This window comes from Lissotriton vulgaris, chromosome 6 (genome assembly GCF_964263255.1).
Source record: "Lissotriton vulgaris chromosome 6, aLisVul1.2, whole genome shotgun sequence".
Taxonomy (NCBI): Eukaryota; Metazoa; Chordata; class Amphibia; order Caudata; family Salamandridae; genus Lissotriton; species Lissotriton vulgaris.
The window spans coordinates 1,037,766,242-1,037,910,420 of record NC_141694.1 but is presented as its reverse complement, the minus strand read 5'-3'; positions in this window follow the sequence as shown (position 1 = coordinate 1,037,910,420).

The window sequence follows — 144,179 nt, the reverse complement described above, 5'->3', positions numbered from 1 at the left end:
CAAGGCCGATACTAGCAAGACTTTTTAACTTCAGAGACCGGGACGCCATTTTACAAGCGGCTAGGGTGGCTCCGGCCATCCTGATCCAAAACTCCAGGGTGTCCTTTTTCCCAGACTACACGGCGGAGGTTTTGCGGAGGCGTAGAACTTTTCTTGAGGTGAAAAAAACATTAAGAGACAAGGAATTACCTTACTCAATGCTGTTCCCAGCCCGACTCCGAGTAGTAGCTGATAAAAAAGTCTGGTTCTTCGACTCCCCCGATGAGGCCAGGAACTGGCTTGAGGGCTGGCACACTACGGACAGGACACGGAGGACTCATAGGCCGCACAACGGACATCGCGATGGCAGCCGGACGGGGTCGCAAATGTCAGGCAGAGGAGGCATGGGACGATCCCCAACTCTGGACCTCGCGGAAGCAGACGGAAACGAATGACTCGGAATAGCAGGAGCAACTATGGTCGCTGTCTCTTGTTAATGGAACTAAAGTTTCATAGTTGAAACTGGACGCTGGCTTGGTTAGCCTCGGAAGTGAGCAGGGATGCCGCCTGCTGGGGGTGACACTCTCCCCCCTACAGGCAAGTACTCTGGTTTTGGGATGGGTTAAGCACTCTGCTCAGTTGGGGAGGCGGGCAGTTGGAATTCCGATAAGCAGGGGGGCAGGGAGGGGGGTTGAGGGGGGGAGGTTGTTTTGACGTTGTTTGGAATACACATGTATGGTCGAGGAATAAGGTTAGGCATTCGGGTGCTGCAACAGAAGTTTGGTATGTACAAAGATGGTCCAGCTCTTCTATGAGAATTCAGTACAGTCTGTGGTACAGGTGTGGTAATGACATTTGGGGCACAGAGCGGGTTCGACACACCAACGACATCGTAACCACAAATGATAGACAATCAAACGGTTGACACGGGTGGGATCGACCCGACTTCGCAGGGATTGCCCCTACGAATACTGACATGGAATGTGAGGGGACTAGGGGATAAGGTTAAACGGGGCTGGTACTGACTGCACTAAAAAGGCAGAAACCCACTATAGCACTACTACAAGAGACACACTTAATGGGAGGGGCTTCCAAGGCCATGGATAGGAGAGGATATAAAATGATTGTCCACTCGGACTTTACGTCTGGGTCCAGGGGAACTGGTATCCTACTACAGAAAACCTCAAAGTTCATTGCACTGCAAACAAAGACTGATGACCAGGGGTGCATTGCAGCCCTACAAGGACAGTGGGAGGGTAGGCTCATGAATTTGGTTTCAGTATACATTCCCCCAGCGCTCCACTCGGTGCAGCTCCCGAAACTAACTGATTTTTTGCTGACCCTTCCCGTGGGGGACGTTGTTTTGGGGGGTGACTTCAACGCCTTTGTGGACGCCCAGCTGGATAAGTTTCCGGCGGTGGACCCCACCGGTGGACCTTCCCGCTTCCAACGGTTTTTAACAGCAATGGGCTTAATTGACATTTGGCGGCATATCCACCCCCAGGCCCAGCAATACACCTTCCACTCCATGGTGCACGGTAGCCTGTCGAGAATTGACCACTTCCTGGCCCTCGGCAATGGCATCCAGCACGAAGATACCATAGAAATTCACCCTAGAGGAATCTCAGACCACTCCCCGATCACCCTAACGATATACACTCAGGAGAGGACACGCAAGCGAATATTCCCTATACACGCTGCATACCTGAAGATCCCCCAAGTTCGCAAGGCTCTTAAAAAAACGACGACACAGTATTTCACCGAGAATGTGGACTCGGTGCGCTCCTCAGAGGTACTATGGGAGGCATATAAGACGGTGTTCAGGGGCAGGCCATAAACTCTATCACAGGTCACAAAAATGAAAAAGCTTTGGAGCTAACCAAATTGGAATTAACACTACAGGAACTATCAGCAGCACATGAAAATCCACCCACACCGGCGACTGCTCACATACTTAACATCCAACAGCAACTCTACGCGGACCATTTACGGAGTCAAGTTAAGGGACATATAGCTGACACTCAGAATAGGGTTTATGAAGTAGGGGACAAAGCGGGTAAGATGCTGGCCTGGCTAGATAAGAGGGGAGGTAGCTCCAGGGGCATCCAGCAAGTGAGGAACAGACAGGGTGTGGTGCACACAAGCCCAGAACAAATAGTCGAGGCGCTTGCGTCCCACTTTGAGGGGGTATACACCCCTGAGCGAAATGGCTAGCACGGCGCTAGAACAGATCGAGGTCCAGACGCTTCCTGCAGAGGTAACTACAGAGCTGGATGCGGACATAACGGCGGAGGAGATACAGCTAGCGATTAATGCACTGAATCCAGGCAAGGCGCTTGGGCCGAATGGCATACCTATAGAATGGTACCAATCGACGCCCGAGATACTAAGCAACCATTTACTAGCAATGTACAGGGAATGTTTAGAGAAGGGAACACTTCCACTGGACCAGAGGCTGGCCACTATAGTGGCCATCCCCAAGCCGGGGAAACCACCAGAGGATTGCTCCTCTTATCGCCCCATTTCGTTACTTAATGCGGAAGTCAAAATCCTCGCCAAACTCTTGGCGACTAGACTGCTACCTCATCTGCCCACTATTATACATCCGGATCAATCTGGATTTATGCCTCGTAGAAACACAGCGCTGAATCTGCGTAGGTTACACAGGTGCTGGCTCAGGCGGAATCGATTCCAACACAGGCAGTAATACTGGCACTAGATGCCAAGATGGCCTTTGACCTTGTGGATTGGAATTACTTGTTTGAAGTTCTGTCTCGTTTAGGGTTTGGCCCCAAGATTATTGCATGGATTAGATTGTTATACACTGACCCAGTTGCACAGGTGGTGGCTAACGGCCATATCTCGCGCACGTTCCCTCTGGGGAGAGGCACCCGTCAGGGGTGCCCGTTCTCGCCATTGCTATTTGCAATCTCATTGGAACCACTAGCCACCTTAATGAGGACCACGCCACTTCTGAAGGGATTACGCTGGGCAGAGGGCTGGGAGGACCGGCTTTCTCTCTATGCGGACGACATGCTGGTATACCTAACAGACCCGGAACGAGGGGTGCCAGCGCTTTTACACCTCTGTGACAGCCACGGTAAAATATCAGGGTACACGTTAAATTGGAACAAATCAGAGATGTATGTCCTGAAGGGTCCAACTCCAGTATTGAGTGTGGACTGCCCTCTGAAGAATGCCGGATCCTCATTTAAATATTTAGGAATCCATATAACTAGGGACCCAGCGGAGTTTATGGATAAAAATCTGGGGCCTCCCTTGGAGCGACTTAAACAGGATGTTAAGTTTTGGGCTGGGCTGCCTTTAACACTTCTGTGAAGGGCTGCACTATATAAAATGATGTCCTTGCCCCGATTTTTGTATGTCCTTGAAAACACACATATTCAGTGGCTCCTAGATTCTTTCAGAAAGTGGAGGCATTGGTATCAAATCTCCTGTGGGGGAACCTCCCGCCATGTATAGCGCAAGCCAAACTGCACAGGGGATGGTATGACGGCAGAATTGCGTTGCCTAATCTGAAATTATACTATTGGGCGGCACAACTGAAACCCATCAATCACTGGATACACACCCCGCAAAATGAGCCAGCATTTCAGGCAGATAGGTCACAACTAGGAACGAATAGTCTACTGGCTCCATTATATGACCAAAGCAAAATGCGTAAACTAGAGGGGCCCACCAGACTAACCGCGCCACTGTGGCATATGGCGACAGCGGCATTAGGCTGGAAGGGGAGAATAACGAGGCTTACACCACTGTGGGACTCTCGAGCCTTGGGCAACATGAGAAACAGCAGAGGCTTTTCCCACTGGGATACTATAGGGATATCTACAGTTGGGGATCTCTGGGAAAGGGGCAGTGTAGTACCTTTTGACAGATTGAGAGAGCTATACGACCTGGGAGAAAGGGAATTATACAGGTACATTCAGATACAACATGCGTTGCTAGCTGCCATACCCCCAGACACTGAGTTGCCAGACTCATTCCCACTTGAAGACCGTCTGCTCACTGACTATATGGTTGAACGTGCGACTTCCCTTATATATCGAAAACTACTGAACAACCTACCGGACCCATTGACCCGGTTGAAGGAGAAATGGGAGGGAGACACTTGTGAGATGGATGACCATGAATGGAATGAGGCGATCGCGTCACCTAGGGAAGTGGGCATCTCCGCACGACTGAGACTTGTACAGTTAAAAGTTTTACATAGGGTATATTACACTAGGACTATGCTATATCGTACAGAGCACAACACCCTTACTGCCTTCGGGGGTGTGGAGAGGAGGGCACGTTTTTTCACACTATATGGGACTGCCCCCGTATCCAGGAGTTTTGGAGACAAATAATGCGAAGAATGTCACAAACACTAGAGATCTCACTGCTGCCTGATCCACGGAGGTGCCTCCTAAATGTGTGGGAGGCCACTGACGTGTCCAGACATGGTCAAACCTGGGTCACAGTGGGCTTGATAGTACCTAAACGCGACATCGCACAGAGATGGGGAGCAATAGAAGTGCCAACAAAGACACAATAGTGCCTCAATATGGACAGGGTATGGTGACAGAAAGAGCGGTGTATTCTAGCAGAGCCTGTCCAGGGAAATGGAACAAAATCTGGACCAAATGGAACGTGTATAGAGGGGAGATCTGTGATCCCCTGCCTGAAGACGATCAGGACATGTCAGATGAAGAAGAGGAAGTGGGATAGTGGATCTCACAGAGTCCAGGGGAAGAGTGGACACGGAACTCAGGATAAACCAAGGCTTGACAGACTGGTCTTGGAATTAGAAAGGGGTTGGCATCAAGGAAGTAGCGACCAAGGGGGCATGAGCACGCACAACAACATGTGTTGAGGTTCTGGGGTGAATTCACAAGGAGGTGACGCTGGGGGGGGGTGCTTCCCTACTCAGCTCAGGCGACTGATAACTAACAATGAATGACCATAATGTGATTCCTCAAGTTTCTTTTGTTATGTTCTTGTTTTTTGAAAAATAGAAAATCAAAAACCTGTATTAATTGGCTGAATAGTGAATACACAGTACCTTTTCTTTAAGCAGTAATAGTGTTCTGTAAACAGTAAGACATTCGAAGCCCAGTTGGACATTGCTGCATGGCGTTTGTAAGAATGTGATGGCGTCCAGCCCCATGGGTTGTAGGCCTAGAGCTGTGTAAATTTAAAGGTGCAATAAAGGTTGAAAAAAAACACAGGAATGCGCTGCATTAACAAGAATAAAGTGCAGCCCTGTACTCACCCCTGGGCTGGTGCTAAAAAAGCTGCCTAGTGCCAACACAGTCACCCTTGCACCATCGTGCAAGGAAGCCTGCATTGTAGGGATGATCATGTATGTGAAGGAAGGGACACCTTCCCACACAAAAACAATCATTAACAGCATTTTGCTCCTTTTATATGTTCTGCGGAATGCAGCACACATGCAAAGAGCAAAAGACAGGGAGAAATTAAAGTATTTCTCCTTGCTGCAACACATTAACACCTCCATTTGAAAGGCGTTAGTTTTTGGCGCTGACACAGATTTACCGATCCTTGTCAACCTGAAGAAGTGCGAAAATGCCATGGGTGTTTCTGGAATGCCCACATCCACACCCATTGAACGGCCCTTTCCTGCATTAAACTGCGCTGCAGAGGGCTATGTTCACAAGGCTGTATTGAGCCATGCAAAGTGGCTTAGAGCAGTCTTGTAAATATGGGCTTGCATAAAGCGCCACTGGAGCATCAAAACAATTGACGCTCCGGTGACGTTAGGGGCTTGTAAATATGCCCCAGTATTTTCCCTGCCATGGAAGGCTCTTATGCCTGCTTTCAACAAGAGTTAATTGGTATGCATTTCAAGGGCAGGGAATGCCAAATAAACTCTTTACGAATACCTGCACAGCTACACATTTTACATTGCATACCACACTTGTGAAGGACTACTGCTGCTACAAGTCCAATTCCAAACATTGTGCTGCACTTGAGGAAGGACACAATTGTTAAGTCAATCTATGAGCAGGAATGTCTAATGTAACACAATATCTAGGAATTTTTGCCTGCGAAATCAGATCAGTTTTCTTCAAGTGTCACTTACTTCGCAGTTGGCCTTCACGTGTTTCCAGATATTGACATGCCAATGCTACAATTTGGCACCAGAGAAAAAAACATCCAAGACTTCAAATCCCAGTGCCTTCATGATTACCCCCTTCTTTAACCTGTATTTATTTTTTACCTATACATTTTCAGGTGCTATTTTTCTGTAGCCACAATCCTGCTTCTCTATAGGCTCTGCAATATCCACTTAATTGACTTAGCTGGTGTTATGTATCACTGTTAACCACAAAAGAACACCTTGGTGCACATTAGAACAGCCAAGTTTAGGTTTACTCTGCCCAGTTTATCTAATCACAAAACAGGGTTTAAGGTTTTGCAGAAATCTAGGTTTTTTTTACTTTGAAATTTGCATATTTGTGTGGAAAGTACACAAAATGACACATTTCAAGAAATATCTAGAATGAAAATTGCCAGTGAGACATACCACAAAGACATACGTTTTGGAGAGACCGGCAGGCGACGGGTAAAAAGAGAATATGTCTCAGGCAAAACATTTTGTACTCAAACAGCCTCCAATGGGCAAATGTATCTAATTTTCGACGAAAAAATAAAGAATTCTGATATTTTGCGTAATCTAAACTTCACAAGTTATCTGAGATTACGCCCATGTTACAAGAATTTCACAGAGGTTTACATTCCATTTCTGTAGCCCACTTTTCCATAATGTTAGAATTACTTATGTGTGTTCATGAAGGATCTCTTCCAAAACATAAGAGTCATAAAAATAACAATATTCAATGGACATTTGTCTGTGCTGGTTGTCATAAAATAACTTTGCTAATTCTTAAAATCATCATCGCAACTTTTTATTTATATGCATAGGGACCGATTTAAAAATAAAAAGTAGGGAAATTATTTGAGAAAAATATTTGTCCTACTTTTTTTTTTCAATAATAGTCCCCGGTGTACACCTGGAAAGCTCTGCCAGAAGCATAGCAGAAAACACAGAATAAAGGGATCCTATGCAAATTCACTTTTTAAAAACTATGGGCCAGATGTAGGTAGCCTAATTCCGGCGGTAATTGCTGAAATTACTGAATTTCGGCCGTTACCGACCGGTATTAGGCTTTTGTGATGTAGGTGGCCAATTTACCGATTCGGTAAATACCGAATTGGTATTTACCGATTCCGTATTTACCGAATCATCATTTACCGATTTGGTATTTACCGAATCGGTAAATGACATGTAGGAAGCACTTTGAAGAGTGCTTCTGTGCTTTAAGGATTCCTTATTTACCACCAACTATTAGTTGGTGGTAAATAAGGAATACCTCTGTAAATGCGCTTGGGCTGAGGCAGTGGCAGTACCTCGGCACAACGCTCGAGAAGGGCGAGCAGATTGCGAGGGCTCTCCTCTGCTTGCAATTACCATTGGATGCATTTAAACTGATGTGCTTTTAAAAATCTGAACTTTAAAATTTTTTTTACATTGACTGTGCTATATTGTCTGCTCATTTAATTACTCACCGCTATTTGCCTGTCACCGACTGTGTTCCCCCTAAGCCCCGGTCCACCGCGGCTTCACGTGCCGTTTGCTGTGGAGGGCTAGGTCGGCCGCCATCTTAGGTGTGGGTCGGACCCTGCCGGACCGGAGTTAGCGGTCCAGCGGAGGTTGGGGCTTCAGTCTATAATTAGCCATGCCCTTCAGGACGCGCAGCAGCCACGCGCAGCAGGCGCGCCGTCTGCGCGCCGAAGGAGCGCCAAAGGAGGGCCCGTCTGTGCCCGTCCGTGTCCCGGACGCGGCCAGCGCCAGCCCCCCTGCTGCTGCTTCTCCATCCACTGATCGGTCGCGTGTCTCCTACTCTCGTGAGTATCTAATAGCACTTAGTGCTAATTCTTGCCCCTGCTCGAATCGTTGGGACCTGGCAGATACATCTCAGCGTACTTGCCAAGCGTGCAAATTTCGCTTTCAGCCTACTCTAACTGCTCCTACCCAGTTTCCCACCGATTCGGCATGTCTTCGGGCCGGTTTGATCAATGCCAGATCACTGGTCAAACACTCCAATGACATATTTGAACTACTAAGTGACAATGAGTTTGATCTTCTTTTTGTCACAGAAACGTGGCTTAATGAGACATGCAACCCAGTGATTGAACTGGCCATTCCACGTGGCTTTAAAATCATTAGACAAGATCGCCCCTTAGGCAGAGGTGGTGGCATAGCAGCCATTTTCAGAGATAAGTGGACTTTTTCTCTTGATCCTATGGGCCCCTCAGTTGATGCCGAGGTGCTCCACTTCTCTCTTACTTTGGGGGCACATTTCACCTTAGGTGGATCTTTGGTGTACCAACCACCTGGCCACGCAGGAAAATTTCTAGAGGCACTAGAGGACATGATAGTCCCACGTGCCCTGAAATACCCCACATATCTCCTTCTGGGGGACTTTAATATTCACGTGGATCAGCTAGATCTACCTGACACAGTTCGGCTAAACAATGCTTTTGCGATGGCCCAGCTAAAACAGTGGATTAAGGCTCCCACCCATTCAGGAGGTCACGTCCTTGACCTACTATGTACCAACTTTGACATAAATATGTCTGACCCTGAAATAGTAAACTGGTCTGACCATATGCTGATAAGATTCACCTGGCCCCTGTCCCGCCCCGCTGAGACCAATCATTCTGCTGCTCACACACAGAAAATTAATATAGCTATGCTCTGTGATCAGCTTGATACCTCTCGCCCCACACTTCCCTCTGAAATTGAGTTAGCCGTTAGTTCTTTCAACTCATGGATTGAAGGCGGTGCTGCTTCTTCAACTAAAACAGGTCGTGTCTGCAGAGTGCGCTCCACCCCTTCTAAACCTTGGTTCTCTAATACTCTCCGCGATCTCAAATCAGGTTGTAAAAAACTTGAAAGACGTTGGAGACAAGCCTATCTCCCTGAGGCTAAGAAAGAACTGAGAACGGCTCAAAAGAGGTATTATGCAGCAATTAAATCGGCAAAAAGTTTATATTACGACGGGCGCATAACCAAGGCCAAAAACAATAGCGGGGAAATCTTTGCTATTGTTAAAAGCTTTGTCTCCCCTTGTGCCGCTCAACCTCTTTTAGCCTCTTCGGCAAAATGGTGTGAAGAACTCTCTGTGTTCTTTGTGGACAAAATTGCAAAAATCCAAGATGACTTGCTTACTGTATGTAACAATTTTCCAGCCTCAATGACTATTCCTTCCCCCATTATGCCCATCTCTATGGATCAGTTTGCCCTCTTCACTCCAGTGGATACAACAGAGGTTGTTAAAATTCTTGCTACTTTACAATCAGGATCCCCCGCCGACCCTTGCCCGGCCAGAGTCCTTGCGGGCCTGGCTAATACAGTCGGCCAAGAGGTGACACATATTGTCAACCTCTCTTTTTCCACCGCCACCGTTCCGGCATGCTGGAAGCAGGCCAAACTGCTACCACTTCTTAAAAAAATGGCCTAGACCCGAAGGCCCCTGCTAATTTCCGGCCTATATCATTATTGCCGGCCCTGGCAAAGATATGCGAAAAAGTTGCATTCACACAGCTGGACAAATTTGTTGAAAGCTCTCAAGCTCTTCACCCTGCGCAATCAGGCTTCAGAGCTGCTTTCAGCACAGAGACGGCTCTAGTCGAGGTTTCTGAGGCCATTCGGGAATGTCTGGACGGAGGTGGCAGAGCGGCTCTGATTTTATTGGACCTCTCTGCCGCCTTCGATACGGTCCCTCACTCCCTCTTACTTACCAGACTAGCGGCCATAGGTATAACTGGCTCCGCGCTCGGCTGGTTAACATCTTTTTTAGATAACAGGTCCCAGCAAGTGTGGATGCCGCCTTTCTCCTCCTCTCCCAAAAAACTTTCTACTGGTGTCCCACAGGGCTCCACTCTAAGCCCCCTGCTTTTTAATATATATATGACCCCCCTCATTTATCTTGCGGAACAGCTAGGAGCCAAAATTATGGCCTATGCCGATGATACTCAGCTTTTGTTTACATGGCCCAAAAACAACTCGGACACGTCGAGAGTCCAATTCTGTTTATCATCGGTTTTTCGCTGGCTGGCTTGTGCCCAGCTTAAATGCAATGAGAGTAAATCTGAAATCTTGCTGTATGGTTCCTTTCCAGATAACTTTAGTGACTCTCTCTGGCCCACCGATCTCCCATGCCCCAAATCCATTGGTGGACCTGCAAAAAATCTAGGAGTCTGGTTTAGTAACAATCTCAGATTTGAGGACCACCTGAAAAAACTCACTGGAATCTGCTTCTCCACCCTCAAAACCCTGCGCAGATTTCTCCCTTTGCTCCCGAGAGAGGCCAAGGAGACGGTCATTCGCGCTCTCATACTATCCAGATTGGATTATGCGAATGCCCTCTACTGCGGACTCCCAGCCTATCTGATTCACCGCCTCCAAGTCATTCAAAATGCCGCGGTCCGGCTGCTCTTTAACGTACCCAGAAGATCTAGTGTCCGTCAACCTCTTAGAGATCTTCACTGGCTCCCAGTTGCTCAAAGGATCTTATTTAAGATCCTTGTGCTAGCTTACCGAGCACTCCATCAAACGGGTCCAGCTTATCTGAGGAAAAGATTTTCCCTTTACGTTCCCAACCGCCCTCTTAGATCAAGCAATCTCCACCAAATGACTGTGCCAAAGTTTAAATATAGCAGGCTCGGTGACCAATCCATCTCTGTCAGAGCAGCGAGAGCTTGGAATACCCTTCCTCTTCATTTGAGAACATCACCTTCACTCATGGCGTTCAGGAAAGGCCTAAAAACCCACCTCTTCAACATCACTGCCTAAAGGATGTCTCTCTATTTTGCATGTAATGTGATCTGTCTCCCCTTTCTCTCGCGCCAGGATACTATACTTTTTAGTAACAGAGCGCGCTACAAAAGCCTCTATAATAATAATAATAATAATAATAATTTACACCAGTGACATGTGGCAGACATGCATGCCCTTAGGGCATGTATATGTGCCACATGTGCACGCAAGCACTATTCAGGGGTGCAACAGGGTGCCAATGTGACACCCTGCCACCCTTGACTCTTTCCCTATTTTACCGAATCAGTATTTACCGATTCGGTAATTCACATTCATTCCTATCTGCCTCCAGGCCCATAGGAATGAATGGGAATTACTGAATCGATAAATACCGATTCAGTAAATTTTGCCGATTTTTTAGCTACATAAAATACCGAATCGGTAAAATTCGATATTTTAGAATCGGTACATTTCAATTACCTACATCTAGCCCTAAGTTTTTCTCTGATGGGAAAATATTGTATCCTGTGGAGTAAGCCCTTACTCCCAGCAAATCTGGGGTCGATCCATTCCTCCTCACAACCAAGGAAATGAATTAACACCAGCCCTGTGCTGGAGTAAATGTCCAACCCTTTCCAGAGAGATGGTTTGCAGCACTCCAGAAATTCCATGTCACACCATGCTTTGGAATGCACATCTCCCACCCCTTGAGTGAAATGTACAGCTACACTTGTGGTGCTAGAGATCTCCATATCTGTATTTGTTTTAAACTTGCCTGGATTACCTTTTTGACTACCTGGCAAGCATAAAAAGATTCATTTGATTGCAAACATCGGTTACCACCAATTTTGTGTTTGTGAATAGGGTCTCATAGGGTGATATTTATGTCCCTTGTGGTGCAGGTAAGCTCAGCAAGTCACCTTGCTGGCCTCCCTGCATCAAAGGAAAAGGGCAGGAATGTGCAATATTTATCCAGAATGGTGCATTCCTGTCCCTTGCCCTTGGCTGGTGCCATTCTGGCAGCCTAGTGCCAATGCAGGTACCTTCCCTTGCACCATGGTGCAAGAGTGCCTGTGTTGTAGGCAGGATTGTTTTTGTGTACATTCCTGCACTTAAAAACAATCCTGAAAGGCTTTTTCCTCTTTCTATGTGTGCTGCAGAAAAGATATGTCTCATCGTTAGGCTTCACCTGGCGAGTCATATCGTTATGGCGCACTTCCAAGTTTAACAAGTTTGGTAAATCTGGGAATGCATAAAAAAAAACATGGGAGTTGTGTGGGAACACCCACACAACTTCCATGGAACGCCTCCCTTGACAAAGTAATGCAACAAAGCGTTTGCTCTGTGTTGCATTTCTCCATATTTTTGAAGTTATTCAAAGCCACGCGTGGCTTCAAAAACATTACTTTAGGTTTGCATAGCTCTTGCACCATCCTTGAGTGGTGCAAGAGCGAGGTAGACCGGGGTAATTCGTGTTTTGGGGTAAACAACTAGATAACATTTTAGAAAACGTTATGGTTTGAAGCACTCAGGAAGCGCCTGAAGACAGATAGGCCGTAACATTGCCACATTTCAGAGTACTCAGGAGGCAGCTGATCTTTTCATAATATGAAACAGCCACAGCTATAAAATAAGCGACTTAATGAACCAGTCACAATGTTTTTATAACTGCTACCGGGTTCCTGTGAATGTTAATGTTGTCGCCCAGAGGGCATGTTCAAACAAATATGTGAACAATGCACATTTCTGAAATTGCCTTGTCCTGTCTACTTTTCATCATCCTTGTTACCCTCAATAGAGCCCATTCATACGTCTTGACTTAAGTTAAACGATCCAGCACCATTTTTATCAATCTTCCGAGCTTCCCTTGTGTTCTTTCCTGAATGCCCCAGGCTTGCTGTTTTTTTGGAGAGGCGGAAGTATTTTGAAATACGAGTTTGCAAAAATCCCGTAGATTTTTTGAAGGCACGTTACTTCAAAAAAATAATATTTTGACACTATATTTCTAGAATTCCGTTCTCAATGTGTTTAGTGACAGCAGCAAGAATAACTAGAAATGGTGAACTGTACCATACGTAGCCAGTGAAGTTTTCCAGGGACACTGACCGCATTATGATTCCGATGTTATTTTGTGAGCTAATACTGCCAGAGTGCGGCATTTTCGAGTTTTGTACCACAAAATGGTGCTGTAATATTGCATGTTTTCCTTCGTTCCGAGTTTCAAAATCTGGACTCTTTCACTTTATCCCACACAAATTTGATTAGATTAGCAGCATCGAAACTAATTCTGTCAAAGAGAAAGTGAAAAACAGTGGCATATCTACTAAGGTCTCCCTAGTACAAAAAATATTCTGTAATTCATTTGCAACTTTGTTTGAGTGCTTTCCAATGCAACAAACATGAACAGTTTGGAAAATATAGAAAAATTAAAACATTTCTTATCTGTTACGCCTGCCTCGAGGACATGTAATGGTTTGACACAAATCCCTGCCTTCAGCTTCCGGTAGATAGGGATTTGTATCAAATCCTTGGCGCAAAGAAATGCAGAGTAGGGCATACACCTACGTTGAGTTACTTTGGCCAACTTTTGAAAGCAAATCCTGATTTGTATTGGAATTAAAATGCACCACAACACTTTGTGCTGGGGTTCGATTACAACAGTATTGCAAACCTGGTGCAAAGTGTTCGCAAATCTTGGCCTATGTGTGTTAATTTCTCTCTTGCTCTCCCCATTTAGGTACAAGTTCCCATTAGGCAACCTGATAGGGATTCCGCCCCGAAAAGTATGAGTGCTTAAATTGGATATACTGATCACCAGCTAACATGTGACAGACTCTTGTGTAACCTCTAGGAGATAGAACTGAAGTCATTGAATTCAATTCTAATACGATGTAATTTGGGCAACTCATTGTTAAATCCGAATTTACCTGCCCCTCATGTTTTGCCACACACATCTTGTTTTTCATTTAAACCCCAGTGTATCTTTGATGTCAATCAAAGGTGTCTATTTGTGATATTTTTTCATGTATGTCTTGCTCATAGCTTCACCATTTCTGCTTGGAGTTTGTTCCATATAATCTCTGTGCTTTATCTAAATATTGATTTTCTACAGTTACTCCTGTTTTACTCCTAAATTCAGGAACTACACTTACAAATTGAGTTTATTCATGCACATGTCTTTAGAATGTGTCTACGCAAGTATAATAGTAATTTCTTAATTACTACCAATTGGTGAAGCATAACCTTTTTAGCATTCATACAACATTCTGAGCTGATTATCTAATAGGAACACTCCTTTTCCTGGTCCGCAAAGAGAGCATTCTGTGGTTGACCTGCTCCCAGTCTCTGCAATGTAGGCAAAAATGGAGCACTGTGGGAGTATGAGCAGCCCACCAACTAAGTGATTGGGTGTAGGAAGGTGTACTCCTGACTATGGTTACCCCAGATTTTTTGCCTTGTGTTTAGCTGGTTTTCGACTTGGTTGGCCTGGCTCCCTGCTAATCAGGGCCCTAGGCTATCTGCTCTCTCCTTAAAATGGACTCCATGCACCCTAGGTGCATAACCAAATTGGTACTGGACACCTTGTCAGCCCCTATATAGTGCACTATAGGTGCCAAGGGCATAGGTGCATCCAAGGCCTACCAGGAGCTGCAGCAGAGCTTTTGCCACCCCTGGCTGGTTCTTAAATTGACACAAATGGCTGATCACTCAGCTGGGGCAAGTTGGTGTAATCACCTCTTGCTTAGATATAGTATACCTATATCTAAACCTATATCTGGACACATATAAACCTATGAGTCACTCATATGGAAGGCCTTTTCAATCCTGGAGGCAGAGTGCCTGGTTTAATGTGAGATGGGGCTCGAGCATGAGCTGAGCCTGTCTGCAGCTGTCGGAACCAACTCCCTAAGCTGTTCCGGGATAATGCCATACCATATACTCTTAAGTGCATTATAATCCATTGCGGTTATGTGCTAACTTTGGTTTGGCTTTATCAAAACATGTCGTGTAAGGTGTCATACGATTTGGAATACTATCCCCTCGACAGTCCTGTTGACGGGGATACCATCCCACAATTCTAGAGGGAGAAGACATGTTGATTTACTGAAACGCGGTTGATTTCTAAAAGAGCCTCAGCATCACAAAATGGATGCTGCTGCCACCGACACAAGTCTGACCTCCTGCTGCTGACCGAAACTCGGCAGAGGAGGCCTGGACAAAGGGTTTCCTGTCGCAGGGAGGTGCTACACCTCCCCAGACAGGAGATAGTGTATTGGGGCAGGGTGGGTTGAATGAAACCAGACAGTGTTTGGGGCGCACAAGGCTTCCCCTTGCATAATCCGGTCAAACCGGTTCTGGGGCACACCAGCCCCAGTCCCAGAGCGACCCTTGACAAAGGGAAAGGGGCGTAACCACCCCCTTCCTGGGTCCCACCCATAGGAGGGACCTAGCAGGAGATCCATCCCACTAGATTAGTATAAGAGTGGGAGCAGTGCCAACGCACTCAGATTATCCTGACTGAAACTTATGAAATGAAACTCTGGACCCTTCGACATCCTACTTGACGTAGAAGACTGAAGAATCTCCCTTGTGGTCAAGGAGTGACCACCCTGTGCAAACAGGCACCATGCAGCACCTCGACGTTTGCTTTGTTGCAGTTCCCGCCGGAACTCGAGCGACAGAGTTCGACAAGACCAAGCGTGCCTGCCTTCTAACAGCCCGATCCACAGTCCCTGCAGAGCTGAGACTGGAAGCATGGGGCCCGCCATCTTGGAAAGACCACAAGACGCTGACCGTGCAGTCCACGAGTGACCCTCGAAGCTGTGCATTGGGGTTTGAGAAGCCCCAGCCCTGAGCCTCTCTTGCACCGAAGTTCACCCCTCTACACTCACCGAGTGCTGCGTGGGGCCCTTCTGCATCTTTTGGCTCAACGCCTTGGCCCGGTCACTTGCCCATTGGCTTGTGGCCCCTGTGCCGACGAACCTTGAAATCTGACTCATGAGTCTGGTTGCTCCAGACTTGCACTCGCTCCCCTGAAAAGGAGCACCTGCTCGGACCCTCCTGATCCGAGTGATAAGCCATCTTCGAATCCTGCATGGGTTGCGCTTGCCAAAGGTTGTTTGCTCCAATTCGGAAGCCGACAGCGCCAACAGCGAGAGCCTGCGTGGGACAGCTCGTGATCCACTCCTGGACATCCTCGGAGCCCCAGAGTTCACATGGCAGCGGAGAGAAGCAACTCATCAACGACCTGAAAGCGCCCGACATTGCCTGGTTCCTTCCTGGTTCCACCCTGGTCACTGCTGAGTGACCCAGACTTTGTCCCCTCTGCTTTCAGATCATCTTTAACTTCGATCCACCCTTGGATCACACCGGACACTTCTCGTCTCAATGCCTGCAGCATCTTCAGCTCCAATCACCAGCAACCTGCGTGACAAAACCCGACACTACTTCGCACCTGTGCACCCGCTTCCTGTGGGTGAGGTAACTCGAGAACGCCAGTGTTGCTACACTGGTACACACATCTAGTGCATGTGTCTAAAGTTTCGTCCTTCTAGGTTGAGCGGAAGTCTTCTTAAACTGTAACTTTCTAACTTTTACGCACCATTGACTTTGCATTGGTGCATTTGTGTGCTTTAAGCGCTGCACCCGAATCCCGCGGGCTTTTCCCGACTTCAGCATTGCTAGTCCCGACTGCTCCCAGCGATTCCCTAGGCCCTAGGCCTAACCACTGTTCGAGTGGTATCTCTTATACCACTTTATTAATATATGGTTTGCGTGGCCCCTGGGCATCATCCATAATTGTGCAACTTTCATATGTTTAACTGTGCTGTGCTTTTGTTTAAACGCTTGTGCCTCTGCACTCATAAAGAGTACAGAGGATTATTCTAGTAATAAATACATATATTTTTATAATATATAACTTGTGTGGTGTCCTTTCATTTGATATTACAGGATTGTGATTGGTAAAATAGCTCGCTTAACAACCTCTTGAGTTAAGCCTTTAAGGCTGCTTAGTCAATGCTACCCTTAGGATAGCTTGTCTATAAGGTTGACTTACAACCATCACCATAAGGGATTGTTTGGACTGATACAAGGTGCCCTCAGAATTGGAGACATCATATATCAGGCCAACTTCTCACATTGGTGAGCAGCGGTGGGATTTGAGCTTGCTGTTGTTTTACCATTGCAATCTTTTTATCAAATTGAAAGATCACATCAAGTACCTTAGGTACATATAAACAAAAGCTTAGCATATTTGAGTTCTACTGAACTTAGTAGTTGTAGATCAAAGGGCTTAGCACACCCTGCCTACAACTCACTAGCAAGGTACAGTAGGAAAACACTTAGTATAGGTAAGTGCACCACTTGCACCACACTAGCAGTCATGGCTGGCACAGAGGGAGCTACAGGCTCTTCACCTGTGAGAGTTGACCTTACCAAGGCAACTTCCAGCTATGACAACTTCAGCCACAAGGACTTGACTGCCCTGTGCACTGCAAGGGGGCTGAGAAAGGGTCACAACCCTACCATTCCCATCCTGATAGCCATCCTGGAGAAGGATGACCTTGAGGAAGCTAGAATAGCTCCCTTAGGGTCAGGAGATGGAGTGAATCCCCCAGAGAAGGAGAACACCTCAGAGAATGTGGTGGACCCAGAGTCAGATGGTGATGAGTCAGATCATGATCAAGGGGATATGCAGGTCCATGTGGGGAGGCTTAGCCAAGCCAACTTGGACTTACTTGGAAATATAGAGGGCCAGCACGTCCCCAGAGTACAAAGCAGAATTGTTCAAGGCAATAGAAGATTGAGATCTCCCTCCAGGGACTCTCACATTTCTAGTGCCTCAAGAGAATCTCAAAGGGGAATTACTTCCCCCCAGAGAAGAGAGCATAAGGCCAGAATGAGGCCTGCCCAACTCCAGATAGAGAGGGAAGAGGTAGCCTTGGCCCAAGCTAAACTTGCTTTGGCAAAGGAACAAAAAGTGAGTGGCTTAGATGCCACTGGTGGCAGCAACAATTTTCCTAGAGAGAAAGACAGGTCCTATACTAGAAACCTGACAAAGATTGTGCCCCCCTACAAGGAAGGGGATGACATCCACAATGGATGACTGCTCTGGAGAGAGCCTGCATGGTACAGCAGGTTCCTCAAGAACAGTGGGCAGCTATCTTATGGTACTCCTTTTCTGAGAAAGGGTGAGATAAGCTCCTCACAGTTAGACCTGAGGATGCTAAAAATTACAATGTCCTGAAGAGTGCTCTAATAGATGGGTTTGGTGCATCCTATGGTCGCTAGAGAGCGCTGTTTCGTTGACTGGAAGCAGAATCAGAACCTTCCGGAGCTGAATCAGACGGGACACAGATTCAGCTGCTCCCGCAGAGAAGGCAGCGAGTGAGTTTCCCGATACAGGTACAGGCACAGGTACCAGTGCAGCGGGAGCATCTTACTCATATTGCGGCGTTTCCCCTCCCAGACGCCGGTACCAGACGCCAGCACCAGACTGGGACCGGGAGCCCAAAGGAGGTGAGGTCGCTTCCGCGGGGGAGGGAAGGAGGAAGGCGCGAGAGCGGCAGCTGTTAGAGGCTGCCGCAAAGTAAGAGCCCGGGGGGGGGTCGATTAGGCAGGTTGAGTAGGTTCAATCCAGCCCGTAGCCCCCGCCGAGTGCTCCGCTCGCGCTCAGCCCCTTTTGCGCTTTTGCGGGCAATCTACCAACGGCACCCCCACAGCCCTTCTTGCTAGTTGTAGCAGAGGGGGGGCATAGTAAACAACCATTCCCCCGCAGTGGGAATTAAACACTCTTCTCACCCCTCAGGAGAGGCCCTGGAGGCCCTAGGAGGCACCATAGGAAGCACATAAGAAGTCTACCAGCGGATCCACGAAGGGTATAACCCAGTCAAACTAGCACAAACAGGATCCGCACACCCCTTGAACTATTTAAACCAACACTGAGGATCCAGGCTTCAAGGGGCTATACTGCATGTGCATTAACCCAAGAATAATCCAAGAATAATCAGTGAACAATTAAAAGAACTACCAAGGAGCAGCAAGGGTGGCCAAGGCTCAATAAGCCTAACAACCCTAACAAGCCTAATAAGCCATAAACTCAACAACCCGTCCTGAATAAGTATATCATTACATTCTCTAAAATCTGGTGTCTACAGAAGGGGGAAAATCAAACTAACCATACAAGTCGAGTGCAGATGACCAGACCCATACAACTCTACTATCAGTGTTTTCAGCCTTGCCTACAGGCTATCGAACTTTGCCGAGGATACCAAAAACCCCTGGCGTGAAGAGCAGAGCAGCAACAAAAAGTCACAACAAAGATGAGGTCCGGGAAAGTAAGGAAGGCGGTATCGGTCCTAAAATGAAAAAGGACCAGGCAACCGATATCGGCGATGGTCCCCCATCCAGCCAGTGAAACCCTACCCGCAGATGGTATCCCACCTGAAGGGTGCCGCGACTCTTCCCAAAAGGCCACCACCAAGATTAAATCACACGAAGGAAAGCAGTCGGATCTGTTAAATTATTTCCTAACTACACCTAAAATCTCCCAACAGCTTCAGCCCCAGGAGGCAACCAGGAGCAGGAATCCACTCTGGGAGTGGAAATCAACTTCCCCTCTCCAACAACAGTCGAACGCCCAGCCTTGGGAAGGTGAATACAACAAGTCAGTTCAAGCCAGGGAGGTATTTACCTTTGGCGCCACCCCAATCAAACCATTGCCCAGTCGTGAAAGTCTTGGAAGCCAGGGTGGTGCCAATCCAGAATCATGTAAGTTCAACAGCCAACAGGATACATTCTCGGGTGAGGCTTTGGGCCAGCAACTGGCTCATCTGGCGTCAGACACCCAGGGTGGATTCCTGTCACAAACTTCACCTATGAGCCCATTGAAAACACAGACTGGTTCCACAGCAAAAACCCAGAAACAATGTACTTTGGCAACCTCCCATGGAGAAGAATACCTTCTCACCGCAATAGAAGATTTGCCAGACCCGCATCAGAAGACCATTTGTGCTCAAATTCACGCCCAAAGCACCACACTGAGCAATAGTACTGCTCAAACTCCTTACCTAATTAGTACACCCACTGCTCAATCGACTGAGCCAAGCCCATTGCCCGCGGTTCTGCACTCATTTGTACCATATGAACTAACTATGCCTCCGTCTCAAAAGACTCCTATTAAAACCGACCCAAGTGACCAGCTCCTAGCAGATCTGTCCTATTTTCCTAAAGATACTCAAAATCCCGCAAATGACTCTCCTACCGTCACAAACCTCAATCATGATGTTCAATCAGTCTCCAGCGCTTGGCCCCAACTTTTGCAGACATTTCAACAAACAGTCAACGCCCTAACCCTTTCCATGCTCATGACGAGCTCAGCTCGTCATGGGGCACAGTTGAGCTGTGCTTATGACGAGCTGACCTTGTCATGAACAATGGAATTTAAGCATTTTCAGCACAGGAGGGGAATATGCTCCGCAGCCAAGGTGCTAAACTACCATTCGGACAAACTGGACGTACAGGTTGATCTCCTAAACACGCTAGCCGTATTCACGGCAGGGATAGATAATAAATTAGACCAACTGAACAATCTAATTATGGGTGCCCAAGCGTCGACAAAACTAATTCAGTCAGTATGCTGCTGCTCCCCAATAATCGATTCTCTATCATCGCTCCCTGACTTCCTGGCCAGTGTTTTAAAGGAGGTAAGGAAGTTGAGGGGCAGCAGCACAGGCTCCACACCGGGAGCCTTAACCCAAAAGTCGTCAAATTGGACCCAGGATTACGCCACTTCCCAGCCAGCTGCCAAAGAAGGCATTAAGCCAATCCAAGCCACAGACTCCCGCTTAATCCAGACAAGGGACCAACCAACACCAGGTCACACACAACCCGACCAGGCAGAAGCCGAGCAGGGAAAGACGGGGTCGCCATATAGAGGTACCACCAGTTCGGCTAATCCTCTGAAGCGCCCACCGGTTAGCCCTCAGTGTCTGGCACTCACCACCCAGAACGAACAGTCAGGGTTTGAACTCCAGCTAAGCAAAAGAGAACGCAAGCGCCAACGCAAACAAAGAAATAAGGCAAAGGCATCAAGAACTGCTACCAACCCAGGATACTACCCGCTTTTTTTAACAGCATCAAGCAAACAAGCTCCTAGTACGACAGACGCACTACCCTTGCCAGGAAACCCCGCATCGCCCAAGCCAAAAGAGGACTCACCTGTAGTTAACATCCAACCCATAATGGGGAGCCCCCAGGAAATAAGTGATCCTCCAACGCGAGTAGCCAAAAAAGAGCCTGGCCCGGCTCTAATAAACAAGGATACGACAAAAGACGAAATAGGGATACTTAGACCCAAAGAAACCCAAGTGTCCCCAAAAACAGGGTACGTCACACCCCCAGTCCAGGGTGATGTTACAATGATGGGTCAGAATCTGACTAAAACGTTCCACATCCAGAGACCAGATCACCTCATAAATCATCGCTGGTCGCCAAAGACCAGGACCAACTTGATAGCACAGGAGAACAAGCAGAACGAAGGATCGAGACCTAACAAAAACATAATGTGCCACCATCAAACTGACACTGCCAATGTTACATCATACTCCTACATCATACTAGCCCCAGAATACAAATCAAAGGGCCGCCATGACATCCTCAACAGAGCAAACATACTCAAACTGATAGAGGGGACCCCTGGATTCATGGGCTTAGTATCGGACGAAATCGAGGCTATCGAGTTCCTCCCACCAAGAGGAACACAACCATCAGAGGTTACTCTGGTGACATTAAAGGAGGCAAAGTGGGTATCCACGTTTTTGAACAACAAAGCAACTCTAAGGGAATGGGGTATCCGAGTCTACCCATACTCCTTGCCAGGTTACCCAATCACACTCCTCAACCAGCTAACATCACCTAAAAAAACTAGGATAACAAGTCAGAAGGGTCAAGAAAAAACCTACTCAATTCTAAAAAATGCCTTAGGGCCAGAAGAAGTCTGTAACATCCAACTCAGAGACGTAGCCACCAAAGACATTGGCCAAAGATGGGACTGGCTCCCAGCAATTTTATCAACTAAAAGGCACGAATGACCATCTAATCCCATGATCATGTCTATCGGCACAAAAAGTCCAGCGCAGCCACCACAGTCAGGAGCAGCATTCAACTCACCACCGGGACAAATTACCACATTATGCTCCTGGAACATAAGTGGTTTACACCAAAAAATTGGGGACCCAGATATGCAATCTTTCTTGCGAAATCATTCAGTTATAGCACTACAGGAAACCTGGGCTTTACAGTGGCGCCCAGTTCTTGGGTTCACTGAGACATGGAATCCAGCAACCAGGGATAGTCGCTTTGGCCACCCGAAAGGCGGGCTGACAACCTATGTATCAAACTCTCTAAAAGCCCGAATCACACGATGGGCCCTCAAGGAAGACTGGATCCTAGGGGTCAAGATCGATCCCTGGCGGAAACATCATCCCCTCTTCTTTTAAATGTGTATATCAACCCCAGTACACGCACTAAAAAGGTCCATCTGACTCGTCTAACCGAGATTATGAACGATATAGTCACGGACCAACCCAATTCAGACTGCAAAGTTACTGGGGATTTTAACACCTACCTATTTCAAGAGAACGCAGCAGATAATGATGGCCCCCTTTAATCCAAATTACCGAGGTCATAATGCAAACTAAACCGCTAATACAAACTCAAAGTAATCTAGGCGATCTATGTGTGAGCCAATTTTACAGTGCAGGTTACCTTGTTATCAATGGCAGAACAGCCGGGGACACTCCACCAAAGTGGACATGGACAAACGGCTCAAAGCAATCGCACCTGGATTACACAATCTGCACCGCACCCCTGTTAAATTGCATAACTGACTTCAGAATACACCCGAGAACCGAAAGTGATCACAGGCCCCAGGTCACAGTCTTCAACATAAACCCAGAGTATCACAAAATGGCACCACCGACACTTCAGGGAATCCACACAGAAAACCTAAAGCGCCTAAAGTGGACAGAAGAAATTAGCTCGAATATTCTACAGGCAAGCTCGGACATAATAAGACTGGGCCAGGAGCAAGAGGCCAGTCAAACCGAACTATGGTCCATGTTATGCTCCCACCTGACTCAACTGTTCCCCGCAAGGCATCAAGCCCAAAGGGTAACTTCGACGCACCAATTTACATTATCTCAGACGACGAAGTCACTAAAGAAAGCGAGAAATAAGGCCCTGCGGGCACTGGCCAAATCCCTGGGAAACAGTGATTGCATATTCAATTATCAAACCTCACAAAAATAACTCATGCGAGCGACCAAAAAGGATAAATGGGCATATGATAACGAATTCTGGAGCAAACTGGTGTGGGAAGTAAGCAAAAAAACTCAAGGAAATTCTGGGTGCTTATTAACCACACCAGCTTAGGAACAGTGTGCACGGGATCGGCTAACATCCTGGAATCAGACGGGGTGAATTTCCTACTCGATCACTTTAAGTCTCCTGATTATCAAAGCACCATCAGAAATACCACCGTAATTGAGATCAGCCAAGGGCATGGTCCTTCGTGGAGTACAACACAGGAAAAGGTCTCAAAACTATTGTCAAAAGCAAGATCGGATGGAGCGCCAGGCCCAAACGGCCTGCCACAGACTTTGTTTAAATCAGACATCACCCTCTGGTCAGGAACATTGGCCAATCTTTTCAATTACGCATTAAGAACAGCCACAATCCCAGAGTCATGGCGGGGAGCCATAATTCACCCAATTTATAAATCTGGATCCCATGCACAACCGAGCAATTATAGACTCATTGCCCTCCTGGACATAGAAGCAAAGCACTACGCAGGTCTTCTATTAGAGGACCTAAGGTTATGGGTAAAGGCCAATAAGCTTTTGTCAATGAACTAGACAGGGTTTGTGGCACACTCAGGAACCCGTACCAATTTGCTAGCAATAACAACCGTAGTCGACAGGGCAGTTGCAACCTCAAGATTAGTTCATTGCTGCTTTGTCAACTTCAAAGCAGCATTCGATAGAGTCCCCAGGGAGGCTCTATGGGCCAAACTAAAAATGTGGGGGATTCTAGAGAAATTACTAGAGGGAATAATTCAGCTCCATACTAGGACGTGGGTGCGGGTGAAGCTGGGGACAGGCACACATCTCTCACGCAAAATAATGACAACTAGAGGAGTGAAGCAGGGATGCGTGCTGGCCCCCCTCCTTTTTAATTTGTTTGTAGCTGATCTGTCGGCGGTCCTAGACGACATTAATAGTCACTCTCCGAAGGTGGGCGGCATGACCCTAAGCAATCTTTTATATGCCGACGACCTGGCTCTCTTTAGTCTAACCAGGGTAGGGTTACAAAGACTCCTCGACAAATTGCTTGATTATACGATCAGCAACCAACTCGAGGTTAACCTAAAGAAAACGCAAGTAGTTACATTTGGCAAGAAACGACACACAGGGGGCGGCTGGTCATTCAACAACGTTAGTCTAGTAATTGGCCAGTCCTACAAATACCTAGGCATCCACCTGGATTCCAAATGTAGCTACAAAAAACAGCGTGGAGAGATCGGAGCTAAAGCCGTGACCCTAATGGTGTCACTAGGCAAACTTGCAAAAGATCTTTCCGGTCCAACTTTAGCTCCCTTTTGGAGGTAATGAGAGCAAAGGTTGGCCCCACTTTATCCTATAGCGTGGAGATTTTTAGTGACAAAATGAACACAACTCTGAACCAACAGACCACAAAAATTTATAAAAGGGTGCTCCGGCAGCCAAAGACCGCCTCCGCAGCACAGATTAGGTTGGAGATGGGGCTAATAAACTACGAGGCCTCAGCCACTGGGGCATACCTTAACCTGTGTCACAAGTTAAATGGGAAACACCCGTTACAACGAAATCATTACATCGCGCTTCCATCGCAACGCGACTAGAACATCGCAGGAGGCTTCAGAACGCATGCAATTACGACGCATGCTATAACATCGCATGGACCATCACGTCGCAGGCTATTACATAGCATTCCGCTTGAAATTGAAGGCAGCAGCATTCCGCTTGAACTTGAAGTTATGTAACGTGAACAGAAAGTCCTTTAATAAAATAAATTTTAAACTTGAACATGAACTTATGTAATAAATAAACAATAAACACGGCTCTCGGTTGCAGTGGCATTCGCAGGTTAGGGGCATTCGCAGGCTATTACTTTAACATAAATTCATTTAATCAATAAAAAATTCAAAAGCGACATAGCATTACACTTGCTCTTAAAAAGCATGGATCTTGGTTGCAGGGGCATTCCACCTCGCTAGTGACAGGCCCGTGATATTCCTAATATGTGTGCATGGCCTGGGGGAAATTATTAATAAATAGAAATGCAGGGGGATAAGTAAAAGGCGTGAAAAATACACGGATAGCGCTGACGACTTTGGTGCTGGGAACCAAGGCTCGAGACTCGCCTGAGCCACATAAACAAACAAAAAAATTACAAGTGCATTAAAAAACGACACTTACAAATGCTCCATCCATTCATCCACGCACCATTTCATTCATCCATCCTCCCACCAATCCGCCATTCATCCAGCCTTTCACCCGTCCAATCATACACCCTTCATCCATCCACCCTCTCACCCATCCATCCACCCATCATTCATCCCCGCCTTCCATCATTCAGCCATCATCCAGCCATCGTCCATGCACCCATTGATGGACATCACGAAGCAGCTTTATTAATAATTATACAGCTTACAATAATGACTGTGTTAATGAATTTTTCATGTGCACGTGTGCCGAATAGCTTTAATTCTGTCCCTCAATTGTTCTTTTTGCAAGAAGCAATGCAGACAGCAAACATGGTTGCTCCTGTCCCAGCCTAAAAAACAGGCCACCACCAGCAGTAAAACGGACCCCCACCCTGCCAGTCCAGCAGAAAAAAAACAGCAACCTGGTAGGGCCTAAGCCTGGACCCATTACCGCTCACAAATCAGAACCTCTGAAAGCTTGAGCGTCAGAAACTCATTTCCTCTAGGAGAGCTGCTCTTGCAATAACCGGTACTGTTAATACACAGCATTAATTTTATTAAACAGATTGCATACAGAGGCAACAGGGGGATAAGTGATAGGCGTGTAAAATGCCGGACCTGCAAAGCGAGAGAGGAGGTGGCAACACGGATAGCGCTGCCGACTTTGGTGCTGGGAACCAAGATTCGAGACTCGCCTGAGCCACATAACAAACAAAATTACAAGTACATCAAAAAACGACACTTACAAATGCTTCTTTTTTATATGTCGCATATATGATTGCCAGCTGTTGATTCGGATTATACCCCAGAATGACACCGTTGGGTGGATGCAGGATGGGTGGATGGATGGGTGGATGGATGCATGATGGGTGGGTGGATGAATGGGTGGATGAATGGGTGGATGGATGCATGCGTGGATGCAGGATGGGTGGATTAATGGGTGGATGGATGCATGATGGGTGGGTGGATGGATGCATGGGTGGATGCAGGATGATGGATGCATGATGGGTGGGTGGATGGAAGCATGGGTGGATGCAGGATGATGGATGCATGATGGGTGGGTGGGTGGATGGATGCATGGGTGGATGCAGGATGGGTGGATGGATGCATGATGGGTGGGTGGATGAATGCATGGGTGGATGCAGGATGATGGGTGGGTGGATGGATGCATGGGTGGATGCAGGGTGATGGATGCAGGATGGGTGGGTGGATGAATGCATGGGTGGATGCAGGATGATGGATGCATGATGGGTGGGTGGATGGATGCATGGGTGGATGCAGGATGGGTGGATGAATGCAGGATGGGTGGGTGGATGAATGCATGGGTGGATGCAGGATGATGGGTGCGTGATGGGTGGGTGGATGGATGCATGGGTGGATGCAGGATGATGGATGCAGGATGGGTGGGTGGATGAATGCATGGGTGGATGCAGGATGATGGATGCATGATGGGTGGGTGGATGGATGCATGGGTGGATGCAGGATGATGGATGCAGGATGGGTGGGTGGATGAATGCATGGGTGGATGCAGGATGATGGATGCATGATGGGTGGAAGGATGGATGCATGGGTGGAGGCAGGATGATGGATGCAGGATGGGTGGATTAATGGGTGGATGGATGCATGATGGGTGGGTGGATGGGAACATCATGGGGGGGTAATTGTAATTGCATGCGTTGTGAAGCCTCCTGCGATGTCCTAGTCGCGTTGCGATGGAAGCGCGATGTAATGCTTTCGTTTTAACGGGTGTTTCCCACAGAAGGGCAAGGAATGCTATGGAAAGTGTCTCTTCTTGGTCACAGACAGGTGACTAGTCATCCTCAGATTCCTAACAGCAGGTGCAGTAAAACTGAGAAGAAAGAGAAAGAGTTTGTGTGGACCACTTGACATGTTGCATTGAGCCACAGCAGGCAAAGAATAACAGCACAGCTGGGCAGAGTAATGGGCTCAAAGGATAGCGTTTCTTTGTCAACAGATGGTAATCGTCATGGGAAAGAGTGCGTATCCAAGCGTCCCTGTGTGCGTTTTCTATGAATGTATGCATACGTTTGACAGCGTGTGCACCTGCATATACTGTGTTTGACTGTGTGCGCACCTGTGTACTTCGGCCAACGGATTGTTCTGCGCTTGCAGGGCCTGTCCTACCTACAAAGGTGGAGGGCGAGACTTTTGTGCTGGTATTTCTTTACCTACATCGGCATCTAGGACATTATGGGGCCTACATATGAAAAATGCTCATGCTGCCGTTATGCAGAGATATTCTACAAACATTCGACCACCGTTGTCTGGCCATGGCGTAAAGGCATGGTGTGAAGCCTGTAATTCCTGGTAAATATGCACAATTAATTAAGGTGACTTACTTCGAATGGCGGAGGTCGCTGCACACGAACGTTGCTCTCACGTCTGGGCCACTGGACTAGAGACTGCAAAATGGATGGAGGGAGGGGGGGTCACTCCTTTTATACAGCCCTACCCTCCCCCCCCTCTCCCCGTTCCTCGGGAAAAAAAGTAATATAAAAGTTTTACATAAATAGGGTTGCATTACTTGCAATTTAACAAATAATAATATACAATACTAAGAAAGTAAGAAAATTAGAAGATTTGGTGGCGAGGGGGACGGGAAGGGGGGCAGGGGTAGAGTTGGGTTCATGCGGGATATACAAGAAATCGCGTTGTTTTGCCCTGCGACGTAATCGACTGCGGGGTGATGTTCGGGCTAATGGGAGTCAATGCAATCGCGTTGCAAGGGGATGCGATGTCATAGATCACGATGTAATGGCGGAAGCGATATAATAGACGCGATGTTACAGCGTGCGATGTAGCTGACCGCGTTGTAGCGTCATACATTCAAGTTAAATAGGGCTGAGCCAGGCACTTTAGAATCCCTAGTCTGGGAAGAAATCAGCCAGATTAACCCGGGGGGTTTGTACGGACGTCTTTTTACAGACGCCATCAAGCAAATGTCAGCAAGCGACCTGTGGGCCCTAAACCCAGGCCAGATAGCATTTAAAAAAGCTATAAAAAAATGTGTGAGAATGACTTCTTGTCTCACTGATAAAGCACTTTTTCTGAAACGTAGCCATGCCTGGGCCATGATAAATTCCTACAGACACCCGGTCCCAGCCTGCTGTCTGGCCAGCACATACTCATTATACTTGAAACGCGGCTTTATTGCCATCAGACTAGGCGACTGGCATTTCTTGCAGGACTTACCATCATGGCGACGTACATCGGAAGATCTCTCTTGTAGAGGGTGTGGGAAAACAGCGGAAACCATGTTGCATGTAAGTTGCCTCTGCCCAGCCCTTAATACAGAACGCAGGTCCGGATTAAAATTAGAATGGAATAGGCTGGGGGTTCGGTCCTGCAGGCAAGCCATCATGGCAGCTTTAAACCTGGAAAATACAGTGCTAAACATAAAATTTATAAAATTCATTCAGCGAGCATATTACATCTTTAACTTAAGGAGACCATGCTAAAGTGCTCAATTTTTTTTCCCCCTAAAACAGTAATAACTGGCATTATTCTTAGTAACGTTAGACATAATCTGTTGATACCCAATGCAAGCTGGTGCCTTGTTTTAATTTTTGTGATTTTAAAACATATCATGAGACAAAATTCCTGTTTTTATAATGATTGTTATTGGATCGTGCTTTTATATCTACACTCGTGTTGCTATTTCCTTGAAGTTTTTATTCTAATATTCGGTCAGGCTGTGAATCTGTAAATTCTTTTAAAGATATGTTTTATATCTAAATAAAGATCATTATTATTATTATTATTAGATGGGTTTGGCCTAACCACTGAACAATACAGATTAAAGTTCAGAGATACCCAGAAGACACAGACACAGGACTGGACTGATTTTGTAGATTGTGCTACTAAGGCTCTGGAAGGTTGGCTACATGGCAGCAAAGTACATGACTTTACAGGATTGTATACTTTGATTATGAGGGAGCAGATCCTAAGTGATTGTCAGAACCAGCTTTTACACCAGCACCTGGTGGACTCGGATTTGACCTCTCCCCAAGAATTGGGAAAGAGGGCAGATAAATGGGTCAGAACCAGGATTAGGCCTAAGAATCAGGGCAATGACCAGAAGAAGGAGTCTACCAAACCTCAAGATAAGGGTGGGGATACATCTAAAGAAAAGACTTCCCCAGGGCCCCAAAACTCCAAGGATGGCGTGGGTCCCAAGACACTTCATCTACCCAGAAAAAGCCATACTGCCATGTCTGTAAACAGACTGGCCATTGGAAATCAGACAGTTGTTGTCCAAAGAATGGCAATAAAGAAAATATTCCTCCAAAAACAGCTCCAACACCTTCTGTCACTGTCAGTAGTGGTCCCCAGGTGGTGGGAGCACCCCCAAGAATTTGGGTGGGTTTACTTTTGGAGCCCAGGTGGACTCTGGCCTATCCAGGTCCCCTACCACAGATACTCTTGTCTATGAGAATGGCATGGGGTTTGCCAATTTCACTGCTTGCCCAAACACTTTGAGCAAGTACAGACAGGAGCCCCTCATCAATGGTTTGAAAGTTGAGGCCTTTAGAGACACAGGGGCTAGCATCACCATGGTGGCTGAATGTCTAGTCCCCTCAAGGCAACTTTTACCTGGTGCCAAATACCAGGTGACAAACATGGATGGCATAGAAACCAATCATCCCATGGCAGTAGTAAGTCTCAGCTGGGGAGGTGTCATTGGCCCAAAGAGAGTGGTAGTGTCACCCAACTTGCCTGTAGACTGTCTACTAGGAAATGATTTGGAAATCTCAGCCTGGGCTGAGATTGAACAGGAAATCCATTCTAAAATGGTAAATGTCACTGGAAAGGTTAGCGGGGCTGTGATGGCTACAGCCCCAATCCAAGATGACCTTCCTGAACAGGTTGGTAGGGCTGAGCAACTCTCAGCCCCATCTTTAGCTAACTCCCTTCCTGAAAAGATTAGCTGGGCTGTCCTGATAACAGCCCATACCCAAACTGAGTCTCCTCCTGAAAAGGTTGGTGGGGCTGTGATGGCCACAGCCCAAACTCAAACTGATTCCTGTGTTGTGAAGCCTGAAATGATGGATCACTCCACACAAACAGAGAGCATGGAGGAGGTAGAGAAATCTCCCCCTCACCAGACATTAGGACAGTATCAGCCTCCTCAGGGAACTGATCTTACCCCTGATGAATGAACTGTCCCAGAGGTTGTTAGGCCTGGCCTGAAAGAGCCCCTGATGGCAGTGGACCCTTCTCAGGTGGTACCCAGTCTGGAGCAGGTAACCTGCCCCTCTCTGCCTTGCCTTAGTCAGCCCAGGTCTGCAGAGGACAAGAAGGACAGTGAACCCCAAAGGGCCCCCTGTCAAATAAAGCACCCCCATCAACAGATTAGGGGCACCGAAACTAGTAGCCCTAGTAAGGTGAAAACTTTAAAAACTCCTGAGGGATCCCCCTTAAAAGTAGTTAGGGACCTCCCACAGATGGATGCTGTTGGGCACAGCCAAACCTGGGACCCAAAGGGCCCAAACCTGAACTGTCCCTCCAGTAAGCCAACAAAAGGGACCCAGCCTCCAGCTTTAGGTAGCCAGAGGTTGACCCTGAGAGCACAGTGCAACTCAGTTGAAGAAAGAAAGGCGCACATGGTGGAAGATAATTGAAGGAAGCTGAGCCCTAAATTAGTGGAGCCTCACTTCAATACTCCATATCAACACCAGCCTTTTACTTTGCAAAAACACACCCAAGGTAGTGATTCCCTATGGTGGAGACCCTCTAATACCCTAAGGGTGAGGGATTGCTTAGTGGACCATGAGACAGGGGGTAACCATGCTAGTGCAGGTACTTCCTTATATGGCCACTCAGGCAATATAGGCTTACCTGGTCAAGGATAGCCTTATCTCCTTTCGTTTGGGGGGGGGGTTGTGTAGGAAGGTGGTCTCCTGACTATGGTTACCCCAGATTTTTTGCCTTGTGTTTAGCTGGTTTTCGACTTAGTTGGCCTGGCTCCCTGCTAATCAGGGCCCCAGGCTATCTGCTCTCTCCTTAAAATGGACTCCATGCACCCTAGGTGCATCACCAAATTGGTACTGGACACCTTGTCAGCCCCTATATAGTGCACTATAGGTGCCAAGGGCATAGGTGCATCCAAGGCCTACCAGGGGCTGCAGCATAGCTTTTGCCACCCCTGGCTGGCTCTTAAATTGACACAACTGGCTGATCAATCATGCTCCCAGTGTAAGAATTGGCTTTTGTAGTTTGGTTTGCCCTGTTCCCATCATGCACTGGGACAGGAACAGACTAATTTGCATACAGCCAGGTTCTGAAACTGGGATGGTGCAGTGAGCTAAAAAACGGTGTTGGATCTAGCCCTGATCTCTTGACTGGGTGAGAGCTTTCTGCTTAATTCAGAGACTCTGTCCCTCACCACCCCCTTTTGTAAAGATCAATCAGCTGGGGCAAGTTGGTGTAATCACCTCTTGCTTAGATATAGTATACCTATATCTAAACCTATATCTGGACACATATAAACCTATGAGTCACTCCTATGGAAGGCCTTATCAATCCTGGAGGAGAGTGCCTGGTTTAACGTGAGATGGGGCTCGAGCATGAGCTGAGCCTGTCTGCAGCTGTCGGGACCAACTCCCTAAGCTGTTCCGGGATAATGCCATACCATATACTCTTAAGTGCATTATAATCCATCGCGGTCATGTGCTAACTTTGGTTTGTCTTTATCAAAACATGTCGTGTAAGGTGTCATACGATTTGGAATACTATCGCCTCGACAGTCCTGTCGACGGGGATACCATCCCACCCTTCTAGAGGGAGAAGACATGTTACTTTACTGAAACGCGGTTGATTTCTAAAAGAGCCTCAGCATCACAAAATGGATGCTGCTGCCACCGACACAAGTCTGACCTCCTGCTGCTGACCGAAACTCGGCAGAGGAGGCCTGGACAAAGGGTTTCCTGTCTGGGGAGGTGCTACACCTCCCCAGACAGGAGATAGTGTATTGGGGCAGGGTGGGTTGAATGAAACCAGACAGTGTTTGGGGCGCACAAGGCTTCCCCTTGCATAATCCGGTCAAACCGGTTCTGGGGCACACCAGCCCCAGTCCCAGCGTAACCCTGGACAAAGGGAAAGGGGTGTAACCACCCCCTTCCTGGGTCCCACCCATAGGAGGGACCTAGCAGGAGATCCAGCCCACTAGATTAGTATAAGAGTGGGAGGAGTGCCAACGCACTTAGATTATCCTGACTGAAACTTATTAAATGAAACTCTGGACCCTTTGACATCCTACTCGACATAGAAGACTGAAGAATCTCCCTTGTGGTCAAGGAGTAACCACCCTGTGCAACAGGCACCATCCAGCACCTCGACATTTGCTTTGTTGCAGTTCCTACCGGAACTCGAGAAACAGAGTTCAACAAGACCAAGCGTGCCTGCCTTGTAATAGCCCGATCCACAGTCCCTGCAGAGCTGAGACCCGTGGAGGCGACCGGAAGTGTGGGGCCCGCCATCTTGGAAAGACCACAAGATGCTGACCATGCAGCCCACAAGTGACCCTCGAAGCTGTGCATTGGGGTTTGAGAAGCCCTAGCCGTGAGCCTCTTTTGCACTGAAGCTCACCCCTCTACACTCACGGAGTGCTGCGTGGGGCTCTTCTGCATCTTTTGGCTAAACGCGTTGGCCCGGTCACTTGCCCGTCGGCTTGTGGCCCCTGTGCCAACGAACCTTGAAATCTGACTTGTGAGTCTGGTTGCTCCAGACTTGCACTCGCTTCCCTGAAAAGGAGCACCTGCTCTGACCCTCCTGGTCCGAGTGATAAGCCATCTTTGAATCCTGCGTGGGTTGCGCTAGCCAAGGGTTGTTTGCTCCAATCCGGAAGCCGACACCGCCGACAGCGAGAGCCTTCGTGGGACAGCTCGTGATCCACTCCTGGACATCCTCGGTGCCCCAGAGTCTACATGGCAGCAGAGAAGCGACTCGTCAATGACCTAATAGCGCACAACATTGCCTGGTTCCTTCCTGGTTCCACCCTGGTCACTGCTGAGTAACCCAGACTCTGTTCCCTCTGCTTTCAGATCATCTTTAACTTTGATCCACCCTTGGATCACACCGGACACTTCTCGTCTCGACGCCTGCAGCATCTTCAGCTCCAAGCACCAGCAACCTGCATGACAAAACCCGACACTACTTCGCACCTGTGCACCTGCTTCCTGTGGGTGAGGTAACTCAACAACGCTGGTGTTCCTACACTGGTACACACCTCTAGTGTATGTGTCTAAAGTTTCGTCCTTCTAGGTTGAGCGGAAGTCTCCTTAAACTGTAACTTTGTAACTTTTACGCACCATTGACTTTGCATTGGTGCATGTGTGTGTTTTAAGCGCTGCACCTGAATCCCGCGGGCTTTTCCCGACTTCAGCATTGCTAGTCCCGACTGCTCCCAGCGATTCCCTAGGCCCTAGGCCTAACCACTGTTCCATTGGTATCTCTTATACCACTTTCTTAATATATGGTTTGCGTGGCCCCTGGGCCTCATCCATAATTGTGCAACTTTCATATGTTTAACTGTGCTTTTGTTTAAACGCTTGTGCCTCTGCACTCATAAAGAGTACAGAGGATTATTCTAGTAATAAATACACATATTTTTATAATATATAACTTGTGTGGTGTCCTTTCATTTGATATTACAGGATTGTGATTGGTAAAACAGCTCGCTTAACAACCTCTTGATTTAAGCCTTTAAGGCTGCTTAGTCCATGCTACCCTTAGGATAGCTTGTCTATAAGGTTGACTTACAACCATCACCATAAGGGATTGTTTGGACTGATACAAGGTGCCCCCAGAGCTGGAGACATCATATATCAGGCCAACTTCTCACATTGGGCGATAAAAAGTTCTCCATTGTCCTGTGGCACACACTGAGCCTCAGCCCCTCCCCTTGCATCATGCGATGGGAAGTTGTTGCAATTGGGTTCCACCAATTCAGTACACCCAGATTACTTACTTTTTGGACCACGCAGTTTTAGACTTTTTTGGGTGAGTCTCACTACAGGTGTCTCACACACTGTAGTCAAGTGGCAAATGGACTGCTTGCATTTACCACCATTGTCTGTCTTTTAAGATAAGGTTGCTGCAATGCAGCAAGGGTAAGGGGTACTTGGATGGTTGCATGTGAACACAGAGTCCAGTGAAATATAAAAATGGGGTGGAACTTCTATACCAAAACCAAATTAAGAGTTTCAAGGTGATATCTCTATAACTTGGTCATCCAGAACTGTCATATTTCTCTGGCTCAGCTCAGGATTAGAGACGAGGCCTTTTGTCCCCCTGATGTGCCCAGTTACTACATTTGTCTCCAGCAGTGTTTCACTCAGCTCCTAAGGTGGAAAGGAGTTGGGCAAATAATCTGCGTCCACTAATTATCTGCTCAGACCTCTGTAGCCACCACATGAAGGACCTCACTTTGAAGTTTTTTTGGGTAGGGCCCTGGTAGTGATGTCAGTGAAGGGCGGAGCTGACCCTAACAGAGGAGATGTGTAGAGTGACTCCTGGGTGATTCCATTTTGAATTGGTCCAGCATGCTGTGCAGGAGGGTTTGAATAGGGCAGAGAGGTGAAGTGGCATCGAGGACTGGCCAGGGCTTCTTGGCTTCTAGAACTTTCTGCCTCCACTTAAAAAGACTTGCACAAGGGTAAGAGCTCTTTTTTAGTTGTGATCTTTGGTGGACACTGGGACTCGAGGCAGCAGCCATGGACAACTGGAAGGAGGAACTCCCTGTTTGCCATCTGGTCTAAAGACTGACTACAGTTGACCACAGGACCAGTGGTTCTCCCCCTAGGACCAAGAAAACTAGTCCCCTTTACCCCTCTAAGTACTAGCTGGGGGAAGAAATGGATTCTGCGCAAAGGAGGAGAGTAGGGCCAAAGGAGAAAGAGCAGAATGGATGGCACTGAGAGCCTGTGGAATCAGTTTCCTGCAAGGTTTTCCACCTTTAATTCCTAGGAGGCATAAGGAAGGTGTTCCTGGCTAGGAGAAGAAAAGTGAGCTCAAAAGCATGCAAAATGGACCAACGGGGCCCGAGATGCGAGGAATAACACGGTCTGCCCTTTGACGCCCTCAGTGAGGACATGAAGCGCATGGAGCTCCGCTGGTGATTCTTGGACACCCCCCCCCCCCCAAAGTGAGTCAGGAGGTCGGCATGAGGACTATCTTTTAATCCTGGGAGTGGTTCTGTGTAGGGCCCTCTCCACAGGGCTCAGATGGCCTGGGGAGCCCAACCACTGGCCTGAGCTTTATCCATGGGGCTTGGGACTCAAACTCTGGGCCTCTCACCATTGCAATAGAAACAGGGAGCACTGGTGCAGTCCCAAGAGCTCACCCAGATTCCCGGAACCGTAACTGTTTGCCCCAATGCAGGGAGCAACAGGGGGAGGACCATTGTGCTCTGCTCCCCTGAATAGTGGAAGAGAGATCTGGGATCCCCAACTCTGGGTCCCTGACAAGCGAAGGAGTATGGGGCAGTGCAACTACACTCTCCCCATCCATGGTAAGCCTGCTCTGCTCCCTGTGCCTGTGTTTGGGGAAGTGGGTGGCCACCACCAACAGCAGCACCCTGCCCTCAGGAGAAGGAAGTGGAGAGCAAAGCCTCAGTCTCCCCCAGCAGCAGGGAGATAGGCTACCACATGAAAGCTGGTGCGGCAGCCAGGTGTGGGCTCCCAGGACTCCCCCCAACATGGAAGATCCCTGGGGTGCATGGGTGGGACTGGGCACCCCCAGGAATAATGAAAATAAATTGGGAATTGTGGTAGAAAGGAAAAGCAGCGTAGCGCAAGGCTGTGCCACACAAGAAAAGAATGCGGCCAGGCCACCTATTTAAAATACTCTCTTCTCAGGAGGGTGTGCTCCACAATACCCTGCAGGGCTTGTAACTGAAGGAAGCCATTCCTAAGTTTGTGGTGGCTCCACGATGTTAAACCACCACCAACAACATAAAAAGAGTGTGGGAGTGCAGCAGCTTCCTCCAAGAAGTCCAGAAGAATGTCCACAAGTACTGACCCTAAGTCTGTAGGGTCTACAAAAGGATGACCTCCCTAAGCTTTGTTTTTTTTAAAACTGTTTTTACTAAACAAAAAAGGTTTGGTCATCACATACAGTTAGTCTTTAGTTACAGCAGTGTCACATTTTCGCAAGTCAAGCAGTTACATAGCATATGTTGGTACATGTGGCAGGACAAGAGGCTCACTACTCATACATATCAAGGTGTCAATGGTTCATCTCGGGCGGGGACATTTGGGGGCTCACAAATATTGCCACGATAAACATTCCACTTGGTTCAGATCACTATCTATGGACGAAATAGCGACCTCCCTAGGAGAGAACAGTGCCTTCTGCCATTCTTCGTCATCCAGCTCGAGGTCATCCCATTTCTTCCTCAGTGATATTAAGGGGTCCGGAGTGTTATGAATAAGCTTTTTGTATGTGAAGGAGATGGCTTGGTCTGGCAAGTACCCATCCAGCAGTCTATCCTCGAAAGGAGAGGACTCTGGATGGGAGGACCCCACCGGGATGTTAGATTGGATGGAGTGTATGACTTGTACATATCTAAAATATTCTGAGTCCGCTAGCTCATGTGTCTGCTGGAGTGAGGCGAATGAGACCACCTTGCTTGTTCCCCAGAGATTCCCGATGTGCGAGAGCCCAACTAGGTCCCACTTGTCAAAGCCCTTGATTCGCCCAAGTGTACCCAGGCACTCGGAGTCCCACAGTGGAGTGGCGAGCATGAGTTTTTTGGCCCATCTTAAGCTATGAGTAACTGTGTGCCAGAGCTGGACTGAGTGTTGCATGGGTCCTGTCAGTAAATATTTTTTGGGCATGGAATAGTGCGCCCTAGTGAAGCCACCACCTGGGAGTATCCATTTGTCCATCCTGTATCCCAGGTCGTCCCCACCGCGCTAGGTGCAATGGTTTATGGCTGAAAGATGTGCCGCCCAGTAATACTTTTTAATTTCAGGGAGTCCTATGCCTTCGTCATACCAACGAGCGTTAGTTTGTGAATCGCTATGCGCTGTTTACCATCCCACAGTAGATCTCTTTGGGTGCTTTCAATGTCTTTAAAGTACCTGGATGGGACTGGGTCTGGGAAGTCCTGGAGGGCATAGAGGAAATGCAGCAATGTCATCATTTTGAAAAGCGCCGTTCGCCCCACTAAAGATAGTGTCAGCGTGTTCCAGGTAGCGGTGTCTCATTTGAACCTCTGTAGGGGGGGAGGAGATTGTGCTCATGACAGAGTTTAGCATTGGTTGTGATGAAAATACCCAAATATTTAAATCCGTCTGTTGCTGTCTAATTCGGGCAGTCTTTAGGCAGGGGGGATCTCTGTGTAAGACATATAATAGCAACTTGCTCCTGTTAATTCTGTAGCCTGAGTTTCTTCTGAAATTTGTGAAGATATCTAGGACCACCCATAGCGACTTCTGGGGGAGGCAAGATATAGGAGGATGTTGTTTGCATAAAGTGAGATCCATCCCTCAGCCCACTTAAATCCCCTGATGGATGATCCCGCGATATGCAGGCCACTAGTGGCTCGATGGACAGGGCGAAGAGTAGGGGCGAGAGGGGGCATCCCTGCCGCTTCCCTCTGCCGAGAGTGAACACCTCCGAGACTTTATTGTTTACCACCACTTGGGCCAACGGTTCTGCATGGAGGAGCTGAACCCACCCAATAAAATTGCGGCTGAAGCCCAACTTCTTGAGGACCCATTCGAGCGTGTCGAACGCCATCGTGGCATCTGGCGAGACAACTATTGCATCTTTCTGGATGGTGGCCTGACACCCCAGTACCCCATGTAGTCTTCGCAAATTGAGCGCTGTATTACAATGTGGCATGAAGCCCGACTGGTCGAGGTAGACCAGTTTGTCTATTACCTGTCTTAGTGGGTTTGCCAATAGTTTAGCTAGGATTTTGGGCTCCACATTAAGTAGGGAAATAGGTCTATCGGAGAAGCACGTATCTTTCGTCTTTCCTTCCTTAGGTATGGCAGCCAGCGTGGTGATGCGTTAGTATAGTGGGAGTAGGCCAAGTTCTTTACAGTCTTCAAAAATGTTCCTGAGGTTTGGGGCTAGTTTGTCTGGCTTAACTTTGTAAAGCTCAATGGGCAGTCTGTTTGGGCCCAAGACTCTCCCAGGCTGGAGATCCCTAATCGCTGCAGCAAGGTAATCATTTGTCAGTGCACTATTTAACGCTTCCCTCTCGGAAATCGTGAAGATGGGCAGTTGGATGTCTACAAGGAGTGTGGAGGAGTCCTCCTCCAGTAGTTACGAATTACTCTGATACACTTGTGTAAAGTGAGTAGCAAACTCGAGCACTATGTCGTGGGGTTCCGTCAAGACAGCACCAGCACTACTCTTGAGCTCTGGCACCAGCCTTTTCAACCTCTCTTTCTTGTCCAGCCAAGCGATCAGCGTGCTTGCTTTGTCCCCTTGGTTGTATAAGCGTCCATCCCTGTACCTCGCAAGGGTTTTGGTCGCGTCAGTTGCAACTGCTTTGTATTCAGCCGCCTTAAGTTGTAAATTATAAAGAGTGGCTTGATCCTCCCCGTCTTTTGCCGCCTCCTCGAGGCGAAGAAGGTCATGTTCAATACTAGTCATCTCTCTATCTTTTTCTTTGTGCAGCCCGGCTATGGCCAAGAGGGTGTTGCCCCTAATTACCATTTGAAACGCCTTCCAGAGGGTGGTGGGGGAATCGACAGTGGCTTTGTTATCCTGGAAGTACTGGTCAAGGGTTCGGAGAAGCGTAGCTTTGATTTCAGGGTTGTGGAGATACCACGGGTTAATGAGCGCTACACAACCTACCCTTTTCTCTCCAATTGTTAGATGGACCCACAAAGGGAAATGATCAGAAATGCCCCTTGCCAAATGTCGAATTTCTTGTGTAAACATGTTTTGTTGCACAGGCATAAGGATATAGTCAATTCTGGAGAAGGTGTGGTGCGATCCTGAGAAGAAAGTGTATTGTTGGAGACCAGGATGGCGCATCTGCCAAAGGTCCATGAGGCCGAAGGACTCGAGGAAGTTTGAGAGCCAGTTGCTCCCTGCACTGATATCTTGCAGTGGATGTCGGTCAAGTGAGCCCGATACAACTGTGTTGAAGTCCCCACCCAGTACAAGTTGCCCCTCAGGAAGGGAGACTGAGGGCCCCCAGCTCCTTGTAAGACTGGGTTTGGAGACCTGGTGGAATACAAACAACAATTAGCGTGAGAGTGTGCCCCTCATGTTTCCCTGAGACCCCTGCATAGCGCCCCAATGGGTCGATCCAGGTATGCTTTATGCTAAGCAGAAAGGTGCATCTAAGTAGGATGCCCACCACTCTTGAGCCAGAGGTGTAGCCGGCATGCGCCACCATTGTGTATTCCCATCTATTTAATGCCTTACAGTTGTTACCAATTAGGTGTGTCTCTTGGAGTAAAGTGACATCTGGAGATATCTGTTTTATGTATTAGAGAACAATGCTTCATTTTACCTTGTCCCCCAACCCGTTGACATTCCAACTTAGGAACTTTAGACTCTTATCCCACTGCGTACTCATTTGTACAAACGAGGTTCCTGCCATATCCTTGAAACATGCAACACAGGCAAGATAGACATTTTTTGTTGGTGCATGACCAGTAACTAACTCCCACCCCCCAACATCCCTGAGAACTGTTTACAATGAAACTGAAGATAGTACCCCCTTGACACCAACCCCCCCTGCTACCCTGCTACGTAGGTTCAAAACTACCCACATCCCCAACTAGCAGAGTGCCTATCGCCCCAGGAACAGATCAACAGTTGTGGGAGAATATGCACTAGCACCAGCTCTGGCTTCCGGGGGCATGCCCTCACCCATCTAAGGAAGATGTCATTTTGAGGACCCATCAGTCCCGCAGGTCCAATATCTTATAGCGTACCCCCCACCCCACCTCCTCTCAGTAAAGTTTTATACATTACAGTTTGCTGAGGCAGATCCACTAGTCCAACACCACAAATAAGTCCGTTCAGTCTCTGTTGGCTGCTAGTGTCCCCGGGGTGCTGGACCTTGATCTCCAGGATCGTTGACTCCATCTGTCTAAGTCCCATCTGACATCTTCCGAGCTCGGCGAGTGGACGCGGGTGTCTCTCCAGTTGTCCCCCGCGATCGCTTCAGACCTCTGCGTGGCAGCCTTATCCAACCAAGTTTGTACCTCCACTGGAGTCGTAAAGACAATGAGTGCCCGTCTGCAATGATTTTAAGCTTTGGGGGAAAAACATCATGTATTTGATTCCTCTGTCTCATAGTGCCCTCTTGATCCCATTGAAGTAGTGCTTCTCATGTTGGACTGTAAGTGTGAAGTCCAGGAAGAAGCGCACCATTGCATTTTCGTAGCGTAAGTCCCCTTGCGTTCGGGCTGCTTGCAGAATTGCATTGCGGTCTCTGTAGTTGAGGATTTTGGTGATAATAGTTCTGGGAGCCACCCCAGGCTTTGGTCGGGGGATGGACGCCCTGTGCGCCCTCTCGATTGTGAAGAGGGACGAGAGCTGTTTAAGTGTGAGGTGGTTGAGGATTAAATCCTCAAGGAAGAGGTCTACACTTGGTCTCTCTGAGCCCTCCGGGACCCCCACCACTCTTATCTTGTTGCAACGAACCCGTCCCTCCTGGTCCTAAAGTTTGAGGACCATCTGGCGGTGTTGGTGTACGAGTTTCTGGACCCGCTCTTCAAGTTTTTTAGTTGAGGTTTGGAGCTCCAGAACGTTTGTCTGATTTACCTTGACTCTGTCTGCGGTTTTATTCATGTTGGCCCTTAAAAAGTTCATTTCGATGGATACCTTGTCTATTTTGGTCTCAAGCGTATCCCCCATTACCTGGATGGCCACCATTATTGAGCTGAGGGATGGTTCGCTGTCTCCAGGCTGACCACTTATTTGTCAAGTTTATTTGCCTGCACTGCTGTGCCACCCTTGGATTTTATGGTAGGGTTGTGTCCGTCTAGCCCACACACCAGGGGGATAGTTAAGTTGCTATTGAATACCCCTAAGCAGTTCTCCGGTGCAGTCAGTCCCACCGAAAACCCTCCGTATAGTCGCTGCCGGTACTTCAACCTTGCCAGGAGGGTGTTTGATTGTCGACCTTATCAGGTGTGGCACCCCCTTATTGTTGTTTTCAGTGGGCACGACGAGTGCAAATTTGGGGGGATGGGAGACTCCCCACAGGTCCCTGGGGGCAGCCCCATTGATTTTTCATATGACGGCTACCACCGCCGCTGGCCGACCATGTGTTAGGCCACCATCCAGTGTTTTACGATACCAGCCTCCTGCGCGGACACATTAACCCAGTGTGTTCGGTGAAACTGTTCTGTCTCTGTTATGAGTGGTGCGTGCACACTCCAAGGTGGATCTCACTCCTCGCTGGTAAGTGTTTTAAGGTCCGCCTGAGTCAGTGCATAAGGGAGATCAGCGCCCATCGCCCCCAACCGCCACAGATCCAAAGTGTGTTGGCGGAGCGCTTCGCTTGATTGCTGCCAGGCTCAGATGCGCCAATGTTAGTGCAGCCGTGGGGGGATGGGAGACGGAGTGGAGGTACGCTGCCCCAGTCCCACTCCCCGGTTACTGCTGGGTGGCGTACAGTGAGGGGCAAGGCGCGGGCCATGATCTGCTTTTTCCTCCCAAGTTTCTGCGGCGTGCAGAGCGACCTCTGGGGACTCCTAGATTGTGAACTCCCGCCTCCCACCATGATCGTCGAGGCCCGGGTGGACCTCGTTGCAGACGGCGGCAGGCTACTGGACGGGGCAGAGGGAGGCGGGGGCGGGGGCGGAGGAGGGAGAGATTAACCCCGGTCTGTACCTCGGTGGGTAATCAGCTGCGTAGGGTCCACAGAGGGCGATTCAGTATTTCACTCCCGATCTTCGTGCTGGCCTTTCCCAGCGATGGTCACAGCACTCCTGAGTTGAGGAACAGAGTTCCTTTTTCGGTCCAGATTTTTGCAGAGAGCAGGTCGGATGATTTTCCGACAACGCTGCGGGTATTCCGGGTTCACTCCGGCAGGATTCATGCAGAATTTCAGGGTATTAGGGCTCAGGCGGCCATCTTCACCAGCACCAGACCACGCCCCCTAAGCTATGTTTTTAAACACTCCTGAATCTGGAACTTGAGCTCTACAGCTGGGAGTGTAGACACTTGAACGGCTGAGTTTATGATTGCAGGCTCTGTGGCCTAAAGGTTGTTAAGGAAGACACAGAGACATGGTATACATTAGAACATGCTATATTTCAAAGTGTGATTCACAATGGCGCAACAGTGCTTTATTGACAAGTGTTATTTAAGAAGGTATGGCATTGCTTTATTTAAAGGGTTGTTAATGCTCACAGTAACTCATATTCTTGAGAGGCTGCAATGCTTTATTAATGATGATGTGAGCACCTTATTGTAATGTCTGAGTATTCTTAATGAGTGCAGAAGAGGATATCATTCTTTATTACTGCTAATGCGGAATGTCATGCTTTATTACTGAAAACGTGGGCAATTGATAGCAATGCTTTCTATTTATAATATGTGCAGAGGGACTATGGCTACTGAAGTCAGCGATGAAATGAAGTATTACCATGTCATGTGATTCTAATCTTGAATGGCTAAATGTACATAGACTTCCGTTTGTGATTTCCTAATAGCTAATTTATGCAATTTGCAATTAGGAAATCGCAAACAGCTATGCACAACAGTTGCTTTATACTGTGAATCTCAGTGAGTCACAAGGGACCGCCTCATTAATATTCATGAGTCAGGTTGCATTTGCGACCCTTTGGTAATGGCCGGCACTCACAGGGACTCACAGGGACTGCTGGGGTCAGTAGATCATCATGTCTGTGACTGCTTTTTAAATAAGGCAGTTTTTTATTTTGAAATGCAGCCGATTCTAATTGAAGGAAAACGGGATGCCTTTAGAAAAGAAAAATGAAAAGTGCCTTTTCATTTTTTTAGGAGTAGGCAGTGGTCCATGGGACCACTGCCTACTCTTAAAAAATGTTGGCCCCCACATTCACAAAGTGAAAGGGGCCCCATGGGGACCCCTTTCCTTTTGTGAATAGGTTACTAACTCCTCTACGGAGTTAGTAAACTAGGACTATTGTGCAACTGCATTCCAGTTGCAAAAACATTCATACATGTCCCTGCATATTTTTAGGTGGAAAAGGGCTGTTAACAGGGTGAGACCACAAATTTCCCAATCCCATAGCCTCCAAGAGCAGTCTGATATGTTTGAACCATGGGAGATTTCCCGAACCCATAATGGAACGTACATCCAACACTGCCTTTGCATACATAGCCAATTCTGGGGTACACCATAACCTCCTCCATAGAGCTAGTGGTTTAAAGCGGGCAATGTTATCTATGGCATGGCACCCAAGGTCCATTAATAACGGTTTCATGGGGCTAGAACTGGGGAGACCTTTTAGATTTCTTAGAAATTTGTTTTGAGCCTTAACCAAAGAGGAAAGGTCAGCAAAACCCCATAGGTCCGCACCGTACAGGATCGCTGAACCTATCCTGGAGTTGTGTATTTTCATAGCTGAGCCTATCCTTTTGGTCTGAGATGTTCTCTATTCTTTTATCAGACACCCTGTTCGTTGGGCAAACTTGAGAGTTAGAGTATCAATTTGCGGCTTCCAACTCATTTTACTCTCTAGTACGATGCCCAAGTATGTCATTATGTTAGTCTGATCTAATTTTATGTGATTCATTGTGACGTGGCCCGCAACAGGTCTACCCCTGTTTAATACCATGAACTTGGTCTTTGAGACATTTACCTGCAGAATGTGATCATTACAAAATTCATCAAACTTATCTAGGGCGGCCTGCAGGCCCTTCTGCGTCTGAGACAATAAAAGTGTATCATCCGCAAACAATAATAGTGGATATTTGGTCTCACCCAGGGAGGGGGCGTCCGTTGAAAAGTTTCAATAAAACTGCACAACTCTATTGATGTATAACAGAAACAGGGTTGGCGCAAGGACGCACCCTTGCCTAACACCCCTTGACACTGGAAATCTGCTTGTGACTTGCCCTTGCTTACCCCATCGCACTTGGGCGAAATTTGCCTTGTGGAGACTTTTTACAATATTGAGAAGTTCCGGGGGCATCCCCATACTATCTAGGACCCCCCACAATTTGGCCCTAGTGACAAGGTCAAATGCTGACCTAAGGTCAACGAAGGCGGCGTACCACCGCCAAGGCTGACAATTTTCCAGTAGATAAGTTTGAACCTAAGGACCTGTTCAATGGTGCTGGTGCTTGATCTAAACTTAGCCTGGAGGGGTGATAACATTTCCTCAAGCTCCATCCAGCTCTGTATTCAAGCCAGAACCATCCTTGCAATGATTTTTTGGATTGTATCTATCAAGCTTATAGGGCGATAGTTACCCGGGTTTGTACGGTCCCCCTCCTTATATATTGGCAAAATCTCTGCGCCTCTCCATGATTCTGGGATAACAGCCCCCTTGGATATGGCATTAGCCAAAAAAGTGATATGGGATACCCAGTTGTCTAGATCATGTTTGAAGAGGTCTGCCGGAATGCAGTCAATACCCGGGGCCTTTCCACTCGGGATCTTACTCAGGGCCTCCTCGACTTCTCTACTTTCGAAGACTAGGTCGTCCATACTGGTCATATCTTATGTGACAGGGGGAATGACAGCCTCATTCAGGTTTAACCTTGAAAATTGGGACTAAAAGTGCTCGACCCATCTGTCTATAGGGACATGGTTTGCGGGTACCTGCGAGTCTTGAGAATTTCCCCATTTCACGATGTGCCAGAACTTGGTCAGGTTTTTTTTTACTGGCGACTAGGAGGTCCTGCCAGTGGTTATTGACACACTCTTGCTTGGCCTGGTTTTTGGCTTTGGAGTAACTCCGCCTGGCTGATCTGATAGCATCCATGTTCTTTGCTTTGATGGCTGCAGCTAGTAGGCCATAATTATCCCTACACTGTTTGTTATACCATTTTTTGGACTTGGGTTGACCCCCCTTCCCCTTTGGGTTACCAGATTTAGTGAAGTGCATCTGTAGGCCAGAAAACAGGTCTACATGAAGTTGTGTTATCTTCATGTTTATGTCTGCCTGTGTTGGAAAAGAGCGCAAGGTTTCAAGGGCCCTAGTTACTTTGATTTTTATTGCATCTAGTGCCCCCGGATCGATAGCAACCGTCGCCCAGCGCACCCTACGTTGGTCATTGGTTAGAAGGGCATCAGCCATGACTATCTCCGTATTCTCTTTGCGGTGCGGATCTCCGCTTAGCTGAAAAGTAGCTACAAGGGGGTTATGGTCACTCTCAGGGCGATCCACAATCACCATATCCCTTAAGGTTGACCAACACTCAGCCTTGATAAGGATATAATCTATTCTATTTTTGCGCAAGCCATTGTCAAAAGTGTCCCTGCCCAGTTTGTCAGAGATAGACCGCCCATTTGTTGCCCTAAAACCACGTTCTAGACAGAGACCCAACCATTGTAGGGCCGATTCTGTCCATTTCTTAATGGGTATAAGGTCGAGGGGGGGATGTTCCAGTGGGCGTCTAATTCTGTCAGAAAAGTATCCCCATCGACGTTCAATGGCTCGAAAGAACAATTTAGGTCCCCTGCTATTATTATGTTTAAACCCGGATTAACTGTATCGAAAAAGCTGTCAAGGTTTTGAAAGGTAATGGTACCATGCCCACTAGGCAGGCCTCTATTATAAACACTAATAATAAGTATGTCAGGGCCGCCGTAAAAATGCAGCTATATGTCCAAAAGGTCGGGGTTGTCTATGGCTAATTCCATGGAGCTTTACTGAAACAATAGCCCGCTCCGTGCTGGGCATAAACGAGTTGCACAGCTGTATACACTTAGTGTTCCAAATGATTCACTTTCACCATAGTTTTTACATTTGTAATCCATTTTATTTCCAAATTTTATCCAAACTTCATTGTCACGCCAGGGATACGAAATTCATGGATACTTCTGCATTTAAATACTTCATGATTGCCAATCCAGGCTTAAACATGAGCATGTACTGAATTTCGAGTCCTCCAAATTATGTAAGCATTACATCAAACCCGATGCATTTCGCTTTACGCTTCATCAGGGGTATCTACGATAAAAAATTCACATGTTTCCATTACTGTTAATGTTACACTTTCAACATGTATTAACATTGTAGTTTGAATCTCCGCCCCACACCATAATTACAAGACAGTTATTCTCTAAGCATATACTTTCTAACTCACACCATGTTCTGTGTTTGTTTTCTAAAACCCTATTAGCATAACAAAACTACCCTTTTAACGTGCATCCTCTAAAATAATCTTTGACTGCAACCTAAGTTGTGAAAAAACGCTATCTCAAACCTCCCCCTAATTAAAACCAATACTTTGCTGTAATCCCAATGCCGCATGAATTCACACAAACGTTGACTCTCTCCCGCTCACATTCCTACCCAACAAGCTCTTTTGTGTGATCTGTTTACACTCGTACCTGATGTCGACCTGCTCCTTGACTCGTGCCGTGTTAACCTCCCTTTTGCCCGTCCACCTTCCAACTGCCCTTTTTAAAGCTGCGTGACCCACCCACCTACGAAACCTTGATGCATTATCCACGTGTCAAGCTAACTCCTCCCCTTAAACTGTGCTCACCCGGTCATATCCCGCCCCAAACAAACAACAGTGCCCTCCACATAAATTAACCGTAAATGTTGCCAACATCTTTCTAAGTGAATATCCATATCGCAAACATGATTTTTGAAGTTATTTGACAATGTCTCCTTAAAATGTCCACACGTGGTTTTAGGTTAATCCTTGACATTAACTCGGTGAATGATCCTCGGCGTGACCTTTATATGATCCTTCGTGCGTATTTAAATTATCTGCGGGGTGCTGCCAGGTTGGAACAGATTTTTTATACGATACATGAAACATAAATCTGAAGCACTCCCTCTCTTGGCTTATGTTAGTTTTTTGGTTGCTATTTATCTGGTTTAGCGTGCATCCACTCGAGTGTGCTCTGCTCCTTTTGCACACTTATACTGTCCATACTGAAACAATAGCCCGCTCCATTTTATTTCCAAATTTTATCCAAACTTGTGACAATGAAGTTTGGATAAAATTTTGAAATAAAATGGATTACAAATGTAAAAACTATGGTGAAAGTGAATCATTTGGAACACTAAGTGTATACAGCTGTGCAACTCGTTTATGCCCAGCACGGAGCGGGCTATTGTTTCAGTATGGACAGTATAAGTGTGCAAAAGGAGCAGAGCACACTCGAGTGGATGCACGCTAAACCAGATAAATAGCAACCAAAAAACTAACATAAGCCAAGAGAGGGAGTGCTTCAGATTTATGTTTGACTAGCAGCCCGCCCCAGCGTTGCCTGGGGTAGAAGGGGGCTGGGGGCTGCATTTCAGGTTTGCGTGCTCTCCCGCCCAGGCCCGGGCCCACCACGACATTGTCTGTGTCCTGGACAATGTTGTGGCGGGCGGGGGCCGGGGCGGGAGAGCATGCAAACCTGAAATGCTGGCTTCCCCTACCCCCGCCTGCCCTGACATTCCCCAGCAGCCCGTGCCCCGCCCGCCCGCCCCGACCCTGGCTGCCCCGGACTCTTACCTTGCCTCTGCTGCTCACACCGCCGGTCCATATTTCTCCGCTCTGCCACTCACCACCTGTCCACCGCCACTCCTCCCCGCGCCATATCCGCCTCTCCGCTCCGCCGCTGGCCTCACTTCACCGCTCCTCCCCTGCGCGCCATGTCCGCCGCTCCTGGGACGCTGCTCCTCCCCTGCTCCTGACGTGACGACGCACAGTCGCGGCCGGCGCTACTTTGGGGGAACTACTTTTTGTAAAAATGTAACTTTTTATATAACGTTTATTTTTAAATTTTTTAAAGCCTATGACCATCTACACACCCTGCCGATTTCAACGGTGTATCGGGTGTGTAGATTGGCGCTGTGGTTCCCGAGTTTACCTTGCCTAAAGGTGCAAGTTCTCTCTTTATAATAGTAGTATAGATGTATCGTATAAAAAATCTGTTCCAACCTGGCAGCACCCCGCAGATAATTTAAATACGCACGAAGGATCATATAAAGGTCACGCCGAGGATCATTCACCGAGTTAATGTCAAGGATTAACCTAAAATCATGTGTGGACATTTTAAGGAGACATTGTCAAATAACTTCAAAAATCATGTTTGCGATATGGATATTCACTTAGAAAGATGTTGGCAACATTTACGGTTAATTTATGTGGAGGGCACTGTTGTTTGTTTGGGGCGGGATATGACCGGGTGAGCACAGTTTAAGGGGAGGAGTTAGCTTGACACGTGGATAATGCATTAAGGTTTCGTAGGTGGGTGGGTCACGCAGCTTTAAAAAGGGCAGTTGGAAGGTGGACGGGCAAAAGGGAGGTTAACACGGCACGAGTCATGGAGCAGGTCGACATCAGGTACGAGTGTAAACAGATCACACAAAAGAGCTTGTCGGGTAGGAATGTGAGCGGGAGAGAGTCAAAGTTTGTGTGAATTCATGCGGCATTGGGATTACAGCAAAGTATTGGTTTTAATTAGGGGGAGGTTTGAGATAGCGTTTTTTCACAACTTAGGTTGCAGTCAAAGATTATTTTAGAGGATGCACGTTAAAAGGGTAGTTTTATTATGCTAATAGGGTTTTAGAAAACAAACACAGAACATGGTGTGAGTTAGAAAGTATATGCTTAGTGAATAACTGTCTTGTAATTATGGTGTGGGGAGGAGATTCAAACTACAATGTTAATACATGTTGAAAGTGTAACATTAACAGTAATGGAAACATGTGAATTTTTTATCGTAGATACCCCTGATGAAGCGTAAAGCGAAATGCATTGGGTTTGATGTAATGCTTACATAATTTGGAGGACTCGAAATTCAGTACATGCTCATGTTTAAGCCTGGATTGGCAATCATGAAGTTTTTAAATGCAGAAGTATCCATGAATTTTGTATCCCTGGCGTGACAATGAAGTTTGGATAAAATTTGAAATAAAATGGATTACAAATGTAAAAACTATGGTGAAAGTGAATCATTTGGAACACTAAGTGTATACAGCTGTGCAACTCGTTTATGCCCAGCACGGAGCGGGCTATTGTTTCAGTATGGACAGTATAAGTGTGTAAAAGGAGCAGAGCACACTCGAGTGGATGCACGCTAAACCAGATAAATAGCAACCAAAAAACTAACATAAGCCAAGAGAGGGAGTGCTTCAGATTTATGTTTGATAATTCCATGGAGCTGCCATTAATAGTTTGCCTGACCCATATACATAGGCCACCCATAGGTCTACCCTTTACCCCTTTGGCTGCAGCTTTATAGAAGTTAAGAAAGCCTGGTAGATAAACCGGCTCAACTGCCCATGTCTCTTGAAAGACTAGTATATCAAATTTCTCCACCCAGGCAGCCCATTCTCCTATAGAGATCTTGCTCCTCAAACCAGCTATATTCCAAGAAACCAAAGTAATTTGTTGGGTGTCAAAAACAGTGGGCATTGCTTGAAGGGGCCCAACCTGCTGGGCATCCGGGAGGTCAATGTTACTCGTATTATTACACCCGATCACACTTATACAATGGTTCCCCGATCTGTGCTCGTCATTACCCAACTTAAGTCCCCTGACAGATAGAGCCACCCCCAGATTTAAAGAGCTTGTAATGGATATAATAGTGTCATGGGCGTTCGCTTTGGGGGGGGGGGGGGGGTGGATTTGGAAGCTTGATCTACCTTGTCGTACTAAAGGGGAAGAGATTACAGTTCCACCTCTACATTTCCAACACCCAGTGACTCCCCGTCTAAACAACTGCTTGATGCCAACTCCTCATCATTTTTACAGGCTATCCCATTATGCGTAACTATACTGTTTTCCCTGCGCCTATGGTTCAGTCAGTCCACACGCTCCAGGCTACTCAACGCCTCGAAGCGGTTAAGCAGGGGGAGACAAAACTTCTGACCATAGGGGCCGTGGGGTCGTCTGGAGAACATGTCCCACCCATTTAGCTGATCAAATGTCTCTCCTCTCCAATAGTGGAGAAAAAAATAAACCAAGTCCAGGGTGAGAATTCCATTTTCACCCTGGTTTCTATAATAGTCACCGATGAACCTAACCACACTCGGGTCCCTGAAGTTTATGATAATACAATCACCCTCCACGTCCTTTCTTATAGAACCCAACCAGTTAACCCTCCTAACAGATAAGATTTCTGCTTTCATGTAGGGGGGGAGTGGCCTATTCCCATTAAGCCATTGGGTGACCTTGTTTTTGAGCTCAATGTGTGACTCTTGTTTATCATGGTGGAGTCCCGGAACACCTGCCATGATTACCATATACGGTGCAACCTCTGGAGGTAGGTGTATACTGGGCGCTTTTTGTGATATAGCCTCGTTTCGAGGAGGATATTGGCCTCTTCTAGTAGATCCAGTTTTGGGGTCATTAGTAACTGCCCTTTTCCCACCATCATTAACAGTTTGTTCCGCTACCACCCTAGGTTGAACTATATCTCGCTGTTTAGTGGCTCCTACGGGAACCGGGGAGGGTTGCAGATTCTCACTTTGGGTAAGCGGAAAAGAGTGAGAGATATCGTTTAGACCCCTTGTAGATACCATGGCCATATCGGGAGGTGGTGGAGGCCCTTGTCCAATTTCGTGTCCCACAGCCCTGTCAAAAGTTTCTGAGTTTGCTATTACCATATTTTCCAGCCTCCCTACACTCTCACTGAGATGTTTAACCCTCTCCAGGATTGGAAGTATTAAAGATTTTAAAAGTTGTTCTAAGGTTTCTATAGTACTTCTTGGGAGTGGACATACCGGAGATTGGTTGGGAGTAGTCATAGTAACTTGGTTGCATGGGCCATTAGCTGATAAATGGTGCAGTATAAGGGGGGTATCTGTTTGAGTTGTGGTGGTGGAGGATTTTTGTATTTTTTGTACTTTCACACGTCCACCCTTCTGTGTCCCTCTGCTACGCTTTCTCTTGCCTATGATTGGCGGTGTGGGGTTTCCCTTACTTTTTTTCCCTACCCTGGAATTAGTCTCAATACATGGGTTACTAATAGTATGGAGATTTGGTTCTGGTGATCTACTCCCCAAAATTGATATACTATCAGTAGTGGTGTCTAGTGAAGAGCTACTTCTAGAAGTCTCAGCTCCTGCCCTCTCTGGGTTCGTGCTTGGGTTTTGTCCTCTACGAGCAGACAGCCGCTCTGGTGTGACAGCGGTCGTAATTTTACCCAGAGAGTATATTTTTGCAGCCAACTCTTGCGATAGTCTTTTTTCAGTAACAGAAATTTCGTACTCAAGAGCATTGGCTGCTCTCGATATAATATGCTCCAGAGTCCCTGATACATACACTTTGGTGGGGAAACCTTCATTTTCCTGGTGCATAACTCAAAATAAGGCAGATTTTCATGGGGCACCTTAGCAGGCGTGGTACACCTGCCACAGTGTCTTATAGAATATCGATCACATTAACGTTGAATGAGGCAAAAAGTAGCATACATTCCATCATTAGTGCTTGAAAAAGGAATTAATATCACCTAAAGCATGGGTACTCACAAACATTCTCTCAGGGGCCAAATTTACAGTGTGGTTTGTATCTGAGGGCCGCACCGGTGGGGGCGGGGTCAGTCGGGGAGGTGGCGGGGCTAGAGCAACAAAAAAACTATGACCATGAGGTTGAACAATCGCAAAAGTAGTCCGAAGTCTATAGAGAATGTTCCTTCATATATGAACACTTCCAGTCTCAAGTGCTCGAAACATTAGAGTACAAAAGACAACCAGAAAAGATTTGTATAGAAGTCCAGGTAGAGATGCAGAAACATAGGCCAACCAATAGGTGACCAACAAGGAATTGGAAAAGAAAAAGAAAACCTTAAGGAATCATTGGTATCCCACCATTACACATTGCATGTCCAGTGTCATCATCTGGGAATCCAAAACAACTAAGCTTCGCCTAACCTCCATCTTGGAGGGGGACCGAAGATCACAGTTGTATCCTCTTTTTTTGTTTAAATCTTTTTATTGAGGTTTTGCATATCAAGCCCCGGGGGGTGAGACAGGAAGTGATCACAAATTATTTCACACATTAGAGGGTTACATAGCGATGAAGAGAAGTACATGTAGTGGTCTTCTGTGACATGTAGGCGTGACCTCGTCTGACTTTGCTACATCAATGGGTCCGCTGATGTGTAAAGTGGAGATTTGAATGTATTGTAGTAGGGCCCTCGACTCCGTAGTTGTGAGATTGCGTGTCGACGGAGGCGTCTGTGATTGTCTTCCCCGTGTGTGTCGTTATAAACCTGTAACCCCGTGATAGATACTAACAAGGGAAATGTGCGCCGGTATCGGAACTACCGACAGGTAACTAAAAACTTGGAACCGTAGGGGAAACTTTCCTAGTGCAGCGTGTGGTGTTAACCGTGTGTGGCGTACTGGTCGGGGTCAGTGGGCGCGGTGAATGGAGGGCGTTAAGGTCCGTGAGCTAAATGACTAAGCGGGGAGGAGGGGTCTGCCCACCGGGGGTCCCCGGGGTGAGAGGGGGGGCAATCTGTCAGGGGCAGCGCGCCCAAACTACGAGAGGAGCCTACAGTCGATATGTTCCGCTTTGTGTTTGGGGGACTCAGGCGTAATTGAGTGGGATGTCGTGGAGAGGTCTGGGTGCGTGGGGGAGAAGGATCTGGTGTGACTTCTGGGGTCATTTTGTGCTTAAATTGTATGAGCAACTGTACCCAGTCTAGAGAAATGGGGTTCTTACGCATTCCCTTTAATTCCTCGTCTCGCAAAATATCCTCCTCGGCAACTACCCATTTGTTCACCGCTCCTATCCAGGCTGCTTCCGGGGGGCCCGTAGGGGCCCTCCAGTGCATGGCAATAGCCCTTTTTGCCAATAAAAGGGTGAAGGAGGCGAACTTCCATTGTAGTTTCTCCGATTTCTTTCTGTTGTATGTTCCCAGCGCGCAAACCTCCCAGGATTCAATTTGCAGTAGGTTGACTAACGCACGGAGGGTCCGGTGTATCGTGGTCCAGTATTGGCGTAGGGAGGGGCAATCCCAGAATATGTGCTTAAAGTTTGCCGCAGACAGGTTGCAACGCGGGCAGTTAAATTGTGTGTCCGCATAGTATCGTTGGAGTGCATCTGGCGTCAGGTAGGCCCGGTGGAGAATGTTAAAATGTATATTCTTAAATCTCGCGTTTCTGGACACTTTTTTGGTGTATTCCAGGGCGCGTTTCCATTCTGCGTCATGGAACAACCTGCCAACGTCTTCCTCCCAAGATTGTCGTAGGGTATCTAGGGAGACGTTTGTCAGTTCCCTGACGGCCTTATAGTGCCACGTTACTAGATGTCTGCCGGATCCCATACAAAGCATTGTATGGAGCACTGGGTGCATGGGTGGCTCCCCTTCTCTCAGATCCCAGAATGGTCGTATGTTCTCTAGGAGCTGCCTCCGTTACATCATGATCGGTCCAGCCTTGTAAACTCCTGGTGGTGAAGTGGTGTTCCCCTCGAGGGAGACCCACCAACGGTAACAGTGGGGAATAGAGTGGCTTATCCTTGGATAGTCGGTGAATACGCATCACACACTTCATGCTATGGATACCTGGAGCGGGTGGGTGCGGGACGGTTTGGTGCCCAGTAGGAGCATGCGTCTGATGATCGGGAGAGATATCCTGCCGGTGTCTGTTGTAGTTTCCACTACATAGCGCTTCGCCGTCCAGTGGGACAGCCACTGAGGCTGCGCTGCCAGGAAGTATGATTCGAAAGATGAGGCTCCTAGGCCAAACTCTGTAGTGGGTAACTAACTTACTGAGCGCTACTCTATGCCGGCCATTGCCCCATATGAGCATTGTGAGCAAGGTGTCCAGTTCCCGGAAAAAGGACCTGGGTGAGATCACCGGAAGATTGGTAAAATGATAAAGTAGTCTGAGCACCATTATCATTTTCGCTAGAGCTACCCGGCCAATAGGTGCCAGGGGCAGAGTTTTCCAGAAGGTCACCGCCGACCGTAACCCAGCTAGCACCTTGCAGTGGTTGCCTTCGTACTTGTCCGTCGGGGATTGGTACAGTCGCACTCCCAGGTACCGGGGGGCCGCTCTGCTCCAATGGAGCGATTGGGTGCCAAGCGTCACGTGTGCAGTGCCAGGTGGGGGACAAGCGGGTAGACAGTGGACTTCTCCCAATTGACCTTGAGCCCTGAGATAGCGCCGAAGGCTTGCAGAGTATCCCATATTGGGGTTAGATCCCCTGTCACGTCACAGACGTAGATCAGCAAGTCGTCTGCGTATAGAGATACACAGGGCCTTGTCTCCGCTATCGGAATCCCCCACTCTTCACCCTCCCGTCGCAGCCGTACGGCTAGTGGTTTGACCGCTAGCGCAAACAGGAGGGGATAGAGCGGGCACCCCTGCCTGGTGCCTCTCTCAATTAGGAAGGGCTCTGAAATTAGCTTACCAATTCTCAATCTAGAGGCGAGTCCCTTGTACAGGAGCCGCGTATACGCCATCAGGATCTGGCCGTAATTCAGTGTCTGGAGGACCGCTAACAGGTGTGACCACAGCAGTGTGTCAAACGCCTTTTCTAGATCGAATATCAGGCATGCTGCATGGGGTACCTGTCGCGTACTCTGTCCTGGATATGGAAGAGCCTCCTCAGATTGTGTGAGGTGTTGTGCCCGGGTACGAATCCACACTGGTCGGGGTGAATTAAGGCGGATATGAGTTGACTGTATCGGTCGGCTAATATTTTCCCCAGGATTTTACAATCCGCGTTGAGGAGTGTGATGGGTCTGTACGAGGAAGGGTGCGTGGGGTCCCTGTGGGGTTTTAAAAACGTCACCATAAAGGATTCCCGGAACAATGTGGGTAGGATCCCTGTTGCCAAGGCCTCCTCATACATGAGCGCGAGATGGGGCACTATCTGGGCTTTGAATTTGCTATAGTATTCCAGCGGGAGCCCATCCATCCGTGGTGATTTCTTTTGTGCGAGGGACCCAATGGGCCATTTAATCTCTGATGCTGTGATTTTGCTGCCTAAAACTCTTTTATTTTCTGGGGATATGGCGGGAAGTCTGTGTATACCTAGGAATTGTTTTAGTGCGTCATGTGGCGGTGGCGCAGGGTTGCGGTATATTCCCATGTAGTAGGTGCGAAATGTGTTAAGGATACCGGATTGAGAGTAGTGGAGCCAGCCCGTTTCGTCTATCAGCTCCGTGATGGGCTGCTAAGTTGTGTCCTGTTTGGCCATCCATGCTAGGAGGGCGCCCGCCCTATTACCCTCCTTGTGTATTTGGGTTGCGCACATACGGAAGTTATATTTCCGTAGGTCCCGGAGTGTTTCTGCGTAGGTCAGTTTCTCCGCTCCTATTTGTTCTGGGGTGACTCTGCCTTGGTCAGAATCTCGGGATAATCCTGCCAGTGTAAACTCCGCCTCGCTTATTGTCCTTTCTAGCGTTCTCCGCACCCCCACTACCTGTTGGATACAGTGTCCACGTGCAGTAACCTTGTAAGTGTCCCATTCTAAGCCTCTAGTGGAAGCAGAGCCCGCATTGCACTGAAAGTGTGCACTGATAAAGTCCCCGTGTGTGTGGCAAAAGGCCTGATCGGCGAGGCACTCCTGGGGGAGCCGCCACGTGGGGACCGGGGGGGGGGGGGCGGCCATCAGCGCAGGGTCACTATAAGTGCGTCATGGTCTGACACTGTGTTTCTGAGATAGTCAGTGTATTGTATTGTTGGTAGGGTTGTTGAGGAGCATAGGAATCTGTCTAGGTGCACCCTAAGGTTGTGTGGGATGGAGTGGAAGGAGTATAATCTGGTCGTCGGGTGACGCGCTCTCCAGGCGTCTGTCAGTGCCCAGCGTCCCAACCAATTATGGAAACTCTCAGTTTGTTTGTGTGCCAGGGAACTCCGTGGGGGGGGGGGGGTGTGATCTGTCTAGGAGTAAATCCAGTACACAGTTGTAGTCCCCTCCTAATAGCCAAGGAATCGAAGTATAGCGGGCCAGGACTCCAGTCAGCTCATCCCAATATCAGTCCTGCTCTGTATTCGGAGCATAGATGCTACTGATTAGTATTGGCTGGCCTTCTATTAGGCCACTGATAAAGGCATACCGCCCGCCACTGTCTACCAATCGGGTTTGTTCTCTGAAGTCAGGTCTGATCCACACCAACGCGCCTCTTGCGAAGGCAGAGTATTTTCTGACACTTATAATTCCCCCCCATTTTCGGTGAAGTCGGCCTACCTCTTGGTCTGTCAGGTGGGTCTCCTGTAGGAGGGCCACTTGCACCTGTTGTCGTTTAATGTAGGCGTAGATGGAATATCGTTTTGCGGCTCTGTGCATCTCTCTGACATTTAATGTTATAACTTTAAGATCCGAGTGTGGTGTTGTGGGTGTCATATTTCGGCTGTGTCATATGAGGGTCTCGTGTACCACCCGCTCCTGTCCCCACCCACCAACCCCCTCCCGGTCCCCCCGCCTCCCGCCGACCCAATGACCCGTGCTCTAATTCCACGCTTCCATGTCCACTCGCTGCATGTTGAACTAGGAAAATAATAACGTACAGGGGGAATAAGTCTTAACTTCGAGAAACATTCACAACTAAGGGGACCTATCACGCGCGGCAATACGTCCAAACAGTAGGACATGTAAGTTCGTTAGTCCGTTGCTGAGGGGTGGTGGCCAGGTTTCCTCTCAAGCGCCGCCGGCTCCACTATCAAGATTGAGTGGCTATGAGAGTGGTTCCTCTGGTGTCTCGAGCGCTGTCGGGTACGCCCGGAGTAGTGCGGTGTCGTTCCAGCCGCGTCCGGGGTCCTGCCGACAGACCCGACCTCTCCTACATTTTCCTGGGCAGCTCGGGGCCAGATGGGCGGAGCAGTGTGGGCTGAGCCACTGTGGCAGGTGACCTCTGTATATTCGTCTATTTTCACATCAGCAAGTCTAAGGTCTGGGGTGTCACCCTCGGGGGCGTTTTGGACCCCTCACGGGAGGCCCGAGTGTCACTGGTTTCTTCCTCAGAGCTAAACAAATGCGGTCCGTTGTCTATGTCCGATGCTTCTTCAGTTTCCGATGCTTCTTCAGTTGGGCCGAGTGCGGCCACGGCTTTGAGTGCTCTCCTGCGTTCCACGATGATCTGGGTGAGGTTTGGGGAGCCGTTCCCCGTTAGGGTGGAACGGGTACTGAGTTGTGTCAGGGTGACTCTACGGCTCTGTCCTCGTAGTCGTCGGTCAGGTGGATTGTTCTGTGAGCCCGTCGGTGGCGGGTGGCGCGGAGTGTGCTGCTCCACCCAGGTGACTGCTTCTTTCGGGTCAGTAAAGAAGTGCATGGTGCCTTCTTGGATTATATTGAGTTTGTCCGGGAATAAGAGGGCATATTGAATATTCTTTTGCCGAAGTGTCCACTTCACCGCCTGGAAGGTGGCTCTCTGTTGTTGCACGGCCCGGGAGTAGTCGGGGAAGAGCATGACTCGCTTGTCCTCCACTTGTATTCGCCCGTGTGTTCTGGCCGCTCGGAGAATTGCTTCCCTGTCTCTAAAGTGGAGGATTTTCAGCAGGAACGGTCTCAGGGGCAGGCCCGGTTTCGGCCTGCGTGCTTGGACTCGGTGAGCTCGATCCACTGAGAAGAAGGGGGGCAGGTCTGTGGACGGTGAAGGTTGTGATCCAGTCCGTGATGAATTGTAAGGGGTCAGCCCCCTCCGTCCCCTCCGGTAAATTCATGACGCGGATGTTGCCCTTCCAAGTGGTCCGTTTTGTACTCCAAGGTTTTGAGTCTGGATTGGAGGTCAGAGATATCGCGGTGGTGTTGTTGCACTTGCAGGTTTAATGTCTGCAGCTCCTGTTCACCCTGGGATACTTTATCCGACAATTTCCTATGGTCATCTCAGGGAAGATTAAGGTCCATAGCTAAAGAGTCAAATTTATGTTCCATCGCCACTCTGGAGTGTTCTATTGCTGCGAGCACTTGGTCCAGTTTTCAGGACATGGAGTCCGTCTTGTCCTGTTCGTACCGCTGTGTGGTCTGAGTCGGCGCTTGACATTGCAGTTTCTGTGGCTCCACGCCTGACATGGTTCCTGCTGTTCAGCGGCCCATTGTGAGAGGCAAGGGGTCCTCCGCAGGGCGTCCCTGGGGCAGCAGCAGTTTGCGTGTCCCGATAGTTTGGACGCTTAGGCCCGGGCGATCCCCTCAGATATTTGTCTCCTCTCCCGATTTCTGACCACGTGGACACTGCAGGTGACAGATGGGGGGCACCCCGGCATTGGGGGCACGCTGTGCCTTGTGCTGCCGGGATTTGGTGATGACCTGGCGCTGTGGTTGGCGGGCAAGTGTCGACAGTGGTGGGGTAGCCCCAGAGTCTCAGTAGGGGTGGCTGATGCTCACTAGCCCCTAGCTCCCCCCGTGTCTTGCAGTCTTCTGCTGGGCACTCCCCAGTGTCAGCCCAACTGTCCGGCAATCGTCGCCACGGGGGCCTTGTCTCAGGTGGAGGTCGTGCCAGGGATTCACAGGGGGGGGGACCACGGTCTCCACCTCTTCAAAGTAGTGAGCGGGATTCACGCTGGTTCTGGGGTGACACGCGCCTCGTCCAGTCAGCGTCCCCGGCAGCCAAGGTCGTAGGGGATGAACTGCTTTCCCGGAGGGGGATGGGTCACCTCCAGTAGCGCAGACCGTCTAGGCCTCGCAGGTTTCTCCGTCTATATGGGCGTGTGGTGCCCACTCACCTCCCCAGCCAATCTGCCTCCTCACCTGCTGCACGTTCGTGGGTGCTCTGCCAAGGGTCCACCGCTGTCACTTTCCTGGGGAGGTGTTGCACATAAGCACTGTTGTTTCATCCGCCAGGCTCCCTCTCGCCTGGCCTCGTACGGAGAACCACCGCTGGGCACCGCGGGCCCGTCGCGCGTCTATCTCCCGGGCCGCGAGCACCCACTGATGGTGATGGGAGGGCCGCCTGTTAGTACAGCCCCCGGAGTCTCTGTCGTGTGTCTGGGGGCTACATGGGTCACCGCCGGGACGGGCAGCCCGCGCCTCTCTTTTAGCAGCGTTTCTGGCAGGCAGGGCTGAAGGGCCCCCTCTGCAAGGGATGGGCCTCCCTTGAAAGCGCGGTCTGCCTGTGTTCCGTTTGCCTCGCATTTCGACGTTGGATTTGGACGTCAGTGGCACCCATACCTCTTCTCTGTCGTTTCACCTCGTCACCGGCCGCTGACTCGCTGGTGCTTCGCCAGGGTTCCCGAGCCGCTCTATTGTCGGAGTGTTTGACGCTTTAGCGCCGCTGCCCCACTCCACGGCCACCATCTTGCCCGGACACGCCCGGATAACACATTGCGTCACCGAGGGCTCGTTCTGAGTCTCTCACATAGGTCCTGGGCACCTCCGGGCCGTCACTGAAGGTTCCGCCGGCTAAATATGCCCTCGAAGCTGTTGCTCGTAGATGGCATTTGAAGTGGGCCGGCAGCCGGAGCCCTAGAAAGACCGGTCCGCCATCTTAGGCGGCTTAGCCACGCCCCCCACAGTTGTATCCTCTTATAGGAATCTTTACAAGAGAATAGTATAAGAAGAAAACTCTCTTATGTATATAGTGCAGTGCAAGGAAAACAACAAAGAGAAAAAGTGAGATTAAAACAGGATATACATCGGAGACTCAGAATGACAATAACTTCTCAAGTCTGATCTCACAGATGAGTTCCTATCTAAAAACATTGAGAGAACAAGTAAAGAGCAGTTAAAGTGCAACACTGCTCTTCTCATCGGTCGACATGTTTCAGCTTACAGGGTAAAAAAACTCCATAGCTTTCTTCAGGACCTTAGTGATTCAAAACAGAAAGAAGCTTTGTCACTGCCAACAAGTCATTACTTATACATACTGTTTGTTGGTCGCATCTTTTATGCAATCACAATCCAAATTCTGTATGTGGACATGATGTATCTAACATCTGAAAGACAAATCAAGAAAAAACAAGAAAAAAGAAAAACTGCATCTCTATTCTGGTCAACTTAAAATCTAAATCATTCATTCATTCCGCAATGGTAAACTTACCAGTGCACCACGAGCACTAGACCTCACCTCTGTTGGCACCAACATTTGTCAAAGAGGCCCTGCTCTGTAGACCCATTGATGCAAAATGCACGGAAAAGGATGTAATTATTATAAAAGCATATTCTCACCCGAAAACCTTGCTTCTTAACAATAGAGTCTGCGATTTATCAATATTCTCTCAGGCATCTATGTTCGATCTAATTGTAAAGTTTAAAAATGTGTGCATTATTCCTAATACCAATCATGGACAGTTCACACTCTGGAACTTGAGCTATACATTTCATCTAGTCAAAACTATTTTATTTAGTTTCTTACAAAGGAAACAATATCTAAGGCATCATATTCACCTGTTTTGTGGATTTTGTCAAGGGTTATAGGGGGAGTTATTTCTAAAGAATATTGCTAAAAAATGAAAATAAAATAAGATGAAATCATGGATCGAGAAACAACATTATTAGCATTTTGCTCTCGCACTCGAGGGGGTCGTGGTAACCCCATCTCTGTTGTTAATGTGGGGCATCGTCTCAGTGTTTACATTGTCACAATGAGCCCTCTTTTTATCTTAACAACAAACACCATGTATACAAGTATTAGTATTAGTTTATACAAGACGCGATCGGCAATCCTCGAACGGGATTAAGGTGGAACCACCCATACCTCAGTGTCTATTGTACATGCGGGGGCAGCAACTACGTGTTATCCAAAGCCCCAGGGAGACCTCTGTTGTTCTAAGGGTAAACCACCAAGTCTAAGTCTTAGCTCAGCATGCACGTTATGCTAACCAAAAATAATAATATTAACCCCTTCACTGCGGCGGCTATTCCGCCGCAGTGCTAAGGGGGCGGGGCGGAAGAGCGGCGGGCGCATGCTGGTGACAGAACCGCTTCGTCACCAGAGTCGGTTGCGCTGTACTTATGACGGAGCGGTTCTGTCATGGCCCCGCCCATTCAATAGAACGCTCAGAGCAGGCGCGGAATTCGCTCTGCACATGAGCGGCGGGCGGGCCATGACGGAACCGCTCCGTGATCAGCACAGCGCCACCCCAGCTGATGAAGGAGCGGTTCCGTCATCAGCACACAAGGGGTTAAGTAAAAATGGGTCAAAAACAAAAACAGAAAAGGGGGGGAGTCGTCCTCACCTGTCCGTCGTTGCCTCGAGCCGGGAAAATGCTGGGATGGAGGCGTGGAGGCGACAGGCTCCGATTCTGTCGCCCTATATATACGAAAAACCTGTTGACCAAAAATCAGTAGTTAGTTGTGTTAGGCGTCTAGTGATTGCATCATCAATAGAATACTGGATTGCGTCACTAATAGTGGGAGTTGTAGTTCGTTGTCGATCTCGTTCCAGTCATAATTTGTGCTCAATTATCACGCAATGCTCAATTGTACTCGAATGTCTTTAAATATCGTACATCATTTACTAGCACAAGTCTGTTGTGGCTAAGTTTTATGAATACGCTGTGTTGTCGGTGCTTTTTAGTGGACTGCATAATAACATCACTGGTGATGGGAACTGTAGTTCTCTATGCTCGATACTTCCTCATAATTTTGTTCTCGTTTTTCTTGGGATTACTATTATCTCCCGGTCTTTACATATCTTAAAGAGTAGATAAACACATGAAACCGCTTGATGAACTTCTCCGAAGTGATCATATTATTAATTATAAATATTCACGTGCTCTCGTGTTTACATATATTCTAGACTGCAAAAATCTAGCATGCACCCTGGGAAGTGTAGTTATTCAAAATGGCGTATCACGGAGCACGATCTACGTACTAGAGGTGTTCAGAACCAGAAATTCCTTCGGTAAATAAGTTAGGAACTACTCTACACTCATTATGAAGGATGTGTTGTCGCTTAATACTGTGTAGCGTTTTTATTCCGTGTCAAGTCATTCTACCCTACTAAAATATAAGCATATGCCGACAGCGATCTCTATTTGATGTTTTAAAATTCCTCGTGATGCTGTCTTATGTCTGAAAACAGACGTGCGTTAGACCAATATTCTTCACGGAGATTCCTGCAAAGTTGAAATCCTTCAAGTTAAAAAGTTGTTTAATTCTGTTGTAAACTGTCTTACACAAATCGTAAGGAATTGTTTAATGCTTCTGTGTAGGGTTTATTTTCTCCTTATCTGTTACACCAATCTCCCACCTGTCATAGAATATGTCAACAGGGGTTGATGTTTAGTGTGTATTACTTGATAGATAGTGCGACCCATGGTATCATATCGTTCAGTCCTGCGACATCGCTCGAAAGTCTGTAGACCCATCTTTGTTCTCGAATGAAAAGAAAATTGGAAATGTTACTTATGTGTGGAGGTACATTTGGTTTCTCCAACACTGTCCAATGAAAATCTTCTGCTTTGTGGCCTTTCGCCACAAAATGTCTAGTAAGTCTTGTCGTGCTCTTTCTACATCTAAAAGTGCTCTTATGCTCCTGCGTACGTAGCTTGACTTTTCTTGTCGTCATACCCACGTATTTATACCCACATGGGCATGTGATCAAGTAGATCAGGTTGTTGCTGTTACAATTTGTGAAGCTACGTTGTACCCATGGTTTTGAGCTTCCAATGTCTATGGATTTCGAATGTTTCGTCTGAGGACAGATGGCACATGATCCACATGGAGAGTGTCCTTGTACCTTCAGTAAGAACCATAGAGTTGTCTTGAGTTGTTGTTTTTGACAATGGGGTTAGGTATGGACTAATTTGTGCTTTATGTTAACACTTCTTTTTAGGGAGAATTGTGTTGGCGGTATCTTGTCACTATCACAGTTTAGAATGCGCCAGTGCTTCCTGATGCTTAACTTTAGGCCATTTGTTAGGGCACTGTAGGTTTTCACACAAGTCAGGTGACCCAAAGGAGGTTTCATTACTGGGGGTTCCAATAGTGCTTCCCAGTTGTTATTAGCAGCTCGTTTGTAAGCGTGTTTAATTATCTTCTTAGGATATTTTTTCGCTCTTGGTTGGTTTGTGAGATTCTTCGCATGTTCCTCACACTTCGCTCTGCTGGAACAGTTTCTCCGAAAGCGGAGAAACTGACCATAAGGTAGGTTCTCACGGAGAGACCGGGGATGTTGACTATCAAAGCGCAACAAATAATTCTGTGCCATGGGTTTACGGTACAGTTCGGTCTGTAGGCCCTTTGGTGTGTGGTAGATTGTTAAATTCAAGAATGCAATCTTTTCTTTATTAGCTTCTACAGTAAACTTTAAAAATGTATTTCTTGCATTTAGCCAGTTCTGTAATAGAGTCAACGGTGCCACGCCAGATAACTAACACGTCATCAATATAACGTTTCCATACGCGTATTGACTCAAAGAATGGATTCGCAGGTGTTAAGACGTGTAGTTATTCAAATGTATGGACATAAAGGTTCACCAAACTTGGCGCATAAACGCTGCCCATATGGGTCCCCGATATCTGGAGATATATGTTATCTTCGTGTTTACAAAAATTCTCTTTCATAGCCATTCTTGCTAGCGACATTATGAAAGATACAGGTGTCATTGATTCAAAACTGGTGTTTGAAAGAATTTGGGAGATAGTCTCAAGAGTCTCGTCGGGTATTGAAGTGTATAAGGACTCCAAGTCAAATGACACCAGATAGTCTTGTACTGGATCAAATTCAATGTCGGGCAAAAGGTGAAGTACATCTTTTGTGTCCTGTAAAAATGTTGGCATGGTCTTGACAATAGGTCTCAGAAAATGATCCACAAACGTGAGGTAATATGAATTTAATGGTCAGTTATGTCCCCTATCGTAGACCCCAACAGCTCCATGTACGTGCTTCTAGTACATGTAAGTTCCCTCCACTTCCAGCTATGAAGACGCAAATACATTTGCGTCCAACGTTAACATGTCCTCTTTCAGATCCACCATGAATGGGTCAGATATTCCGTTCCTAAGTGTACCTTGCCAACGTCTTTATGTGGTGCACTTTCATGTTTTCTAGCTCTGGCGAGTTAGGCCCTGATTTCTGCCATCGAGCCTCTTTCTGCCCTCTGTCTCTGAAAGCCGCAGCCTGCTGCTTCCTGACCCTTGACTTACTCCCTGCGCGGCGAGCTGTGCCTGGCTCGGCCTGCCTTTCCTGCCAAGACTGAATTCAACCTTCAAGTTACCTGCTCCGCTCCTCGAAAATACATTCCTGTCTAGTAGTTTACGAAAACATCCTTCCCAGCTGCAGAGCAAAGGGCCCGGCCTCACTGTCTCCATGCAAGTAATTCATAGCTTCCGTTATCATGGTAGGCCCATGGCCCCTCACATCTCATGTAGACACGTAGTCGCATATGCACGCACTAGCAGTCAGTATAGAATAGCCTCTGCCCGAGAGACCTTTCCTTCTAGATAATACAGTTCCTCAAACACAAGATATTAGATATGATTTGGGATTAGGTTGTTCTGACACACCAGACTTATGTCTCCTCATGTAGAGCTAAATGTCAAGTCCCCTTCACCCTCCAGTTCCACGTCAATCACACATCATGCTGCTGCGCGCGCATCTCTGCCACATATTTTCTGCTGACTCTGCAGGATTCACTTATGGATCCACCCACTTGTAATGCGTTTCATGTGACGTTGTCTAAGCACACACCTCCGTGTACGCCTTCATGCACGCCTTCTGTTACGTGCATACGTCCTTATCTCGTTTCTCTCAGCTGTTACGCCTCCTGCATATGTCTTACTGTAATGCATTGACTATATATATGATAACCTGTCAATAAAATATTGTCTATCCCTTCCTGAACCTTCGTGGTGATGGAACATGATTGCCTGGTTTAAACCAATTCCTTTGTAAGGAATAAAACCCCTTCTAAAACCTCTAATACCACGGATTCTGACTCTTATTTTTTGACCGAGTTATTCTTATTGAACTTTACCGCATAAATTCCGTATAGGTAATTAAAATTTACCACATAATTACCCCTCCCCCACCCCACGCGCCGGAGGTGCGTTGCAGGCCCGGTCCCCTGCCACAGCGCTGACGGACAACTACGCGTACCCGCAGGATTTCCTGTATCTCCCTCAGGCCAACGGAGGTGACTGAGGCTGCGATCAACACCCAGACGAGGCGGTGAGGAGTGCGGAGGATCCCGACCAGAGCCTAGCTGAGAGAACAAAGTCCGAGGTATTCAGAGGCCCACCAGTTCCGAAGTTTCCGAAGTTCCGAAGTACCTACGTCACGAGTCCAGTCGAGTCCAGTCCGGTCCAGTCCAGCGTCGAGTTTCCGAGGCCTTCTGTTCCGTGCTTCCCGGTGAGTACCGTTGCTGGGGACGCATCTAGACGAGCACATTAATTTGTGCGGGTCAAGACGGGTTTGGGTACACAGACCCGGTCTGCACTGTTTTAGCGGTGTATCTGTACTGTTTAGCAGTATAGCGAGTATGAAGGTAGCTAGTTTTATTCTAATTATTATTGTTCGTTTTCAAAATGTTTAAAATGTGTTTTAATGTTGTGGTATGAGTGATTGTTCGATCTGTATTATCGTGTTTATTGTATTAATTGTGTTCAAGTCCAAGTAAGTATCAAGTACCAAGTAGTACGGCTGAAACATGCCGCTGTTCTCCAAATTAGGACAGATAATAACTAGAAAAGGGGTACTAGAGGAAACTGTTCCCATTCCACCTAGGGACACTCCAGGGTACTTTATGTACCATAAGCATGGCCTAGATGCCGTATTATATCTCGATTTGTGGGTGGACTACACCAAAGATCTAGCAGAGAATCAGAGATGGCCCGCTGCTGGGACATGGGATGCCGATTGCATCATGAGAGTAGAAGAAGCATTATGGAAAAAGAAAGCCAGACAGTCACAGAAAGATGCCATTGAACTATGGCGGAAAGAATCACACAGACGGACAGAGAAAGCACTTCGAAAAGAAGAGAAAAGTAGAGAGGATTCTGAAAAAGCCCGAGAAAACGTATTAGTTGAGGAAGGTATACGAGTTAAAACAGAACAAGTAGACAGACAACGAAACGCTCTTATGAATGGTATGTATCCTCTTCTGGCCGAGGGTTTACCTAAGGCCACTCCGGAAATGCCAAAAGATCTGCCCCCTCCATTGCTCCCGACTAAAGTACGTCACAAGGCCACAAAGGACATTTTCCTTTCTTCCTATTTAGACGATATAGCTCCTGAATATGTTAATGTTCCGCCGCCACGCACACCACCTGCTGACGGCACCCCACCCCGAGATAATCTACCGCCACCTCCGCAACATCAAACTCCTCCCCCCGTTCCACATCTTCCGCCTGTTCCTCCACTCCTTCCCACACCCATTCTCCCTGCCATTCACCCAACAAATCCTTTTGGACCTGGCACCTCAGGAGGTGCCACAGGAGGTTTTCAGACCCCGCCACAAGCACATCGATTGACCTATAGGGATTTAGCACAGCAACGTACACCTCAAACAGCGGGTTACGACATACTTAATGAGCCTCTTACAGACTGTAGATATGATCCAGTACCCGGTAAAGATGACAGAATGATGCTATCATCAGTACGTCTACGGCGAGTTGCAAACTATTTAATGATATTACCAGGAATGATTGATCATCTAGACAGAATATATCACTTTGTTCAGACGGGGGAAGGTCCTGAAAGTATTGGCGATGCCATAGCATACCAGAAAGTTGACACTCAGAAAATGATATTACGTTTTTTTATAAACTGCTTGATAATAAACCAAGACAGGCCTGGTGTAGACCAGGAAGAAATGAAAGCACTTAATAAATGGGGTCAGAATATAGCGGACGGAAAACATGATAGACAAAATAGTATAGAAAAGATGTGCCGAAGGATCCGAAAAGCAGTAGAACAAATACATGAAAGACCACGGCCCGAAAGAGAGCTAGAAGCAGATAAGACTGAATCCTCAGAGGAGGAGGAAACAACAGAAACTACAACAGGACAATTACAGTTACCTGCTAGAGAAATGATAGCATATGTAGGTAAGGGAAGGCCCTTTAATAATTCAATGCGTCCGGTACGTCCAGAAAGTAAGAGACTTTTTCAAGCTGCCATGTCAAACCCGAAGACGCCTGAACATCTATTTCAGGCTACCGATAAAATACTTCAAGAACGATTGGGGTACCATGTACTCAATTATATGGATGAACAAGAATTAGCCAGGTCAGCAGTACAATGGGCTGACAGTTCTGATAAATATAGTGATGACGCATTAGCACAAACGTTTTTGAATCTTTCCCCTGATGAACAGCGTTTAGCTGGTATCTATATGATACAACATCTCCTTATATTGTACAAAAGCCAACATTCTGATCCAGGTCCCCTGCCTGATATATTAATAGAATTACTCATGAATAGATGGAGAGGTCTAGGTACCGACTTGATTAAAATAATTCTAGAACATCGGCACAGATATAGTGCCTTCCTGTGTCCACAGCTTGATCCAGCTCCACCCATAGACAGAAAAATGTATTACATAGACAGACAGAATCCCTTGCGAGAAGTACATCCAGTCAAGAATGATGATAATACCTTTAGACGCGTGTTTGTGTACACGCCCATAACGAAGATGGAACTATTAGAAATGAAGAAATTAGTGCCCAGCCATGACAAAGATCCAGCAGGTTTTCACCGTGAAATAAAAGAAATGTTACTCATGGGTGATTACACCTATCCCGACATCATGAAGATATTAAAAGTATTATTGCCTGCCGGTATTTACGAGAAACTCAAGGAAAAAGAATGGGAGGTGGGAGAGTCAAAGATTATTTGGGCCGAATTAGAGAACGAAGAAAATACTAGAACCCCAGGCCTAGGGCTCGGGGACAAAACTAAAGCATTACCAGGATTGTTAGTACAAGTATTGCGACGATTATTGTCAACGAAAAAGGAAGACTGGGGTGCAATCTCAGCCTGCAAACAGAAACCCGATGAAGACACTAGCGATTTTTATTCCCGATTTGAGAAATGTTTTGGTATTAATAGTGGCCTAAAAGCAAGTAGCGAGTCATATCCACATCTTTTTGTAACGAAATTAGTCGAGAATTCTCTGCCCCAGGTTAAGAATCGTGTTCTGAAAGTCGAGAGCACATGGCAAGCTAATACCCCTGCACAAATGTTACAAATGTTACAGTACCACCAGAATAGAATTAGAGAGGAACAAGAACATGAACAAAGACGTATGAAAGACACGAAAATGAAAATGTTAGTTGCTCAGTCAGTTCCAGCTGACGGTCAGAAAAAAGGTACGACACAGTCCCATACTTCAACAGCTCCTGTTAAAGGGACATGCAATTATTGTAAACAGCCAGGTCACTATATAAATGATTGTGCAGTCTTGAAACATAATATACTTACTGGTAAAACTAAAGAGAGACTGCGTCCTCCTAGACAGGAACAGGTCCAACAACAAGTACCACAGAATATCCAGCCCATGCAAGCCTCACAACAGACAGTAGCGGTACCGCAACCACAACCGATTGCCGCAACACAACACTGCCCTGTTACAGTACGTCGATGATCTGTTGATCACCGCTCGAAGTGAACCTGAATGTGAACTAGCGTCACTGACGGTTTTGCATTTCCTGGCTGACAAAGGGCACAAAGTGTCCCCTTCGAAGCTGCAATTCTGTGTTCAGCAAGTGGTGTACCTTGGGCACTTGCTGTCCAAATGGGGGAGGCAGCTAACACCCGACCACATTCAGTTAATTGCAAACATGTTACCACCCAAGACACAAAAGGAGGTACGAGCCTTTATAGGCCTCACTTCTTACTGCAGACAATGGATTCCTCAGTACGCATTTCTATCAAAGCCACTCATACAGTTGACAACCCAGGAGGCAGCGTCTTCGACTGCCCTCCCTTGGACTCAGGAACATACACAAGCTTTTGACGACTTAAAGAAAGCCTTATGTCAAGCACCAGTTTTAGCAACACCATGTTACAGTAAGCCTTTTACACTTTTCGTCACAGAACGCGAAGGTACTGCATTGTCAGTACTCACCCAGGAACAAGCAGGTTCACATAAACCGTGTGCCTATTTTTCTAGTACATTGGATCCAGTAGCCCAGGCTTTGCCTGCGTGCTTGAAATCAGTAGCAGCAACAGCTTTAGCAATCAGACAAAGTGATTCCATAGTGTTAGGACATCAATTGACAGTACAGGTTCCACCCTCCGTGGAAGTTCTTCTAAACCGAACACAGACTCAACACTTGACTATAGCACGACTGACAGGTTATGAATTGACATTGTTTCAGCCACACATAGAAATCAGACGCTGCAACACATTGAACCCTGCTACACTTTTGCCGTTAAATGAGACAGATCCATTGGCACATGATTGTATTGAAGTCATTACCATCACGACGAAACCCAGACAAGACTTGACAGATACCGCATTGCCGGATCCAGACCTGACACTTTATGTGGATGGTTCATGCATGAGAACAAGTACAGGAGAATTAGTGGCCGCTTACGCAGTCACGACAGAAACTGAAGTCATAGAAACACATTGTATCGACACCCTGTCAGCTCAAGCAGCAGAGCTCATCGCTCTGACACAAGCCTGTATTCAAGCCAAGAACAAGAGAGTTAACATATACACAGATTCCCGTTATGCATTCGGAGTCGTACACGACTTCGGTGTCCTTTGGCGAGAGAGAGGTTTTTTGACTTCTCACGGTGCCAAAATTCAGCACGGTCCTCTCATTCAAACTCTGTTAGATGCAATACATCTGCCTACAGCTATATCCATCATGAAGTGCAAAGCACATACAAAGGTTACAGATACCATTTCCCAGGGTAATGACCTGGCAGACCGAACCGCAAAGCATACAGCCCAGACTCAGATTCACGTAACTGATCTGACAAAGACAATAGTCGCGACACCGACACATTGCATGACAGTTAAGGATCCCGCCCTAGATGTAGATGACATACAGACACATGCTACACCAGACGAAATCAAGAAATGGATTGGACTAGGAGGGATCCAGACAGAACAAGGATGGATGACGAAGGGAAAATCTATATGGTTTCTCCCTGACTCTATGGTCCAAGTAATAATTAATACAGTACACAGTCCAGCACATTTAGGAGAAAAAGCTATGTTAGACAGTATTCAAAACATCTGGTTTAATAAACATTTACGAGCAGCAGCCAAACAGAAAGTGCGTACTTGCATGATATGTTGTCAGTTCAATCCAGGTAAAAGCATTCCCGTAGAACAAGGTGGATTTCATCCTCCCGATCACCCTTTTGAAGTCCTCCAGATGGATTATATCCAGATGGAACGTTGTCGAGGACTCTGGCATTGCTGCCAGAGACTGACTCACCCTCCCCCTCTAAGGACTGTCCAGATTCCAGTGACTCTAAACTTCCCTTGATAGAGAAAACTCCACAGCAGGAGTATAAACAAAAATTGAGGTCTAGCAAGTCAGACAGTTTAATTGTTTAAGTCCTCCCCTAGGTGAATCGGTTAGACGTGTTCTCTGACATGTATCCTCTAGACCCCAATAGAGAGAGAGATAGACAGAAACAGCTCAAGAAACATGAATATTGTAAATCTCTTCGCAGCCACTGCATTGTGACATTATTGATTATGTTTTTTCTAAGTCTTCTGATTATTGCTGCAAGTGTACTTTTACATATGTACTATCCTATTTTCAAGCGTGCGCATTCTCCCTTCAATGTCACTGCCGAGCACTCTTTCAGTGAACTGCCCCCGCACGAGTTATCTTACCGACTTGCGCTGCGTAACAATACATTTATTAGTATGTTACATCATTACCATCAGACCAGCAACGCTACGAATTGTTGGATATGTGGCCGACTCCCTCCCTATCAGAAATACAAGGGAGTTCTGCCTCTTTTTCCGTACCCGTTCACACATAATGGTTCATGTGGTGCATGGTTTAGTTTAATTAATTCCTTAGATTCTGATTCTGTAGTTTACCAAGGCAACTGGGTGTGGGGAAATCTGAACACAGTTCTGCATAAAGTATGTTTCCCTGACAAGGAGGGTCTTCCGAAAAGGACAGGAACTGATCTAGAAAACGAAGTATATGGATTAGGTAACTTTACACTTAATCTCATGATTCTGAATGTTGAATCCGAAACCAAACCCGTCTTGCCCGCTATGTCCGTACTACCAGTCAAAGGTGAATTATGTGTCAGAAAGAATGGTTCAGTACACCTGGGTCATAGTAAATGTACTACTGTGATCGAATTCAGTGATAAGGGCAAGTCTACATTTAAAGCTTCACGTCATTCCTACTTCGTTTGTGGTCATACCGCATATATACGCTAACCTCTAGATTGGGATGGCACCTGTTACATTGCATTCCTTCTGCCACCTGTTTTCCTAGCCCCTCCTGATTATCATAGGGACACCCATCTAGTACACAATAGACCACAGAGAGATCTCCCGATTGTCGACTACACTGAAACGGCATGGGAGCAATACACAGACTTCAATAAAGGTTTCTTTCCCTACTTAGGTACTGTCTCCAATAGTAAATTGATACGAAAATTTAACCAGAACCCTTGAAGCAGTAGTGAATGAAGCTACTTCCGCCCTAAGTAACTTAACAGAGGAGCAGTCTGCCATTCGGATTGTTGTTCTTCAAAATCGTCTCGTCCTTGACGTCATCCTAGCCGATAGGGGCGGAGCCTGTAAGGTCATCGGGTCGAGCTGCTGTGTTTTCATTCCAGAAAACGCGCCATCAGTATATAAAGCCATCACTCGTCTTCACAAGATTGCAAGTCTGATACACCAGAATCCAGGCACCTGGACTTGGTCCGGTTGGTTCTGGACCACGTTGACAGCCTGGGGATGGAAAATCCTATCCTTCTTAGGTATTGGCCTTCTCATAGTATTCAGTTGCTGCCTATGTCTACAATGTGGGCCAGCGATTTGCGGCCTGTGCGCCACATCATGTATTCCTCATTCAAGTCCGCATTCAAAACGCCATAAGAAGAAAGAAGAGCAAATGATGTTACATGAACAGATTGATAGGTTAATGAGGATTGATATATCATGAAGGGTCCGTAGGGGACAAGGAGGGAATGAGGTAATATGAATTTAATGGTCAGTTATGTCCCCTATCGTAGACCCCAACGGCTCCATGTACGTGCTTCTAGTACATGTAAGTTCCCTCCACTTCCAGCTATGAAGACGCAAATACATTTGCGTCCAACGTTAACATGTCCTCTTTCAGATCCACCATGAATGGGTCAGATATTCCGTTCCTATGTGTACCTTGCCAACGTCTTTATGTGGTGCACTTTCATGTTTTCTAGCTCTGGCGAGTTAGGCCCTGATTTCTGCCATCGAGCCTCTTTCTGCCCTCTGTCTCTGAAAGCCGCAGCCTGCTGCTTCCTGACCCTTGACTTACTCCCTGCGCGGCGAGCTGTGCCTGGCTCGGCCTGCCTTTCCTGCCAAGACTGAATTCAACCTTCAAGTTATCTGCTCCGCTCCTCGAAAATACATTCCTGTCTAGTAGTTTACGAAAACATCCTTCCCAGCTGCAGAGCAAAGGGCCCGGCCTCACTGTCTCCATGCAAGTAATTCATAGCTTCCGTTATCATGGTAGGCCCATGGCCCCTCACATCTCATGTAGACACGTAGTCGCATATGCACGCACTAGCAGTCAGTATAGAATAGCCTCTGCCCGAGAGACCTTTCCTTCTAGATAATACAGTTCCTCAAACACAAGATATTAGATATGATTTGGGATTAGGTTGTTCTGACACCCCAGACTTATGTCTCCTCATGTAGAGCTAAATGTCAAGTCCCCTTCACCCTCCAGTTCCACGTCAATCACACGTCATGCTGCTGCGCGCGCATCTCTGCCACATATTTTCTGCTGACTCTGCAGGATTCACTTATGGATCCACCCACTTGTAATGCGTTTCATGTGACGTTGTCTAAGCACACACCTCCGTGTACGCCTTCATGCCCGCCTTCTGTTACGTGCATACGTCCTTATCTCGTTTCTCTCAACTGTTACGCCTCCTGCATATGTCTTACTGTAATGCATTGACTATATATATGATAACCTGTCAATAAAATATTGTCTATCCCTTCCTGAACCTTCGTGGTGATGGAACATGATTGCCTGGTTTAAACCAATTCCTTTGTAAGGAATAAAACCCCTTTTAAAACCTCTAATACCACGGATTCTGACTCTTATTTTTTGACCGAGTTATTCTTATTGAACTTTACCGCATAAATTCCGTATAGGTAATTAAAATTTACCACAAACGTGGAAAGTAGCTCAAGTAAAGAACCGATGCCAGATATTATTGGCCTGCCAGGCGGTGGTCGTTGACTTTTATGTACCTTCAGGAGGCAATAAAAGTAGGGTGTGGTTGGATGACTGGTTTGTAAAAATGCAGCTTCTTGATCTGTGATCCAACTTTTTGATAAACCTTCGGGCACCAGGTCTGAGATCTGTTTCTTCAGTCGTTCTGTCGGATCTTCCTTCAACAATCAATAGAGTTTGATGTCTGATAATTGGCGAAGACATTCTTCTCTGTAAGTTTTGGTTTCTTGTATCACTATTGCACCGCTGTTGTCAACGGGCTTGATTGTTATTGTGTGGTCGTTAGATAAGGTCTGTATTGCCAATTGTTCTTGTCTCAGTAAATTACAGAAAGCTCTCTTTCTGTTTTGACATAAAACTGTTACCTCTTCTTGGACCCCCTTCTCAAAAGTTAATACTTTCGGTGGCACCGTTGTTATAGGAGGATTGAAAGTTGAATGCTGTCTGAGGCCTGAATTTTTATCAGCACTTATAGAAATTTCTGCTTCTCTATTTCGAAAGAAATAGTGAAGATGAATTTTGCGGAAGAATTGAGCCAGTTTGCAGTTCACTTGAAAAGCATCTCCAGGATTTGTTTGAACAAAGCCAAGACCTCGATTAAGGATCAATATCTCATTCACTGTCAAAACAATTGGCAATACAGACCTTATCTAATGACCACACAATAACAATCAAGCCTGCTGACAAAGGGAAGATCCTACAGTTCCCATCACCAGTGACGTTATTTTGTAGTCCACTAAATAGCACCGACAACACAGCGTATTCATAACACTTAGCCACAACAGACTTGTGATAGTAAATGATGTACGATATTTAATGGCATTCGAATACAATTGAGCATTGCGTGATAATTGAGCACAAATTATGACTGGAACGAGATCGACAACGAACTACAACTCCCACTGTTAGTGACGTGATCCAGTAGTCTATTGATGACATAATCACTAGACGCCTAACACAACTAATTACTGATTTTTGGTAAACGGGTTTTTCGTATATATTTGGCGACGGAATCGGAGCCCGTCACCTACATCCCAGCATTGCCCTGACTCGATCCAACGACGGACAGGTGCGGACGACTCCCCCCTTTTTCAGTTTTTGTTTTTGACCCAATTTTACTTTATATTATTAATTTTGGTTAGCATAACGTGCATGCTGAGCTAAGACTTAGACTTGGTGGTTTACTCTAAGATCAACAGAGGTCTCCCTGGGGCTTTGGATAACACGTAGTTACAATAGACACCGAGGTATGGGTGGTTCCACCTTAATCCCCTTTGAGGATTGCCGATCGCGTCTTGTATAAACTAATACTAATACTTGTATTCATGGTGTTTGTTGTTAAGATAAAAAGATGGCTCGTTGTGACAATGTAAACACTGAGACGATGCCCCACATTAACATCAGAGACGGGGTTACCATGACTCCCTCGGGTGCGAGAGCGAAATGCTAATAATGTCGTATCTCACTCCATGATTTCATCTTATTTTATTTTTATTTTTTAGAAATATTTTTTAGAAACAATTACCCCTATAACACTTGACAAAATCCACAAAACAAGTGAATATGATGCCTTACATATTGTTTCCTTTGTAGGAAACTAAATAAATAATTTTGTCTAGATGAAATATATAGCTCAAGTGCCAGAGCGTGAACTGTCCATGATCGGTATTAGGAATAATGCACACATTTTTTATCTTTACAATTAGATCGAACAATGATGCCTGAGAGAATATTGATAAATCGCAGACTCTATTGTTAAGAAGCAATGTTTTCGGGTGAGAATATGCTTTTATAATAATTACATCCTTTTCCCTGCATTTTGGATTAATGGGTCTACAGAGCATGGCCTCTTTGACAAACGTTGGTGCCAAGAGAGGTGAGGTCTAGTCCTCGTGGTGCACTGGTAAGTTTACCATTGCGGAATGAATGAATGATTTAGATTTTAAGTAGACCAGAATAGAGATGCAGTTTTTTCTTTTTTCTTGTTTTTTCTTGATGTGTCTTTCATATGTTAGATACATCATGTCCACACAGCATTTGGATTGTGATTGCATAAAAGATGCGACCAACAAACAGTATGTATTAGCAAATGACTTGTTGGCCGTGACAAAGCTTCTTTCTGTTTTGGAACACTAAGGTCCTGAAGATAGCGAAGGAGTTTTTTTACCCTGTAAGCTGAAACATGTCGACGGACCAGAAGAGCAGTGCTACACTTTAACTGCTATTCACTTGTTCTCTCACTGTTTTAGATAGGAACACATCTGTGAGTTCAGACGTAAGAAGTTATTGTCGTTCTGAGTATCCGATGTATATCCTGTTTTAATCTCACTTTTTCTCGTTGTTGTTTTCCTTGCAGTACACTATATACATAAGAGAGTTTTCTTCTTATACTATTCTCTTGTAAAGATTCCTATAAGAGGATACAACTGTGATCTTCGGTCCCCCTCCAAGATGGAGGTTAGGCAAAGATTAGTTATTTTGGATTCCCAGATGATGACACTGGACACGCAATGTGCAATGATGGGATACTAATGATTCCCTATGGTTTCTTTTTCTTTTCAATTTCCTTGTTGGTCACCTATTGGTTGGCCTATGTTTCTGCATCTATACCTGGACTTCTATACAAATCTTTTCTGTTTGTCTTTTGTACTCTAATGTTTCGAGCACTTGAGACTTGCAAGTATTCATATATGAAGAAACACTCTCTATAGACTTTGGACTACTTTTGTGATTGGTAAATTGAATAAGGGGATTTAGTCCGGTAGTCTGTAAATTCCCTGTGGCCCCCTCTCTTTTGTGTTTGACCATGAGGTTGAACACAGGTACCTGCAGTGGACGCATTCGTCCACTGAGCCACCAGACCCGGCATACACACATCTCCTTCTTTCTCTCTCTCTCTCTCTCTCTCTCTCTCTCTCCTGCTCTCTCTCCCTCCCTCTCTCCCTCCATCTCTCCCTATCTCTCCCTCTGTCTCACTCAGACTGTCTCACTCCCTCTCACTCACCCTCTCTCCCTCTCTCTCCCTCTGGCTCCCTCTGTCTCACTCACTCTGACTGTCTCACTTCCTCTCTCACTCTGTCTCCCTCTCTCTCTCTTTGTCTCCCTCACTCTCTGTCTCCCTCTCTCTGTCTCCCTCCTCAATCTGTCGCCCTCCTCACTCTGTCGCCCTCCTCACTCTCTTGCCCTACTCACTCTGTCGCCCTCCTCACTCTGTTGCTCTTCTCACTCTGTCACCCTCATCACTCTGTTGCCCTCCTCCCTCTGTTGCCCTCCTCCCTCTGTCGCCCTCCTCCCTCTGTCGCCCTCCTCCCTCTGTTGCTCTCTTCCCTCAGTCACCCTCCTCCCTCTGTCACCCTCCTCCCTCTGTCGCCCTCCCCCTCCCTCTGTAACTCTCCCCCTCTCTCCTCCCTCCCTCTGTCTGTCACCCTTCTCCCTCCCTCTGTCTGTCACCCTCCTCCCTCTGTCACCCTCCTTCCTCCCTCCTCCCTCTCTCCGTCTGTCACCCTCCTCCCTCCCTCAATCTGTCACCCTCCTCCCTCCCTCCTTCCTATGTTTGTCACCCTCCTCCCTCCCTCTGTCTGTCACCCTCTGCTCCCTCCCTCTCCCTTTCTCTGTCTCCCTCCTTCTCCCTTTCTCTGTCTCCCTCACTCTCCCTTTCTCTGTCTCCCTCTCTCTCCCTCTCCCTCTATTTGTCTCCCTTCCTCTCCCTTTCTCTGTCTCCCTCCCTCTCCCTCTCTTTGTCTCCCTCTGTCTGTCTCCGTCTGTCTCCCTCCCCCTCTTTGTCTCCCTCTGTCTGTCTCTCTCTCTTTGTCTCCCTCTGTCTGCCTCTCTTTGTCTCCCTTCCTCTGTCTCCCTCCTTCCTCTGTCTCCCTCCTCCCTCTGTATCCCTCCTCCCTCTGTCTCCCTCCTCCCACTACTCCCCTCCTCCCTCTGTCTGTCACCCTCTGTTTGTCTCAATCTGTCTGTCTCCCTCCCTGTTTGTCTCCCTCCCTCTGTCTGTCAGGGTCCCAGGATCTGTCTCTCTCCCTTCCTCTGTCTCCGTCTGTATCCCTCTCTCTGTCTGTCTCCCTCCGTCTGTCTCCCTCCCTGTGTCTCCATCTGTCTCCCTCCCTCTCCCTTTCTCTGTCACCCTTTCTTTGTCTCCCTTTCTCTGCCTCCCTCTCTCTGTCTCCCTTTCCTTCCCTCCCTTGCTCTCCCTCTGTCTGCCTCCCTTTCCCTCCCTCTTTTCCTTCCCTCACTCGCTCTCCCTCTGTCTCCCTCCCTTTCCCTCCCCTACTCGCTCTCCCTTTCTCTCCCTCCCTTTCCCTCCCTCCCTTGCTCTCCCTCCCTCCCTTTCCATCCCTCACTCTCCCTCCCTTTCCCCCCTCCCTTGCTCTCCCTCTGTCTGCCTCCGTTTCCCTCCCTCCCCACTCTCCCTTTCCCTCCCCCTCCCTTTCCCTCCCTCGCTCTCCCTTCCCCTCCCTTTCCTTCCCTCTCTGCGTCCCTCCCTCCACCTACCTCCCTCGCTCTCCCTCTGTCTGCCTCTCTTTCCCTCCCTCCTTTTACTCCCTTGTTCTCCCTCTGTCTACCTCCGTTTTCCTCCTTCCCCACTCTCCCTCTACCTCCCCCTCCCTTTCCCTCCCTCGCTCTCCCTCCCCCCCTTTTCCTCCCTCCCTCCACCTACTTCCCTCGCTCTCCCTCTGTCTGCCTCTCTTTCCCTCCCTCCCTCGCTCTCCCTTCCTCCCTCTACCTCCCTTTCCCTCCCTCCCTTACCCTCCCTCTGTCTGCCTCCCTTTCCCTTCATCCCGCGCTCTCCCTCACTCTCCCTCCCTTTAACTCCCTCCCTCGCTCTCCCTCTGTCTCTCCCTTTCCCTCACTTCCTCGCTCTCCCTCTGTCTGCCTCCCTTTCTCTCCCTTGCTCTCCCTTTGTCTTCCTCGCTCCCTTGCTCTCCCTCTGTCTGCCTCACTTTCTCTCCCTCCCTCGCTCTCCCTCCCTCTCCCTCCCTTTCCCTCCTTCGCTCTCCCTCCCTTTCCCTCCCTCACTGTCTCCCTCCCTCCACCTCCCTCGCTCTCCCTCTGTCTGCCTTCCTTTCCCTCCCTCCCTCCCTCCCTCCCTCCCTCCCTCCCTCCCTCACTCTCCCTCTGTCTCCCTCTCTTTGTCTCCCTCTGTCTGTCTCCCTCTCTTTGTCTCCTTCTGTCTGCCTCTCTTTGTCTCCCTTCCTCTGTCTCCCTCCTTCCTCTGTCTCCCTCCTCCCTCTGTATCCCTCCTCTCCCTGTCTCCCTCCTCCCACTACCCCCTCCTCCCTCTGTCTGTCACCCTCTCTCTGTCTCAATCTGTCTGTCTCTGTCCCTGTTTGTCTCCCTCCCTCTGTGTCCCTCCCTCTGTCTGTCAGGGTCCCAGGGTCTGTCTGTCTCCCTTCCTCTGTCTCCGTCCCTCTGTGTCCATCTGTCTCCCTCCCTCTGTCTCCCTCCCCCTCCCTTTCTCTGTCACCCTTTCTCTGTCTCCCTTTCTCTGTCTCCCTCTCTCTGTCTCCCTTTCCCTCCCACCCTTGCTCTCCCTCGGTCTGCCTCCCTTTCCCACCCTCCCTCTCTCTCCCTCTGTCTGCCTCCCTTTCCCTCCCTCCTTTCCTTCCCTCCCTTGCTCTCCCTCTGTTTGCCTCCCTTTCCCACCCTCTTTTCCTTCCTTCCCTCACTCGCTCTCCCTCTGTCTCCCTCCCTTTCCCTCCCTCACTCGCTCTCCCGTTCTCACCCTCCCTTGCTCTCCCTCCCTCCCTCCCTTTCCCTCCCTCACTATCCCTCCCTTTCCGTCCCTCCCTTGCTCTCCCTCTGTCTGCCTCCGTTTCCCTCCCTCCCCACTCTCCCTTTCCCTCTCCCTCCCTTTCCCTCCCTCGCTCTCCCTTCCCCTCCCTTTCCTTCCCTCCCTGCGTGCCTACCTCCACCTACCTCCCTCGCTCTCCCTCCATCTGCATCTCTTTCCCTCCCTCCTTTTCCTCCCTTGCTCTCCCTCTGTCTACCTCCATTTTTCTCCTCCCCCACTCTCCCTCCCCCCTTTCCCTCCCTCGCTCTCCCTTCCCCTCCCTTTCCCTCCCTCCCTGCGTCCCTCCCTCCACCTCCGCCCATCGTTCTCCCTCGGTCTTCCTCCCTTTCCCTGCCTCCCTCACTCTCCCTCTGTCTGCCTCCCTTTCCCTCCCTCCCTCACTCTCCCTCCCTCCCTCTCCCTCCCTTTCCCTCCCTCCCTCGCTCTCCCACTGTCTGCCTCCCTTTCCCTCCCTCCCTCGCTCTCCCTCTGTCTGCCTCCCTTTCCCTCCCTCCCTTGCTCTTCCTCCCTTCCTCTCCCTCCCTTTCCTTCCCTCCTGCCCTCCCTCACTCTCCCTCCCTCTCCCTCCCTTTCACTCCCTCGCTCTCCCTCTCCCTTTCTCTCTCTCCCTCCCTTTGCCTCCCTCGCTCACCCTCCCCCTCCATTTACCTCCCTCCCTGTCTCCCTCCCTCCACCTCCGTTCATCGTTCTCCCTCTGTCTGTCTCCCTTTCCCTCCCTCGCTCTCCCTCGCTCTCCCTCCCTTTCCCTCCCTCCCTCCCTTGCCCTCCATTCCTCTCTCTCCCTCCCTTACCCTCCCTCTCTTGCTCTCCCTCTGTCTGCATCCCTTTCCCTCCCTTCTTCGCCCACCTCTCTCGCTCTCCCTCTCTCTCCCTCCCTTTCCCTCCCTTGCTCTTCCTCCCCCTCCCTTTCCCTCCCTCCCTTGCTCTCCCTCTGTCTGCCTCCCTTACCCTCCCTCTCTTGCTCTCACTCCCCCTCCCTTTCCCTCCCACCCTCGCTCTCCCTCTGTCTGCCTCCCCTTTCCTCCCTCCCCCACTCTCTCTCCCTTTCCCTCCCTCGCTCTCCCTTCCGCTCCCTCCCTCGCTCTCCCTCTGTCTGCCTCACTTTCTCTCTCTCCCTCGCTCTCCCTCTGTCTGCCTCCCTTTCCCTCCCTCCCTCACTCTTACTCCCTCCCTCTCCCTTCTTTCCCTCCCTCCCTCGCTCTCCCTCTGTCTGCCTCCCTTTCCCTCCCTCCCTCGCTCTCCCTCTGTCTCTCCCTCTCCCTTTCCCACCCTCCTTCACTCTCCCTCCCTTTCCCTCCCTCACTCTCCCTCCCCTCCATCCTTTCCTCACTCTCCCTCTGTCTGCCTCCCTCTCCTCCCCTTTCCCTCCCTCGCTCTTCCTCCCCCTCCCTTTCACTTCTCCCTGTCTCCCTCCCTCCACCTCCCTCCCTCGCTCTCCCTTTGTCTGCCTCCCTTTCCCTCCCTCCCTTGCTCTCCCTCCCTCCCTCTCCCTTCCTTTCCCTCCCTCCCTCGCTCTCCCTCTGTCTGCCTCCCTTTCCCTCCCTCCGTCACTCTCGCTCCCTTTCCCTCCCTCCGTCACTCTCGCTCCATTTCCCTCCCTCCCTTGCTCTCCCTCGCTCTCCCCCCTTCCCTCCCTCCCTCGCTCTCCCTCCTTCTCCCTCCCTTTCCTTCTCTCCCTTGCTCTCCCTCCCTCTCCGTCTCTGTGCCCTTCTGCGCCTAATTTACATGTGACATTAAAATCCCCAGTCCTACACAGACCCTGCAATATAATAATTGGATTGGCCACGGAACATTAGCCACCAGGGGCCTCATTTAAAAGAACGGGTGAGATCCTGCCTTTTTTTTTCTTTTCTCTCCATTTTTACCATTCTTATCCCCTCTATTACAGCGATACAAGGATTTCCTCCTCACGCTTTAAGGAGTCGAACAAGTATTTGCTATCACAGGGTGGAAGCCATGCACCACCCTCTAATAGCAAACACAAATGTCCCGCAAATGCACACCCCGGTTCATTGTATGAGCTGTGCCTCCCTCTGTGTCCCTCCCTCTGTCTGTCAGGGTCCCAGGGTCTGTCTGTCTCCCTTCCTCTGTCTCCGTCCCTGTGTGTCCATCTGTCTCCCTCCCTCTGTCTCCCTCCCCCTCCCTTTCTCTGTCACCCTTTCTCTGTCTCCCTTTCTCTGTCTCCCTCTCTCTGTCTCCCTTTCCCTCCCACCCTTGCTCTCCCTCGGTCTGCCTCCCTTTCCCACCCTCCCTCTCTCTCCCTCTGTCTGCCTCCCTTTCCCTCCCTCCTTTCCTTCCCTCCCTTGCTCTCCCTCTGTTTGCCTCCCTTTCCCACCCTCTTTTCCTTCCTTCCCTCACTCGCTCTCCCTCTGTCTCCCTCCCTTTCCCTCCCTCACTCGCTCTCCCTTTCTTACCCTCCCTTGCTCTCCCTCCCTCCCTCCCTTTCCCTCCCTCACTATCCCTCCCTTTCCATCCCTCCCTTGCTCTCCCTCTGTCTGCCTCCATTTCCCTCCCTCCCCACTCTCCCTTTCCCTCTCCCTCCCTTTCCCTCCCTCGCTCTCCCTTCCCCTCCCTTTCCTTCCCTCCCTGCGTGCCTACCTCCACCTACCTCCCTTGCTCTCCCTCCATCTGCATCTCTTTCCCTCCCTCCTTTTCCTCCCTTGTTCTCCCTCTGTCTACCTCCATTTTTCTCCTCCCCCACTCTCCCTCCCCCCTTTCCCTCCCTCGCTCTCCCTTCCCCTCCCTTTCCCTCCCTCCCTGCGTCCCTCCCTCCACTTCCGCCCATCGTTCTCCCTCTGTCTTCCTCCCTTTCCCTGCCTCCCTCACTCTCCCTCTGTCTGCCTCCCTTTCCCTCCCTCCCTCACTCTCCCTCCCTCCCTCTCCCTCCCTTTCCCTCCCTCCCTCGCTCTCCCACTGTCTGCCTCCCTTTCCCTCCCTCCCTCGCTCTCCCTCTGTCTGCCTCCCTTTCCCTCCCTCCCTTGCTCTTCCTCCCTTCCTCTCCCTCCCTTTCCTTCCCTCCCGCCCTCCCTCACTCTCTTCTCCCTCTCCCTCCCTTTCACTCCCTCGCTCTCCCTCTCCCTTTCTCTCTCTCCCTCCCTTTGCCTCCCTCGCTCACCCTCCCCCTCCATTTACCTCCCTCCCTGTCTCCCTCCCTCCACCTCCGTTCATCCTTCTCCCTCTGTCTGTCTCCCTTTCCCTCCCTCGCTCTCCCTCGCTCTCCCTCCCTTTCCCTCCCTCCCTCCCTTGCCCTCCATTCCTCTCTCTCCCTCCCTTACCCTCCCTCCCTTGCTCTCCCTCTGTCTGCATCCCTTTCCCTCCCTTCTTCGCCCACCTCTCTCGCTCTCCCTCTCTCTCCCTCCCTTTCCCTCCCTTGCTCTTCCTCCCCCTCCCTTTCCCTCCCTCCCTTGCTCTCCCTCTGTCTGCCTCCCTTACCCTCCCTCTCTTGCTCTCACTCCCCCTCCCTTTCCCTCCCACCCTCGCTCTCCCTCTGTCTGCCTCCCCTTTCCTCCCTCCCCCACTCTCTCTCCCTTTCCCTCCCTCGCTCTCCCTTCCGCTCCCTCCCTCGCTCTCCCTCTGTCTTCCTCCCTTTCCCTCCCTCCCTCGCTCTCCCTCTGTCTGCCTCACTTTCTCTCTCTCCCTCGCTCTCCCTCTGTCTGCCTCCCTTTCCCTCCCTCCCTCACTCTTACTCCCTCCCTCTCCCTTCTTTCCCTCCCTCCCTCGCTCTCCCTCTGTCTGCCTCCCTTTCCCTCCCTCCCTCGCTCTCCCTCTGTCTCTCCCTCTCCCTTTCCCACCCTCCTTCACTCTCCCTCCCTTTCCCTCCCTCACTCTCCCTCCCCTCCATCCCTTCCTCACTCTCCCTCTGTCTGCCTCCCTCTCCTCCCCTTTCCCTCCCTCGCTCTTCCTCCCCCTCCCTTTCACTTCTCCCTGTCTCCCTCCCTCCACCTCCCTCCCTCGCTCTCCCTTTGTCTGCCTCCCTTTCCCTCCCTCCCTTGCTCTCCCTCCCTCCCTCTCCCTTCCTTTCCCTCCCTCCCTCGCTCTCCCTCTGTCTGCCTCCCTTTCCCTCCCTCCGTCACTCTCGCTCCCTTTCCCTCCCTCCGTCACTCTCGCTCCATTTCCCTCCCTCCCTTGCTCTCCCTCGCTCTCCCCCCTTCCCTCCCTCCCTCGCTCTCCCTCCTTCTCCCTCCCTTTCCTTCTCTCCCTTGCTCTCCCTCCCTCTCCGTCTCTGTGCCCTTCTGCGCCTAATTTACATGTGACATTAAAATCCCCAGTCCTACACAGACCCTGCAATATAATAATTGGATTGGCCACGGAACATTAGCCACCAGGGGCCTCATTTAAAAGAACGGGTGAGATCCTGCCTTTTTTTTTCTTTTCTCTCCATTTTTACCATTCTTATCCCCTCTATTACAGCGATACAACGATTTCCTCCTCACGCTTTAAGGAGTCGAACAAGTATTTGCTATCACAGGGTGGAAGCCATGCACCACCCTCTAATAGCAAACACAAATGTCCCGCAAATGCACACCCCGGTTCATTGTATGAGCTGTGCCTCAGAGGTCGCCCTCCCTAGGAACATGATGCATTTGTTAGTATAAACGCATACTAACACTACTTACACACGTGTTGTACACCAACCAGAATGTAGTGAAGAAGCAGAGGAAGCGCAAAAACTAAAAATATAAATCTTACCAGAAGTCGGATGACATAGTTCTATGAGCCGACGACCTTGGCATGAGTAGAAACAGCTACACGAAGAAAACGGGTCTTCAGCACAACGCAAACAAGTTTGAAATATTGGTGAGTGGTGCCTTCTTTTTGCCTGCTCCCGCTCGTCGCCAAATTTATGTTGTGAAGAGGCAGAAACACTATAGAAATTAACATGGAGAAAGCACGTTTTGGGACCCTCCTTTTTATCGGCCCCCCTTAACATATTAACAAAGAATTAGTTTTGAAAATTACGCGAAGATTCGTCAATCGGCCCCAAAGTTATTGGGAATAGAATGTTGCCATTTTCCTATGGTAACTAGGTCCTAACTATAACTACCTACTGCGACCACCAGTAGATAATATATATTAATACATATATATATATATATATATATATATATATATATATATATATATATATATATATATATATATATTACCTACTGGCGGTCGCCAGTAGGTATATATAGTTAGGATTTTTTCTCAATGGAACTTTTGAAAATTCTATGTCTAATAACTTTGGCGTTTGTGGACGGAATCGGCTGAAATGTTCAGGAAAATGGCACATTTTGTTCCTGAGCAGACCCTGAAAATTTGGGGGGGTTTCGTCAAGGGGGGGCCGAGAAAAAAGGGGGGTCCCAAAACGCGTTTTTCCCATGTTAATTTCCATAGGGCGGTTGGCCTCACTTTTAGCTCGAACGGCTGAATGGATTTGCACGAAACTTGGCAAAATTGAAGGGACTGTTAGCCCGATGTGCCTTTGCTGGGTCTCAATATATGTGCTCCAGTGGATTTCGAGAAATTAACGTTTAAAAAACAGATATATCTGTGACAGCGTCCCGGAAAGCGCTCCAGATCGCGTACTTTTCGCGTAACAGAGCTTTGCGAAGCGAAGCTGATTGGCTCTCCGGTGTCTGTCAACATTCTAAACAGCCCGGTGTGGCCGCCATCTTGTCTCTCGGTAGGATCGAGAGACAAGAGGAGGAGAAAAACGAAGGGGGAATTTAATGAAAGGGGGCAAGGTAGACCCCTCTTGACCCCCTAGGAATGATGTTGGGGTTATTAAAGGGTCCCGTGGGGCAAATAAAAAAAATTTAATTTTTCGCGGTAGAAGCGCTTCCCGCCGATCGTGATGTCTGTTAACGTTCGATTCGAAGGAAATCAGGAAGTGTTGACCGCCATTTTGACAGTGCGAGTAAATATATTGTTAAAAATAATTGTTATAAATTAATACGTATTGATAAACATTGTCTGCGCCATCTTGCTTTTTTAACAATGCCACACTTTTGTCGTGTACGGCAGCCATTTTAGATGCCTTGACCAGACCCACTCTCTGCACGCCGCCGATCCTCAGCATGGCTCCCCACCTTCGCAAGCATCTCCCCCATGCACTGGTCACTCACGCTCTCTCTCTCATGCATGGGCCATAAACCTCCTCCCATATGCGCTGCTCTTCCCTGAGAATCACACCCCGTGCTGAGGAAAATTCAGCCCAGATTACAACCGATGCCCAGGCTGCTGGCACAAGACGCCACTTAGTTTCCATCTTGAACGGTCACCAAATAAAGAGACGGGCGCTGGAGGCAGGAACACAAGGACAGAGTTTTATTTCTCATGAGGAGAGCCTGTCATTTCAAAACATACATACATACACACAAACTCGGGCGGGGGGAGACAGTACATGTATTATATACAAAAATCCAAGACAAAACATAGAACAGTTGCTGGCCAAAAAGATCTCTTCCTGTATGCTGCGCATCCTTAGCATCCTACTTAATTCATCTGGGGGCTGAGCTCTTTTTACCTTTTTCTTCTCTCTTATCGTCGGCTGCCTTCGCTGGTGGCTTTGGTTGCAACTACTTACACCTTTGCCAATTGGTCGGGAACTAACCTGGTCGGGCTAATACTGAGGGGGGATCTTCGAATCATTTTTAGCGAATGGGTTTCCAGGCTGAGGCAACGGTAGGTGTCAGTCGGGAGAACAATGGGGCAGCTTTGAGTTTCATGTCTATGAGGGTGCGAGAAGGAGGTGGTAAATCTTAAACATTGGCAACATTCCTAGTCCTCCAGACGGAGGGTACTTGGGTAAACCTCACCTCGGAATATTCCTTAAACTTTCCCTATTTAGTTAAACGTAGGAATTTATTCATTGGTGCACGTCAATCTTGGTTGTATTATTCGGGGTGCCAAGCGAAGTCATATTTTGTCATCCTGTAATAACCCGTCAAGTTTCTGCTTCAGGATGCCCTCCCAAGCGCTGGGTTCAGAGAGAGACATAGTCATTGTTTGCTCGTCGTGTATAGGCACCATATTCAAACCCTTTTTCTCATCCCATCAGCCGTTAAGGCACCATTTTTCCGTACTTTAATCGATGTTCCGAAGTGACCTGCAGAAAAGAGGGAAAAGGAAGGGGCGGGGGCAGCGTTTAAAACACATCAGCGCGCATAAACCTGAAAAGGCTTTTACTTACTACATACTCGGCCTATCTCCACGGGATGCAGTCCCTACGATCTCGGCGTTTAAGCCCAGAGGGACCGGTATTGTGGGAGAGATAATTATCGGAGGCCTGTGGATAGCATAGATCGCCCAAGTGTGGCATTACGGATCGTGTGCAGGGGAGGGTCAAAACAAAGTGCAGTCGGTGTAAAGTGGGGGCGAGCTCGTGCTCTCCTTTGAGGAAGAGAGATAACCTACAGTGGTACGGAGTCGTTTTCGTTCGGACTATAGGGGCCAGGTGACATTCCTTCGGGGTGGCTTAGGGGCATTTAAAACAACTTCCCTGATACAGGTAGCATATAAAGTAGAGGCTAAATACCAGGATCTTTATCGATTGCTTTATGCTGTACAAAAATGAAAAACACATACAACAAACCTGGACCATTCATATTTGCAATGTTTCTGCGTACTATACTTTTTAACCCTTAACTAATCGAGCTGCTTCATTTCACCTGCTTTTTTTTTTTTTTTTTTTTTAAATCGGAAACAGTGGCCATTTATTCGAAACTTACCAATCTACGCGTTACAACTACGTTTGCTTTTTCAAAAACCTCTAATAAAAATGTTGGTGCACAAATACGGGCCTACAACCCTGTGGGCCGGCCACGGTGCAGGCTGGAACTGTAAATGGGTGGGGGGGGTATTTATTTGTGGAAAACATAACAGAGTCAGTGGTCGTTGATTTCATAGTAAAAAGTGTGACAAGTGTAACAAAATCATATCGATAATTCATTGTGAGCAAGTACCAAAAGTGTCGACAATTCGAACCTTCAATAAATACAGTAATCAATGATGCATTAGAACTTAATATCAATTCATTGTCCTAACGTGTAATCAGTACCCGTCCCATGTCAATTCATTGTTCGAACGTATAATCAATACCCATCCCGGATCAATTCATTGTCCGAACATATAATAAGTAAAAAGTGCGACAAGTGCAACAAAATCATATCGATAATTCATTGTGAGCATGTACCAAAAGTGTCGACAATTCGAACTTTCAATAAATACAGTAATCAATGATGCATTAGAACTTAATATCAATTCATTGTTCGAACGTATAATCAATACCCATCCTGGATCAATTCATTGTCCGAACATATAATCAGTCTTATCCCATATCAATTCATGTGCTAAAAACTGCATACATATCTCATGATATCAAGGCTGAGCAATCGGGGCACAACAAGGAGTTGAGAGTTTCATTTGTACCGGCGCCATTTTGGGTGAGGTCAGGAAGGTCCAAGTATAGTCAAAATGTCTCCACCAACTCGTGGTTGGACCGGGACCTCTTTCGGCAGTCCAAAAGTTTTCGTTGAAGGGTAGCAGAGGGGACTGCCGACATGAACCATCAGTCAAAGTGGGGTGGGAGGCAACAATCTCTCCTACCGGGTCATACTGGTGTCCCACCGGAACTGATCAAGTTGGTAGTCTTGCAGGATTTTGGTGATTTCAAGCGCGCCGACATCCCGCGGCTACGTTGTGGTCGTTCCGTGGGTGATCATGGCAGTCATTCCCCATCGGGGGTGTCTGCGGGGGTCGGGGGCCCCCGTGGCTCTTATAGAATCTTCAAAGTTGAGGAGAACGTTTCTGGACGCAGGACTCATTTTCTAGTTGAACTCAGAAGCGCCGTTGCACCGCAACAGTGGACGAGACCCCCGCTGGGTGAGCGGAGCATCATTGCCTCGCAATAGTGGACGAGACCTTTTGTCGAGTGAGTGGAGCGCCGCTGCATCGCAAGAGTGGAGGAACCCTTGTCGGGTGAGTGGAGCGTTGGGGGTGCAGCTGAGGGGCCCCCACCTGGGGGGGTGGGAGAGGCTCATTCACGCCGCCTCTCCCTCCCAGCGCACCCCACGCCGACACCTGGCGTTGATATCCGTGATGTCCGGACCAGGCGATAAGAGGGGGGGGGGTCGGAGGCAGAGGCAAGACATCCCCCCGTGGCCTGCAAGGCGGCAAAAGAAGGGAATCGGGAGACCAGTACATTTAGCCATCCACCCCACGGCTGATGGCGGTTAGCCAGGCCCCGCCCTGCACGTGTCGAGGCCTCATCTTCCGGATGGGCGTAACCGTGGCCCTGTTGCACTTCGGGAGTTTCCGGAATGGGGGTAGGTATCTGCTGATTTGTATCTATTTCATGTTACCGTTATTGGGCGTGGCGGGCGGTGGGACAGACATGCTTGGAGCAGTGGGGGGGTGGCGGAGCCTATCTACCTCGTGGCTGCCGTAACGTCAAGCTTGGCTTCTTTCACCACTTCCATGTTTCTTATTTCTAGCGAAGTCAAAAACTCATCAGTGGCCTACTGATTTTGTTCCATTTCTTTCCCTTCCTTTTCAAGTGTGTTTCATGCTAAAGTCTCTGTTTAACAGGATACAGTGATTACTTCGTATTTTACATATGTCTTCTTTATTAGGGGTACTCTCCGGTTGAGCCAGATGATGTACCTCTAATAAATGGTCCGGGTGGAACTAGTTTCTCAATCAGTGGGGAGTAGATGGGCATGACAGATTACAACGGGGGACAAAGGTCCGCATTACCCACCCTTCACTACTTGCAAAGACTAGACAGAATATTTCTATTCCACGTTATTTGCAAACAGAGAATACCTCGAAAGAACTATTCCTTGAACAATAAATGTCCAGCCAATCAATCAATCAGTGGGGAGAAAAACAGGCATGACGGATTACAACGGGGGACAAAAGTCTGCATTACCTATCCTTCACTATCTGCAAAGGGAGACAGAATATTCCTATTCTTCTCTGTTTGTAGACAGGGAATATCTCAAAGAGCAATAATCGATAAAAAATTAGTAGGATTATAACACTTTAATAACTTATAAATATATACATCGCAACAAAAACAGTAAACATCTTAAAACATTTTTTATTAAAACAGAAGCAACAATGACAACTAACAGTAGTGATATCCTGGGCGGGTGATGGAACTGGGATTGTTAATGGAAAAAGATCTACAGAGAAAGCTATTGGTGAGTTATACTTCTCCGGAAATTTAAAACTCACAAATGTTTTATTTGTGTAATCGTTTCAGGTCAAACGGATTGTGGAAAAATGTTCAGAATGGAAGAGTCACCAAAAGGCAAAAAGAACACTCATGTATGAAAATCTTACTATTAATGCTTGACTGAGGCCAAGGAGATCAGAGTGCATGAGTCTCATGCTCGATCGATTGAGCTAGCCGGATCGGGCAACAAAAAGTATAAAATAGTTATGTAAATAGTTATTTAATAAAATGTTTTACCCTGTTACTTTGCTGGTGTGTTGTATATATTTATAATATTTGCATAGGGTTTGTCGTTATTTTGGGTGGGGTGGGTGGCGGAGCCGAGCTGTCTTGCAGCCATCATGGTGTGGAGCTCAGTTCATCTCACTAGTTTCGTATTTCTCATGAGGGGTTGTTCTTAATGTTTCTATTTTAGCGAGGTCAAAAAGAGATCCCATTAGTGGCCTACTGATTTTGCTCGATTCCTTTTGTTTTTTTAAACGATTTTTCACTATCTGCAAAGACTAAACAGAGTATTGCGACTCTGTGCTTGTTTGTAATAGAGAATGAACCAAAGAGAACCAATTCTAAAACAGTAAATGCTTGGATAACAATCAATCAAATAGAGAGAGAAGCAGGCACGACGGATTACAACGGGGGCAAAGGCCTGCGTTAACTACCCTTCACTATCTGCAAAGAGAGAGTACTCCTAAGAGAAAAGAGGGGGGGGGGAGGGGGGCAGCGTTCAAAGCACATCAGCGTGCATAAACACGAAAATGTTTTTACCTATCACGTACTTGACATTTGACAGCTTTTGATATTTGGTATTAAAAAACAATTGAAATTCACTCAAAAAACCATAGGTTATAGACCATATATAGTTAGGAATTAGCATTTACAAAACCTTGAAAATTCACTGAAAAAACCATTGGTTATAGACCATATATAGTTAGGAATTAGCATTTTCAAAACCTTAATTTACTCGCACAAAACCATAAAAATTCGCATATATAGTTACTTGCAATAACTATATATCGCGCACCCGCAATCCACTGCTGATGATGTCACATATTACATCATTCATGACATGGTCAGTGACATCACTGATGACATCTCAAATGACATCACTGATGACATCACTGACATCTCAAATGTCATCAGTGATATCTCAAATGACATCACAGACAACATCACTGATGACATCAATCATGTGATAATACGATTAACCTCTTCAGACTCTAATATAACCTTAGATACACTCATAGTAAACAGACATTCACAGATTGTCACTCATCCATGGAGTTACTCATACACCTAGTCAGTCGTGCAAAGAATCAATCACACCTCCATTTCATCAACTATACAGTTATACACACCTTACTTATTCAAACATATTCTAACACATATTTACTCTCTTATACAATCACTGATACAAGTTTTCAATGATCCATGCAGCCACTGACACATTCACTAGCTCTTATACAGTTATTTATATATGTCAACTCTCACATGTACTGTGTTTTACATATGTACTTACTTTGACATGTAGCACTGAGATATCCATTCACTCACCAATACACTCATGCACACAGTCAACCACCCAGACAGCTGTTTCCACATGCAGTTTTGAACCCATACATCTAGTGAATCAACTGCTCACACATCTATGCACAGTCACACACCTCCCAAACACCTACACACACACACACTCGTTCTCCCATAAAAATACTTGGGCAACCAATCAATAACCCATATAGTTACTCATATAGGTACTGATTAACACATGCAGCATCTTACACAACAACAGACATACTGATGCACACATTCAGACAGTTTAGTCACTAACCAATGCACTCAGTGAGACACATTTAATCACTCTCTCATACAGTCAGTCATGCACTTACTAAATCCTTCATCCAGACACTTATACATCCACTCATTCTTCAATATGTAAGACATATTTTAACTTTACAGAAACATACAGTCACTGGATGATGTCATCAGTGATGTCACTGACCATGTCATGAATGATGTAATATGTGACATCATCAGCAGTGGATTGCGGGTGCGCGATATATAGTTATTGCAAGTAACTATATATGCGAATTTCTATGGTTTTGTGCGAGTAAATTAAGGTTTTGAAAATGCTAATTCCTAACTATATATGGTCAATAACCAATGGTTTTTTCAGTGAATTTTCAAGGTTTTGTAAATGCTAATTCCTAACTATATATGGTCTATAACCTATGTTTTTTTCAGTGAACATTTATATATATGTATATGAATTTTTAATCTTGAATTTGAATCAATTGATTTATGATAGGTATGGATTTGAACTGCCATATACATTAATTATTCGAATGATGGAATTTTATGAACTGTTTATTGACTCGGTGCGATACATGTGTATCTTGTTATAGTGGAGTAATCATGATGGGATGGATTAACAGAGGACACTAGCCGATCCACGGCTTTATAAATTGTTGAATATTTAAACTTTTTTATATAATTATTACCCCCTGTCCATGGACAATAGCCCATTGGTGGGCAGAACAAGTGCTTTACACGTGCCCAATGGTCTTATATATACATTCCAATATGGCACCCACCGTGACTCTAGGAGGGTTGAGTCCTTTGTTGATGCCTATGTTCATGAAAAACTTTATTAACATGTCGAATGTTGAAGTGTTACACACACTGACGAAGGCAGCACGCCGAAACGCGTCTGTGCAAGTCCCCCGCAAATAAATCATTTGTGGTTACCTCGACCTCCTTGAGTGCTGTGCATTTCTTTTGAATCGGAAAGAAAAGACTGAGCGCCACATATATATATATATTACCTACTGGCAGTCGCCAGTAGGTATATATAGTTAGGATTTTTTCCCTATGGCATTTCTGAAAATTCTATGTCTAATAACTTTAGCGTTTGTGGACGGAATCGGCTGAAATTTTCAGGAAAATGGCACATTTTGTTTCTGAGCAGCCCCTGAAAATTTGGGGGGGGGGTCGTCAAGGGGGGGCCGAGAAAAAAGGGGGGTCCCAAAACGCGTTTTTCCAATGTTAATTTCCATAGGGCGGTTGGACTCACTTTTAGCCCGAACGGCTGAATGGATTTTCACGAAACTTGGCAAAATTGTAGGGACTGTTAGCCCGATGTGCCTTTGCTAGGTCTCAATATATGTGCTTCAGTGGATTTTGAGAAATTACCGTTTAAATCAAGATATATATCTGTAACAGCGCTCCGGGCAGCGATCCGGTTAGCGAACTTTTCGCGTATCGGAACTTTGCGAAGCGAAGCTGATTGGCCCTTCGGTGTCTGTCAACATTCTAAACAGTCCGGAGCGGCCGCCATCTTGTCTCTCGGTAGGATCGAGAGACAAGAGGAGGCCAAAACAAAGGAGGAAATGAAGGAAAGGGGCAAGGTAGACCCCTTCTGACCTCCTAGGATTGATGAGGGGATATTATAGAGCCACGCTGGGCCCAAAAAAAAAATTCCGATTTTTTCGCCGTAGAGACGCGTCTTGGTACGCGAACCGGGCAGCTAACCGGCAGTGTAACGGGAGTCTGAGGAGAAGCTGATTGGCTGTTATCATTGTAAACAGTCTGGAGCGGCCGCCATCTTGTCTCTCTGTGGGATCGAGAGACAAGAGGTGGAAAAAAGGTGTAAATGAATGAAAGGGGTAAGGCAGACCCCTCCTGAACCCCTAGGATTGATGAGGGGGCTATTAAAGTTCCCTGGGGGGTGGAAAAAAAATGCGATTTTTCGCGGTAAAGGTGCTTCCTGGTACGTTAACCGGGCAGCTAACCGGCAGCGTACCGGGAGTCGGACATATTGTGTTTTTTGAACGTTTGTGATATGTGCAAGTGTGGATTTTGTCTAATTAAGGTTAAAAAAATATATATATATCTTTAAGCGTGTTTTGGCGCGCTTACGTTTTGGGTTTGGTTTGCGCTGCAGAGACGATACGTCACGGTTATGCGATGCATCATGAGGCGTCTCACGGGCTACGTGGTACGTCACTTAATAAAGAATATATTTTACAGCTATAGATATTAGCTTTTAAAAAACCAATGAAATTCACAGAAAAAACCATAGGTTATAGACCATATATAGTTAGGAATTTGCATTTACAAAACCTTGAAAATTCACTGAAAAAACCATAGGTTATAGACCATATATAGTTAGGGATTAGCATTTAAAAAACCTTATTTTATTTGCACAAAACCATTGAAATTCCATATATAGTTAGTTGCACTAACTATATATCGCGGACCCGCAATCCACTGCTAATAATGTCACATATTACATCATTCATGACATCACGTTATCGCGTAATGCGTCTAATGACGCGCCGCGTTAGCGCTCCCGCAAGTGCTCGGGACCGCGAACCGGAAGCGATCTGGGACGCGGCGCACGCCGCGTAACGTAAGCGGAACAGGTCATGTGACTTGTTTATCAAACTTTTCATTGGTTCATTTCACTTTTGGTTTCCAAATGATGTATGACTAGGTCATGTGACCTAAAAATAACACTTTTCATTGGTTCAGAACTTTTGCTTTCCCCAAATCATGTGAACCCCTCCTTATTTCCTCACTCTGACTTTCATCTTGGTGAGAGAAAGACCATTTAGCTAGAATTGAACAATGGCTTCTGTACTTGCTGCAGCTGGTGGAACCCCACCACCACCTCCACCTCCTCATAAGAAGAGAGGACCACCTACTCAATTTATCCCTAACAGAGAGGAGGAAGAGGAGGAAGAAGAAGAAGAGGACAGAGAGGAACAACAATTTGTCGAAGAGTTGCCCCGGGTTTCAAAGCGAAAAACAAGCTTCATCTGGCAGTTTTTCTCCATCCCTCCTGGATCAAAGAAGGTGAATGCTAAATATGCCACCTGCCTCATCTGTGATTACAGATTGTCGAGAGGCACAGATAAGAAATACAGTATGGGCAACTATACGATGCACCGACACATGAGCAGGTGGCATCCCTTAAACTACAGCCGGGCTGAGTTAAGGGATCTTCAAGACAATCCCACGACAACTCCTGTGGCCAGATCGACCTCCACAATGTCATTGACGGGAAGAGAGGCACAAGAAACTGTGCCAAACATTCAACCCAACTTCCAGCATATGAAGTTAAGTTGTATATACTGTGGTGCTATGCTGTCATATGGCAACATGAGCGTCAACCTGATGAACATGGCGTTCGAAAATCATAAATGCCCTAATGCACCCAAGAAGTAATTTTTTTTTTTGCTCCAGTTGAGCCGTTTTCAATGCCTGTTTTTTGTTGTCTCCCCTCCATAAAAAACACAAAAAAAACATAAAACAGTTCTAAAAATACAAAAAAAATCAAAAAATGTTCAAAAAAAAAAAAAATAAAATAAAACAACAAAAACAAAAAAAACAGTTCTTTTCAGAACTACCTCCCCTTTCAAACAAAATTGCTAGAATGTTTATCACTCTGGCAAGCTCTATTTCTTTTGGTTCGCTTCAAGTTCGCTGACCGGTTCGCGAACTTTAAGCGAACTAAAAAAATATTTTTTTAAAAAAAAGAAGAGTTAGTATAAGGGAAGTAAACAGAGAATAATGTAAAAAGAAAGACAGCTATAGAGATTAAATGAGAGATACTGTCAATGACATCATCAGCAGTGCATTGCGGGTAAAAAGAGTAGAAAACATTTACCTTATAATTCTTGTTACCTTTTTTTAAATATTTTTTCATACTTTCAATCTGTAAAAAAAAGAACAAACATTTCCAAAAATATTAAAACATGTATTTAAAAATTAGAAAAGACAAGGGAAAAGGTTCAAAAACAAACAGTTTTTCAACAACTTTGACATTTACAGAAGTCTCTGCTTCTCTACGTCCCCTACACAATCCTAAAGATATATATTCTAAAGAAACTGTATCTTGATGTTGATGAACTGAGGCCTATTTTGGAACATGATGTTTTTCTTGCACTGCTAATGTCTCACAATAGTGATGCAATAGCAGCGCAAAAAAGATGTAAAGCCATCATAAAATTGTGTCTAACATTGTAAATGCTTGATTTAGGATGCAAATAAGATGTGTGCTTTCAAGAGCTTTCTTTGAGGTGAGGCCTCTTTTCTTTTTTAAAAAAAAACACTACCCAGAAGTACAGCACTGAAAGCATTAAAATTGATATTTACAGAACTCAGCTTACCCATATGTACCTCACAAATGTATATCATAAGGACAAAAAGCATAACATTAATTATACATGTTAAATGGTTTCTTTTTGCTGTTCTCAGAATGTATCAAATTTCACTTAAATCAGTGACTTGAAGGTATTCATCATGTAACAGCGGGGAAAAAAAAACACAATCAAAATGACTGTGTTTAAAAAACCCATACAACCTTCGAAATCTGATTTCAAAACTCCTTAAAATTAACTTACTTTCAATGACGTCGAACGATCTCCTATGAACAGCATCCACTCTGTTGTGCTACAAATATTTTCAGCCCGCCACTTTCTGAAAGAAAACCTCCATCGATACGTAAAATATGTTACATAGAAAAAAAGACTTCTCTCATTATATCACATGTTTCCACTAGGCCAAATCATGTTGCCGCGATTCGCAAGTCTTGTTATTCTTCCAATCAAATCCCGACATTTTCTATTTTCGCAACTTTCAAAAATAAAATATTTGAGATTATTTTCACAATCCTGGACTACTAATAACTTACTCTTCTTTGTCACTCATGTTCTCCTTTTCCTATGACACTGATACTGCTTACTATGAAGCAGACTTACTTGCAGCAAGTTTATATAGTTGGATTTTTAATCTAGACAGCATTGCAGACTTACATTCCCTCTACTTAAAATTTTGGTTTTAAAAACACCAGGTAAGAATTTTTAAGGTCAAACGGCAATTTTTTTTTTAACGTTACAACGGAATCATTACAGAATGACCAGCCGTTTCCAGACTTTAAGTAAGCTGTATAATGTCCTGATGTTGTTGATGGACCATCGTGATAGATAATTGCTACAGTAACAAAAGTCCTCCCTGATATTGACAGCTGAGAAGCCACAACATTTTTTATTAAAGTTGACAATTTTGATCCATCAGGCCTACAACGTTGGATCATTAAAATGACATACTGGCCATATCTACGTATAAATAATGTTGACATCATATCACATTTACATTGGCTACACTCCATGTTGTGATCTGCTGCATTTACTAGCTTATTAAAGGAGACTGATTTACTGTCTGGCAAAGTTAAATATATAAATCTTTCTGAGTCTACACTAGTAGTACTTGATAGCCTACAATTCTCGCAGTCATGCTGCCATTGATAAGAAAGCCCAAACAGGTGATCTACATCTACACCCTCAACTTGCAATATATCAAGCATATACATTAAAAACTCCTGACAATCTTGCTGATTATTTTCAGAGAAGTCTGTTTGACCTGAACATTCATCTAACAGATAACGAACTTCAGACACACTTTCTACTTTTGTTCGATCAGTGCTACATTTCTCGAAAACAGAATTCAACAAACAGCATAAAATTTGTTCAGAATTCAACAGAATCTGTTCTTTTAAACTCTCTAGTGAAAAGAGAACATTAACCACTACATTTGCATAGCAGTTGACACCAGAACTGTTTTCAAATTGAAAACCGACAACATCTTCAACAGAATCCACTTTCTTTCTGCTAACAATTTTCGGTTCATTGACTTTTAGTCTTTTTGCAACAACCTCCCTACTATTACTGCTATTTCTACGTTTGCGGCCTACCACACGTTTCTCAAACAAAGGATATTGAGGCAAATGTGGCGCATACTCTCTTCTTAACCTATTGTATTCCTTAACACAATCTAGATCCGCACAAATGTTTGTGACATCACAGTCAATCAAGTACAATCCCGATAAAGTTCTAACTCGTAACAATGCCACATATGCCATACCCTCCTTGAACACAGAACTGCCAATATTCACCAATGCACAGTCTACACTTAAACCTTGCGATTTATGGATTGTCACCGCATATGCCAAGCAAACAGGAAACTGTTTACGGCGAACATATAAATCTTTAACAAGCAAAAACCTAGCAGAACAACGACCAATTTGCTGTACTTCCTCAATGCCATCAAATTTAATTCTTAAAAATTCTATTCCATCTCTATTTCTGTATTTCTCAAAATCAACAACATTACCCATTGATCCATTCACCAGACCTCTTTCTACATGTAAATTCCTTCTCAAAATAATTCGGCAATTTAAACACACATTCAAAGTCTTTTCAAAACCCGCTGTTTTAGATATAGTCTTCTCTAATGAATCCAATTTTGATTTCAAATTGTCTGACAAAATAATTGTTGATCCCATATGCTCTAATTTGTCGATAGCTTCAAGTTTCACAATCTCTTGCTTTTCTAAATTCAACATTTTGTTGTTGAAGATGGCACATTCTGCAAGAGTTGGCATGAGACATATCCCGGATTTCTTCTCAGTAATTTTCTGAAAAATATTCTCAGGCACAATCTCTTGTTTGGGATATAAATTTGACAGTAATCGTGCATTTAAAGCTTCTTTCCCATGCTCGGTCACTTTTCCAATTCTAATATCTTGTAGAATATTCTTGTAATCTTCATCCTTTGCCTGACGCATATTTTGATGCAGTTCTGCATAATTGAAGTTTAACCATATATTGACGTTGCCAATGCTCCCTAGGCACTTCCTGGTATCTTCATGCGTGAGTATTTTGAACACAGGTTGACCTTTTACTGGTGTCAGCTGCAGAATATCTCCGAAAACAATGATGTGTTTCCCACCAAATAACACATCATATTCAGTTTTAAGTACTTCTTGCATTCTCAAATGCACAAAGGCAAGCATGACATTGGAAACCATGCTTACTTCGTCAATGATAAGTAGTTTCATTTTCCTCAAGACTCTTGAAACTTCACAGCAAGCATCTCCAGATAACTTGTTGTATTGTAATTTGTTGTCATGCTCCACCGGCAGCATCAGTAGACGATGCAAAGTAATACCTTTAATGTTATGTGCTGCCAGTCCAGTAGGAGCGGTGACAACACAAGACAGCGATGACTCAGTCCTTTCCTTCAAATAACAAGAGATTGCTTTAATGAGGAAACTTTTTCCAGTTCCCGCTTCTCCACTCACGTACAGTCGGACAGGCTTCAACGACGTACATGAGCACTCTTTCTTCTCATGACTTAATCCGTGCTCAATTTCCGTGGTAACTTCATCATATATTTTCCTCTGCTCAACGTTGAGTTGTTTTTCCAAGTCTTCTAAGTTAACTGAATCCTCCTGAGCATGTGCCATGGCTCTTTCCACTTCATTCATAGCAGTGGCAGCTTCATTTTCGATAATAGGTCCTCCAAGTGGATCTTGACTCAATGAAACAGAACTCTGACTGTCCTGAGAACTGTCTCTGGCAATCTCGGCTGCAATCGTTGCTTCCTGCTCAATTTCCAAAGTTAGCATTTCTTGATATTTAGAAAAAGCAGGACATTCTATGGACTCCTTGGCTGCATTGAAAGAGTCTTCGTAACAGAGGAAATCTCCAAGCAGTTCCTCTTCTGCACGCCAAGGCTTGAAAAGTTGCAAAAGTGCTAAATAAAAAAACTCCTTTTTTTCTGGAGATTCACCACTCAATTTTCGATGGTTTACTAATTGGCATTTTCTTTGCTTGACCAGGCATCCCTCACTTCCAATTACAGCATACACTCCTTTCTCAATATCTTCTTTGATGTTCCTCTTGAATATATAATTTTGGAGAACCTCATATAGACAAACATTCTCAAGGTGACTGCTTCGATTTGGATAATATGTATCCAACATGTTGGTCTTCAAAATGTCGGTACTGTTTGGTTCCTTTTCTGCCAAATACTCAATTTCCCGGACAGGTTTTAGAACTCGATTTCGCGTTGCAGCAAGACCAAGACTCGCCCAAACGAGACTCCTGGATTTGGCATAGAGACTTGCTGAAGACAACCGGTCAGAACATTCGTAAGCTCCGATTTCTCGATGCGACAACATCTTCAGACTGAAACTGTACAACTTCTTGCTGAGACTCTTTTCATGAGAAATGTCCTCCCACATATCCTTCAGTTCGGTCTTTTCTTTTTTGGTGATGTAAGATGTCACATACCGAGCCACAGCCATACAGTTGTCAGCCACAAACTGTATATCCATGTTAGCATTCCACATGGACAAAATCACTGGGTTGTAGTCATTGATGTACTTGGACTCTTCGTTCCTTTTCAAATTGTATGTATTCTTGGGTGATTTCCTCGTCACATTATGTCGCAGCGAAGACATCAAACTGTTCACTCTTCCTTTAGAAATCACCGGTCGTGGAAAGTTGAAACGACATTTGGTGTAGAACTTGTCCTTGTTTCTGAATTTACGACGACAGTACTTTCCACAACGATGGCTTTGGAAACGTAGAACTTGTTCTCTTAGACTTTTCTTCTCCGTTGCGTTTAGAACAGCACACGTAGAATACTGTTCGATGAAATTCATCACTAAGTCATCCGAATCTGTTCCAAATTTAGGTGCATCCTTGATCCACAACAACATATGTATATGAGGGGCACCTCTTGCTTGGTACTCCTTTCTCCAGAAGAAATCCAACACCTCTCCAAGAGGTGGATTCTTTTTATTTGTGATGAAAGACATCATAGCTTCAAATCTATGATTGAAGTACCTGCATACATTCACTGGATCCAAAGAACACAGTTCTCCAGGTGTCTTGAATTCAATGTTTTCAATATTTCCATTTGCCTCTCGTAGAAATTCAAGTAAGTCTTCCCAGCCATACTCGGCACAGCTCAGAGTGAGGAACCATGTTGGAGTTCCTAAGTTCCTCAGCATACATTTTAAATCACCATGACGACGGTACCAGTACTCATTAGTACCACGCTGACACGCCATGAGATTAATTAAGTGAGAATCCAAAATACTGTCTTGGACATTGACTTTATGCATAAAGTCACTTGCCGAGATGTTTCGCATCTGTATACCACTTTTTAAGATGTGGTTCACTGCATATGACAGTCCAGACAGATCGCTTTCAAACAGGAGATGAAACAAATAGGGAATGCATTGCCGAAACCTAGGATCTGCTGCATACAATCGTAAAGTCCGGTATTCAGACGCAGGAATTTGATGAGGTCGCTCATCATATCTTCCTCCTTGACCTGTGGGAAATAGCTGTGGGAAACACCGAGCTTCCAAACTTTCCTCCCAAACACTAATGGGACTCCCTTTGGCTTGTTTCATTTGAAACAACTCAATAGCATTCCCCATGACTTCCTTGGAATGCAAAGGATGAACACTCTAATGTTCATATATTTCTTCACTTTTAGAGGCCTCTACTTTCTCAATTTGGCCAGCACACAAATCGCTATCCTCTTCATCACTTACTTCCTCTTCTGCAACATATACATTCTTATAGTACTTATTATTTTTCTTCAAATACACTGTTGCCTTTTTGACTTTCCTAACATCCACTAAATCTTGCCATATTTTCTTATTCTTTGTCGGAACCCCATTAACCAAGATAACCAGAGGTTCCTCTTCCACTTTTTCTATTCCAATTGTGTTAATGTTTTTCTTCAAATCTAGAGGCAAATAAACAACTCTTCCCTTTAATCCTCTCTGTAAATCTGCTGGAGGCAACTTCCCTGTCTTTGGCTCCATTCTTACAATAGCCTGAAAGGGATGGATACTTTGAATCAAAATAGATTCATAAGTATTTAAATCCTTCAATTCAGAAGGAATCTCAACCAATTCCAGATTATTATGAACTGCCCTAGCAGGCATCTGATTTTGGTTTAATGTATTACAACAATAAGTACACACACGTTGATCCGATCCCAAATCAAAATAATTTTCTACCATCAAGTATGTGGCAAAATCCTTCCATTCACTATTTTTATCCCTTCCACTTTTTGCATATAAATCCACTACCTTAGTCTGATTCTTATAATAAGTGCGTCGACAACATACACAAGTAAAATTAGGCCTCTCACTTGATTTCATCTGAAACGTGGCAATTTCCTTCTGAAAATTATCTGTACTGGAAACCTGTACATTATCTTCCACATTACCCTCTACTTCAGGGTCAATTTGAACATTCTCATCTTTACTACCAAAGTAACAAAACTCAATTTCTTCACAAATATTCTTCACATCTATTTCAGAACCATGCAAAAGAGCAGCACATAATTGTTTAAGCATAATTGCTGGACTCTTAGCATAATACAACATTCTCACTAATTTTCTCACTTTATTATGATGCACTGCTAGCATCCTGAAATGATGAAAAACACTCTGGCATACTCTCCTGGAAAGACAAGCCAGTGAATGACCACGCAAACCTGTCATTTCTCTCACTCTGCAAGGATCTAAATCTTGCAACAACTTCATTTTCTGCTTCAAACTTTTCTTATTAAATGTCCGTATAAAATCACAAAGCAAATTGATGGAAACCTGTCGCACACTGCAAATAGAACTACACTTCCAAATGTACACAGGACCCTTAGGACGTCTTCCTAAAACCTCATCACTTAGCGCCTCTTCTGTCTCTGTTGTCACAAGTTGTTCTTTTTCAACTGGACAACCATCCTTCACTTCATAAGCTCGACCACTGATGTCAACTGCATGCACCAAATCATTATCCTGAAAATAAGTCTCCTCATTAAAAAATGCCTCAGAACTTGAACTATGCATCCATTCTCCGGAAAAAACTTCACAAAAGTTAGTACGATTTACTACTCTCTTCCATCTACTTTTTGTTTTGAAATCAGAAATTACCTTGCTTAGTTTCCTAATTCTATTGATTACCAAAATAAACAACTTTCGCTTAATTTCAAAAGCATGATCAATAATTTTCTCTACATTTTTCTTCTTCTTATAAAATGCCGCTTTCTGATGGCCTTTCTTTTTAATACTTTTCAATAAATTAACTAATATCCTATTACGGAACATTCGATTTCGAATGTCCCTAAACTGTTGTTTCCTTCTACTATCATGCACAGAGTTATCTCTTCCTCTACCAGTAACATTTGTGATGGGTCTCTCCTTTCCATTTAAATTGCTTTTCTTTTTGTGGACTGAAACATTTTTTTGAGCAAAACTTTTTTTACTACAAATATTTCTTAAGAATGATTTCGTGCTCTTACCCGGACCTTTCTTGGTGTTTTGACAAGTATTTGGGGAAGAGGACTGCTGCAATAAAACATCATCCTGCTGTCTTTGACGTTTTCTAGCCTTTCGTATTCGACTTTTGGAAGGCATTTTCCAAACTATGAAAGAATCTGCAGTTGAATCTGTGGAAAAATATAATATAAAATGTTATTAACCACTATTACCAAACAGTAAATAAATAACAGTCATCTAAAACTTAATGCCGTACTAATTATTTAACATAGCAAATGTTTTCCACCAGCACTGCATCACAAAAATGACACTCAATGGTACAAAAAAGGCATACAACACTCATAAATCACTCCCTAATATTTTAAATCATTAATTCAGGATGACGATAAGATGTAGCCTATCTAAAGATTTGTTTAGGCCCTGATCTTTAGACTGGGGTAAATGTGTGTCATTGATCCACATTCAGTCCATCACCTGTTTTGTTTATTTGAGGTGAGGCCAACACATGGTTGCAGATAAGATTTTCACTGAAAAATATCAAAATAAAAAAACATGTGAAGGCCTACCAATGAAGTAAATCATTAAATGAAAACCAATACATTTCTGGAAATATGCACTACTAGTGCTTCATAAGATGTTTTGGGTCATATTTATAAGGCATTTGAGTATCTAGTATGCTATTTTACGTTCTTCCTGGTGCAAATTTATTGTAAATATGCTCCCACCTGCGGTTGGCAAATTTAGATTTTGATTATGGGAGTTAGATAGGCATGTTACTAATTTCCCAAAAATGGTGTATAACCCCAAACAACCTTTGAAGCAAATGCTCTTAGCCATGTTATCCACCTCCCATTGGATAACATGGCTAAGAAGTGCTTGCAAATGTGAAAAAAAACGGCTGCAATGCATGAATATCGCAGAAAAGTCAGCGATATTCATGCAATTTCCAGCACATGCTCTTAGCCATGTTATCCACTTCCTATTAAATAACATGGCTAAGAACTGCTCAGGGCCCCATGAGGAACGCTTTCCATTTAAAAAGGGAAAAATAACATCAAAGACACTAAAATGCCTTCTAAATATGACCCCAAACAACCTAAGAAGCTCTAACAGTACATATCCTGAAATGTAATTGATTTCAAAATTCGTTTTTAAACACAGCATATAAATCAATTGTATACCTGCATTCATGGAGAAATGACTAAAAATGTCCTTGAGACACATGAAAGTGTTTTCTGGAATGCCCTAGCACCATTTTTGGGACACTATTAACATGGCTACGTAACTCCCATAATCAAAATCTAAATTTGCCAAGCGCAAGTGGGAGCGTATTTACAAGACACTTGCCCCAAGAGGAACACTTTCCATTTAAAAAGGGAAAAATAACATCGCAGAAAAGTCAGCAATATTCATGCACTTTCCAGCAAATGCTCTTAGCCATGTTATCCACTTCCTATTAAATAACATGGCTAAGAACTGCTCAGGGCCCCATGAGGAACGCTTTCCATTTAAAAAGGGAAAAATAACATCAAAGACACTAAAATGCCTTCTAAATATGACCCCAAACAACCTATGAAGCTCTAACAGAACATATCCTGAAATGTAATTGATTTCAAAATTCGTTTTTAAACACAGCATATAAATCAATTGTATACCTGCATTCATGAAGAAATGACTAAAAATGTCCTTGAGACACATGAAAGTGTTTTCTGCAATTCACTAGCACCATTTTTGGGACACTATTAACATGGCTAGGTAACTCCCATAATCAAAATCTAAATTTGCCAAGCACAAGTGGGAGCGTATTTACAAGACACTTGCCCCATGAGGAACACTTTACATTTTAAAAGGAAAACAAAACATCTTAGACACTCAAATACCTTATAAATATGGCTCAAAACAACCTATGAAGCTCTAGCAGTACATATCCAGAAATGAAATTGATTTCTTAAATCGTTTTTAAAAGCAACATCTCTGTTTCAGCTTACATAACAGACCATAAAATGGGCTCCATGTACCACAATAACTTGTGTTACTGCATGCCAGAATGTTACACCAAATATGCAATTACAATTTCTCTATGAAACTAATTCTATTAGTATATCACTAGAGACAAAACCACATTTTAAAAACACAGCTTTCTTCATCATTTTCTCCTTAAATCATACTATTCTCTATCTAAATTAAATAAATCTTTTCTCACCTTAGCAAATATTTTTTGAGTTTTGAAAACAGTCTGAGAAATACACCAAATTGTCTTCAGCAGAAGAAAAAGGATGCACTCCAAAGGCTGCAGCTATTGAAAGCACAGAAATACAGATATTCTTTTCACATATCTCTCATATTAGCCAATCATACCTCTTCCCTCACTTTTTTCAAATCAAAACCCTTCCCCCCTCTGCCCTGTCTGCCTTGTTTCCATAGCAACCACCTCCTGGAAGACCTCTCATGTTTGCAAATTCACACAACAATGTTTCAATTGAACTCTGAACTCTCAGTGCACCTGCGTATCCAGTGCAATCTTTCATTAAATGTTTCTTCCTTGACCATTCAAATTACATCTTTCAAAGAACACATCCATGCACCCTAACTTTCTGTTTTCAGAAATGGAAATGCACCAATCACTGCTAATGAATCATTAGCATTGTAAATCCACAGTTTTTTTTCTTTAGAAACTCCTACTGTTTCAACTGCCCTTTCATTACCACACTTCATTTGACTGCAGAACAACCTTCACCCACCATGTTTAACGTCTGGATTGTTGGACATAGTTACATCCACTGGGCTCAAAGGTATGCTGAGAGCAGAAATTTACCTAACCTCAATTTACAAGATGTGGAAATTAAGTGGTTGGGCCAAAGAGGATTAAAATGTCACCAATTGATACCATTGGTGAAAACCTTTATGCATTTGCCAAAACCTGACCTGTTAATAGTGCACTGTGGAGGTAATGATTTGGGCACTTTGACAGGGGTAGGTCTGGAAATGCTTTTAAAGGACACCTTTGAGCAATTAATGGCACTTTTTCCTCAAACTGCCTTGGTATATTCCAATATATGCCAAAGACAGAAATGGAGGTGGTCCAACCAATTTTGTCCACAAATTGAGAAAGCGAGGAAGCATGTAAACAAATCTGTTTCAGCTTACATGAGAGACCATGGAATGGGCTCTCTGTACAACAATAACTTGCGTTACTACATGCAAGATATCTACAGAGGAGATGGAGTTCACTTCTCAGATGAGGGCAACAGAATTTTCATTCTGAATTTAAGACTGTGCATTGGTACCTACTTATAAGTACCTAAATGTACCATAAACCCAAAAGCTCTTCTCATAGCTACCCTACATCTGATCACTCACAATTAATATTTTCCTCTAACTTTTTTCACTAATTTTCCACAAAATTCGCTCCCCGGAGCGCTACCCGGTTCGCTAACCGAAAGCTAACCTCGCGGAATTTTTTTAAAAAAAGTTTTTTTTTCCGCACATATAAGCCTCCTCAGCCACGCTCAGAAAACCTAGGGGGTCAAGATAAGTCTACCATGACCCCTTCTACCCATTCTAAACATTATTTGCCCTCCATCTTGTATCTTAATGCGACCGAAACACAAAATGGTGGACTCCCGTGACGCTTAAGGTTCGCTAACCGAGCCGCTTTCCGGGAAGCGGTCCTAAAAAAAGGTGGGAAAGTAATTTACAGAAAAACGACTAGAGACACTCTCACCAAATATAGATTAGCTCATACTACATAAAAATCCCTTTCATTTTCACAAATTTGATTGAAATTTCATTTAGCCATTTAGCCTGTAGACCTCTCTAAGTACCGTGAGGTAAATTACTTCACAAAACACATCTGAAGTGTTGGAATTGACAACCAATGAAAATGTTACTTTCATTTTCTACTTTTGTTACCTGACATTTGATTGGTTATATACCTGAATATATATAAAGGAAGAGAAGGAAACACAGCCATTTTGACTGCTACTTCGTGAAGTGCACAACAAAAAATCAACTGATAACTTCAACTTATATTTAAAAGGTAAGATATTATTTATAAAACTTAAGTATGTTCTGTACTGAATCCTAATTAGAAAAACATTTTCTGAGAATTATATTCTATCACTCTGTAATACTTATAGAAAAAAATAGACTACTCTGTTTTAGTTATGGCAGAGCCATTCCAAGAATTTGCAAGACCATAGTCTAAAAAGGAACGTGCGCAAAGCCCCCTCCAATTTACATAAGTGGCATCTTGCAAGGAGACCATTCACAAGCACTGAGGGGGCCCCATTGTCCAGCATTTTGACGCCCCCACAGTTTTAACTTTAAATCCACACACATATCTCACACCTTCATAGGTGTGAGAATTGATTGTGGTCTAAAAGTTAAAACTGTGGGGGCGCAAAAATGCTGGACAATGGGCCCCCTCAGTGCCTGTGAATGGTCTCCTTGCAATTGAGGGAGCGTCTCCTTCTCCCTCCCCTATACCTCCTGACACCATCCATGGGAGGCCCAAGGAGGGGGCCCCCTGCAATAGACCTTAATTGCAGGCAACACCTTTCTTTGTGAAAAAAACACTATATAAATAACCAAACTGCCAATCTGTACTGAAACCCAACAATGCCCTTTCTGTACTGATATATTTTTTAAAAATTCATTTTTCAGAATTGAAAATGGAAGAACAACAAAACAACATGAAAACTGAAACAGAAGAAAAAATTGAGACACAAGATGACATGGATTTCTACGACGACACAATAAATAATGAACTTGTCCAATGCATAGATGCAGTAGATTTTCTACTAAAAAATGAAGAAAAAAATGATCACGATTTTTTAGATTTTCTTTTAAATTTTGAAAAACAAAATGAAAAATAAATTTTAATTTCTTAATTCAAAAATTGTTTCACACATTATTTATTTTTATATGTTTATTTAATGTTAAAAGTTTAATGAATTATGACACACAATCAAAATAAAAAATAAAAATTTAAAATAAAGAAAACAAAAAAAAACAACAAAAACAACAAATAATTAACATACAGTACTAGCAAAGTCTATCATTCTTTTATCCTTATAGTACGCTGCCCAGAACGCTTTCCGGTTCGCGAACTTTGCGCTTACCACGCAAAAAAAAAAAAAAAAATTTTTTGACCCTCCTGGGCCCTTTTAAAACCTCCACATAAAACCTAGGGGGTCAACGAGGATCTACTATGCCCCCTTATGGTAATTTCCCCCTTTGTTTTGGCCTCCTCTTGTCTCTCGATCCTACCGAGAGACAAGATGGCGGCCGCTCCGGACTGTTTAGAATGTTGACAGACACCGGAGGGCCAATCAGCTTCGCATCGCAAAGTTCCGATACGCGAAAGGTTCGCTAACCGGATCGCTGCCCGGAGCGCTGTTACAGATATATATCTTGATTTAAACGTTAATTTCTCAAAATCCACTGAAGCACATATATTGAGACCTAGCAAAGGCACATCGGGCTAACAGTCCCTACAATTTTGCCAAGTTTCGTGCAAATCCATTCAGCCGTTCGGGCTAAAAGTGAGTCCAACCGCCCTATGGAAAAATGAATGGGAAAAACGTGTTTTGGGACCCCCCTTTTTTCTCGGCCCCCCCTTGAAGAACCCCCCCCAAATTTTCAGGGGCTGCTCAGAAACAAAATGTGCCATTTTCCTGAAAATTTCAGCCAATTCCGTCCACAAACGCCAAAGTTATTAGACATAGAATTTTCAAAAGTCCCATAGGAAAAAAATCCTAACTATATATACCTACTGGCTATCGCCAGTAGGTAATATATATATATATATATATATCCACACGAAAGGTTACCCAATTAGGAAACGCCTCACAGTGAAAGTATAAACGCCTTTAATGGAGGAACACAGAGCAGCAGAGAAACCAGGTCGCCCTCAGCAATAAAGCCCAACGCGTTTCGAGTACTACCATGTACTCTTGTTCACAGGCAAGAGGTAGATAAGCAGAACGGCGTGTGCAAAGGACCAATAAGTTCAAAAACACAGTCCCGCCCGGGTGGGCGTTGTGCACTCAGGCATTATGGATGTTGTAGTCCTTTGGTTGTTCAAGACCCGATGGGTGCCGATTTTGCTTAAAAATAACTCGTGGTATTCCCCCAGTGGGGTGAGTGGGGGCTCAGCATCTCGCCATTCTGTTAAATATTCGTTCATCCACACGGCTGTTTCACTCCTCTGTGCCTGTAGGATTCCAAGCACCGGTTCCGTGCACCGCACGGCAGGGCGTTTCCGCGACCTAGGCCAAGCCGCTTTAATGTCCACACGAAAGGTTGCCCAATTAGGAAACGCCTCACAGTAAAAGTATAAACGCCTTTAATGGAGGAACACAGACAAGCAGAGAAACCAGGTCCCCCTCAGCAATAAAGCCCAACGCGTTTCGAGTACTACCATGTACTCTTGTTCACAGGCAAGAGGTAGATAAGCAGAACGGCGTGTGCAAAGGACCAATAAGTTCAAAAACACAGTCCCGCCCTGGTGGGCGTTGTGCACTCAGGCATTATGGATGTTGTAGTCCTTTGGTTGTTCAAGACCCGATGGGTGCCGATTTTGCTTAAAAATAGCTCGTGGTATTCCCCCAGTGGGGTGAGTGGGGGCTCAGCATCTCGCCATTTTGTTAAATATTCGTTCATCCACACGGCTGTTTCACTCCTCTGTGCCTGGAGGATTCCAAGCACCGGTTCCGTGCACCGCACGGCGTTTCCGCGACCTAGGCAAGGCCGCTTTAATGTCCACACGAAAGGTTGCCCAATTAGGAAACGCCTCACAGTAAAAGTATAAACGCCTTTAATGGAGGAACACAGACAAGCAGAGAAACCAGGTCCCCCTCAGCAATAAAGCCCAACGCGTTTCGAGTACTACCATGTACTCTTGTTCACAGGCAAGAGGTAGATAAGCAGAACGGCGTGTGCAAAGGACCAATAAGTTCAAAAACACAGTCCCGCCCTGGTGGGCGTTGTGCACTCAGGCATTATGGATGTTGTAGTCCTTTGGTTGTTCAAGACCCGATGGGTGCCGATTTTGCTTAAAAATAACTCGTGGTATTCCCCCAGTGGGGTGAGTGGGGGCTCAGCATCTCGCCATTCTGTTAAATATTCGTTCATCCACACGGCTGTTTCACTCCTCTGTGCCTGGAAGATTCTAAGCATCGGTTCCGTGCACCGCACGGCAGGGCATTTCCGCGACCTAGGCCAGGCCGCTTTAATGTCCACACGAAAGGTTGCCCAATTAGGAAACGCCTCACAGTGAAAGTATAAACGCCTTCAATGGAGGAACACAGAGCAGCAGAGAAACCAGGTCCCCCTCAGCAATAAAGCCCAACGCGTTTCGAGTACTACCATGTACTGTTGTTCACAGGCAAGAGGTAGATAAGCAGAACGGCGTGTGCAAAGGACCAATAAGTTCATATATATATATCCTACTGGCGATAGCCAGTAGGTATATATAGTTAGGACCTATTTACCGTAGGAAATGCCAAACATTCTATTGGGAATAACTTTGGCGCCGATTGAGGGATCTGCCTGTAATTTTCCTTAAATTTGCCTTGTTGCGCTCCGCTCCTTCCCTGAAAGTTTTGGGGTGATTCGTCAAACGGGGGCCAAGAAAAAGGGGGGTCCCAAAACGTGTTTTCCCCATGTTAATTTCTATAGGGACATTCTGACAAGGCTACAGCTCGAACAGCTGAACGGAATTACACCAAATTTGGCAAAATGGTAGGGACTGGTATAGAGCAGTGCCTTTTGTATGTTTGGTGTAAATCCCTCCAGTAGTTTATGAGAAAATTGAATGTGAAATTGAGTTCAATGCAATTTTCCGTAGGACCTTTAGACACAGCTACAGCCCGAACGGCTGAATGGAATTACTGCAGACTTGGCAAAATGGTAGAGCCTGGTATGCAGAAGTGCCTTTTGTATAGATGGTGAAAATCCCTCCAGTAATTGTTGAGAAAATCAACTTTTTTCATATAATATATCTATGGACGGCACACGGTGCGCGCAGTGGCATGCTCCGTCCTTGCACTGTTCTTGCACGTGCGCGGACCTTAGCGTGCGCGCGCGGAATTCTGATTGGCTGTTGGACGTCTGTCAACATTCCAGTCAGTCGAAATGAAGAAGTGTTGTCCGCCATCTTGTTTTTGTGGCAGATGATAATGGTTGTAAACAGAAGTGTAATAGTTGACAAGGATGCAGGGTAGAGATTCCTGAGCCCCCTAGGTTTTGTCATGGGGTCTGTAAAGGACCCCAAAGGTTGCAAAAAATAAAAAATAATTTTTAAAAAATCGCGGGGTCCGCGCACCGTGCGCAGACCGCGGCTCAAAAAGACAAAAAAGAAATACATTAAAATAACAAGTTTCAGTGTTTAGCTGTTGGTTGAGTGCAACATTGAGTGATGACTCTTTCACCTTTGGGTTTAGTTAGGTGTTTTGTGGAGAATTGATATGGTAATTGGTAGAGAGCATTGGGGGTAGGTTGAAGATTATGTGAGTTTGAATGTGTTGATAATTTGAACCAAATAAAATGTTAATTTGGTTTTGATTTTGTGTGTGATGAAATGTGATTGGCTGGGTATTTGAATATGTATGAAAAATTAGAGGGAAACACAGCCATTTTGAGATTTTAGTGGTTGAGGTATACTTCTGAGGTGTGAGATTGAGACAGATTTTACTGTACAACAGTTTTCTAGAAGGTGAGTTGTTAATTTGTAAGGAGAACTCTGTTGTTCACTTCAAGTTAATAGGAGAAATGTTTTCTGTTAGTTATTTAATGTTTTTCTGTTATTCTTATGGATTGAGTAGGGCAACATCAGATGCAGTGCTTTATATTTCTAATTCTTGCTTGATACTATACACTGTCAAGGGAAATACGGCCATTTTGTGACTATAGTGTCTGAGGTACTTTTGTGTAGAATTTTTGGTGTTCAATTTCTGGTGTGTGCTTTACACAGTAGTAACTCTTCTTATAGAATTTAATAGTTTTTCTCTGCCCTATATCACTCTTACCCAGCAACATCTCACTGTCTTTCTCTTTCTTTTAATAGTACACTAATATCAATAATGGTTGAAAGTGAAGAGTCATTTGACATCGAAATCACAGCAACGTTTATTGATCCTGTAGATGAAACAAATCATGAAGAACATGAAGGAGATACCATGGCAGATTTTTTGGATGAAACACTGTACATGGAATTAATGGAGTGTGTAGATATTGTTGAGTTGGACGAATCATTTAAAGACACTTTGATGGATGAAATTTCTGATGACGAAATGCTCCAAGTTCTTTTAGATTTTGAAAATTCTGATAAATAAATTTTAATTTATTAATGAAACATTTGTTTTAATTTTTATACTTATTTAAATGTAATTTATGAGGTAGTAGCAAAGTGATACAACTTTGTGTTCTTCATGTCCTGCATCCTTTCTTTTACTGACTGTCTCTGATTCACTAGTTTACAACATAAGTAAGTATATAGAATAGCAAGTGTCTTTCACCAGAGTAGGAACTCATGACCTCCTATGCCAATTCTGACCACACATTGAGAAAGGAAGGAATCATGTGAACAAATCTGTTTCTGCTTTCCCGAAAGACTACAGTATGGATTCAATATACCATAATAACTTGCATTACAACCTTCAAGGTATCTACAGAGGAGACGATGTCCATTTCCATTTAGTTTTATTTAAAAAAAAAAAAATTCCAATAGGTCCATGCACCGTGAGTGCTCGGTGAATGCACAGTGCGCGAACTCTTTCGACGCCATTTTGTGGTTTCAGAAGAGAGTGAAAACTATAACTTAAAAACATGGGAAGGGGGTAGGGTAGAGTGTCCCTGACCCCTTAGGTCTTCTCAGGGGGTTCTTCAAGGACTCCTAAGGTTAAAAATAATGTTATTTTTTTTAAAATATCAGAAAACACGATAGGTCCGTGCACGGGGAGTGGTCAGTGAGTGCTCGGTGCGCGGACCTCGGTAAAATTTAATACAAAAAATTAAGTTAAAAATCATATTTGAGTGTTTACATGTTAGTTGGCTCTAAAAAGAGCCGTTGTGTTCATTGTGTTTTTTTTGGTACCTACAAGTAAGTACCAATGCAGAGTCTGATGTTACAGAGAAAGACTTTGTTCCCTTCATCAGTGAAATGTACACCATCTGTCCTATAGATGCCTTGCATGTTGTAACGCAAGTTTATTGTGGTATTTACTAAGCATGGGCGAATTTTGCGAATTCGCGATCCGTGAATTTGCGAATTCGCGATCCGCAAAATTCGCGAATTTGTGCGAATTTGCGGATTTTTGTTTTTTGCGTGTTCGCGGGTTTTTTTGCGTGTTCGCAGGGTTTTTTGCGTGTTTGCGGGGCTTTTTGCGTCCTTGCGAGCCGCTTGCATAGCGAAGTTACCCATGCAGTCGTTTATGGGAGAGGGAGAGAGAGATAGATAGATAGATAGATAGATACATAGATAGATAGATAGATAGATAGATAGAAAGAGAGAGAAAGAGAGGGAAAGAGATAGGGAGAGAGAGAACGAGATAAAGAAAGAGAGGCCGGATCTCTGAAGGACCAGATTCCTGAGTTGCCCCTACAGAACATACAGCTTTTTATTTTTAGCAAAATGCATATGAAAATTGTGCTGTAAAGGTCTCTTTTAGTTTAACCCCTCCTGACAACTCAAAATGGGTGTATTTGCCATCCTCTCCCTTCTTCCTGTTTTTTATATCTGTAAGTGCTTCCTGATGAGGTTTAATTCCTTGGACAGGTGCCTCGTTGCCTACTTGTAACTATTCTCTGACCCTGCTTCAAGGGTCAGAGCAGGGTCAGAGAATAGTTGCAAGTAGGCAACGAGGCGCCAGGAAGCAATTAGCAGCAGGTGTCCAAGTTGAAGTTAATTTGTTTGTAACCCTTTTGTAAAAGGTTACAAAGAAATTAGGTTCAACTTTTGAACCTGCTGCTGTAACCCTTGCTTGGCTGAAAATTCGTCCCCGCTGATTCGCGGATTTTACGGCGATTTCACGAGATTCGCGGATCGCGAAATCGCGGAAAATCCGCAAATTCGCCCGCGAAACGGATTTTACGCCCACCCTTAGTATTTACAACCCATTCCATAGTCTCTAATGTATGCAGTAACAGATTTATTTACATGTTTCCTTGCTTTCTCAATCTGCGGACAAAATTGATTGGACCAATTCCATTTTTGCCTTTGGCATATATTGGAATAGACAAAGGCAGTTTGAGGAAAAAGTGACATCAGTTGTCCATAGATGCCCTTCAATAGCATTTCCAGACCACCCCCAGTCAAAGTGCATAAGTCATTTCCACCACAGTGCACAATTATGAGGTCAGGATGTGGGAGATGCATGAAGGATTTCACCAATGGTATCAATTGGTGACATCTCAATCCTCTCTGGCCAATCCATAAAATATCCACATTTGGTAAATCAAGGTTTAAAATTCCTCTGTTTGTTGCATACCTTTTCGACCAGAATACAAAGCTGTGTCCTACAAACCATACTGAAAACATGTTCAAGGCAGATCTGGTTGTACTCAGATGAGGGCTGTAAATGAAATGGCAGTTGGAAAGCTTGCAGTTTAGAAAAAAAAGAGGAGGACATTCACTGCACTTGAAGCTTAAGAAATGATTGGTGCTTTCTGAAAATGCAAAAGAGCATATTAGGGTGCATAGTTTTGTTTTTTGAAAGAAGCAATTCTAATGGTTCAGAAAAGGTCATTGAAAGGAACATTGCACATGATTAGCTGTTATATTGAAAGCTCTAACAACCTTGATGGATTCGTTTGCAACATAGTATGATGAACTTTTAAACTCTTTTCTTCCTTAGGTGGGAGTTACTATGGTAACAGGTTGAATGAGCAGTAGGGGGATGGGTGAATATTATGTGAGTTTGAAAGTGTGGAAATGTAGAACCAATTGAAATGTTAGTTTAGTTTTGAAATAGTATGGGAAGACATTTCATTGGTTATGAGCAGAAATAAGTGAGAAGAATGAGTGGGAAACTGCCATTTCTCTTTCCAGTGTCTGAGCTGCAGTTCAGGGATTGTGCTTAAGAAAATTTGGTGTGTGTTTCACACTGTTATACATTTTCAAAAGCGATTTTAAAGGTGATTAATATAGAGAGAGTGCTGTTTGCAGTATTGGGAAGCATAACAAGCATATTGGGCTTCATTACTGTTGTATTTTGAAAATGAGTCAGGTTTCTGCATTGTAGTGTAGTGCTCATTTAAATGGGTTGTGCTCTGTGTGTAAAATGATTTACCATGCTAATTTGTTTTGAAAAAATGTGTGGCTTAAAGATTTTTGACAATGATCACAGTGAGTGTCTGTGTGAATTAAGGAATTATATTTACACCTTTTTCCATAATGTTAACTGAATGGTGCATATTAGAAATGAAATTTTGAAATGAGTTAGGTTTCAGCAATGTAATGTAGTGCATATTGAAATGGTCTGTGTTCTGTGTCTAAATCGATTTACCATGTTAAATGATTTTTTGCTGAAATGAGTGGCTATAATTTTTTTCATAAGGGTCACACTGTGCGTGTATGTGAATTAAGGAATTATATTTTCATCTTTTTCCATAATGTTAGCTGTGTGTGCTTACAGTTTGTATATTTTAGTTTATAGGGTAGACTTCTTTTTAAATTGTTTTTCATGCTTGGATTCAATGCTGGTATAGAGGTAGTGTAATGGTTTCATTGGACTTGTAAATATGCTGCTTTTTTACAAGCGCCTTGCGCAACGTTTAACATGGGTGGAAGCAGTGAATGTATGGAGAGGGATAGGAATAGCAGATAGAAAACCTTATGAAATGGTGTGGGAGATGCATAAAGGATTTCACTAATGGCATCAATTGAGATGGAATATAAGATAAAGAGGGGCATATTTACAAGCCCCTTGAGCAATGTTTGACATGGATGCAAGCAGAAAATGCATGCAGAGTAATACAATTGCCACACAGACAAGAATATGAAATGTCGTGAGAGATCCTTAAAGGGTTTTTCTAATGGCATAAATTGAGATAGAATGTACAAAAAAGAGAGGCATATTTACAAGCCCCTTGCGCAATGTTTGACATTAATGCTGGTATACAGATAGTGTAATGGTTTAATTGGCATATTTACAAGCCCCTTGCACAATGTTTGACATTAATGCTGGTATAGAGATAGTGTAATGGTTTCATTGGCATATTTACAAGCCCCTTGCGCAATGTTTGACATTAATGCTGGTATAGAAATAGTGTAATGGTTTCATTGGCCTATTTACAAGCCCCTTACGCAATGTTTGACATTAATGCTGGTATACAGATAGTGTAATGGTTTCATTGGCATATTTACAAGCCCCTTGCGCAATGTTTGACATTAATGCTGGTATACAGATAGTGTAATGGTTTCATTGGCATATTTACAAGCCCCTTGCGCAATGTTTGACTTTAATGCTGGTATACAGATAGTGTAATGGTTTCATTGGCATATTTACAAGCCCCTTGCGCAATGTTTGACATTAATGCTGGAATACAGATAGTGTAATGGTTTCATTGGCATATTTTCGAACCCCTTGTGCAATGTTTGACATTAATGCTGAGATAGTGTAATGGTTTCGTTGGCATATTTACGAGCCCCTTGCGCAATGTTTGACATTAATGCTGGTATAGAGATAGTGTAATGGTTTCATTGGCATATTTACGAGCCCCTTGCGCAATGTTTGACATTAATGCTGGTATACAGATAGTGTAATGGTTTCATTGGCATATTTACAAGCCCCTTGCGCAATGTTTGACATTAATGCTGGAATACAGATAGTGTAATGGTTTCATCGGCATATTTACAAGCCCCTTGCGCAATGTTTGACATTAATGCTGGTATAGAAATAGTGTAAGGGTTTCATTGGCATATTTACAAGGCCCTTGTGCAATTTTTGACATTAATGCTGGTATAGAGATAGTGTAATGGTTTCATTGGCATATTTACAAGGCCCTTGCTCAATGTTTGACATTAATGCTGGTATAGAGATAGTGTAATGGTTTCATTGGCATATTTACAAGGCCCTTGCGCAATGTTTGACATTAATGCTGGTATAGAGATACTGTAATGGTTTAATTGGCATATTTACAAGCCCCTTGCTCAATGTTTGACATAAATGCTGGTATAGAGATAGTGTAATGGTTTCATTGGAATATTTACAAGCCCCTTGCGCAATGTTTAACATTAATGCAGGTATAGAGATAGTGTAATGGTTTAATTGGCATATTTTCAAGCCTCTTGCACAATGTTTGACATTAATGCTGGTATAGAGATAGTGTAATGGTTTCATTGGCATATTTACAAGCCCCTTGCGCAATGTTTGACATTAATGCTGGTATAGATATAGTGTAATGGTTTTATTGGCATATTTACAAGCCCCTTGCGCAATGTTTAACATTAATGCTGGTATAGAGATAGTGTAATAGTTTAATTGGCATGTGCCAGTTTTATTACTCTGCATGCATTTTCTGCTTGCATCCATGTTAAACATTGCACAAGAGGCTTGTAAATATACCCCTCTTTTTGTATATTGTATCTCAATTGATGCCATTAGTAAAATCCTTTACGCATCTCTCACACCATTTCATATGGTTTTCTATCTGCTATTGCTATCCCTCTCCATACATTCACTGCTTCCACCCATGTTAAAGATTGCACAAGGCACTTCTAAAAAAGGAGCATATTTACAAGCCATATTAAACTATTAGCACTATCTATGTACCAGCATTGATTTTAAGCATGATAAACACTTTAAAAAGAAGTCTACCCTGTAAGCTAAAAGATACAAATTGTTAGCACACACAGCTAACATTATGGAAAAAGATGAAAATATAATTCCTTAATTCACATACACACTCAGTGTGTTCCTTGTCAAAAAACTTAAAGCCAGACATGTCAACAAAACACATTTAGTATGGAAAATCGTTTTAGACACAGAAAGTGAGATGAGACACACACACACAAACAGACAGATGGTGTAGGCAGAGATTGAGATGACACACACATACAAACAAAGAGATTGTGGAAGGAGAGAGTGAGATGAGGCATGTAAAGACGGAGATGGTGCAGGCAGAGAGTGATATGAGACACACAAAGAGAGATGTGAACTAGTGTTTATATTGTTTTGTTAATGTAATTGCTATGTGCTATGTTGGTAGTGGTCTGTAATATGTCATATTTTTCTTTTCAACAGATTGTAAATATCTACAGTGTCATAATAGATTATGCCTACCAAGAACCGCAAACAAAGACTTTATAAGCAAGTTTTATCAATCAAGAGGACTCAATTAGAAGATTCATCCTGAAGACAATCTTCAGAGAAAAGAAAAAATGCTCCTGGTAATGCACCTGTGCTTCCTGTGTTTTTGTAGGATAACTTGAATGAACTCTTGTGCAAAGGTTATTAGTTTCTGGCAACAAATGCATTACATCATCAAATTCTTAAGTTCAGGTGGGATATTTGCAACCATTGATGCTTGCATTGGTGGTGCTGTTGCTTCAGAAGAAGTGCTGGGAGTAGAGCCCTGCTCCTCTGATGATCTTTTTATTACAGCTTTACGCCAATTGTTTGGGTGTATATTCTGGACATGGCATTCCATGCTATAAGTTCCAAAGCTGTACTGTTTCTGTGGATTCCCTCTTGAAAGTACTGTGTGACAGATTTTACATGTGACAAAAGGCGCATTTACCTTTTTCTCTCTTTCTGTGTTTTTTTTTAAATTTCTGTACTATGGACTCTCTCTGTGTTCTAGGGGTTTCAGGAGCAAACTCTTCTGAAGATGAAGTAGAAGAATGAACTTTTGACACAAAACAATTGTTTCATCTGCAGTTCCTGTTCTTCTGCAAAATTACAATGGACTGTTGTCCGAAGACTACTAATTTATTGCAATGTATGCATTGCATCATTACATTTTTCAGTTCTGGCTGAATGTTCGTCACCATTGAAGATGGCATTGGTGGTACTCTGGTTCTTGCTGCAGATGTACTAGGTGAAGAGTCCTGCTCCTGACATCTTTGCACCACAGCTCTACTCCAATTGTTGGGGTGTATATTTTTTACATGGCGTTCCATGCTGAGGGTTCCGAATCAATATTTCTTATTAGGATTTCCTCTAGATAACACTGTGTCACAGATCTTGCAGGTGACCAGTGGTGCATTTACTTTCTTCTGATGTTCTGGAAAGCTGAAAAACTTCCAGACTAGAAAAAAGGTGTTGCTTCTCTAAAAAGCCAAAGAAGAATGATGAACATGGGAGGGGTCTTTCAAGAATTAGAGTAGGAAGTATTATAAACCAATAAAATCTTTTGTTACAAGGTCACATGGTTGGATGTAAGTTTACGGAGTGTTTACGGAGCGTTTACGGAGTGCTCACGTAAGCTTATGTTGCGTTTACATTTTAGTTATAGAGCGCTTACGTCATCTTATGATGTGCTTACGTGGTACACACCCTAGTGACATTTATAATTGTTTACATAAAGTTATATATAACAGCGGCACTCATCCTCCTAGACCTCTCCGCTGCATTTGATACTGTTTGCCACCGCAACCTAGCCCAACGACTCAACGACACCGGCATCCAGGGGAAGGCCCTGGACTGGATCACCTCATTCCTCTCCGGAAGAACACAAAGAGTACGCCTCCCGCCGTTCCGCTCAGAGGCCACCGAAGTCATCTGCGGCGTCCCGCAAGGATCTTCGCTCAGCCCCACTCTCTTCAACATCTACATGAAACCACTAGCTGCCATCGCCCGCAACCACAACCTGAACATCATTTCCTACGCCGATGACACCCAGCTGATCCTCTCCCTCACCAAAGACCCCGACACCGCCAAAGCGAACCTTCACGAAGGGATGAAAGACGTCGCCGAATGGATGAACAGCAGCCGCCTAAAGCTGAACACGGACAAGACAGAAGTCCTCATCCTGGGAACATCCCCCTCCGCATGGGACGACTCCTGGTGGCCCCCAGCCCTAGGCACCGCACCCAAGCCAACAGACCACGCACGCAACTTGGGCATCATCCTGGACTCCTCCCTATCGATGACCAGGCAAGTCAACGCCGTCTCCTCATCCTGCTTCCACACACTCCGCATGCTCCACAAGATCTTCCAATGGATTCCCACCGAGACAAGGAAGACGGTCACCCAGGCCCTCATCACCAGCAGACTGGACTATGGAAACACCCTCTACGCCGGAATAACAGCCAAGCTTCAGAAGAGACTCCAGCGCATCCAGAATGCCTCCGCCCGACTCATCCTGGACGTCCCCCGACGCAGCCACATTTCAAGCCACCTGAGAGACCTACACTGGCTCCCTGTCAACAAGAGGATCACGTTCAGACTCCTCACCCACGCACACAAATCCCTCCACGACCTGGGCCCTAGGTACCTCAACGACCGCCTGACCTTCTACATGCCCACCCGCCAGCTGCGATCGGCGAACCTCGCCCTCGCCGTCGTGCCTCGCATCCAGAGAGCCACCGCTGGAGGAAGATCCTTCTCCTACCTAGCGGCTAAGACATGGAACTCCCTGCCCGCCCACCTGCGACTGACCCAGGACCACCTCGCCTTCAGGAAACAGCTCAAGACCTGGCTGTTCGAGCAGTAGCAGACCCCCCTCCCCACGCGCCTTGAGACCCTTCCGGGTGAGTAGTGCGCGCTATAAATGCCATGATTGATTGATTGATTGATATATGTTGTTTAAAAGTTTAAAATAAACATGTTCTTTATTATCTTAGTTAATATGTTCCTTTTTATTGTATAATGATTATGTAGATATAATGATTTAGCACCCTCGTGAGATTTATAATTGTTTAAATAAAGTTATATTTGTTGTTTTAAAGTTTAAAATAAACATGTTCTTTATTATCCCAGTTAATATGTTCCTTTGTATTGTGCAATGAATAAGTAGATATAATGATTTAATGTTTATAAAACTTTCAGAGGTAAATAATAAATTCCTGTGTACATGCATATCTGTGCATGTACATTTGTGCCATGTGGCACACATACATGTCGTAAGACCATGTATGTGTGTGACATGGCACACAAGTCAGAATCAGGGGTGCAACAGGCTGTCAAAGTGACAACCTGTCTCCCTTGTCAATTCGGTAATTTTATTGATTCGGTATTTACTGATTCGGTAATTGCCATTGATTCCTATTGGCTTCAAGACTTATAGGAATTAATGGAAATTACAAAATCGGTAAATACCGATTCGGTAAAATGACTGAATTATACAGATTTTGTAATTTCAAAAGAGAAATTACCTACATCCAAATTATCTACTCTTAAATATTGAAGTGGTATGATTTGGTATTTATGAGTAGGTAAATCGAGATTACGTACATTTGGCCTATTGAGTTGTAACATATTTATATACATATGTTACATTTCAGTGCTTTGGAAGTAGTACAATATACTATAGGTAAACACCTTATAGGTTTATGCTGTACCACATCCTTATAGTTTTGCACTTTGACATTCACTATGACAAACTTTTACATACAAAATACTAAATTTAGTTCTTTCTTTAACCAGTAGAGGTAGTTCTAAAAAGAACTGTTTTTTTTTGTTTGTTTTGCTTGAAAAACGTAGAAAAATGAACTTTTTACACAAAATAATTGTTCAACAGGAACAAACTATGAAATTGAAAGAAAAAAATTATTTGCTGCATCTGTGGTTCCTGTTCTTCTGTAAAATTACTTCAATGGACTGTTGTCCGAAGGCTACTAATTTACTGCAATGTATGCATTGCATCATTAAATTTTTCAGTTCTGGCTGAATGTTCGCCACCATTGAAGATGGCATTGGTGGTACTCTGGTTGTTGCTGTAGATGTACTAGGAGAAGAGTCCTTCTCCTGAGATCTTTGCACCACAGCTCTACTCCAATTGTTGGGGTGTATATTTTTTACATAGCGTTCCATGCTGTGGGTTCCAAATGAATATTTCCTATTTGGATTTCCTCTTGATAACACTGTGTAACAAATCTTGCAGGTGACCAGTGGTGCATTTACCTTCTTTTGATGTCCTGGAAAGCTGAAAAATTTCCAGACTACGGACTCCTTCTTCTTACTTGGGTGAGGGTCCTCTTCAACAAAGTCTCCATTAGAAGAATGGTCAGAGTCTGGAAGTTCAGCCATTTGGAAGTATTTTTCTGTAGCTAGGAGCTGTAGATAAAAGGTGTTGCTTCTCTGAAAACCAAAGAAGAATGATGAACATGGGAGGGGTCTTTAACAATTGGAGTAGGGAGTGTTATAAACCAATTAAATATTTTGTTTTGAGGTCACATGGTTGGACGTAAGCTTACGGAGCACTTACGTTGCGTTTACGGAGCGCTTACGTAAGCTTGCGTTGCGTTTACACTCTATTTACGGAGCGCTGACGTCATCTTCAGATGCGTTTACGTATTACGCACCCTCGTGAGATTTATAATTGCCTAAAGTTATATATGGTCTTTATAATTTTAAACTAACATGTTCTTTATTATCCCAGATAATGTGTACCCTTATATTGTGCAATGAATACGTAGATATAACGATTTAAAGTTTATAAAACTTTCGGGAGTAAGAGCTCGAAGCTTTTACGGTGCGCGGATGGTGCTCTTACGTTGCGTGCACGTGCGACGTACCCTCGCGAGATTTGTTACTACTTTAAAAAGTAATATACTGTTGTTAAAAGTTAAAAAAAATTTTTTTTTACATTAATGCAGATTTTGTCTACCTTTAAAATCTACGTTAAAAACGTAGATATTATGTTTTAGAAACTTAAAAAAATATGTCGGGGTAAGAGCTCAGAGCGTTCACGGTGCGCGGACCCTGTAATAATATTTAAAAAAAACTTGAAAATAAAAATTATATATATATTATATTAAATATATATATTCACTGAATAAACCATAGGTTTCAAGCCTTACATAGTTAGGTATTTGCATTTAAAAAACCTTCTAAATTCACAAAAAAACCATAGGTTTCAGGTCATATGTAGTTAGGTATTAGCATTTAAAAAACCATGCAAATTCACTGAAAAAACCATAGGTTTCAGGTCATATATAGTTAGGAATTAGCATTTAAAAAACCTTGCAAATTCACTGATAAAACCATAGGTTTCAGGACATATATAGTTAGGAATTAGCATTTAAAAAACCATTGAAATTGCTCCTATATAGTTAGTTGTACTAACTATATTTCGCGCACCCGCAACCCACTGCTGATGATGTCACATATTACATCATTCATGACATGGTCAGTGACATCACTGATGACATCACTGATGCCATCTCAAATGACAGCACTGATGACATCTCAAATGACATCACTGATGACATCACTGATGACATCTCAATTGACATCACTAATCACATCACTGATGATATCATTCATGTGATAATACGATGCACCTCTTCACACTCTAATATAACCTTTGATACACCCAGTGTTAAATACAGATTACCATTCTTGAAACCATTTACAGACCAATACCAGTTGCTACATTTGCACTCACTGATTCCTAGGTCTACACACACATTCACTCATTCACCCATAGAATCACTCATACAAACAGTCACTCATCAATACAACACTATCATCTGCACTCAAACACCTATACAGACACTCACACTCTGCCACTCATCCATGGAGTTACTCACACATCTAGTCAGTCATGCAAATAATCAATCACACTTTCATTTCCCAACTATACAGTTATACACACAGCACCTTACTTATTCAAAGATATACTAACACATACTTACTTTGTGATACAATTACTAATACAAGTACACAATGATCCATACAGCCACTCGCACAATCAGTGGCTGTTATGTATAGTCATTTATATATGCCTGCTACCCACACACACACTCAGTCTCCCATACAAATACTTGGGCAACCATTCCTCCGATATAGTTAGTTGTATATCTCGCGCACCCGCAATCCACTGCTGATGATGTCACATATTATATAATTCATGACATGGTCAGTGATATCACTGATGACATCTCAAATGACATCACTGATGACATCACTGGTAGCTCTCTGGCGCACACTGGAGGTACCTGGTGGGCTAGTTGGCCCCCAGGGACCCTCAGGATTGAGGAGGAATTAATTCTACAACTTAAAACGAGCCACAGGGCGTGTTTGCAGACATGTCACCTCAGGCCACGCCCCCTTCCTTCACCATTGTGCAAACGCGCCCGTGGCGATTTGTAAGTTGGGGAATTAATTCTCTTACAATACTGAGGGTCCCAGAGGGCCAACTGCCCAACAGATATCTCCAACATGCGCCAGGGAGCTACGCTGCAGACAGGTGTTCAGAGGCCACGCCCCTTTTTACAGCTCTCTGCAACATAGCTCTGTGGTGCTTACTGGAGGTACCTAGTGTGCTAGTTTGAGCCTAGGGACCCTTAGGACTTAAAACGGCCACAGGGCACGTTTACACAGTGGTGAAGGGAGGGGACGGGGCATGAGGTGACGTGTGCAAACACACCCTGTGGTGCATTTTAAGTTGGGGAAATGATTCCCCTTGAATCCTGAGGGACCCTGGGGGCCAACTAGCCCACCAGGTGCTTCCAGTAAGTGCCACTGCACTGTGTTGCAGAGAGGTGGTGAAGGCAGTGCCCCTTTTTACACCTCTCTGCAATGGCGCTTACTGGAGGTACCTAGTGGGTATTTTGCCCCTAGGGACCCCCAGGATTCAAGGGGACTTAATCTCTCAACTTAGAACGGCCACAGGGTGTGTTTGCACAGTGGGGAAGGGAGGGGACGGGGACTGAGGTGACGTGTGCAAACACGCCCTGTCGCACATTTTAAGTTGGGGAAATAATTCCCCTTGAATTCTGAGGCCCCTGGGGGCTAACTAGCACACTAGGTGCTTCCAGTAAAAGCCACTGCGCTGCATTGCAGAGAGGTGGTACAGGCCATGCCAATTTTTACACCTCTATGCAATGCAGCTATGTGGTGCTCACTGGAGGTACCTAGTGGGCTAGTTGGACTCCAGGGGCCCTCAGGATTCAAGGGGAATTATTTCCCCAACTTAAAATGTTGGACCCTAGGGACCTTCAGGAGTCAAGGGGACCTATTCTTCCAAATTAAAACGGCCACAGGGTGTGTTTACACAGTGGAGAAGGAAAGGGACGGGGCCCGAGGGGATGTGTGCAAACACACCCTGTGGCACGTTTTAATTTTGGGAAATAATTCCCCTTGAATCCTGAAATCCCCTGGGGGCTAATTAGCACACCAGGTGCTGCCAGTAAGAGCGACTGTGCTGCGTTGCAGAGAGGTGGTCCAGGCCATGCCACTTTTTACACCTTTCTGCAACACAGCTATGTGGCACTTACTGGAGGTACCAAGTGGGCTAATTGGACCCTAGGGACCTTCAGAATTCAAGGGGACCTAATCTCCCAAAGTAAAACAGGCACAGGGCGTGTTTACACAGTGGGGAAGGGAGGGGACGGGCCTGAGGTGACAGGTGCAAACACTCCCTGTGGAGCGTTTTAAGTTGGGGAAATAATTCCCCTTCAAACCTGAGGGCCCCTGGGGGCCAACTAGCCCACCAGGTGCTTCCGGTAAGCGCCACTTCGCTGCTTTGCAGAGAGATGGACTAGGCCGTGCCCCTTTTTACATCTCTATGCAATGCAGCTCTGTGGCTCTTACGGGAGGTACCTAGTAGGCTAGGTAGACCCTAGGGATCCTCTGGATTCAAGGGGACTTAATCTCCCAACTTAAAACAGTCACAGAGCGTGTTTGGGCTGTGGACAAGGGAGGGGACGGGGCCTGAGATGACATGTGCAAACACGCCCTGTGGCGCATTTTAAGAGGTAGTTTCAATCCCCCTGCCCTATTATATACTAGGGGATTACAGAGGAGGTCATGCTAATCACAGGGGGACCCCAATGAATAGTGTTCCCTAGTGTATGTAGGTGTTTTCACTGTATTCTAAGTGTTTTTTACCATAGCACTGGCTCTAGAACTGGTTAGTCAGCCTCCGTTACCACCAGTATCCGTCTGAAAAAGTTGAGGGTACAGGATGATTTTGCAACAAGGCTTCTTTCTGCTGTTCAGTTTGTTCTTTCTGCACGTTTTCCTTCTTCCTGCACTTTTCTTCATCTTTGAGGACTTCTGTTGCTTCTTTCTGCATTTCTTTTTTTCTCTCTGTGCGTTTTCTCTTCTTTCTTCACATGTCCTATCTCTGTAGGCAAAGTTAGAAATGATCATTTAAAAAACCATTGAAATTCACTGAAAAACCAAAGGTTTCAGGCATGTTACAGTTAGGAATTACCATTTAAAAAACCTTAGAAATTCACTGAAAAAACATAGCTTTCAGGGGCGTTATAGTTAGCTGGACATTTCACTCATACAAAACCATTGAAATTCCCCTGTTATAGTTAGTTCAGCTAACTATAACTCTTGCACCCGCAATGCACTGCTGATGACGTCACATATTACATCACTCATGACATGGTCAGTGACATCACCCATGACATCACTGATGTCATCTCAAATGACATCACTGATGGCATCACTGATGACATCATCCTTGTAATAGAGTGGCAGATCTCCTTTCACCCTAATATAACCTTTGATGCACACATACAAAAATAGAAACTAAAAATTTCAAAACAATGGACATACCGATACCAGTTACAACAACCTATTCAGTAATTCTAAGATCTACATACACATCCACTCATTCACAAACAGTCCTATATAGTAACTCATACATGTACTCACTCATCATATGTACTCATACACCTATACAGCCTGTTACACACTGCCAGTCATTCATAGATATAGTCACTCATGCTAACAATGAATCAAATATTCATTTACTTGCATATTCAGCCATACACACACCACCACACTTACTTCTAAAAAAACGTACACATACTTATTATTTTGAACACTCACTTATATAAACACATACTTATTCATACAGGAACTCTTCCAATATCTAACTCTCATATATACTCACGTATATACACCAATACTCATATATACTAGTTTAAAATATATTTAGTTCCTTATAAAAACACTATTGAGACAGTCATTCAGTCACTAACACACCTATACACACACTCATCCACCCATACAGTCCTGCACACATACTGTCTTCAAAACATACAAATAATGACTCACTCATTCATGCATGTATGCACTAAGTAATAACCCCCACTCAACCATACAGACACTCATACTGATACTTGAAAAACTAAGTAATAACCCATATAGATACTCATGTAGCTACTCACCAACCCATGCAGCCACTTATACACAAAGTGAGAGACTGATACAGCTATTTATATATTTAAACATTACTCACTGACCCATGTATTCACTAAGATACACTTAATCAGTCAGTTATACAAACAATTTTTCTTTAAAAAAATCATCCATTTAGACACTTATACACCCATTTATTCATCCATCGACCTTGAGATGTACATATATAAAACATATTCAATTTTCAGTGAATATTCACTGAAAAAACCATAGGTTATAGACCATATATAGTTAGGAATTAGCATTTACAAAACCTTGAAAATTCACTGAAAAAACCAAAGGTTATAGACCATATATAGTTAGGAATTAGCATTTACAAAACCTTATTTTACTCACACAAAACCATTGAAATTCGCATATATAGTTAGTTGCACTAACTATATATCGCGCACCCGCAATCCACTGCTGATGATGTCACATATTACATCATTCATGACATGGTCAGTGACATCACTGATGACATCACTGATGCCATCTCAAATGACAGCACTGATGACATCACTGATGACATCTCAAATGACATCACTGATGACATCACTGATGACATCTTAAATGACATCACTGATGACATCACTGATGACATCTCAAATGACATCACTGATGACATCTCATTTGACATTACTGATCACATCACTGATGACATCATTCATGTGATAATACGATGAACCTCTTCAGACTCTAATATAACCTTAGATACACTCAGTGTAAACAGACACTCACAGACTGTCACTCATCCATGGAGTTACTCACACACCTATTCAGTCATGCAAAGAATTAATCACACCTCCATTTCCTCAACTATACAGTTATACACACCTTACTTATTCAAACATATACTAACACATATTTACTCTCTTATACAATCCCTGGTACAAGTTCACAATGATCCATACAGCCACTCACACATTCACTGGCTCTTATGCACAGTTATTTATATATGTCAACTCTCACATGTACTGTGTTTTACATATGTACTTACTTTGACATGTAGCACTGAGATATCCATTCACTCACCAATACACTCATGCACACAGTCAACCGCCCATACAGCTGTTTCCACATGCACTTTTGAACCCATACATCTAGTGAATCAACTGCTCACACATCTATGCACAGAGTCATACACCTCCCAGCCACCCACACACACACTCAGTCTCCCATACAAATACTTGGGCAACCAATCAATAACCCATATAGTTACTCATATAGCTACTGATCAACAAATGCAGCAGTTTACAGAACAACAGACATAATGATGCACAAATTAAGACAGTTTAGTCACTAACCCATGCACTCAGTGAGACACATTTAATCACTCACTCATACAGTCAGTCATGCACCTACTAAATCCCTCATCCAGACACTTATACATCCACTCATTCTTCAATATGTAAGACATATTTTAACTTTACAGAAACATACAGTCACTGGATGTTGTCATCAGTGATGTCATCAGTGATGTCATTTGAGATGTCATCAGTGATGTCATCAGTGATGTCACTGACCATGTCATGAATGATGTAATATGTGACATCATCAGCAGTGGATTGCGGGTGCGCGATATATAGTTAGTGCAACTAACTATATATGCGAATTTCAATGGTTTTGTGTGAGTAAAATAAGGTTTTGTATAGGTAGGTTTTTATATGTATTTAATATAATTTTTTTATGTATAGAATTTTTTTTTTTTCGCTACCGGTCCACGCACCGGGTAGCTTCCCGTTAGCTCAATTTGGTGCCGCGACCCGATCCGCACACCGGGAAACGTTCCGTTAGCGCAACTGCCGCGTTCGAAAACAACATCGTGACGCGTCGCGTAAACGCGACGTATCGCCGCGTAATGCGTCTTATGACGCTCCGCGTTAGCGCACTCGGAAGTGCTCCGGAGCGCGACCCGAGGCGCGAAGCGCAGCACCCCGGAAGCGCTCCGGGCGCGGATCGGGACTCGTAACGTAAGCGTAACAGATCATGTGACCTGAAAATAACACTTTTCATTGGTTTAGAAATTTTTTTTCCCAAATGATGAAAGCCCCCACCTTTTTTCCTCACTCTGACTTTCATCTTTGTGAGAGGAAGACCTGTTTCTGCTTGTTCAGTCATGGCATCTGTAGTAGCTGCAGCTGGTGGACCCCCACCACCACCACAACCACCTAAGAAGAGAGGAGCACCTGCACAGTTCCTTCCAAACCCAGAGGAAGAGGAAGAAGAAGAGGAAGAGGAGGTAGAGCCGAGGCAGTTCTTGCGTGAAGAGCCCCGGCAATCCCACTGCTTAGACCATTTTATATGGCAATTCTTTTCTTACCCTCGAGGGCAAAAAAAGGTCAATGCCCGGCTGGTGACATGCCTCATTTTCGATGCAGTTCTGTCCCAAGGCACAGACAAAAAGTATAGTTTTGGAAACTATACTATGCACCGCCACATGCAGAGGTGGCATCCAATCAATTATAGCGTTGCTGAGGTGCGTCACCTCCAGGATAACCCACCAACTCCTGTGGCCAGTACATCGTCACAGGAAACTTTATCGGGACCAGAAGCGAGGGAGACGGTCCCAAGTATTCAAAACAATTTTGCGCACCTGAAGCTAGTGTGCATTTATTGTGGTGCACTAATTTGTTATGGGGAGAGGAGTATCATTTTAATTAATAGAGCATTTGAAAACCACAAGTGCTCGAAACGCCCCAAGAAATAATTTTTTTTTTTTGCTCCTGTTGAGCCCTTTCTAATGCCTGTTTTTCGTTGTTCGCCCCCCAAAAAAACCAAAAAAATATAAAATTGTTCAAAAAGTAAAAAAAATAAAAAAAAGTTCAGAAAAATAATAAAAAACATATAAAACAACAAAAATAATTAAAAAAAGTTCTTTTCAGAACTACCTCCCATTTATAAAAAATTGCTAAAATGTTTAGCACTCTGGCAATCTCTTTTTTTTTATTCGCTTCCCGGTTCGCACGCCGGTGCGCGAACCGGAAGCGAACCAAAAATAAAAAATAAAAAAAAATAAAGAGTGAGTATAAGGGAAGGAGACAGAGAGAATAATGTTAAAAGAAAGACAGCTAGAGGGAGTAACACAGAGATACTGTATAATAGATAATTATACAAAGAAAAGATGTAAGAGGGTATAATTGAGAAAAAGAAAATAGATAAGGAAGTGAAAGAAAAAAAGAGAGTAGAAGAATAATAAACAAGAGTTACTTGGAGAATGTGAGTGAATGTTCAAATTAAAAAGAAAGATAGTAAAGGATGTGGAATGAGAGGTAGGGATAGAACCGGACTAAAACAACAACCCTGAGGGATGGTGTTAAAAAAACAGTGAGCGAAAGTAAATAGGAATAAAACGCGGTGTATGATAGTGAATAAGGTTAAAACATGTGGAATGACAGAGAGAAAAAACAGAAAGAAGAAAAGAAGAAGTGACATAAAAGGAATAATTGAAGCAGCAAAGAAATATAAATAACATAGTGTGCTTGAACTACAGGGAGAAAGCATAATGAACAACTAGTAAAAGAGTGAAGAGACAGAGACAGTGAGAGTAAGAGAGACGGACTGAGTGAAAAGGAGTGAGGAACTGTGAGAACAGAGGGACTGACAAAAGGAGTGGAAGGAGTGGAGTAAGTAAGTAATAGAAAAGGAATGAGGGAAAAAGCAAAGGAAGGAAACTGAGGGTTAAGGAAATAAAGCAGTGGAACTAATAGAAGTTGAATGTGATAGAGATGTAAGGGAAAGAGTACTAAATACTTACCTTATAGTTGTCGTTAACTTGATCACTTGTTATTTTCTTACTTTCAATCTGTGAAAGAAAGAACAAAAATTTGAAAAATATTAAAACATAAATTAAAAAAATAGAAAAGACAAGGCAAAAGGTTGAAAATCATACAATTTTACAAAAAAATAAAGTTAGAGATAAACATTCAGAAAGGAAAATAAAGTAATGGTGAAAGACAGACAGAAACAAAAAGAAATAGAAATAGAGTAAATTACTAAGAGAATAAAAAGGAGGATAGATTCAGTGACAGAAAAGAAGGATAGAAGAGAAAAATTAACTGAAGATGTGTAAGATACTAAAAAAATGTGAGTGAGGTAAACTAAATAAGGAAAGGGTGAATAAGGAAAAGAGAGTGAGGGAGAGAGGGGACAGAGGAAGTGAAGGAAAGAGTGTCAGATACAGACTGAGTGAGGCAACAAAGAAAGATAAATGAGTGAAGGTGAGTTATACTAACTGATTGCAACAAAAAAGGAGAACCCAAAAATATTTAATTTCGAAAACAAAGGGAGGAAAGATGGAAAAGAGAAGTGAAGCAGAGGGTCTACAAGCTGGAAAATGGTGCATGAGAGAAAAGAAAAAAGCAGAGTTGGAATAGGGAAACAAAGGTTGAAAGATAAGTGGAGTTAGAGAACAAGGGTGAAAGAGAATAAAACAAAAGGCAATGTGAGTATGTAAAGAGGATTGATAGAAGGTAGTAAAAGATGAGTGAGCATGAGACAAGACGAGTACAAATTAAAAATCACAATACAAAGTATAGAATTAATTATACATGTTAAATGGTTTATTTTTGCTCTTCTCAGAATATATCAAATTTCACTAAAAACAGTGAGTTGAAGGTATTCATCATATAACAGCGGGGAAAAAAAACACAATCAAAATGATTGTGTTTAAAAAACCCATATAATATAACAAATCAGAAATCAGAACTCATCAAAAGTACACTTACTTTCCATGACGTCGAATGATATGCTATGAACAGCTTATACTCTGTTGTGCTCTAAAAAATCCGTGCCCGCCACTTTCTGAAAGAAAAGCTCCTTCTTTTTGAGTAATATGTTAGAAACAATAAATGACTTTTCGCTCTCTACCGCACTTCTCCTCAAGGCCAAATAGTGTAAGAGCCATTTAAAACTCTTGGAATTCCTCAAAGCAAATCCCGTCATTTTCTTTTTCCCCGACTTTCAGAAAGAAAACGTCCAAAAACAGATTCACAATCCTGTACTAGTAATATCTCCCTTTCTGGCTCACTCATGTTCCACATTTCCTATAACACTGATACTGCTTACTATGAGGCACACTTACACTACCTCTATGACTACTACAATTATTTAATTCTCTTGGTCATTGTTAATCACAAAGCAATTTAAAACAGCAGACTAAATTATATCAACTCCTAGAATCATTATAGGCCAGTTACCTACCCTAAAATTTCACTTCTAAAAACACTAAGTAAGAATTTTTTAAGTCAAAAGGCAAACATTGTTTCATAGTCAAATGGGAATCATTGCCGAAAGACCAGCCTTTTTAACATTTTAAATAAGCTGTGTAATGTCCTGATGTTGTCAAAGGACCGTCATGTCATATAATAGCTGCAGTTACAAATGTTCTTCCTGAAATCGACGACTGTGTAGCCACAACATTTTTAATTAAAGTTGACAACTTACTTCCATCAGGTCTATATCGTTGGAATTTTAAAATGACATTACACCCATAAGTTTGTACAAATAATGTGGACAGCATTGCAGACTTACATTACCTCTACTCTATGTTTTGATCGGCTGCTTGAATTAGCTTATTGAAAGAAACAGTTTTTCTGAACTCATTGAAAGTACACTTACTTTTCCATGACGTTGAATGATATGGTATGAACACCTTTTGCTTTGGAAAATACTCTGTTGTCCTTTAAGTAATCTCTGCCCGCCACTTTCTGTAAGAAAAGCTTCATCTTTTTCAGGAATAACTTAGAAATCATAAATCACTTTTCGCTCTGTACTACACTTATCCACAAGGCCAAATAGTGTAAGAGCCATTTGAAACTCTTGAAATTCCTCCAAGCAAATCCCGAGATTTTCATTTTTCCCCGACTTTCAAAAAGAAAACGTCGACAATCACTTTCACAATCCTGTACTAGTAATATCTCCCCTTCTAGCTTACTCATGTTTCACATTTCCTATAACATTGATACCACTTACTATGAGGCACACTTACACTACCTCTATGACTTTTCCAATTTTTTCATTCTCTTGATCACAGTTACTAACAAAGAAATTTAAAACAACAGAGTAAATCATATCAACTCTTTGAATCATTATAGGCCAGTGATGTACCTCTATGACTACTTTACATTTTTAATTATTATGATCACTCTTATTCACAAAGCAATTTAAAACAGCAGACTAAAATATATCAACTGCTCCAATCTTCGTAGGCCACTTACCTTCCCTAAAATTTTGGTTGTAAAAACACTAGGTAAGATTTTTTTAAGTCAAAAGGTAAACATTTTTTGAAAGTTAAAACAGAATCATTGCAGAATGACCAGCCATTTCCAGATTTTAAATAACCTGTGTAATGTCCTGAAGTTGTTGAAGGACCGTCATGATATATAATTGCTGCAGTTACAAAAGTCCTTCCTGATATTGACAACTGCGAAGCCACAACATTTTTAATTAAAGTTGTCAATTTAGTTCCATCAGGCCTACATCGTTGGAACATTAAAATGACATACTGGCCATAACTCCGTATAAATAATGTGGACAGCATTGCAGACTTACATTGGCTACACTCCATGTTTTGATCGGCTGCTTTTACTAGCTTATTAAAGGATACTGATTTACTGTCAGGCAAAGTTAAATATATAAATCTTTCTGAGTCTACTCTAGTAGTACTTGATAGCCTACAGTTCTCGCAGTCATGCTGCCATTGATAAGAAAGGCCAAACAGATAATCTACATCTACACCTTCATCTTGCAATACATCAAGCATATACATTAAAAACTCCTGACAATTCTGCTGAATATTTTGAGAGAATTGCGTTTGACCTGAACATTTGTCTAAGAGATTTCGAATTTCAGACACACTTTCTATTTTTGTTCTATCACTGCGACATTTCTCTAACACAGAATTCAACAAACAGCAAAATCTTTGATCCGAATTGACCACAATCTGTTCTTTTAAAGTTTCTAGAGAAAAGACAACATTACCCACTACATTAGCATAGCAGTTGACACCAGAACTATTTTCAAATTGAAAACCAACAACATCTTGAACAGCATCCATTTTCTTTCTGCTTACAATTTCGTGTTCATCGACTTTTCGTCTTTTTGCTACAACCTCCCTACTATTGGTCACATTTCTTCGTTTCTGGCCTACCACACGTTTTTCAAACAAAGGATATTGAGGCAAATGTGGCGCATACTCTCTTCTTAACCTATTGTATTCCTTAACACAATCTAGATCTGCGCAAATGTTTGTGACATCACACTCAATCAAGTACAATCCAGATAAAGTTCTGACTCGTGATAATGCCACATAAGCCATACCCTCCTTGGACACAGAACTGCCAATATTCACCAAAGCACTGTCTACACTTAAACCTTGCGATTTATGGATTGTCACCGCATATGCCAAGCAAACAGGAAACTGCTTACGGCGAACATATAATTCTTTAACAAGCAAAAACCTAGCAGAGCAACAACCAATTTGCTGTACATCCTCAATGCCATCAAATTTAATTTTTATAAATTCAATTCCATCTCTATTTCTGTATTTCTCAAAATCAACAACATTACCCATTGATCCATTTACCAGACCTCTTTCAACATTTAAATTCCTTCTCAAAATGATACGGCAATTTAAGCACACATTCGGAGTCTTTTCAAAACCATCAGTTTTAGATATAGTCTTCTCTAATGAATCCAATTTAGATTTCAAATTTTCAGACAAAATAATTGTTGCTCCCATATGCTCTATTCTGTCAATAGCTCCCAGTTTCACTATGTCTTGGTTTTCTAAATTCAACATTTTGTTGTTGAAGATGGAACATTCTTGCAGAGTTGGCATCAAACATATCCCAGATTTCTTCTCAGTAATTTTCTGAAAAATATTCTCTGGCAGAACGTCTTCATCTGGATACAAATTTGACAGTAATCGTGCATGTAAAGCTTCCTTCCCATGCTCGGTCACTTTTCCGATTCTAACATCTTGTAGAATATTCTTATAATCTTCATCCTTCGCCTGACGCATATTTTCACGCAGTTCAGCATAATTGAAGTTTAACCATATATTAGCGTTGCCAATGCTCCATAGGCACTTCCTGGTATCTTCATGCGTAAGCAGTTTAAACACTGGTTGTCCTTTCACTGGTGTCAGCTGCAGAAGATCACCGAAAACAATGATGTGTTTGCCACCAAATAACACATCATACTCTGTTTTAAGAACTTCTTGCATTCTCAAATGCACAAAGGCAAGCATGACATTGGAAACCATACTTACTTCGTCAATGATAAGAAGTTTCATCTTCTTTAGGACTCTTGAAACTTCACAACAAGCATCTCCAGATAACTTGTGGTATTGTAATTTGTTATCATGCTCCACTGGCAGCATCAGTAGACAATGCAAAGTAATACCTTTAATGTTATGTGCTGCCAGTCCAGTTGGAGCGGTGACAACACAAGATAGCGATGACTCAGTCCTTTTCTGCAGATAACATGAAATTGCTTTAATGAGGAAACTTTTTCCAGTTCCTGCTTCTCCACTCACGTACAGTCGGACAGGCTTCAACGGCAAACATGAGCACTCTTTCTTCTCATAACTTAATCCATGATCAATTTGGTTGGTAACTTCGTCATATATTTTCCTCTGCTCAACGTTGAGTTGTCTTTCCAAATCTTCTAAGTTAACCGCATCCTCCTGAGCATGTGCCATGGCTCTTTCCACTTCAATCATGGCAGTGGCAGCTTCATTTTCGATAACTGGTCCTCATAGTGGATCCTGACTCAATAAAGTGGAACTCTGACTGTCCTGAGAACTGTCTCTAGCAATCTCGGCTGCAATTGTTGCTTCCTGCTTGATTTCCGCATTCAACATTTCTAGATATTTTGGAAAAACAGGACATTCTATTGACTTCTTGGCTGCATTGAAAGAGTCTTCGTAACAGAGGAAATCTCCAAGAAGTTCCTCTTCTGCACGCCAAGGCTTCAAAAGTTGCAAAAGAGCTAAATAGAAAAACTCTTTTCTTTCAGGAGATTCGCAACTCAATTTTCGATGATTTACCAATTGGCATTTTCTTTGCTTGACCAGACATCCCTCACTTCCAATTACAGCATACACTCCTTTATCAATATCTTCTTTGATGTTCCTCTTGAATATGTAATTTTGTAGAACCTCATACAGACAAACATTCTCGAGGTGACTGCTTCTATTTGGATAATATGTATCCAACATGTTGGTCTTCAAAATATCTGTACTGTTTGGCTCCTTCTCCGCCAAATACTCAATTTCCCGTACAGGTTTCAGAACTCGATTACGTGTTGCAGCAAGACCAAGACTCACCCAAATTATACTCCTAGATTTGGCATAGAGACTTGCTGAAGATAACCGATCACAACATTCGTAAGCTCCGATTTCTCGATGCGACAACATCTTTAGACTGAAACTGTACAACTTCTTACTGAGGCTCTTTTCCAGTGAAATGTCATCCCACATATCCTTCAGTTCTGTCTTTTCTTTTTTTGTGATATAAGACGTCACATACCGAGCCACAGCCATACAGTTGTCAGCCACAAACTGTATATCCATGTTAGCATTCCACATGGACAAAATCACTGGGTTGTAGTCGTTGATGTACTTGGACTCTTCGTTTATTTTTAAATTGTATGTATTTTTGGGTGATTTCCTCGTCACATTATGGCGCAGCGAAGACATCAAATTGTTCACTCTTCCTTTAGATGTCACTGATCGTGGAAACCCAAAAAGACATTTTGTGTAGAACCTGTCCTTGTTTCTGAATTTACGACGACAGTACTTTCCACAACGATGGTTTTGAAAGCGTAAAACTTGTTCTCTTAAAGTGTTGTCTTCCTTTCTCTTTGGAACAGCACATGTAGAATACTGTTCTATGAAACTCATCACTAAGTCATCCGGATCTGTTCCAAATTTGGGTGCATCTTTGATCCATAGCAGCATATGTATATGAGGAGCACCTCTTGCTTGATACTCCTTTCTCCAGAAGAAATCTAACACCTCTCCAAGAGGTGGATTTTTCTTGTTCGTGATGAAAGACATCATAGCTTCAAATCTATGATTGAAGTACCTGCATACATTGACTGGATCCAAAGAGCACAGTTCTCCGGGTGTCTTGAATTCAATATTTTCAATGCTTCCATTTGCCTCTCGTAGAAATTCAAGTAAGTCTTCCCAGCCATACTCGGCACAGCTGAGAGTGAGGAACCATGTGGGAGTTCCTAAGTTCCTCAGCATACATTTTAAGTCACCATGACGACGGTACCAATACTCATTAGTACCACGCTGACATGCCATGAGATTAATCAGGTGAGAATCCAAAATACTGTCTTGCACATTGACTTTATCCATAAAGTCCCTTGCCGAGATATTTTGCATCTGTACACCACTTTTCAGGATGTGGTTCACTGCATAAGACAGTCCAGACAGATCACTTTCATACAGTAGATGAAACAAATAGGGAATGCATTGACGAAACCTAGGATCTTCTGCATACAATCGTAAAGTCCGGTATTCAGAAGCAGGAATTTGATCAGGTCGCTCATCATATCTTCCTCCTCGACCTGTTGGAAATAACTGTGGGAAACACCGAGCTTCCAAACTTTCCTCCCAAACACTAATGGGACTCCCTTTGGCTTGTTTCATTTGAAACAACTCAATAGCATTCCCCATGACTTCTTTGGAATTCAAAGGATGAACACTATAATGTTCATATATTTCTTCATTTTTAGAGGCATCTACTTTCTCTATTTGTCCAGCACACAAATCGCTGCCCTCTTCTTCACTTAGTTCCTCTTCTGCAACACATACAATCTTGTAGTACTCATTGTTTTCATCAAATACAATGTTGCCTTTTTGACTTTCCTAACATCCACTAAATCTTGCCAGATTTTCTTACTCTTTGTCGGAACCCCATTAACTAGGATAACCAGAGGTTCCTCTTCCACTTTGTCTACACCAATTGTATCAATATTTTTCTTCAAATCTAGAGGCAAAAAAACAACTCTTCCCTTTAATCCTCTCTGTAAATCTGAAGGAGGCAATTTCCCTGTCTTAGGCTCCATTCGAACAATAGCCTGAAAAGGATGGACACTTTGAATCAAAATAGATTCATAAGTATTTAAATCCTTCAGTTCAGAAGGAATGTCAACCAATTCCAGATTATTATGAACCGCTGTAGCAGGCATCCGGTTTTGATTTAATTTGTTAAAACAATAAGTACACATACGTTGATCCGATCCCAAATCAAAACAATTTTCTACCATCAAGTATGTTGCAAAATCCTTCCATTCACTATTGTTTTCCATTTCACTTTTTGCATATAAATCCACTAACTTAGTCTGATTCTTATAATAAGTCAGTCGACAACACACACAAGTGAAATTAGGCCTCTCACTTGATTTCACCGTAAACGTGGAAATTTCCTTGTGAAACTTATCTGTACTGGAAATCTGTACACTCTCTTCCACATTACCTTCTTCTACTGGGTCAATTTCAACATTATTCTCTTTACTAGCAAAGTAACAAAACTCAATTTCTTCACAAATATTCTTCACATCTACTTCAGAACCATGCAAAAGAGCACTGCTTAATTGTTTAAGCATAATTGCTGGACTCTTAGCATAATACAACATTCTCACTAATTTCCTCACTTTATTATGATGCACTGCTAGCATCCTGAAATGATGAAAAACACTCTGGCATACTCTCCTGGAAAGACAAGCCAGTGAATGACCATGCAAACCTGTCACTTCTCTCACTCTGCAAGGATCTAATTCTTGCAACAACTTCATTTTCTGTTTTAAACTTTTCTTATTAAATGTCCTTACAAAATCACAAAGCAAATTGATGGAATCCTGTCACACACTGCAAATACTACTACACTTCCAGGTGTACACTGGACCCTTAGGACGTCTCCCTAAAACTTCATCACCTAACACCTCTTCTGCCTCTGTTGACACAAGTTTTTCTTTTTCAACCGGACAACCATCTTTCACCTCATATGCTCGACCACTGGTGTCAACTGCATGCACCAAAAAATTATCCTGGAAGTAACTCTCCTCATTAAAAAATGCCTCACAACTTGAACTATGCATCCATTCTCCTGAAAAAACTTCACAAAAATTAGTACGATTAACTATTCTCTTCCATCTACTATTTGATTTGAAATCATAAATTGCCTTGTTTAGTTTCCTAATTCTATTGATTATCAAAATAAATAACTTTCGCTTAATTTCGAAAGCCTGATCAATAATTTTCTCTACATTTTTCTTTTTCTTATAAAAAGCCACTTTCTGTTGACCTTTCTTAACATTTTTTAACAAATTGACAATTATCCTGTTGCGGAACATTCGTCTACAAATGTCCTTAAACTGATTTTGCCTTCTACTGCCATGCACAGAGTTATCTCCTGCTCTAGCAGTAACATTTTTGAGGAGCCTTTCCTTCCCGTTTAAATTGGCTCTCTTCTTCTGGACTAAAACATGTTCTGCAGTGATACTTTTTCGTCTGCAAATGTTTCTTAAAAAAGATTTTGTTGTCTTACCCGCAGTTTTTTTGGTGACTTGACAAGTTTTTATTGTAGAGGACTGCTGCAAAGGTTTACCAAGGTGGGGTGTAAGTCGCTTTGCTTCTTTTCTTCTCCTCTGCCTTGAGGGCATTTTTGAATTTTTCAAAAGATCTTGAGTTGAATCTGTGGTACATTTTAAAAATTTTTTTTATTAACCACTATTACCAAACAGTAAACCAATAACAGTAGGCAAACAATTAACACACTAGTTGTCAATTCGACCTACGGCAATTTAGCAGCATAGACAAATTTAAAACCCACAAATAGTAGCAATGGAATGGAATGCTTCTACATATGACCTGTGCTCTCTTATATGTTAATTTCAACTAATTTTGATACCCTATTTCACTGTTATATTAAAGACACTTCACACAGTGTGATTTTGAAAAGTTTAAAAAAAATTTAATTCAGCGTTCAATATTGTTACTCTTTGTTTCCAGTAACTTTAAGTCCATTTTAATAGTACTTAAATTTCAATGGGTTCTGTGGGGTCCGAATTCCATGATATGTCATACAGCTCAGATAAATCTGCATCTTCATCAAACTCTTCTTCTTGATTGGTACAGGATGCAGATAAGGTGAGGCCTATTCAGGATTGCAGATGAGATTTAGGCTTGTTGAAGAGTAAAGAGGAGATAATACATTTGCAGACCTACAGAGGAAGTGAGTCATGTCCACTGGACTCTTGGACGCAGGCCTCACCTCCTCTGTGTCCCTCGACAGGCCTAAACCTCATCTGAACAATGTGATTCCTAATCTAAGGAAACACAGGTGATATAATTGAAAAATGTGCAAATATTTTTGCTCATTTCACAATCACATCACCTGTGTTTCCTCAGATTAGGAATCTCATTGTGCAGATAAAGTCAAGCATATCCAAGAGTACGCAGAAGGTGAGGACTGTATGCAACAGTGCAATGGACATAACTCACCTCCTCTGACACTTACAGAAGCCTCAGCTCCTCCAAGACCCCTACACAGTCCTAAATGTATACAGTTTAAACTGATGGTATCTGGTTGCAGATAAAGTAAGGCCTATCTTAAGGTTTAGAAGAGGTTGAGCCTGTTCGAAGTTGCATATATAATTTATGTTTATTCAAGGGTGCAGAAAAGGTAATTACTGTGTAGTAGTACAGAGGAGGTGAGTCCTGTCCACTGCACTCTTTGACACAAACCTCACCTCCTCTGTTTCCCTAGACAGGCCTAAAGCACAACTGCGCAATCTGCTTCCTAATCTTATGTAATACAGAAAACATGATTTTGAACAGTTTTTTTTAAATTTAAACATGCAGTCACAATTTTTTCCTCAGCAGAAATTGGGAAGATATTTTTTTACTCAAAACTTATTTACAAATTTACATTTTAAAAACATATCAGAGGTCCTATATACAAGCATTCCACTTCACTACTAAAACATCACCATTTCACAAATAAACAATTGCTCTATAATTGCACGTTTCACAATCATAGCCAGTATGGGGCATATTTACAAGGCCTTTGAGCCACTTTCACGTCATTTTCCCCATGTTAAAAGTGACGCAAAAGTGGTGCAATCAATTATTTATATGTGTGCTAGGCCATTTTAAGTCACTTCCCGATGAATCTGGGAGAATAATTTGCTTACTTGATGTGTTTAAAAAATCGTTTTTTGTCTTAAAATGGCTCAAAGGCCTTGCAGTACATATCCTGAAACCTAAGTGACTTCAAGAAACGATTTTTAAACACATCAAGTAAGCAAATTATTCTCCCAGATTCATGGGGGAAGTGACTTAAAATGGCCTAGCACACATGGGGGCGTATTTACAAGGCCCTTCCACCACTTTTGCGTCACTTTTAACATGGGGAAAATGACGTGAAAGTGGCTCAAAGGCCTTGTAAATATGCCCCATGCTGGCTATAAAACTCTAGCAGTACATATCGTGAAACCTAAGTGACTTCAAGAAACGATTTTTAAACACATCAAGTAAGTAAATTATTCTCCCAGATTCATGGGGGAAGTGACTTAAAATGGCCTAGCACACATGGGGGCGTATTTACAAGGCCCTTGCACCACTTTTGCGTCACTTTTAACATGGGGAAAATGACGTGAAAGTGGCTCAATGGCTTTGTAAATATGCCTCATGCTGGCTATGAAACTCTAGCAGTACATATCCTGAAACCTAAGTGACTTCAAGAAACGATTTTTAAACATATCAAGTAAGCAAATTATTCTCCCAGATTCATGGGGGAAGTGACTTAAATGGCCTAGCACACATGGGGGCGTATTTACAAGGCCCTTCTACCAGTTTTGCGTCACTTTTAACATGGGGGAAAATGACGTGAAAGTGGCTCAAAGGCCTTGTAAATATGCCCCATGCTGGCTATGAAACTCTAGCAGTACATATCCTGAAACCTAAGTGACTTCAAGAAACGATTTTTAAACACATCAAGTAAGCAAATTATTCTCCCAGATTCATGGGGGAAGTGACTTAAAATGGCCTAGCACACATGGGGGCGTATTTACAAGGCCCTTGCACCACTTTTGCGTCACTTTTAACATGGGGAAAATGACGTGAAAGTGGCTCAAAGGCCTTGTAAATATGCCCCATGCTGGCTATGAAACTCTAGCAGTATATATCCTGAAACCTAAGTGACTTCAAGAAACGATTTTTAAACACATCAAGTAAGCAAATTATTCTCCCAGATTCATGGGGGAAGTGACTTTAAATGGCCTAGCACACATGGGGGCATATTTACAAGGCCCTTGCACCACTTTTGCGTCACTTTTAACATGGGGAAAATGACGTGAAAGTGGCTGAAAGGCCTTGTAAATATGCCCCATGCTGGCTATGAAACTCTAGCAGTACATATCGTGAAACCTAAGTGACTTCAAGAAATGATTTTTAAACACATCAAGTAAGCAAATTATTCGCCCAGATTCATGGGGGAAGTGACTTAAAATGGCCTAGCACACATGGGGGCGTATTTACAAGGCCCTTGCACCACTTTTGCGTCACTTTTAACATGGGGAAAATGATGTGAAAGTGGCTCAAAGACCTTGTAAATATGCCCCATGCTGGCTATGAAACTCTAGCAGTACATATCCTGAAACCTAAGTGACTTCAAGAAACGATTTTTAAACACATCAAGTAAGCTAATTATTCTCCCAGATTCATGGGGGAAGTGACTTAAAATGGCCTAGCACACATGGGGGCGTATTTACAAGGCCCTTCCACCATTTTTGCGTCACTTTTTACATGGGGAAAATGACGTGAAAGTGACTCAAAGGCCTTGTAAATATGCCCCATGCTGGCTATGAAACTCTAGCAGTACATATCGTGAAACCTAAGTGACTTCAAGAAACGATTTTTAAACACATCAAGTAAGCAAATTTTTCTCCCAGATTCATGGAGGAAGTGACTTAAAATGGCCTAGCACACATGGGGGCGTATTTACAAGGCCCTTGCACCACTTTTGCGTCACTTTTAACATGGGGAAAATGACGTGGAAGTGGCTCAAAGACTTTGTAAATATGCCCCATGCTGGCTATGAAACTCTAGCAGTACATATCGTGAATCCTAAGTGACTTCAAGAAACGATTTTTAAACACATCAAGTAAGCAAAATATTCTCCCAGATTCATGGGGGAAGTGAAATATTTGTTTAAAGAAGCAGACACCATTTTTTCCTTCTCATATATGTAAAAAGCATTTCTTTTCCTTAAAAACGATTTTCAAGTCATAATTTGAAAACACAGCACAGCTCCTATGTACAAGCACACCCTGTCAGTACTAATACTTCACATTATCTCCAATTACAATTTCACATAGAAGCAAAATCTTTTTGTAAAACATAATGAAAAAACTTGACACAAAGCAACATTTTAAATACACAACTTGCTTCCTAATTTTTTCCTTAAAGCATACTAGTTTCTATCTAAATTAAATGAATCTTTTCTCACCTTAGCAAATGCTTTTTGAGTTTGAAAACAGTCTCAGACACACAGCATTTTTTTTTAGCAGAGCAAAGGGTATGCACTCCAGAGACTGCAACCAACAATGGCACAGAAATGCTGTAATTCTTCACACATATCCCTCATGTCACCCAATCAAAACTCTTCCCTCACTTTTTTCAAATCAACACCCTTCCCCCCTCTGCCCTTTCTGCCTTTTTTCCATAGCAACTACCTCCTGACAGACCTCTCATGTTTACAAGTTCACACAACAATGTTTCAACTGAACTCTGAACTCTCAGTACACCTGCTTATCCAGTGCAATGTTTCTTAAATGATTTTTTCTTAACCATTCGAATTACATCTTTCAAAGAACACATCCATGTACCCTAACTTTCTGTTTTCAGCAATCGAAATCCACCAATCACTGCTACTGAATCATTAGCACTGAAACTCCACTGTTTTTTTTCTTTACAA